Consider the following 144179-nt stretch of genomic DNA (forward strand, 5'->3'; position numbering starts at 1 on the left):
AAAGGAGAAAAATATGTTTTACTTGTAAAACAATTTGAGCACTTTTTAACTCTGATTTGTTCATACAGTTATATATAAATGTAGACTGATTGTTAACCGATTTGCTCAGCTATGTTGCTCAACTAAAAATATCTAATCACACCACTAGTTCTGAAGATTAAAACATTGCCATTATCATGTAGATGTATGCTTACTGCTACACTTCCCAGGGTTAAAGAACTTTAGAGTCAATTTACACCTATTGTCTAATTAATTTTCTTCCATTATTGAATGAAGGAGATTGAAATAAAGTGTTAACTACTTCATTAATGAGCCTTGAACATAAACAAATACCACATACTGGCCTATCATGCAATGTCCCTATACACTTGCAGAGTTTTAGAACACTTGAATATGACGACCGCCATTGCTAAACAAGAGTTGACAGAATAGATTATTATAGCCATAACTTTATTTGTATGTTGACAGCAATGATTTATTTGGCTATGCATAATGAACTGAAAATGCTGTCATCTGCTGAAAAATAAAACAAGTCTGTACAGTTAGTGGATCCTGTTTGCAGGTCTCCTCACACATATATTGCATCTTCCAATATTTAAAAAATGAAGCCAGCGATGCAGCTTGTAAACAGTCCATACTGATGCAATGTTCATGGTGTGAGGTAAGAATTATGGAAATATTAATCTGATTTCAATAGAAAGTTTGGTCACATTAAATTTTAAAAAGTTCACTCGTCTGAAAATTCTTCATCAAGATTGATGTCTGAAGTATCAATATCTTCAAGTTCCATATTATCCAAATCATCCTCCAAATCTAGGAAAGTCTGAAACAAAGAATTTTATTTCCCTTTCAGTTAAATTCAACAGCTAAATACAAAAGAAGTTTTCTTCACAGATTTATAGAATTATATAATCTGCAAAAGGTTAAAAGTATCAGACTGCAAGCTGGGACACATCAACATAAGTTGTACCCTCAAAGCACCCTCTATATTCCATGGAGCCTGGCATGGAACCCTCTCTGAGGAGGAGCTTGATGATAGGCCTCTGTAATGAGGGAGAAGTCAGCTTTATGAGCTGCACCTAAATATCATACAGCACTTTGTTTACCAAAATTATTTGCATCTTTCAAGACAGTATAGTGCTTTATGCCAACCAGGAAAGCAGTACATGAAGACGGCTTCTGATTGATTAGGTTGAAATATTGTTTTAAAGGAGGGGTTCTCAACCCAGTCTGGTTCTCAACATACCCACAATGAGAGAGATTACATACAATACAAGTGGGGTTTGCAAATTTATTTCATGTGTACTTATAGTGGATATCTTGAGAACCAGACTGGCTTGGTATGTCCTGAAGCCTGCTTTAAAGAATAAAATTTAGTTACTGATAGTGAGGTTGTCAGGGCAGAAATTTAACCAAGTCAAAGACTACAGATTTTTAGTACCGTCAACGAGTGATGCTACTTGTTATAAACAAACAGTTAAAATTCCAGTATTTTAATTTTCCTGAGCAGCAGCCAACTGATCAAGACTAGGAAGCAAGGCTCCAGTTTAGTGTTATCTGGTACTGCCCACATATAATTGTTCCTTATTTTCCGACTTGATTAGAAATCTGTTGATAATCCCTTCATATATCTAATATACAGTTAAAAATTTTAAATAAATATCAGACATTAATGTTTCACCTTTTCATCGTTGGTCTCTGGTGGTATGACTGGCCTTGACTGGACATTTGTAGGGGAAGGAGTAGTAGCTGCTGCTGCCGGTAGTGGTGGTACTATTTCTTCCTCAAAATGCTTAAGAAAAAGAAAGATATGATCACATAAAATTGTTAGGTCTACTGAACTTCAGGAAGGTAATAAAAACTAACCTCTTCCCCTGCTCTCTATGTGTGCGCCAACCCAAATGCCTCAGACCTTCTGACAAAGAGCCTGACGCTCCACTGTCTCGAGTCTCAAATGATGATGTGCTTCATCCTATGTCTGACCATGCCATATTTTGTCATCCAATGTTCTACCACACACTACGCTGTTCACCATCCTTGCCTTACTATACACCATATTTACCCATACTATGTTGGCCCTGCTACGATCTCTCATACCATGTTTGCCACACAGTATTTGCCGTTTCATGTCTTTCATGCTATGTTCCGTCATGCATGCTTGCCTAACCATTTTTGCTAGTCACGTCATACTATGTTAGCCATGCTTTGTAATACTATGTTGACCATAGCATGTTTTGCTGAACTATGCTTGCCATGCTATATCTTACCATACCATGTTTTCTCACATATTTTTACCATGCTTTGTAAACTTTGTTTTGCCATCTTTGTCAGACTTGCCCCAGGTACATTAGATAGATTGTGAGCCCACTGGGAGAGACAGGGAAAAATACTTGAGTACCTGAATAAATTCATGTAAACTGTTCTGAGCTCCCCTGGGAGAACAGTATATGAATAAATAAATAAAAATGTGAATTCCATGCTCCCCAACTGTAGAACTCAATATTGCACAGATTAAGGTTTGCAGTGGTATCACCACACTGACCTGTACAGGATCAAATCCTTTAGCTTCTTCTAACACATTTCTTTCTTCATTTAGCTATAAGAAAATAAGCTCATTTAGGGTTAACAGTTGAGTGGATACCCCATATCATCAAATCTGTGTTCAAATAAAAATGTTCACTTCAATATAGTATAGGAGTAAATCTTACTTACAGTCCCGGAAAAAGTTACATACAGTCTCTCAGTCCCAGAATATAACTATAGTCAAACCTCGGATTACGAGTGCACCGGTTTGCGAGTGTTTTGCAAGACGAGCAAAACATTCGCAAAATTGGCGCCTTGGAAACCGAGTTTGACTCGGTTTATGAGCGCCACCCCCCCTCCCCCCGTGATCCTACATCCCCCTCCCCCGAGCACCGCAACGACATCGCTTACCCCGATTGGGCACCAGCACCAATGTACAGGAGGTGCTGGTGCCCGAAGATCCTCCCTCTCCTGGCCTAGGCCGGGCTGGGCGGTGTGAAAGAAATCCTCCCTCTTCCCTGTGCTGGGCTAGACTGGGCTTTGAGCATTTGCGCATGCTCAAAGCCTTCTGGTCTCGCTCTCTTCGAGATTCTCAGATTCAGAATCTCAGAGAGAGCGAGACCAGAAGACTTTGAGCATGCGCAAATGCTCAAAGCCCAGTCCAGCCCAGCACAGGGAAGAGGGAGGATCTCTGTCGCACCACCCAGCCCAACCCAGGCCAGAAGAGGGAGGATCTTCGGGCACCGGCACCTCCTATGCACTGGTGCTGGTGCCGGTGCCCAATTGGGGTAAGCGATGTCGTTGCGGTGCTCGGGGGGGGGGGGGGATGTAGGATCGCGGGGGGCGACACGAGCGGGGGGGAGGATGCCGGTTCGAGGGGGGGATGACGGATCGCAGGGGGTGAGGTATGGAGCAGCATCGGTGGCCTCAAGAGGGAGGGGATGGAGCAGCGCTGGTAGCCTTGGGGGGGGGGGGAGGAGGAGGTGGAACGAATCAAAGCGAGTTTCCCTTACTTCCTATGGGGAAACTCAATTTGGTTTACGAGCATACTTCTGGAACGAATTATGCTCGTAAACCAAGGTTCCACTGTATTTCAAATTTTATTCACAAAATCTTTTAATGCTTATCCTTTATTATCCACAAAAAAAGATTTTGTACAGTGCAGTGCTCAGAAAATGGCTACAATGTAGTGCACTATTGTGCTTGTTCCATAGTCAAAAAGGTAAAATAGCAGCATTTTCAGTCATTTCACTAGTTCAGATCTCATCCATAGTAATAGCATAATGCCAAATCATAACAGAAAGTAAATAAGTACACTTATCTGTTTTACATTAACAGTCCCACTCCTCTATAGAGACTACAATGTTTTCTGGTCCTGTTCTTCAAGAATCACACCGGAGAGAAAAGCCAGACAGGCCTCCATGACGGGAAGAACAATCCAGATACAAGAGTCGTGAGGAAAACATGTCAACCATACAGCAGTGGGCAATCCAAAGCAAACTTAATTTTGCCAGCAGCATAGACTTGACACTGACAGTGTTTCGGCAATTCTGCCTTTGTAAAGAGTCTCTTGCCAAAATAAATATGTGTGTGGGGCTCCACTTGCAACACTTTCGTGCACTGTTGCCAGGGGATTTTCTTCCTTCAATTTCTGTGAATTGCATAATAAGGAACCACACATTTATTTTGGCGAGTGACTCTTGACAAAGGCAGAATTGCCAAAACACTATTCTATCTTTTGTTAACCGCACTGAACTTAGAGGTAGCTGTGGTATATAAGCATTTTGTTATGTTAATGTCGAATCTATGGTTCTTCAAGAATTACAATGTTTTTCTGATGCCAGTTTAAACTTCTTGCTTAAATTCCAGTAAATCCACCATCGTGTTGCTATGCATAACCCAACTTGGATCCCGGTTTCATCGGGATTGGCTTCATTAGGGGTAAACTGAAATAATATAAAAATGATGATCTTAATCAAATTAAATCTCAAATTCAATAAGGAGAAATTAGGTTCTTACCTGTTAATTTTCTTTCTTTTAGTCTCTCCAGACCAGCACAGCTTCACTGATGGTTAATAGCTCACCATAACCAGCAGGTGGAAACTGAGACATAAAATTTTGGCTGTAGTACAACTGGGCTGTGCAGTCCCAAGTACAATCAGTCTGCCAAATAGCCAAACAGAACTAAGAAACTAATAAGTGCGAATTATAACAGTAACAACACTCCCCACAGGAGTAACAACTAACATAGAAAAATACTGTTGGAAATTGAATAGAAGGATCTTCAGAAAATGTCCCCACAACTCACCAGCTATGCTAGTCAAGCCAAAAGCTGACCAAATCCTACCAAGAACACAAGATCCCGCAGAAAAAAAACATACACACTCTTCACGCAAATCCCAAAAGAAACTACATAGTAATAGCCGGTCTGGAGAGACTAAAAGAAAGAAAATTAGCATGTAAGAACCTAATTTCTCCTTCTAAGCGTCTCTCCAGACCAGCACAGATTCACTGATGGGACATATCAAAGCAGTACCCATCATGGATGGGACCCCTGAAGGGCCGCCACAAGCATGTGCTCCCCTAACACCGCTTCCCGACATGCCTGAACATCCACACGGTAGTGCTGCACAAAGGAATGGAGAGAAGACCAGACTGCCGCTTTATAGATATCTACCGGAGGCACCAGGGAAGACTCAGCCCAAGAAAGCCTGACCCTGAGTAGGAGCCTTGAGAAATTCCGGAACAGACTTCTTTTGAAGATACACTGAAGCAATAGTCTCCTTGATCCAGTGTGCAATGGTTGCCTTGGAAGCACCATCCCCCTTACAAGAACCTGCTAAGAGGACAAAAAGATGATCCAATTTCCAGAACTCATGGGTCCGCTGAACATAAGAGCGAAGAACTCGGCAGACATCCAACTTGCATAACTGCCTCTGCTCCAAAGAGCCTTCCCGACTACCCAAGACCAGGAGGACCACGGACTGGTTGACATGAAAAGGCAAAACCATCTTCGGCAGAAAGAAATGAATAGGCCTCAGCACTATTCACTCCCCAGAAAACTCCAGGAAAGGAGGCCTACAAGAGAAAGCCTGCAGCTCGGAAATGCGTATTGCAGAAGTAATAGCCACCAGGAAGACTGCTTTAAGAGTAAGGTCCTTCAATGTGCAGGAACCCAGAGGCTGAAAAGGAGGGTGCATGAGCACAGACAGGACTAGATTGAGATCCAAGGCTAGAATCGAAGGCCGCACTGGAGGCTGGAGCAATTTGGCCACACTCAAAAAACAAATCACATCGGAGAAGAAGTAAAACGCTGACCATGTGGCAAACAGCAAAACATAGCCAAAGCTGTAGGCTGAACCCAGAGGGAAGACCAAGCAAGGCCCCTGTATAGGCCATCCTGCAAGAACTCCAAGATGTGAGACAAAGGGGTGCGAATGGGAACCACACAACGTGCAGAACATCACTCCTCAAAGATGCACCAAACTCGCACATAGGCCCGAGAAGTGGAAAGTCTCTGGGACCCCAAGAGAGTAGAGATCACTTTATCTGAATAACCTTTCTTACCTAGGCGTTCCCTTTCAAGAGCCACACCGTAAGACAAAAGGGACCTGGATCAAACATTGGAATGGGGCCCTGCATCTGAAGGTTGGGCGAGAAGGGCAGTGGAAGAGGATCTGCCATGAGAAGATGAACCAGATCTGCATACCATGGGTGCTTGGGCCAGTCCGAAGCCACCAGGATAACATGGCCATGGTGCCAAGCAATGCGAAGAAGGACTCTGACCACTATCAGCAACGGGGGAAACACGTACAGGAGGCCCTCCGACAGCCAAGGCTGCACCAGAGCATCCAGCCCCTCTGCCTGAACATCCCTGCACTGAGTGAAGAACCAGGACACTTTGGCGTTGACACTCGTGGCCATTAGGTCCTTGACCGGCTGACCCTCAAGCCCGCACAATCAACTCGAAGCTCTCCGGGAACCAACACATGATTGAGGAAGTCTGCCTGGACATTCTCCACTTCTGCTATATGGGAAGCCGAGATGTCTAGAAGATAAGCCTCTGCTCAGGCCATGAGCAGAGCTGCCTCGTGCGCCACCAGACAACTCCTGGTTCCCCCCTGATGACTGATGTAAGCCACTGCCGTGGCGTTGTCCGAGAGAACCCAAACCGACTTGCCCGTTAACAATGCCTGGAACGCTAGCAACACCAACTGGATGGCTCTTGTCTCCAGAACACTGATCGACCAAGACACCTCCTCCAGAGACCAGCTGCCCTGAGCAGAATGATCGAGACACTGAACTCACTATCCGAGGAAACTGGCATCGGTGAAAAGCATTGTCCACTGGGGCTGATCCAGACTGCACCAGATTGGAAGACTGTAGCCACCACCGAAGGCTGCGACGAATCAACCCCCGAACAGGAAAGTCCAGATCATGCAACTGAGGCGACCATCAATGAAGTAGAGCATACTGAAATGGCCGCTTGTGAGCCTGAGCCCACCGAACCACATTCAAGGAGGCTGCCATCGACCCCAAGACCTGTAGAAAATCCTGTGCCCAAGGACACAGGGAAGTCATGAGGAAGTAAATCTGCAACTGCAACTTGTCCACTTGGGCTTCTGGAAGGAAGACCTTCCCCAAGCTGGTGTCAAAAAGAACCCCAAGGTACTCCAGGCGCTGAGTCAATCAACCGAGTCTTGTACAGGTTGACCATCCATCCCAGCGACTGTAGGAACTCCACAACCCAAGCCATTACCCAGGAGCTCTCCTGAAAAGACTTTGCTCGTATTAACCAGTCATCCAGATAGGGATGAACCAGAATGCCCTCCTTGCGCAAGGCTGCCACAACCTTGGTGAACATCCACGGAGCAATAGCCAGACCAAAAGGAAGTGCCCTGATAGTGCCGTCCCAAGATCGCAAAGCGAAGGAAATGCTGATGGGAGGCCTCAAATTGAGAGAAGTCAGGAAGATAAGGGTCTTCATATGAAAAGACGGAACTTGGAGCGCCCTGTTGACTCCCTTCAGATCCAAGATGGGCACCACAAAGTAAATGGAATACCTGCCGTTTCGAAACTCCTGAGGAGGCACTGGAGCCACCGCTCTGAGATCCAGCAACCTTTGTAATGTCTGACGAAATGCCCACTTCTTCCAAGCTGAGAGAGGAAGCGATCTAGCAAGGGCCGTGAAAACTCCAGAGCATATCCAACTCAGGTCACCTCCAAGACCCATTGATCCATTGTGACCCCTGGTAAAACTCCCTGGCAGGCCCCCCGAAAGGACTGCATACACTGAAAGAAATGGCCTCGGGGAGACCCGGTGGAAGGAAAAGAAGTCGCCCTTTGACCAGGGCGGTAACGGCAAAAATCACGTAAATGCCCCGAGCAACTCGGGCGAGCACAGTCCTCAGAAGTTGGTGCACCTAAGAATCAGTCAATGTCTGACCCAACTTATCCAGATCTTCGCCAAACAAAAAAGACCACCGAAAGGGAAATTTTGTAAGCTTAGCCTTAGATGCCGCGTCCGCCGACCAACCCCTGAGCCATAGGGTACAACATGCAGCCACACTGAGAGCCATGGACTTGGCCGAAGCCCACAACAGATCATACATGGCATTCGAGAGATAAGAAATGCCCATCTCAATCTTAGCTACCTCCTGGATCCACTAAAGGACCAGTCATCAGACTCTCGTCAAGAACACGCTTGGACCACTGAAAACAAGCCCAAGTCACCAGACTGCCACACATTGCCGCCTGGACCGCCAGGGCAGCCACATCAAAACTTTGCTTAAGAAGAGACTCTATTCTACGCTCCTCAGAGTCCTGCAAAGCCGAGCCGCCCTTAATCGGCACCGTATGCCAATGCACGATGGCCGAGACCACCATATCCACCAGGCGACTTAAAGGTAATCTTATCCCCTTCCGGGATGGGATACAGGCAGACCATAGATTGTGCAAAACAAAAAGGTGTTTCCAGTGCCTTCCATTGCGTGAGCACAATATCCTGATGCATAGAAAAAAGTGGGAGGCTGAGCGGATCCCCCGAAGCAGTGGGGTCCACCACATGCTGGGACTCCTTTTCGTCTTCTTTGAAACACAAAACCGACAAACCTAAAGAATAAGGTCCTGGAGCTCCTCCTGTTGAAAAATACATACCACTGACACATCCTCACCAGCTTGTGGCGCCATAAAACACCCGCCAGCAGCCTCTGTCCCCTCCGAGAGCATCTTGGAGGTCTACGAAGGGGACCAAGTCCTCATCAAGTAAAAATGCTTCCCCACACAAAAAAATCATCATCCCCCAAGACACTTGGCCACATGGATGAAGCTTGGGGGGTGGAATGGGTTGTAACCGGTGCTAAGGGGGCACAGGGGAGGGCAAAAGACTCCCTGAAAAATCTGAGACCCCTGGGGAGGAAACAGAACCCACAACCGCATGAAGATAAACCTTGCACAAGGCTAACACAAAATCAGGGAACAACCCCCCCCCCCCCAGCGGCACATTCGGACTCACTGCCAAAGCAGGAGACCCCGCAGAAACCTGGCCCTGTCTCTCCAATACAGGGGGAAGGTCATCTGAGGCTATAAACAAAATGGAGAGTCAGGGGATGGTGGGGTCTCGGAAAGTGTTGGATCTTGAGATAACATCTAAAGACTAGCAGGTGAGGAGCAGCCCTGCCACCATGCCAGCAACTGCATTGAAGCTGGCACTGAATGAAACAAGAACTGCTTGTCCCATCTGACTTGTAGTGAAGAATGGCAGAAACAGCCCCTGCTCTTGTAACAGAGAAACACGTTCTCATTCGTTCTGGGGTCCACCGTGACACCGTGCTGGCAAACTTTGAGGAGCAGAGACGCAAGGACTTCCTGTGTGATATCACGTTGATCGTGGAGAATGTACAGTTCTGGGCGCACAAGGCCCTGTTGGCTGCCACTACAGGAGCACACCAGCACTTTACGAGAGCGATGGAGGACCCAGGATCCCAGAGGTACTTTCCGGTATACTGCACAGAGTGCAATATGTACGACTACCTCCCCTTGGGAAGGCGGGAGTACATATGCAGTCAGTGTCAGGAACTGGAAAGCCTGAGGATGGAGGTCGGCAGATTGAGGGTCAGGGTCCAGGAACTGGAGGGACTGGAGGGACTGCGCACCACAGAAGAGACGAGCTGGTCAACCAAGGACACAGACGGAGCAGGCCCCATTGTGGACCAGGTGAGGGACCTCGATAGATTCATCGAGGAGGCCTATAGGAAGGTGGAGGAACGGGACCAGCAGCTGCACAGACGGATGTCGGCAGACGAGACCCAGGTCCACAAGGCAACACCGGGGAAGGACCTAGCGGAGGAACCACGCAAGAGAAGGAGACCGCGACTCACCGGGACCCCGAGGGAGAGACACCGCACTACACCAAGGACACGGACCTGAGGCAGAGGAGGTTGCTGAGGAAAGGGAAGTCTGCTATTGTGGTGGGAGACTCGATCTTGAGAGAGGTAGATAGTCACGTAGCTGGAGGAAGGGAGGACCGGCTAGTGACTTGTCTCCCAGGGGCCAAGACACAAGACATCACTGATAGGATTGAGAGGATCCTGGATGGAGCAGAGACAGAGGAGACTGCGGTAATAATCCACGTCGGAACGAATGATGTGAGCCGGAGGAACTTCAGCATGGCCATACTGACTGACCAGTTCAGGGTCCTGGGACAAAAGCTGAAGCGGAGCACACGGAGGATAGCATTCTCGGAGATCCTGCCTGTACCGAGAGCAGATGCAAAGAGGCAGGCAGACCTCCAGGCTGTGAATGCATGGTTGAGGAGATGGTGCCAGGAGGAGGGCTTCCACTTTGTGAGGAACTGGACGTCCTTCTGGGGAAAGAGCAAGCTCTACCGGCGGGACGGCCTGCACCTGAGCAAAGCGGGAACTAGACTACTGGCAGCCAATGTGAGGAAGGAGATCGAGAGGGCTTTAAACTGAGGAGAGGGGGAAAGCCGACAGCTGATCTGATGTTGACGCTTCGGACAACAGTATCCAGAACAGATGCTGAACGGGCTGACTGCAGGGAGGAAGCAGAGGGGCCGGTGGATCTTATGATCAGACAGCGAGGGAAACATCAGGTAAAGGGAGCTTGCTGGGAGAAGACTAAGGGGCATGGAGACACAGGGGGACTGGGTGGCACGAGGGCGAAAGCTGAGGGCAATATAGAGGTACCACAAGGCGAGGGGGATCAAACAGAGGCTCAAGGGATGATAGCCCAGGAGGGGGCCGGTGGGGCTAGAAAACCCAGAGGAAAAGCGGGGAAGTGGGGTGGCGGGAATGTGGGGAAGCTGAAAGCTACGAGGGTAAAGGCTGAGGGCAAAGCAGAAGCACAGGGAACGGGAGAACTGCCCGAAATCCAAGGGCAGGCGGCCCAGGTAAATGCAGAGGTGGAGGAAAAACGACAGGACCTACGGGACCTGCGGTGCTTATACGCAAATGCAAGAAGCCTCATGGCCATGATGGGTGAACTAGAAGTCGTGGCCAAGGAGGAGGACCTGGATATAATTGGAATTGCAGAAACTTGGTGGACAGAGGAGAATCAATGGGATGTGGCGCTGCCGGGGTACAAGCTCTACAGGAGGGACAGGACCCACAAGAAGGGGGGAGGCATAGCACTATATATAAAGGACTCTATCCACTCGGTCGGGATGGATATGGCAACGAAGGCAGAGGGGCTGGAATCGCTATGGGTCAAATTGCCGGGAAACAAGGGTGCAGGCATAAAACTGGGGCTGTACTATCGCCCACCTGGTACGCCAGAAGGAGTCGGACATGACTTGGAAGCTGAACTGAGACAGGAATGCAGGACTGGAAGTGTAACAGTGATGGGGGACTTCAACTACCCGGGAATAGACTGGAGTACTGGTCACTCCAACTGCACTAGGGAAACAGGATTTGTAGAAGCTGTGAGGGACTGCTTCATGGAGCAACTAGTCAAAGAACCGACGCGAGGGGGTGCTACTCTTGACCTCATCCTAAACGGATTAGGGGGGCCTGCAAGAGGGGTAGAAGTGGGAGGACCACTAGGCAACAGTGATCACAACGCGATCAGATTCACATTAGACAGGGGGACACCCATAGTAAGGAGGACCGCAACATCTGTGCTCAACTTCAAGAAAGGGAACTATGTTGCTATGAGGGAAATGGTGGGGAGGAAGCTCAGAAACATCTTTAGGATGGAGACTGTAGGAAGCGCCTGGACCCTATTCAGGGACACCCTGCAGGAAGCACAAAGAATGTACGTCCCCAGTTTCAGGAAAGGCTGCAAGAACAAGCGGTCAAAGGACCCGGTTTGGATGTCAACTGAAGTAAAGAGGGCAATAAATGACAAAAAAGTATCCTTCCGGAGATGGAAAAGGACCCAATGGAGGAAAATCACCAGGCGCACAGGAAATGCCAAAAGGAATGCCACCGAGAGGTTAGAAAAGCAAAAGGGGAATACAAAGAGGGGCTGGCCAGGGAGGCGAAAAACTTCAAGGCATTCTTCAGTTACGTAAAGGGGAAGCGACCAGCGAGAGAGGAGGTGGGGCCGTTGGACGATGGGGATAGGAAGGGAGTGATTAAGGAGGATAAAGAGGTAGCTGAGAGGTTGAACACGTTCTTCTCGTCGGTTTTCACGACCGAAGACACATCTAATATACCGGACTCAGAGGAGCTCATGAGTGGGGAACAGGCCGAAAAATTGGAGCACATAGAGGTAAGTAAGGAGGATGTCCTCAAACAGATAGACAGGTTAAAATGCGGCAAATCACCGGGCCCAGACGGGATCCACCCAAGGGTTCTGAAGGAACTAAGACAAGAAATAGCGGGCACAATCCAGCATGTTTGCAACCTATCCTTGAAAACTGGTGAGGTACCAGAGGACTGGAAATTGGCGAATGTCACACCTATCTTCAAGAAGGGATCGAGGGGTGACCCCGGAAACTACAGGCCGGTGAGCCTGACTTCAATTATAGGGAAGATGGTGGAAGCTATGATCAAGGACGGCATTTGCGAGCACATCAAGAGGAATGGCCTACTGAGAACAAGCCAGCACGGATTCTGTAAGGGAAGGTCGTGCCTAACGAACCTTCTGTACTTCTTTGAGGGAATAAGCAGTCGGGTGGAAAATGGGGAACCCATAGACATCATTTACCTCGATTTTCAAAAGGCTTTCGACAAGGTGCCACATGAAAGGCTGCTTAGGAAGCTGTGGAACCACGGGGTGGGAGGGGATGTGCACAGATGGATCAAGCAATGGTTGTCGGGTAGACTGCAGAGGGTCGGAGTAAAGGGCCAATATTCTGACTGGCGGGGAGTCACGAGCGGTGTGCCACAAGGATCGATGCTGGGGCCGTTACTCTTCAACATATTTATCAATGACCTGGAAAAGGAGGCAAAGTGCGAGGTTATAAAATTTGCAGACAATACCAAACTGTGCGGCAGAGTTAGGTCCAGGGAGGAGTGTGAGAACCTGCAAAGGGGCCTGGACAAGCTGGAAGACTGGGCAAACAAATGGCAAATGCGCTTTAACGTGGAAAAATGCAAGGTCATGCATATAGGGAAAAAGAACCCGTTGTTCAACTACAAATTGGGGGGGGCATTGTTGGGAGACAGCAGACTTGAGAGAGACTTGGGTGTGCTGGTGGATGCATCACTGAAGCCATCTGCACAGTGCGCAGCAGCCTCGAAAAAAGCCAACAGGATGCTGGGCATCATAAAGAGGGGCATAACAACCAGGACGCGGGAAATCATCATGCCATTGTATCGAGCAATGGTGCGTCCACATCTGGAATACTGCGTTCAGTATTGGTCGCCGCACCTCAAGAAGGACATGGCGGTACTTGAGAGAGTCCAAAGGAGAGCAACGAAACTGGTAAGAGGGCTGGAACACTGCCCATACGCCGAGAGGTTGGATAGGCTGGGGCTCTTCTCTCTGGAAAAAAGGAGGCTCAGGGGAGATATGATAGAGACCTTCAAGATCATGAGGGGCATAGAGAGGGTGGATAGGGACAGATTCTTCAGACTGAAGGGGACAACAAGTACGAGGGGGCATTCGGAGAAACTGAAGGGAGATAGGTTCAAAACAAATGCAATTAAGTTTTTTTTCACCCAAAGGGTCGTGGACACTTAGAATGCGCTACTGGAGGAAGTGATCAGGCAGAGTACGGTACAGGGATTCAAACAGGGATTGGACGGATTCCTGAGGGATAAAGGGATCGTGGGATAGTGAGGGAGGTGCTGGGATGTAACATAAGTATAGAAAGCTAACCAGGTAATAAGTATAGAAACCCAACCAGGTCGTGCATGTGCAAGACCGGAGAGTTAGGACTTCGATGGGAAGATAGGACTTCAATGAGAAACCAAGGTGGCAAGGGAGCCCCTTCTAGTGATTCAGACAGGTCGTGACCTGTTTGGGCCGCCGCGGGAGCGGACTGCTGGGCAGGATGGACCTATGGTCTGACCCGGCGGAGGCGCTGCTTATGTTCTTATGTTCCCGCCAAAACAGGTGCAAAACCCACTGAAAAAAAAACTCCCCAGAGGCCTGAAACGCCCCAGCCGCTAAATCAGGCAAGCTGGCAGCGGCGGTAAGGGAAAGCATCTGCCCTGCTGCTGACACATGAAGAACTCACAAAGAAGAACCCTGCTCACTGGTACCCGAAGCGAACAAGGATTCCTCTTCGCGGCAGCTGGTGCACTGCGAGCACAGGCCGGCTGCATCAACCTCGCATCTGGAGCACAATGAGCACTTTTTTCCTTTAAAAGTGCTCATTGTGCAACCCACAATTAAAGTGAATTGAAGGCTTCCCTTCAGACCGCCACTGCCTCAGGATTTTTTTTTTTTTAACCTTTTCCTATCTTGTGTCCCAGATGACAAGACATTCCAAAAATGACATAGACAGTGGATAAACAGTCTGTATGGACTAATAAAGAGCCAGGAACACAAAATATTTGAATTTACAGACTTATGACTTATTTACATTATGTTTACAATAGCCGTAAATGATAACGGTGAATAATACAAAACTTTGTTAAAATAATTACGATTGGAACCAGCATAACGTAAAATTTATTACGATAGGAAAAGGTTAATATAACTTTACTTTAACAGCCCCCACTTGCTCTCTAAGACATTTGCCTTGCTGGTATCGGTGGCAAGATTTACAGCTGAGGTACCTCTAGAGAAAAAATTTCAGGGAGGTGGGGGAAATGGGGAGAGGGACTAGACCCGTTGAAGTCAGATGGACCAACGAAAGGGTCTTCCCAAGCTCAATTTGGCACTACAGATGGGGATCAGGCCACTACACAAATTCCAACAGCCCTACACTAAACCAGGGAAGATTGCACAGGCTTACCACCTCCACCTGCTGGAGACTGAGAGCAGACTGATTATACTTGGGACTGTACAGCCCACTTGTACTAAAGCCAAAAGTTTATGTCTCAGTTTCCACCTGTTGGCCATGGTGAGCTATTACTCATCAGTGAAGCTTTGCCGGTCTGGAGAGACGCTTTAGAATGAGTATTAATTTATCAGACTTCCATGGCCATGGAAGTCTGATTGATAAGTTAATATTCATATTATTGAATTTGAGTTTTTGATTTGTATCTATAAAAGTGCGATATTAAGATCATCATTTTTATATTATTTCAGTTTACCCCTGATGAAGCCAACACAAAGAGCATTAAATTTTTTGTGAATAAGATTTGAAATATATTGTTCTGGGATTGAGAGAGTATATTCAAATAAAAATGTCCACGTTTGATGTACAATATTAATGTGAATTAGCTTTAGGTTCAAGATATTACTTTTCAGTACTACATTGTATTAAGCTGCATAAGATTCCAACACAAATACAAGGTAATGAACACAAAAAAGTTCCCCTTTCTTCTGTAATATAAAATCTAAGAATCATTTATAAGATTGCTTAGTGCATAAACTGTTTGTTCAGATTACTTACAGTGACAAGTGGGTATTCCCTCGCTGGTCGCAAGGTATTACAGGTTTGGCTTACATATTGCTCAGCCACAAATGCCTCTCTTAATCCTGGGAACAAATTTTCATACTCAGTAGGATCTGCCAAGGAGTCAGCAGCTTTCTGGTTGGTTTTGGAAAGATTTTCTCGCCACAGTTTAACTACCCTGCAAGATTAGAAAAATGGAACATTATTTTTTAAATTCTAAAATAAACATCCTAAATTTTAAAATCATCCTCATCTCCCTTTTACCTTGAAACCTGATGAGGCAAATATGTGCGGGCCAAGAAGGCAGCTTCTGGCAAACGGTCGGTCTTAATCAAAAGCTCTAGGCAACTGTCAAGCCTAAAAGATTGAAGATTAAAAATTAGATCAGATGATGGGTTGTGCAATACAATTTGCATCTATTCATTTAAAATACATTTGTATTAAATACTATGCAAACTCTGTGAAATAATGAGCTAAAAATGTTAAGTAAGCCAAAAAAGACAACGGTATACTTATAATGGGTCTAAAGAGGGAATCTGTGATATGAAGGGTAAAAGATAGAGATTAGTTAGGTTCTGTACCTAATTTCATTCCTGATGCAACATCACCAGACTAGATGGGCCTTACAGTCTCCAATTCCCCTCACAGTCTGTTAAATAATGCTGTGATAAAGTATGTGAACACCTTAGGATAGTTTACATTTTACATAATGTACACTCAGGCCCTGATTCTCAAAGTTCATCCCAATTGTAGGCAGCTGTTGGCATCCTACAGCTGTCTAATCAGCCAATCGGGAGGCACATTTTCTTAAAAAAATGCTCTCCAGGCAGGATGCCTATATTGAAGGCGCCTCCGGGAGCCTAGGGAGGCCCGCAAGCCTGCCTAAGGCTAGGCGATAGCCTTAGGCGAACCTAGGTGGCCCTACGTGTCTCCCTAGCAGAGCGGGAGATGCTTACAATGTAGGCTAGCAAAATGCTGGCCTACATGGTAAGTAGACGCGGCTGCTATACCTAATCATGGCAAGGGATCTCCCTGCCGCAATTAGTATAGTGGCCGCAGCTACGGCCGTCAGTCTCCCCTCCCCAACCTCCAACCCTCGCGGCAGGAGGGTGCCCAAACCCTCCTGTTGACAAACCCCTCCCCCCGAAGATCGCCGGCAGGAGGGTACTCAACCCCTCCTGCAGGACACCCCTCAAACAAAATGTTCCTCCCTTCCCGGACCCCCCTAACGACTCCCCTAAAGATCGCCGGCAGGAGGGTGCCCAACCTCTCCTGCCGGAGCCCCCTAACGAAACCCCCACCAAATGAGGCGGGCCCGCCCCTCCCCTGCCAAACCCACAGGATCCTAGGGCCTGATTGGTCCAGATGCCTCCCGCTATAGGGGTGGGGAGGGGAGACTGACGGCCATAGCCATGGCCACTATACTAATCGAGGCAGGGAGATCCCTTGCCTCAATTAAGTATAGCAGCCGCTTCTAAACAAACCCGATTCTGTAACCGGTGTCTGCAACATGGACGTCAGTTATAGAATCTGGTTTACTTTGGGCGGGTTTTGTTCCAATTCTGTATAGGACGCCTTCTAGCGGCTGGGAAACCTGAACTGTCTCAGCCGCTAAAGCAGGCAAGCCGGCATCAGCTGTTAAGGAATCCCCAGCCGCTTCGGCGGTAAGGGAATCCTTTTTACCATTACCGTCGGCGGCTGAGGAAATCCCTCTGTGGGTGGTGGGGTAAGCCGGGCTTCTCCGCTGTCAGCTGCTGACTCATGAGGCACTCGCAGTGGGGAACCCTAGCCACCGACACTCATTGCCAACAAGGCTCCTCCAATGCTCCGGACTGCACACCGCCTGCACAGGCCGGCCGCGAGTGCCTCACATCTGCAGCAAAATGAGCACTTTTTCCTATAAGTGACCAAACTAAAGAAAAAGTGCCAGTTAGTTGAAAAGTACAGTAAAATACATTAAATTTAAAGAAAAAGCAACCCTTCAGACCGGGGCACTGCCTCAGGATTTTTTTTTGTTTTGTTTTAACAGAACAGACTCCATTGGCTCTCAAAGCAGTATGCCTTACTTGAATTGGAGGCAAGGCTTTCTGCTGAGGCACCTGTACAAAAAAGTTTTGGAGGTAGAGGAAAAGGGGGGGGGAAAGACCCAGCACAAGACCCGCAGGGTTTGACACCCCTGAGGTCAGACGGACCCCCAAACAGGGCCCATCCAAGCTCAATCTGGAACCAAAATGGGGACTAGGTGCCTTAAACAAATTCCAACAGCCCTAACCAATGGAGATGGGTACAACTCACTCACACTTGCTGTCGAGACTGAGAAAAGACTGATGGAATTAGGGAGAATCATTTATTATGTACTATTCCAAAATTTTGTCTCAGTCTCCAACTGCTGGTCATGATGAGATATAACCTGTCTGTAAAATCTACAGCCTATACCAGTCTGGAGAGTTTGCTAAAGAATGATGGTTTATATGAACATCTTTTTTTAAATTAAATAAAAATGTTAAGGGAGCTCACATCCCTCTAGAATCAACCCTGAGTGCATCTTAGTATTTTATGAAACCCAACTGTTAACTCCAGTGGTGTAACCAGGTCTATCCTTACATCAAACCTAACAAATATGAAATAAAGCATAACATATGTTAAAAAATAATACATAACTTTAAGGACATTCTTACTTACTTTCCTTGTAAGAAGTAGCTTAGAAATGCCACATTATTCTTGCCATCCTTTTCTGCTCCCTCTGCCAATTTATTTACCATGGAAGCATTTCCTGAGGCAGTGGCCAAAAGTAACAAGCCTCCATAGTCTTGTGCAAGGTGAAGACACTCCTGGGCTAATCCAAACTGACATTTACTGATAGCGAGCTCGGCAAGCTGCTTCCACTTCTGTTCTGACTGGAAGGGACATATTTTCCACATTTATATAAAGCACACAGAATAAGAACAACACAAAGCTGACCCTCTCTCATGTGACTAACTCTATACAGTGATACCTTGGAATCCGAACTTACCGTATTTTTCGCTCCATTAGACACACCTGACCATAAGACGCACCCTAGATTTAGAGGAGGAAAACAAGAAAAAAAACCATTCTGAACCAAATTCTCCCTGCCAGACTCTGCACCCAACCCCACACTCCTTGCCAAGCTCTGCACCCTGTCCCCCCTCTGGTGGTGTAGTGGTAGGCCGGGAAATACTTTTAAAACCAATAGGAGGAAATTTTTTTTCACTTAGAGAATCGTTAAACTCTGGAACGCGTTGCCAGAGGATGTGGTAAGAGCTAATAGCGTAGTTGGTTTTAAGAAAGGTTTGGACAAGTTCCTGGAGGAAAAGTCCATAGTCTGTTATTGAGAAAGACCGGGGCGAAGTCACTGCTTGTCCTGTATTGTTAACTAAACTATAAGCTCCTCTAAGTTTGCAAAAAGGTGCTTAAAAAGATACAAAAAGGAGGCAAAAAATGTCAATAAGGACTCTATGAGTGTGTCTATCAGCTAATCACTCCTAACAAACCAAACCACACAGGTACCAAATATCAATTGAAGGATAGGGGCGCTCTCAGTGTGAGGTTGTTAGCGACGGGAGAACAAACTCCAGCGCTTCCACTTACAAAGACGGAGGTGAATCACCCCGCCTGCACACCATCATCGGGCGTCCCTAGTGTGCAAAATCAACTGTGCAGAATTAATAACAATAAATAAGTCACAAACAGTGAACTAGTGAGAGAGTGAATCAAACTGAAAACCCACTCATAGAGTCCTCCCCAGCCTAATCCCCAAGATACAAAATGAAACCACAGCCAACTTAGCTTTTTAAAGCGAGCCAAATGAAGTCAATGAGCATTGCGGGAGACCAGAATAGTCATAGGATCAACCGGTTTCGGGTGAAACCCTTCATCAGGATCTTAAGGCTGGAGCAGAACCGGCTGGGAGGGAAGCAGGAGCTCCTGCTTCCCTCCCAGCCGGTTCTGCTCCAGCCTTACGATCCTGATGAAGGGTTTCACCCGAAACCGGTTGATCCTATGACTATTCTGGTCTCCCGCAATGCTCATTGACTTCATTTGGCTCGCTTTAAAAAGCTAAGTTGGCTGTGGTTTCATTTTGTATCTTGGGGATTAGGCTGGGGAGGACTCTATGAGTGGGTTTTCAGTTTGATTCACTCTCTCACTAGTTCACTGTTTGTGACTTATTTATTGTTATTAATTCTGCACAGTTGATTTTGCACACTAGGGACGCCCGATGATGGTGTGCAGGCGGGGTGATTCACCTCCGTCTTTGTAAGTGGAAGCGCTGGAGTTTGTTCTCCCGTCGCTAACAACCTCACACTGAGAGCGCCCCTATCCTTCAATTGATATTTGGTACCTGTGTGGTTTGGTTTGTTAGGAGTGATTAGCTGATAGACACACTCATAGAGTCCTTATTGACATTTTTTGCCTCCTTTTTGTCCTGTATTGTTAGCATGGAATATTGCTACACCTTGGGTTTTGGCCAGGTACTAGTGACCTGGATTGACCATCATGAAAATGGGCTATTGGGCTTGATGGATCATGGGTCTGACCCAGTAAGGCTATTCTTATGTTCTTAGTTAAAAAATACAGTAAATTACATTAAATTTAAAGGGAAAGCAACCCTTCAGACCGGCACTGCCTCAGCATTTATTTATTTTTTACAGAACAGACTCCACTGGCTCTCAAATCAGTATGCCTTACTTAAATTTGGGGCAAGGCTTACTGCTGAGGCACCTCTAAAAAAAATGTTGGGAAGGTGGAGGAAAGGGGGGAGGGACCCTGCATGCGACCCACTGGGTTTGACACAATTGAGGTCAGACGGACCCCCAAACAGGGTCCAACCAAGTTCAATCCGGCATCAAAAAGGGGACAAGAAGCCCTTAACAAATTCCAATAGCCCTACCAAGGGAGATGGGTACAACTCACTCACACCTACTGGAGACTGACAGAAGACTGAGGGAATAAGGGTGAGTAACCTATTATGTACAGTTCCAAAGTTTTGTTTCAGTCTCCACCTGCTGGTCATGATAAGATATATACCCATCTGTAAGATTCCTATTTCAGCTATACCGATCTGGAGAGTTTTTAAAGAAAAAATAATTTTGTGCTTGGGTATATTGGAAAAGTGAGCACGTTCCTCTTTTGTTGGCATGGAGAATGAGACAGGGGAGCAATGAAGATCCTGCCAAACTATATTCTAGATTTTCTACTGATGGAGAAGAGTGGCGCCAACTTCAACTGATCTTAGAAGCATAGGATCTGGATACTTGTTTAATGGGATAGGGGAGGGGAGTTGTTTTATGAGAGCAGTGGGGGGGAGGGGTTCTGAAGGGTTTAACAATCAGCAGGGGCATTTTGTTTCATTTGGCTTATATCTTATTAATGGTTGGTTCACTGGTTTTGGATTGTCTTGTGTCCTATGTGTTTTGTAGTTTTTCTTTTGGGGAAAAATGAATAATAAAAATTTATTGAAACAAAAATTAAAATAAAGTTGATTGCTCCTACTTGCATTATGCAATTGCAAAATACAGTCAAACCTCGGTTTGCGAGTAACCCGGTTTTCGAGTGTTTTGCAAGACGAGCAAAATACTCAGCAAACTTTTGACTCGCAAACTGAGTGTTGACTCGATTTGTGAGCACCCCCCCCCTGAAAACCGGCATCGCTCCCCCCCGCTCGCAAAGGCCCCCTTGCTCGAACCGGCCGATATTCTCGGCGAGAGGGAGAATTAGAAGTCCTTGAGCATGTGCAGATGCATGCTCAAGGCAGGCAGGCAGAAGCCGGAAGATTTTCTAGGGACACGATCTGTGTCTGCGCTAGACGGGGGGGGGGAGTAAGTTTAAGTTGTTCGGGTGGGGGGGCCGGTTCACACGGGCGGGGGGCCAGTTGGAGCAAGCGGGGGGGGGGGAGCGATGCCGGTTATTGGGGGGGGGGGGAACGTATCAAAGCGAGTTTCCATTATTTTCTATGGGGAAACTCGCTTTGATAAACGAGCATTTTGGATTACGAGCATGCTCCTGGAACGGATTATGCTCGTAATCCAAGGTACCACTGTATATAAAACTGCAAATTCCACATTAACAAATCATTTTAATTTGTTTGAAATTAAAAGGTAAGCTAGCTTCCTAAATTAAACTTAGACCATTTACAACTTAGTGGTATATAAGTGAAGATTTGCATATAGTATATAATATGTTCCAGATTTATAGGCTGGTCTTCATAAACTTTTTTAAAAGTGACGGCATCAAGAATTTACCTCAAACCCTAAATAATTGTACAAAAATGAATCTAGGCTGCTTGCTAATGTAAATGTTAATCTAATGTACGTTAAGGTAAAGGTTGGTCATAAATTTTCATTCAGCATTTTTCTTATAGATACATGATGGCAGATAAAGGCCAAATGGCCCATCTAGTCTGCCCATCCGCAGTAACCATTATCTCTTTCTCTGCTTACCTCTGCTTCCACGGCCAGCTGGTATGCAATCTTCAGCTCTCCAAGTTGAAGAGCCAACTCGAAGCGATGTTCGGAGTCTGTAGAAACTGCAAGAGCTTGTTGTTTGAAGCCCTGTATTTTTATTTTTAAAGTGCAAAAACAAAAAACAACCCAAAAAACTCAAGTTATTTTGTTGAACATTCAGGAAGTAACTTGCTGAAAAGTGTGAAGGGATTTATCTTGCCTGTTTCTCAAGAAAATGTGCCACCCTGGTTCTCTGCTCCTTGGGGATGGTGGGAAGGACTTTGTCAGCCATACTGAAGTCTCTCCGCATCACTGCTGTCTGATACTCCAGCACAGAGACCAACAAGGAGTAACTCACTATGTTCAATTCCTTGTCACCCAGATAAAGCCGGTTGTCCTTAGGAATATATCCCAATAAATACATTGTCCTAAAACAAAAGAAAAACAACACAATTCACAAATAAATAGAACACAATATTAGTATTGCAGTAATATCAAGCTCAGTGTTTTCTATTTTTACTACTACTATTAATTATTTCTATAGCACAAAGAAGATGGTCCCTGCTCGAAGGAGCTTACAATCTAAACAGACAAAACAGACAAACAGGATGCCATGGATATAGTTAAGGGGAATGGTTAATCTGCTGGCTAGGTTGTTGAGAAGTGGGGAGTAGGGTTATAGATTGAAGGCTATATCAAAAAGGTGTGTTTTCAATCTGCTTTTAAATGAGGTAAGGCATACACAGTGCTGTACAGATGATCCAATCAAGTTTTATTTATAAACGGTTAATCTGTTGAACAGACACAAGAGATAGAGAGAGAGATAGATAGAGATAGAGAGAGAAAGTTTCTTGGAGCTAGTTGAGACATGGGGCTCCTTTTATCAAGCTGCGCTAGTGGTTTAACGCACGTAATAGCGCGAGTTAAACTGCCGGCCACGCTAGCCGCTACCGCCTCCTCTTGAGAAGATGGTAGTTTTTGGCCAGCGCAAGAGTTAGCGTGTGATGAAGAGTCATGCGCGTTAACCCCGCTAGTGCGGCTTGATAAAAGGAGCCCATAGACAAGATTAATAATTTTGAGTCATCACTTAAACATGAGAGGATTGTGATCTGAAAGAATCAGGGGTTTTGGATATAAAGGCACTTCAAAGTGGTAGCCTTGAAATAGAATTTTAACTCGGCCAGATATGGAGCAAGACATACCAATTTAGAAGACTGCCTTCATGGTCATTTATTTCAAAAATCAATTGTTAATTAAAAATTAGAATTTTTATTTATAATTTTTTCTTATTTTTAATTAAAGCCATGATTGTTATAAAAGTTAAAATATACCAACAAATAATTACAGCCAAGTGATGCTATATCTGCTTACATACTTACTGTAGTTATTGACAAAGTATGAAAACACACACCAAATATGAGCTGCTCAAGCATAAAGAAGCATAATCAAGCATGAAATGTATTTTTAAATGTTCCATTTATGTCATCCCACATCAGCAGGGTGGTATGAACAGATTCTATTTCCAAATATGCCACTATCATTTTCTTTTTTAAAAAAAGTATCCTATTTTAAAAAAACATACACTTCTCCCTCAGGATTCGCGGGGGATAGGGGCAGAGCCGGAACACGAATGGTGAAATACCGCAAATATCTTCTGGTCCGGCTCTGACCCACCCCCCCCAGTCTCCCTCCTACCTTCCCCCTGGGGATCTTCCTACGCTCCTGCCCCGTGCAGATCGCCAATAGGAAATAGCTGCCGTGAGTTCCCGTAGTCTCTCGAGATTATGACGGGAACTCCCCACAGCCATTTCCTATTGGCGATCTACACGGGGCAGGAGTGTAGGAAGATTGCTCCTGCCCCGAAAGCCCGCTAGACCACCAGGTAAGGCTGGGACGCCGGGGGGAAGGCTAAACTGTGGGGTTTTTTTTCTTTTTTTCCCCCTCCCCAAAAAATTGCGAATATGTGAAATCGCGATTGCCGAAACCGCAAATGGGGAGGGGGAAGTGTACATTCAATACAGATATATCATTCTTGTATTAGATTTAAACCTATAAATACAAAACTTTCTCATTAAGCTAAAATATTTTAAAAGCAAATTTAAATTGATGCAAATGTTGATGTTAATCTTTTTAGAATTAAAATTGTACAGGTTTCCACATCTCTTACATTTTACATATGTATGGCAAAGTCTGCATAGTTATGCACTTATACCAGGTCTTCTCTGATGTCAGCAGACTACAACATCCAAAGAGCCCAGCATGGACATGTACCAAAGTATACTGTCCATACCACGCATGCATGTGTGCCTTCCCATCCAACATCAGCTCGCAGGATCTTCAGTTTCTTCCAAAAGCTAAGAAACCAGCTAGGAGAGGTGGGCAGGTTGTGAGAATATCTGCCTGCTGTTCTCGGAGAACACCTGCTACAGGTGAGTAACTACGCTTTTTCTGAGGACAAACATGCAGTATATTCTCACATATGGGAGGCTGCCAGACTCATGCCTCTAAGAGGGTTAAATATAACTGAACATAAGAATTGCCACTGCTGGGTCAGACCAGTGGACCATCATGCCCAGCAGTCCGCTCACGTGGCAGCCCAATGGTCAAAGACCAGCACCCTAACTGAGACTAGCCCTACCAGCACATGTTCTTGTTCAGCAGAAACTTGTCTAACTTTGTCTTGAATCCCTGGAGGGTGTTTTCCCCTATAACAACCTCTGGAAGAGCGTTCCAGCTTTCTACCACTCTCTGGGTGAAGAAGAACTTCCTTATGTTCATATGGAATCTATCCCCTTTCAACTTTAGAGAGTGCCCTCTCATTCTCCCTACCTTGGAGAGGGTGAACAACCTGTCCTTATCTACTAAGTCTATCCCCTTCAGTACCTTGAATGTTTCGATCATGTCCCCTCTCAATCTCCTCTGTTCGAGGGAGAAGAGGCCCAGTTTCTCTAATCTTTCACTGTACAGCAGCTCCTCCAACCACTTAACCATCTTAGTTGCTCTTCTCTGGACCCTTTCGAGTAGTACCGTGTCCTTCTTCATGTACGGTGACCAGTGCTGGACGCAGTACTCTAGGTGAGGGCGCATGATAACCTTCTCTGATCTGTTCGTGATCCCCTTCTTTTATCATTCCTAGCATTCTGTTTGCCCTTTTTGCTGCCGCCGCACATTGCGTGGACAGCTTCATCGACTTGTCGATCAGAACTCCCAAGTCCCTTTCCTGGGAGGTCTCTCCAAGTACCGCCCCGGACATCCTGTATTCGTGCATGAGATTTTTGTTGCTGACATGCATCGCTTTACACTTATCCACGTTGAACCTCATCTGCCATGTCGATGCCCATTCCTCGAGCCCGATTGTGTCACGTTGCAGATCTTCACAATCCCCCTGTCATGAGAATTGTGAATTAGCAGAGGATGGAGCGAAGATGGGTTTTAAAGAGAAAATACATTTTTGAGGACTGCCTGACCAAACTGACTGTCCAATCTAGAATGTTGATTTAAGCAGTAATGAGAAGTAAATATAGGGACCGAGGTCCAAGTAAGCCGCTTTGCAGATGTCTTGAATGGGAGTGGAATGTAAATGTGCAATAGAAGTTGCCACGGCTCTTCCTCTACGAGCAGTTACACAGCCCCCTATTGTCAACCCAGCTTGAGAATATGCAAAGGATATGCAGTTGTTAATGGAGGGAAGATGGAATAAAATATTTAGGCATTTGGATTAAAAATACAATGGAAAAAACAATAAAAATAAATGAAAAATCGTTATTACAGAAGGTCACAGAAATGTGTGAGCAATGGAATCCTTTACATCTTTCATGGTGGGGGAGAGTCCAAACTATTAAGATGATGATCTTGCCTGGATGGGAATATCTTGAAGAAGGAAGCAAGCAGTGAGCAAAACTGAAAAGAGCTATTGCAAGGGAAACAAACCATTTTATAAGGAAAGTAAAAGTAAGAGGAAAACAAGAACGCTTTGGTTCTCAAAAGTAGTAGCTGAAAAGGTAAGGAAAAAGATGTTAGTGAACTACAAAAGAGGAACACAGGCTAAAATATCTGGAAAAGTTAAGAGAGGCTGGTCAAGTAATCAGGAAAGCAAAGATGCAAATGGAAGAAAAATAATCAACACAGTAAAATGGTGGTGGTGGCGGCGGGGGAGACATTTTTAAAGTATGTCAGTGATAGGAGGAAGTGGAAAATATGCATTGTGAGACTCAAAAGTGAAGCAGAGAAATATATAGAAGATGATAAAGATAAGGCTGAATGGCTTAACAAATATTTCTGTTCTGTGTTTACAGCTGAAGTGCGGTAGCAGGACAGCAGAAAACAAACATAAGTAGGGATGGAGATGAGATAAGACCCTGATCAATTTTCAAAGGATTGTGTTCGTGAGGAGCTAGCTAAACTAAAGGTGGACAAAGCGATAGGGCCGGATAGTGTACATCTGAGAGTACTAAAGCAACTTAGTGAAGTTCTGGCGGCTCTACCGGTTCCCCTTTTCAATGCTTCTCTAGAATTAGGAAAGGTGCTGGAGGACTGGAGAAGGGTGGTTATGGTCCCTCTCTCCACAAAAGTAGAAGTAAGGAAGAAGTAGGGAACTACAGGCTGGTAAGCCAATAAATGGAAACACTTTTAAACAGAGAATAGTGACATTTCTGGAATCCTGTTGATTACAGGACCCGAGGCAACATGGATTCACTAAAGGTAGGTCTTGTCAAACAAATCTGATCAATTTCTTTGACTGGATAACCAGAGAAGTGAACAGAGGGAGAGTTCTAGATGTGGTGTATTTAGATTTTAGCAAAGCCTTTGACTGTTCTACACAGATGTCTAATAAATAAACTAAATGCCCTCCAAAGTGACGGACTGGGTCAAGAACTGGTTCAGTGAAAAGCAACAGAGTGTAGTGGTCAATGAAAATCTCTCTGAGGAAAGAGATGTTAGCAGTAGTTTTGGGCCTGTTCTTTTTAATATTTTTGTAAGCAATATTGCTGAAGGGCTGTCAAAAAAGATTTGCCTCTTTTCGGATGATACCAACATCTGCAATAGAGTAAACATCCCTGATGGTCTGAAATTTGGCAGTTAAGATTTAATACTAAGAAATGCAAGGTCATGAATTTGGGCTGCAAAAACCAGAGGGAATGGTACAGTTTAGGGGATGAAGACCTTTTGTGCACAAAAGAGGAGAAGGACTTGGATGTGATAGTATGTGATTATCTAAAGGTGGCCAAATAGATTGAAAAGGTGATGGCAAAAGCTAGAAGGATGCTAGGGTGCATAGGGAGAGGAATGGCCAGAAGGAAAAAGGAGGTATTGATACACCTGTGTAAGACTTTGGCAAGACCTCATTTAGAACATTGTGTATAATTCTGGAGACTGCACTTTCATAAAGATATAAACAGGATGAAGTTGGTCCAGAGGAAGGCTACTAAAATGGTCGGTGGTCTTTATGATAAGAGATATGGGGACAGACTTATAGATCACAATATGTATACTTTGGAGGAAAGGTGGGAAAGGGGAGATATGATAAATATCTACTTGGCATAAATGTACATGAGGCAAATCTCTTTCAATTGAAAGGAAGCTCCGGATTGAGAGGGCACAGGATGAAGATAAGAGGTGACAGGCTCAAGAATAATCTAAGGAAATAATTTTTTTATAGAAAGGATGGTCGATATATGGAATAGTCTCCCAGTAGAGGTGGTGGAGATGGTGAGGGATAGGTATGTGGGATCTCTTAGGGAGAGGAGGAGATAATGGATGATGTAGATGGGCAGACTGAATGGACCATTTGGCTTTATCTGCCTTCATGTTTCTAAGGAGAAGAAAGCCTAGTAGGGGAAGGCATCTGGAGTGATGAAGAATGCTCAGATTGTTGACACTTCTGAGGCGTTGAAGATGGCGAGAATGAAGAAGTTCATCTGGAAGGCGAGTGTTGATGCTTCTTAGACTTTTTCTGGAGGTCCTCCGAGGTCTGACGCACAGAAGATCTGGAGCCTCCTCTGAACAGAGCTGGAGGTTGAGTGAACACCAGCATTGATGTCAATGGAGGAGAAACCTGGGCAGGTAATGGGTCGGTAGACATGGTGGACTTGGACCTAAAGAGCTTCTCAAACTGAATCTGGTGAGCCTTTAGAGCTCTCTCTTTTGTATGCAAGCAGAGATTACAAAAAATATCCCGATGCTCAGGACCTAGGCACTGCACATACCAGTTGTGAGAGTCTGAACCTGAGATGATCCTGTTATATGAAGAGCACTTCTTGGATCCTTTGGGTATCGAGGACTTTGATGGGAAGACCGAACGCTAAAATCAATCAATGGGCTTAATTGCAGGGGAGTTTGAGTAGAACTGCTCCTAAAAAGGAATAGATGTTCTCAGCCTCAATGGAGGCAGGAAGCCGCTCGAAGGCCTCCCAAAAGTAAAATCACAAAAATGAAGAAAAAATTAAATTAAATAGATGAAAAAATATGAAGAAAAACGGTACAGGAAGGCACCAGAAATGAAAACTTTTGCCGCACACAGGAGTGCTTGAAAAACACAGCTTATTCAATCTATGGAAAACAAAGAACTGAAGGTCCCTCGAGCAGATGCCAGGCGGGAATGCACACACAATTGTGCAGTATGGACAGTGCTAAAATTTTAAAGTGACAGTACACTTTGGTATGTATCCATGCTGGGCTACATGGATGACGTCGCTCATATGTGAGAATATACTGCCTGCTTGTCACTGGAGAAACATTTATATAGAATCAGCAAAACTAATCTGCCCAGGGCTAGGTAAGATTTCTTGTGTATTACGCAATACTGGACATAATAGTGTCTGAAGCAATTGGATGACTTTATATGCTTGTTCTTCATAATTATACTCCCTTGATACATTGAGGTATTGTAGTACTCTATCCTGTCCGTGGGGCCAGCAATTAATTCACACTTCCTTGGTTTCCAGCTCTATCAGAATCAAGACTGATTTGGTGTGATAAACCTTCATTTATAATTACCTTGTAATTTCCCCCCCGTTTTATGTCTTTGTTTAGTTATTCCCATGACTGTCCATGGATCAGAGTTCCCTTTGGTCTTCAATCCAGCCACAACACAACTATGGCACCCTCCCCTCCTGGAGTTGTGAACAGTACCTCCACAGCATCCTCCTTAACTGACAGAGGAAGCAGAAAACACATGCTGAGACTTCTCGGGCAGTCCCCATCATTTTTCTGGTTTTTTTTGTTGATACTATCTGCCTCTTTAACCTAACTTCCAACAAAGAGGAGGAAATGGATGGGGGAAGAGCAGCATGGTTGAAGGACAAGATATTTCACAATGGACAAAGGGAGTGCAAAGTTTGAAGATGGGCTGGTGGAGATGGCTGTCATTGACACACATTGGTCAACCATGTCACGGCCCCATATGAGAAGATATTTGAAGACTATTCTTTAGCTCTTTTGGATTCAAAGTGGCCTCAACTTAAAAGACATAGTACTTTGTTCAATATGTAAAGAGCAACCAGAAAAGGCCACAATTTAGGGTCCAGGCTGGAAATTCTATGTGGAAAATGAGTAGAATAAAGTGATACATATGCATGCAGAAAATCTATTTAGGCACAATTCTGTAGATAGGTGTACACATGGGCAAAATCTGAGGAGGTTCACACTTGCAAGTATAAAACTTATAAAATAATATAAATTGTGCACGTATCTTTGGCATTTAGATGTGATCATTCACATCAGCTCTATGAGCGACATTAAGGGCTCATGCCTTATCACATTCATGCATCTGTACCAGGTTACACTAATATTCTATAAAAGGAAAGTAGGCACCAACTTTCTTTTATTGCATAGGTGTCTGTTTATAGAATTGCCCTCATAGCACTCACAAACAACACATTTGCATTTCCACTCTATTCCCACAGGAGTATAATTTCATAAAGCAAATCTGGCAAATTAAACTACAAAAGTTAACTATACTGAGGAAATGCTATTTAAACCACTTACCTGTCCAAGTGTGCTATAGTAACTATTTCTCCTCCAACATAGTAGTTCAATCTGTTCACAGAACTGGTGTAGATAAAGCAATCGCCTACCCACAATCCCGTTTTTACAATCTCTTGAATCTCACCAAGTACCTGCAAAAGAATGAGATTTTTATACTTTTCAATATATGGATAATTGGAAAGACTTATATAAAAAGGGATCAATACCAATCTGTTCATTCATAGATTTATAGAGTAAACTTCAAAAAGAATACAGACATTTAAGGGGATTGGGACTTGTATATCACCTTTTTGTAGTTTTGCATCCACACTCAAAGCGGTTTACATATACATAGGTATAGGCAGACCCCAAGTTACAGACGTCCGACTTAAGTATGACTTGTACTTAAGAACACAATTATGGCTTCATTTGATTTCACTGAACAGTATTTCCAGTGGCAGGGACTCCTACACTTCTCCTGCAGCAAATTCAGGAATGATGAATGGCCACATTAAGAACAGAGTGTGGTTGTGCATTCTGTATCTTAGAGGGAACACTGGGGGACAGTTAGCCCTTTTGTCAGCTGGGAGCAGAGGTAAGATGCAAGAATCTTAAAATTTACACATTTTGAGTTACATAGAAATCCAACTTAAAAACAGCTTTAAAAGCATAATTTGTTTTTAACCTGGGGAGTAGCCCTGGGATTTGATCCCACAATCTCTGGGTGCAGAGGCAGAAGCTCTATCACTAGGCCACTCCTCACCTCGTCTGGCACATCTGACATGCGAGAGGAATTGTTGAGATCATGCAGAACAGAAATATTTTAAATAATTTTTTAAAATGTGAATCTCAAATGAATTTGAGAAAACCAGAAATATTAGGTTATATTTTCAGACAACGAAGCCTCACAATTACTAATGATAAAGAAAATAAAGCCTTGTTTTCTAAGGGAAACTGATACAAGCTAATAGATTTGTTAGAATATTGACTGGTGCTTAAGCCTCCAAACCTCTTCTATCCCCCCACCCCCAACCCTTCCAGCACTTAGCCAAACACACCATAAGCAGCCAGTGAGGCTGATGGCAGAGGATTATACTAAAAAGTGCTTTTAAATCCTTCTCTCTCATAATTGCAAATTACACATGTACATCAACACACAATCAATTAAACCTGGGATTCTATATATGGCACCTGACTTTAGACGCTACTTCCATGCTGAGTTTTCAAAGCAGAAAAGTATTCTAACTAAGGCTGCAGATTTAGCGTGTTAATAACAGGATTAAAGTGCAAAATCTTTAATGTCAATTAAAAAATTGAATGTGATTAATGCAATTACCCAACCTTCCTGTGTCGAGACCCCACTTCTTTGCTCTGAAAGAGGTTGTGGTGTCAGCGTCAGAGTATCCGTGATGCCACTAGCTCTGCCTGACCCAGAAACAAGTTATTGATGTAACCTCCTGTTTATGGTTCAGGCAGAACTAGCAGCAATACAAACACGGTGACACTGCTGCCTCTTTCAGATCTGAAGAAGCGCCAGAACCTGACACAGACCAGGTAATCTGTGGGAACAAGGAGGAAGAAAGTTGCCACATCGGTAGGGGAGAGAGAGGTGATGCATGGAGGAGCAAAGAGAGGGAAAGAAGCACTGCACTCGGGGAAAGGAGGGAGAGAGGCGCTTTATGGAGAGCATGGAGGAGAAAAGATCTTCATCTCTCCTCTCCCCACCAGAGCCGAGTACTATGCGGCTGAGGCCCCACTTCGGGATTCCCAACAGCCCAAACTTCTGCTGATACACACAAGCCCCAGCAGGGACAGGAGAAAAGCAACAGGTTTTCATCTTTCTTCTCCTCACCGGAGCCAAGCACTACAAAGCTGAGGCCCTGCCCACCTTCTTCGGGCCTCCCAACAGCCCAAACAAACTTCTGCTGAATGGGCCCCAGCCGCACATAAGCACCTAGCAGGGAGAGGAGAAAGGCACTGGATCTTCATCTCTCCTCTCCTCACTGGAGCCGAGTACCATGCGGCTGAGGCCCTGCCAACCTTCTTTAGGCCTCCCAACAGCCCAAATGTCGGCTGAATGAGCCTCCGACACTCATAAGCCCCAGCAGGGAGAGGAGAAAGGCACTGGATCTTCATCTCTCCTCTCCCCACCGGAGATGAGCACCACTCGGCAGAGGCCCCGCCCACCTTAGGGCCTCCCAATAGCTCTAAAGGACCACGTGATAGGCAAGCCTGTTCTGCAGGCAGTCCATGCCAAAGGGCCCTTTGTGTGGACCAAGAGAACAGTGAGTAATACAAACTACTAGTTATCTCAGTAGTGTGTATCAGAAATGACTACTTGACATAATTTTAGGTTTAAATCAGTAATTCGGTAAATGAAGAGCATTCTCCAACTGTTTGTACATGTGTAATATACATATGTTTATACGCACACAAATATATATAAATACACATACACAATTATAGAGATTACTAGCAGAGCTACTAAAAACACTATAGCAGCTCCGCTACATTCAGGAGCAATTTCAAAGGACACTGCTGGAAACCAGGAGAGATGTGGACTCAGCCCAACATGGAAGTCCTTCACCAACCTGTCAACCCTCCCAAAGAATCAGCAACTCTTTATCAAAAACTTTTTCAAATTCCCAACTAGGACTACCCATACTAACAGAGAGACAACCTAGCTGACACAGCTAGACACTGAAAGGACCAAGGAGTTGAACTCCACACCTCGTCATCCCTGAAAGGAACCATCCAACCAATCCTCAAGCATGCAGTGGCTGACTATTATCCTGCTCTACCTTACTTGATATGGCAGCTTGGGATGGAATACCTTTGGTCCTAGGCAAATACCAGTCCATTTCATGATCATAAGACTCAAACATATATATTGGACCTACACCAACATTCAGAACCATAATAGACTGCCATGAGGTCACTGCAAAACCAATCCAACCAGAAAAACAAAACCACACACTCCAGACCCAGAAAAGGCAGAATCTTTCACACTCTGCCATGAACTACCAGGCGACCAACTACCTCTCCATCTCTTGTACATATGCCAATATAAAATCAGTCAGGAACAAAGCCAACCTCATTAGAGACAGACTTTTGGAAGAAAAACTAGGATGCTTATTCTTGACAGAAACATGGCTCCCTCAGCTGATGTCCCAGTCAAAGATCTTTGTCCACCAGGCTACAAAATATTACCGTTATGCAGGAAGAACAAAAGAGGAGATGGCCTTGCATTCATAATAAACAAATTTAACATACTAGATGTTGAACAAAATTAGAACATTGAAATCCTTTCTTGTCAGCTAATCAGCCCAACATTAAAAGATTCCCTCACCATGCATCCTCTTCTAAACTAAACTAAACCTTAGGTTTGTATACCGCGCCATCTCCACAAGCGCAGAGCTCGGCACGGTTTACAGAGTTAAGAGGAAAGGAACTACAATAAGGGATAAAGGAGAGGGACTAAGGGGAAAGAGAGGGACAGAATACTGGAGAATGGGAGGTGATTAGATTTTTGCAAAGAGCCAAGTTTTCAAGTGTTTGCGGAAGGTTTGGAAAGAGCTTGAGTTTCTGAGTGGGGATGAGAGTTCCAGAGTTCCAGAGTTCTGTGGTTCTAAAGGGGAGAGATATTCCAAGTTTTCCTGCGCGGGATATACCTTTTATAGAGGGGAATGATAGTTTCAGTTTTTGGGAGGGTCTGGTGGAGTGTGGTTTTGAGGAATTCCAAAAGAGTGGGATAACGGGAGGAAGGACGCCAGCTTTTTGGTGTCTTCTACGTGACACCAAAAAGCTGGTCCAACGCAAGACACACGTTTTATGACTTTGTATTCAAAATTCGCTCTCCCTGTCAAACTGCATAATGCTATGGGACTTAAATCTCCTCTTAGAAGAAAAAGATAAGATGGTCTCAGACCTACTCATCTTTCTATAAGACCTAGACTACAAGTGGTCATTCATCTACTCCACACACATAAAAGGCTACCACCTAGACCTAGTTGCCACCTCAAACAAGGACCCAATGTTCCCCTCAATATCCTCAACAGAAAGCAAATGGCAACAATCTCTCTGGTCAGACCATCACATACTGTACAAGTTCAAGCTAAACTGGTAACAAGATACAACAAGGTTCATCCCTCATCAACAATTGTAACCAGAGGCCCTATTGATGAGGCAATCTTCTGGGCCAGCTATGAAACTAACTTCCCTGAACATTCCAAAGAAGATTTCTATACCCATTGGGACTCCTTCAGCGAAAACACCTTAAATCGTATTGCCCCCAAAACAACTGAAAGCCAAACATCAAAGGATATCAGACAAATGGTTTGACGAAGAACTGCAAACACTGAAGTGACAAGTAAGATGCCTAGAGCGTGCCTGGAACAAGAATAAAGGAGACGATGCCAAACTGAAATGGAGGGAGAAATCACGAGAATACAAATTCAAACTGAAAGAAAAACACAAAAACTACTATTCCACCTTAATAAACCAGCACGGACTCGACACAAAAGAACTATTCAGACTTGTCACTTACCTGACAAATACCATCCCTCTTACATGTGCCACCCATGACACTGCGTCCACCAAAGTCACCCTTGTCCACTACTTCCGTTCAAAACTACAAACAGCAAGAGACTCTCAATGCATTGAAATCCACCACCTGCATAATTCCTCTGAATCCAAGGAAACAAGCACACAGAGTCATCATGTACTGGAACTCATTCTCTTTAGCGACCTAGACACACTTCAACCATCTATTTAATATGCTCAAAAATACTCCCCCATAGACTCCTGTCACTCTGCGCTAATGGCTAAAGCCCCAGACAAGTTCCTATCCGATCTTTACACTTGGTTAGAAGACATGAAGAGGCCACATTATCAGACACATTGTAAAAGAAAAGAAAAAACCTTCTTCACAGCCTGACAACTACAGACCTAGCCTCTCTTGGTGACTACCTGAGCAGCCTAAATATCGCCCACTACAACTTTGTTGATGACATCACCATTGTTTGCCCTGTTACACGCCTGACACACACAGGAATACAGAGCATAGACTCGGTCTTGTCTATGATAGAAGACTGAATGGCCCACTCCAAACTAAAACTAAATACTGAGAAAACAAAATTCTTCATAGCCTCATACACCAACTTCACAATGGACCCCCTGACAAGAGGGGAACCAATTTTACATAAAGGCTTCAACACACTATGGAAACTCAGGTCCATATGGAAATACTTTGAACTAGCACCATGCCAACTCCTAGTCCACGCACTAGCCCTAAGAATTCTTGACTATTGCAACATTGTTTACCTAGCAAGACTACACAAACACTTCTGGAAACTAAGTGTCATCCAAACACTGCCGTTAGGCTAATCTTCAACCTAAAAAAATTCGACCACATAACTCTATTCTCTCAAAAGCTGCATTAGCTAACAATTGATGGTCGAGTGCTCTCCAAATTCGGATGCGTCTTATAAAGCACTATGAAAAGAAAATCGAGCCGGACAAGCTCTGCACCCTCCAGTCGCCATCTGCGAAAAGTTTTTTATGAAGAGAGAAAACAAAAACAACCCCCCCAATCATACCACATATGCACTAACACCAGACGTACCATACTATCCACAACAGTTATATTTTCTCTATTTGGACTTTGTGTCCTAGTACTGTTGGATTTCTGTACTTTCTGTGTTGCATCTGTTAATAAACATTATTTCAAAAAAAATAAAGCACTATGGAGCTCATAATCAAAAGAGAAAAAAGTCCAAAAATCGGCCTAAGTCGACACTTGGACGATCATAAGTCAAAAACGTCCAAGTGCCAATAATAAAACCGGGTTTTGGATGTATGTAAAAACGACCTAGGACTTCACAGTGCCGCTGAACGACCAAAGCTAAACGGGGCATTTCAGTAGGAGTGTCAAGGGCGGGAGTTGGGCCGGCTTAGACTTAGTCGTACAGCATGTATAACCGAAAGTTTTACAACAGAGCCTAGACGGAACATCAGACAATTGGGTCCTTCAAATTATGAGATGTGATTATATTCTTCATCTATGAAAAACACCTCCAAACCATCCTCCAAGAAAGTCTGTTTTCAACTCCCAGAAGACAAACCTCCTTTACCAATAACTCTTATTCCTTCTCCAACTCAAAGCAATAGAACAAGTTCTTTTATGTGAGAAGGGCTGAGGGTTCTACACCAAGTATTTCCTCATACCGAAAAAGACCAGAGGCCTCCGTCCAGTTCTAGACCTCCATGCTCTCAATAAATACTTGGTGAAGGAAAAGTTCAGAATGATTTCACTGGTATCCTTATTGCCAATGCTAGACAAGAATGACTGGCTTTGCTTTCTAGATCTCAAAGAGGCTTAAATGCATATTCCCATCTTCCCAGTTCACAGAAAATATCTTCGCTTTTGAGTAGATATATGCTACTTCCAATACAAGGTGCTTCCATTTGGCCTGGAGGGGTGCTAACATAGGTTCTAGAGTTGCTAGCTTTTTTTAGGGCAGACTCCACCAAGGGGTAACTGATGCTAGAGCTGTGGTTTGTCAAAACCCGGACATGATTGTACTCTAAATAAGGAGTCTGTCTTTCTTGGGGCTAATAGTGGTGCTTCCCAATTCGTAAGCATACTCTCCTTCATGAGGGTATGAAAGGGGAGCTTTAGACAATCTTTTGGTATTTGATGATAGTCAAATGCATCAAAGAGCTCTGCCCTGGGTTCAGACTCCAACTCCATTTTTTATGGATAGGGCTTGACCCATCTGCCTTATGAACTTAGTAAAGGAAAGGCTTTCAGGGGGGTGATCTCCTGCGAGGTGGTGGAGGAAATGGGTCTGAAGAGAGTCCATATGACTCATCGGTGGAGAGCTCTGGGCACCCAGAAGAGGAATGGTGTGAAAAATCAGAATCATACTCTTCGATGTGAGGTTCTGGTGATGGTGAACATCAAGATGATTGACTAGGAGAGCCTCGAGGCTTCCACTGAGATGAAGAAGAGCATCGACTATGACGCCAAGAAGGGCGTCGAGATGTGTTTCAAAATGCTCAACGTCGATGTTATGGAAATCTAGAGGAAGGGCTTCAATGTCTGGATGATATCCCTCTCCTCGACCTCAAATGACGTTGGTGAGGAGTGTGAGACATGGCTCTTGATGTCTGCGTCGAGCATTGCTCAGGCAGCGCTGGTACTGATTGTGTCATTGCAGTTATTTGACCTGCCTGAGACTATATCATGCCATCCAACTTCCTTTGCACAATCTCCCTGATCTGATCTTGAAGAAAAAGCATCAGTACCATGGTAATCATCAGTACAGATTGTGCAGGTGGCCTAGGAACTGGTGACCTCAATGAAGCAGCACGTCTTCTGGGAGACACTACCAGTAAAGTTGGCGACCTTGATGCCAAGCATCAATGTTTCAAATGCATCAACAGTGTGGACACCTGAGATGACACTGATGTTGGCTTGAAGGGGGAAGCATGCCTATGCTTCTTAGCCTTTTACTGGAATCTCCTGATGGCTATAGCGATGACGAAGGAGAATTTGGGCAAGGCATCAATGTTGGTACCTGCTTCAATGCTGAAGATGGTTGCCTGCGTGTCAGCATTGGAAGTGGCGGACATTCCCTATGTTGTCCCAAAAAATCTTTCGAATTGGAGATACCTAGCCTTTAGTGACAGTTTTTGAAGTTTGGAGCAGCACTGGCAACTGTCTACACAGTGATCAGGACCAAGGCACTGAATGAACCAAATTATGCACTGAAATGGTCCAGTTGCACTGTGACCACCACTTAAAGCCACTAGAATGAAAAATTTTGCTATTTTTGTATGCAGAATTTTGAATTTATAGCACAGAATTCTGCCAGGAGTAGAATATTTGTAAAAATGTCTGCTTTGAATTGCATCTAAAATACCACTAAAATTGAGCAAGTCGCAACCCGGATAGCTCAATTCCAATTTGTATATTCTGTGCAAAAGAGGGCTCTAAATATTTTCAGTGCACTTTTGGAGGGTATATTAAGGAAAAACAGTGGCAATTAAAATGAGTAAGGAGAACTGAAGAATCTCACACAGTCATGCTATTTACAGGGCCCTACTAGAGTCCCTGAAAGAATGTTAAAAGAATAGACAAAAATGGCTCATGCTTAGCATTTTATAGCAGGAACTAGAAATTCTTGTCATGTCTAACAATGAGACCATTCCACTGCCCCTGCAATTGCTACATTTGAAAAAATACTTTTAAACACTTGGAAGAATATGTACAAGATACTCATTATAATTCATAATTCAGACTTCATGCTCCACTGAGTCTTTAAATGTTTTTGAATGTTATAACAGAATGCTTGAATATCTAGCAAGCAATAGGTAGAAGAAAGCTGGTTAGATTTATGCAAGCTTTTTCCACAGACACTTTAAATGCATGCCTTGACTGGCAAACGTAACAGCCCAGTTCTTGTTTGGTATTCTTCAGTCACTCTATCATTTCTGGATTATTGATCTGTCTTACCTCAAATGCATCCTCAATGCCATCCTCATTCATCCCTTCGTGTGTTTCCTGTGCAGTTGCCACTTTCTCAGACAGATATTTTAGAATGAAAAATGATTCCTCTGTGGCAATACTAACAAGCTCACCAGAGTCTGACCAGAAAATCTAAAGCAAAACAAGACATATTTTAGCAAATAATACTTTAATATTAGGAAATGTGAAAGAAACCGATTATGTTAGCTGAAGCTAGATTGTAATCAAGACTGTGGGTGGGGGGGGGGGGGGGGGGGGGGGGGGGGGGGGGGAGGACGGCACCTACTTGGGCTCATATAGGTTGAGCTGTACATAGTTTTCTCCCAATTTCTAACATCTGCATCTCTAACATCTAGGCCTCCCTCTATGTCTACCCTGTCCCCCAAGTAGAATTCTTCTAAGTCTGCATTGTAACTGAGCTTTGTGCATTACTCAGAGGATTCTAAACCAACACTGTATTAATGATGCATTAATTGATTAATTGGCAACCATACCAATTTAGTGCTATCTTGTTTAACAATGAGAGATATTATCCTGAAATAGCAGTCAAAGTAGAACCTTCTCAAACAGGATAACAGCTAGTTACTTGCTCTGTTAGATATTTAAAATATGCACCTTGTATGTTCCAGGCAATATTTCAAAAATTCTCAATAAGAAGGAAAAGGAGAAATTAGGTTCTTACCTGCTAATTTACTTTCTTTTAGCCTCTCCAGACCAGCATAGGTTAATCTTACAAGCACAGTGTTCTCCCCAGAAATATCAGCCAGGTGGCATGAAAAAGTAGCCAGGTGGGGCAGGACGGGGAAATTTGGTGGTGGGGAAAATTAAATGTGAACTATTTTTATTAGTTTAATTATTATTAATTATTTTCCAAGGCTCAATATGACTTCCTTTTTTAAGGTTTGACACTTAGGCAGTATTCCAGTAGCATTTAAGCCACCCTTGAACAAAAGTAATGCATATCCTCTTATTCTGAATAATTACTGGCCAGTATCAAACCTTCCATTTCTTTCAAAACTACTGTACTTGAGAGACTGGTATTCAACCAACTTCAAACTCATGTTGAATTAGTTAATGCTTTGTTTGCATCCCCTGCAATCTGGTTTTTGTTTAAGACATAGCACAGACACAGTAGTTCTTCCTGCCTTAGGGCTCATTATACAAAGCTGCAATAGCAATTCTGCCACAGCAAATGCACTAAAGCCCATAGGAATTGAATGGACTTTGGTGCATTTGCCATGGGTGAATCACTACTGTGGCTTTGTAAAAGGGACTCTTACTGAGTGAACTCCATAGTCATCTAGATCAGTGTTTCTCCACTTCTTCAAGCCAAGTACCCCCTAAGTCTAACAAATACCAACCGAGTACCCCTAGCCCAAGCTCCGCCCCTGACCCCACCATTATAATAGTTCTAATTGTAATGCAATTTTTTCCATTCATTTTTCATGTACACACAATATAAACTAATTCATAATGGTAACCACAAAAAAAAAAAAAAATACAAAGCTCACTGTATGCAGAGAAAATAATCATCATTTATATTTGTTTTATTTTTGTAAGAGGTCAAGGCAGATGACTTTAAAATATGCAATATCACCTCAGTAACAACCATAGAAAAATAGACAAATATAGTACAAACACAGATAGCAGATTAAAATTCTCAAAACTGACACACTTCGATCACTAAATTGAAAACAAAATCATTTTTCCTACTTGTTGTCTGGTGATTTAATTAGTTTCTGGTTGGACTTCCTTCTGACTGTGCATCCAACATTTCTTTCTTTCTGCATCCTGCATGCTTCCTCTCCTCCAGACCTCATTCCCTTCCCCAATCAACATCTCTCTCTCTGCCCCTCCATGAGTCCAACTTTTCTTCCTCTCTCCTCCATACCTATTGGCAACATGTCTCCCTTTCTCTCCCTCCTCTGTTATGATCTTGCATCTCTCTATTCTTCTTCAGGGTCTTCCCCCCCCCCTCCGTCTCTTCTGTCTGCACCTCCCATAGTCCAACATCTGCCGTATGTCATAGAAACATGATGACAGATAAAAGACCAAATGGCCCATCCAGTCTGCCCCTTTGGCCAGGCCTCTATCTCTTTCTTCTGCTTACAACCCCCCCCCTCCAAATATGTCCAGCATGTGTTCTCTTTTCTTCCAGGTCTTTCTCTGCCTCTCTCTCTCTCTCCTTCTTCCCTCCCTCCCTGGTCCAGAATCTTTCCATCTCTCTTCAGTCTCTTTCTCTCTCTTCCCTCTATACACCCCTTTAAACATCTGCCCCCTCTCTTCTGCCTCCCCTTTGTTTCAGGTTTCTCCCTCCATCTTCTTCTGCTAACATTTCGAGTTCTTCCACCTTTGTTCCAGGTCTGTCTCTCTCACTCTCTTTATCTTCCACCTCCCCAGGGCCTGGCATCTCTCTCGTCTCGGTTCAGAGTGTTTCCCCTCTCTGCAGTCTCTTTCTCTCCCTTTATAAACCTCTAGTTCAGCATCTGCCCTGTCTTCCCCCTCCCTTTTGGTTAAAGTCTGCTTTCCAGCCCCTCTTCAAGGTCCTTTTCTGTCTCTCTCATTCTTCCTCTCCCCGCATGTCCAGATCCAGCATATCTATAGCAACCCCCAACCCGCCGGGGCCCTTGTGAAGGGCACAGCTTTACAGTGCTCAGATAGGGGAACTACAGAAGGAATGCCTCGTCGAGCAAATGCCAATGGAAGAGGATGATGGAGAAAGGGGAAGTAAACAGAACCTCCACTAACGCCTGCCCTCCAAAGTGTGCCTCCAACCCCCCTGCTAGAGACCCAATCTTCAGTGACATCATCAGCACCACTCTTCTACAACCTAGACAGGAAAAGAAAATGAGCCAACCCCCAAGCATCCTTGGCCAGCAGAAAAGGCGCCAACACAGAAAAGTTTTTTAAAAGTTACAAAAAAGACAAATTCATATGCCCTTTCGTCTGTAATATCAATCATAGCTGCTATTGTACGTCATCTACCTCCCTCTCCCTCAACCACCAAACTCGCTCACATTCTTCTTTTGAAACTCTCCCCAAGCACAGAAACATACCATAAAATCACTCTATACTAAGCAACAGATGCTCCTCTGAGCTCTTAACTCCCACGGAAAAATAACACTCCTGCCGTAGCATCAAACTTCTTTTCGCATTGAGTGGCTTTCTAGCGCGCAAGCCTGACAGTATTTCCCAATTTGGTTGGCAGAGAGAAGCGGAAAGGAGATGTTATCGGAAAAGCACAAAAATACAAAGGACCGAGTGAACCTGAGAGATTTATGAACTCCTCTGGTAATAAGACCGCTGTAGCCAGTATTGTCCTGTCGACTAGATTTTGAAGGGTAGTTGTGATTTCACTATTTAACAGTGCCATTCCAGATTGTCTGAATTTCAAGCCTCATTCAGCCGGGTACTCATTTAAATTAGCCGAATGAAGCGCCCGGCTAAAAGACACTAGGGAGAACACTATAGCAGATATATATCTCATCATGACCAGCAGGTGGAGACTGAGACAAAACTTTGGAACTGTACGTATCATGTGACCCCTCCCTATCAGTCTGTCGAATAGCCAAGCAGAACTAAGAACTATATAAGGAAAACAAACAGGACTTCGAACAGGAGTATCAACAAATAAAAAAAGGAACACTGTTAGAAAATGCAAAGGAACAAATTTAAATAGCAAAGGTCCCCACAGCTCGCCAGCCACAGCCACTGTTCTTAATCTCCCCGGCCCTAGAAAAATACTAGAAACCGACTGAAAAATGAAAATCTGCACGCAAGAACACGACAATAGACAGTGTGAGGTCTATTCTGGTCTGGAGAGGCTAAAAGAAAGTAAATTAGCAGTTAAGAACCTAATTTCTCTTTCTTTAGCAACTCTCCAGACCAACACAGGTTAATCTTACAAGTGGGACCTACCACAGCAGTCCCCATCATGGGTGGGACCCCCGAAGGGCCGGTACCAGAACACGCTCACCGAACTCGCTCACATTCTTCTTTTGAAACTCTCCTCAAGCACAGAAACATACCACAAAATCACTCTATACTAAGCAACAGATGCTCCTCTGAGCTCTTAACTCCCACGGAACATCCCATGACTCGATGCACCTGAACGTCCACACGGTAATGTCTGACAAAGGAATTTGAAGACCAGCCCGTCGCACCAGCGAAGACTAAGCCTGACCCCAAGTGGAATGAGCCTTTAGAAATTCCGTAACAGTCTATTTCTGAAGAAGATAAATGGAAGCAATAGTCTCCTTGATCCAGTGCGAAATGGTAGCCTTGGAAGCGCCATCCCCCCTAAGAGGACATACTAGAAGGACAAAAAGATAATCTGATTTCCTGATCTCCTAGGTCCTCTGCAAGTAGATGCGAAGGACCTGACCAACATCCAATTTGCACAACTGTTTCTGCTCAGAAGAACCTGTCCAACTACCCAGGACCGGGAAGACCACAGACTGATTGACATGAAAAGGAGAAACTACCTTTGGCAGAAAGGAAGGAACAGGCCTCAACACGACCCTCTCCCTAGAAAACTCAAGGAAGGGATACCTACAAGAGAGAGCCTGAAGCACCGAAACACATCTAGCAAAAGTAATAGCCACCAAGAAGAACGACTTAAGAGTAAGGTCCTTCAACGAGCAAGCACCCAAAAGCTCAAGTGTGTGTGTGTGGGGGGGGGGGGGCACACAAGCCCGGACAGGACCAGTTTCAAACCCAAGAGGGAACAGATGGTCGCATGGGAGGCTTCAGCAACTTGGATGCCCGCAAGAAGCGAACAACATCAAGAATGGCAGTCAGACGCTGACCCCATAATAACCCACGAAAGGCTGAAATGGCCGCAAGCTGAACCCGGAGAGAAGACAAGCCAGGCCCCTGTCCAGGCCATCCTGCAAGAACTCTAAGATGTTAGGCAGAGAAGCGCAAAAAGTGACCACTCCTCAAATATATGCCAAACTCGCACATAAACCTGAAAAGTGTAAAGTGTGTGGGACCCCAAGAGAGTGGAGATCACTTTATCTGAATACCCCTTCTTACCTAGGCGTTCCCTTTCAAGAGCCAAGCCGTAAGACAAAAAGGAATGGGGCCCTGAGTCAGGAGATTGGGCAAAAGAGGCAGAGGAAGAGGATCAGATACCAGATGCCGTACCAGATCCGCATACTACGGGCGTCTGGGCCAATACAGAGCCAACAGAACCACCAGATCCAGATAACGAACAATGCGAAGAACTCTGCCCACTAATGGCACATACAACAGCCCCTCTGTTGGCCATGGTTGAACCAGAAAATCCAGACCCTCGGCCATACCATAAGAACATAAGAAGTTGCCTCCGCTGGGTCAGACCAGAGGTCCATCGCGCCCAGCAGTCCGCTCCCGCGGCGGCCCATCAGGTCCATGACCTGTAAGGTGATAATCCCCCTTGTCCTTCTATCTATACCCTATCATAACCTATCTCTACCTCTATCTATATCCCCCAATCCCTGTATCCTTCAGGAATTTATCCAATCCTTCTTTGAAACCCGGTAGTGTACTCTGACCTATCACAACCTCCGGAAGCGCATTCCAGGTGTCCACCACCTTCTGAGTGAAAAAGAATTTCCTAGCATTGGTTCTAAACCTGTCCCCTTTCAGTTTCTCTGAGTGCCCCCTTGTTCTGGTGGTTCCCAATAGGCTAAAGAATCTGTCCCTTTCTACCTTCTCTATGCCCTTCATGATCTTGAAGGTCTCTATCATGTCTCCTCTGAGTCTCCGCTTTTCCAGGGAGAAGAGCCCCAGCCTTTCTAACCTGTTTTCCATACCTTTTATCATTTTCGTCGCTCTTCTCTGAACCCCCTCAAGTATCGCCATGTCCTTCTTGAGGTACGGTGACCAATAATGGACACAGTATTCCAGATGCGGGCGCACCATCGCGCGATACAGCGGCATGATAACTTCCTTCATCTTTGTTGTAATACCATTCTTAATAATACCCAACATTCGGTTTGCTTTCTTTGAGGCTGCTGCACATAAGAACATAAGAAGTTGCCTCCGCTGAGTCAGACCAGAGGTCCATCCTGCCCAGCGGTCCGCTCCTGCGGCGGCCCATCAGGCCTAATTGCCTGAACAGTGTCTATGACTAATTTTGTAACTGCCTCTAATCCTATCTCTATTACCTACCTCTACTCCTATCTGTACCCCTCAATCCCTTTGTCCTCCAGGCACCTGTAGTGCGCTTCTGCTTATCACATCCTCCGGTAGCGCGTTCCATGTATCCACCACCCTCTGAGTGAAAAAGAACTTCCTGGCGTTTGTTCTAAACCTTTCCCCTTTTAATTTCTCCGAGTGCCCCCTTGTGCTTGTGGTTCCCCTTAATTTGAAAAATCTGTCCCTGTCCACTCTTTCTATGCCCTTCATGATCTTGAAGGTTTCTATCATGTCTCCTCTAAGTCTTCGCTTTTCCAGGGAGAAAAGCCCCAACTTCTTCAGTCTGTCAGTATATGAGAGGTCTTCCATACCCTTTATTAGCTTAGTTGCTCTTCTCTGGACTCTCTCAAGTCCCGCCATGTCCTTCTTGAGGTACGGCGACCAGTACTGGACACAGTACTCCAGGTGCGGGTGCACCACTGTGGCGTTGATTTCATTGTTGTGTCTACCAGCACACCCAAGTCTTTTTCAAGAGTACTTTTCCCTAGCACTGATCCCCCCCATTTTGTAGCTGAACATCAGGTTCTTTTTCCCTATATGCATGACCTTGCATTTCTCTATATTGAAGTTCATTTGCCATTTATTTGCCCACTCTTCCAGTTTGTTTAGGTCCCTTTGTAGGTCTTCACAATCTTCCGCGGTTCTAACCCTGCTACAGAGTTTGGTGACATCTGCAAATTTTATGACTTCACACTTTGTCCCCGTTTCTAGGTCATTTATAAATACATTGAACAGCAGCGGTCCAAACACCGACCCCTGCGGAACACCACTCGTGACACTCCTCTAGTCCGAGTAGTGGCCCTTCCCACCACCCCTTTTGCTTTCTGCCTGTCAACCAGTGTTTAATCCACCTGTAAACGTCCCCTTCCACCCCGTGGTTCCACAGCTTCCTAAGTAGCCGCTCATGAGGTACCTTGTCAAAAGCTTTTTGGAAGTCGAGATAAATGTCTATGGGTTCCCCTTTGTCCATCTGTCTGTTTATCCCTTCAAAGAAGTGCAGTAAGTTCGTTTGGCACGATCTTCTCTTGCAGAAGCCATGCTGGCTCGCTTTCAGTTGTCCATTTTTTTCTATGTGCTCACAGATGCTGTCTTTTATCAGTGCTTCCACCATCTTGCCCGGAACTGAAGTCAAGCTTACCGGCCTGTAGTTCCCCAGGTCACCCCTCGATCCCTTTTTGAAGATAGGTGTGATATTTGCTATTTTCCAGTCCTCCGGGATCTCCCCAGTTTTCAAGGATAGGTTACAAATTTGTCGGAGTGTTTCCGCTATCTCGTTTCTTAGTTCTTTTAGTACCCTTGCGATGACTGAAGAAACGGGGTGTTTTGGTGTTGACCCCTATGGCCATGAGGTCCATGAGGGGCTGACCCCCAAGTCTGCACGATCAACTGAAAAGCCATGTGGCTTAGACACCATTCTCCGGGATATAACTCGTGACGACTGAAGAAGTCCGCTTGAACATTGTCCACTCCGGCTATGTGGGAGGTCGAGATGTCCTGAAGATGCGACTCTGCTCAGACCATGAGCAGAGCTGCCTTCTGCGCCACCTGAGTGCTTTTGGTGTCCCCCTGACGATTGGCATAGGCCACTGCCATGGCATTGTCTGACAGAACCCGACCGACTTGCCCATCAAGAAGGAGTAGAAGGCTAACAGCACCAGACGGATGGCTCTGGTCTCCAGAACATTGATCGACCAGGACGCCTCCTCCGTGGACCAGGTGCCCTGAGCTGAGTGACCTAGACACTAAGCTCCCCAACTGAGAAGACTGGCATCCGTGAGAAGCAATGTCCAGTGTGGCTAATGCAGATTCATCCCTTGAACAAAATGGGATGCTATGATGCATACTTTATCATTCCCAATGGCAGTGAAAACTGTTTTATATGTACTGGTACTCTATTATGTTTGTTTGTTTTTTTTAAAGTTATTATAAGCTGCTTGGGGGCAAATCTGTCGCTTGATAAGTTTTATTGCATTTATACCTTTCAATTAAAAAGGGTAAAAACTATGGCCTCTTTTTACAAATCTGCGATAGCAGTTTCTATTGCGGGGAGCTGCGCTGAATGGCCCATGCTGCTCCCGACGCTCACTGAGTTCCTATGAGCATCAGGAGCCGCACGGGCCATTCAGCATGGCTCCCTGCGCTAGAAACTGCTATCTCAGTTTTGTAAAAGAGGGGTATGTGTGCAAAATAGAAAAAAAGTGTATTATTTACTACATCTACATCACAATCTGTGGTGCTGAAGTGTGGATTTTTATAATGCAATAATTTGGAAAAGTGCAGTTCCCTGTGCCAAGCAGTAACTACTGTAAAAAAAATCAGTGTGCACAACAATTTTTCATCCAAACTTAGATCTATATAAGAACCTTAAACACGGCACCAATCAATACAGTCTGTAAAAGCTGAAAAGGAGAAATTACAAAAAATTACTGAAAAATAAGAATATGTGAACATCTACTCTTTACTGTTACAATGGTGCAGACCACAGTTGATCTTTGGCTTTTCTTTGAAACTAAGGATCCTCTATGTTTATGCTATACTTCCTTGGTCTGATAAGAAACTTTTTTTTTTTACTTGAACACCTTTACTTGGCGGCAGTTGGCATGAAGAAATTTATCTAACACTTCTGATTCCTCACATCCAGTAATTTCATTTGAAATAAGCAGAAAACTTACATGCTTTGGCTGAATTTCAATTCTGCGTATCAGTTCTGTGTTCTCCCAATCATAAAAAGCCAATCCATTTACAGATCTAACACCCAGCAAGAAACCACCATAGATGCCTGCAAAACATGTCATAAAGGGGAAGGTTATATTCATGTCTAAAAATGGAATATAAAACTACCAGAACACCGGAAAAACCTGGTCTTACTCTCAGCTCCAAAGTCAGGTTTAAAAGTCTTCTTTTCCTTGAAGTTCTTAAATATCTTGACAACGCTGTTGCTCTCTCTGATTGCATACCTAAGGGACAGAGATATCAAGAGTTAAGGTTCTTACCTTGATAATATATTTTCCAGTAGATAGTAATGGTATACTGAACCTTAGAGTACTCTGTCCTTTCTCATGAGCATACTGCAGAAAGATGTCAATCACAGCTCCTCCTTCTCCCAGGAGTCTGCTTCCCCCTTCAGTTCATTCCTAAGCATGCAAGGGCTCTAGAGTAAAAAACAATAGAAGGAGGAACTCCCCAAAACCAAGGTTCTAAACTGCTCATATAACATTAAAACAGACATTAATGAAGCTATAATGTGTAAATGAATAAACATTATCATCGAACAGTAAAACACATCAAATAAAATCAACAGCTTGAATATTAAAGGAGTTCAATTATATATTTAGATTATATTTATAAACTGATTCTGAACCCATAGTCCGACTGGTAGAGAAGTCTTAACTATGGAAAGAACCATGAAACATGAAATATGAAACCATGAAACATAAGACAGAAACAGGCGCATCAGAAATTATCAGGTGGTGGGTTCAGTATACCGTTCCTATCTATTGTAAAAGATATTATCAAGTTAAGAATCTAGGGCTAGATGCACAAAACATACTGTTGGCCAAGTTTCCATGCAAATGATTTGCACGGAGGTTTGCCCTAATCCTGTCCAACCAGTCGCTTGGACTGCAACTTGGACACATGTGCAGAGCTGGTTTGGGGAAGCTCGAACAGCTGAGCGGCAGGTGAAATCCCAAACAGCCTCCTACCACACAGCTGTTGGGGCTTTTTTTTTTAATGGCACTGATGTTGTGTGTGTACTACACAAGCACAATATCTGCCCCATTAAAAAAAAAAAAAAAAAAAAAAGCCATGTCGTCCATCCCTGACAACACACCCCAGAAACAGAAGAAGCAAGAGGGATGCCCACTCCCTCCTGCCACTGTGGCCCCCCCCACACACACACCAGCCAAAATTAGCAGGAGGAAGGCCCATTCCCTTCTGTCCACCGTGAACCCCCTCCGCACTGACCCTTCCTTCCTCCTTCCTAAATTTTTTTTTTTTTTTTTTAAATCGGCAGGAGTGATGCCCACTTCCTTCTGCCACCGGATACCCCTTGAACTGCCTTACCCTCCACCACTCCGAACCCCCTCACAGTACCTGGAATTTAGTTGACAGTAGGAGATATGCCCATTCCCTTCTGCTCCTCAGGCCCACCACTGCAAAATGGCTTCCCCTGCCTCTCAGCTGTTCGGGCTTCCCTTGCCGGCTCTACGCATGTGTATCGCATCACTCTCACAGTGATCAATCAGACAGGAGAGTCGGGGATTACGATGAACCTCCGCATGAATTATTTGCAGGCAAACCTTTTAGTGTATCAGTAGCTCTTTTTGGATCGGTCAAAAATTGGATTGGAGCAGACCCATACGGCCTTAACGATCCTCTTTATTGCATCTAGCCTTGAATCGGCAATTCTGATTTTTTTCCGTTGAACAAATCAATTCACTGAAGTGAATCTGTGAACTGGGCAGCACTACTGCAGGCATCTTTCTTTTCACCACAGAGCTGAGCATACTATATCTATATAGCTTGCCCAGAACTAACATATAACATAGTATTCTTAGTAGAAGCTAGCTCCAATTCAGCTGGATGCCCATAAAGAGCAGAAGAAAAATTTTAGTCCACAAAAAATAAAAATACATATAAAAACTCTAGTACACAAAACACTTACCAGAAAAGAAGATAGCACACAGATTAGAATTATGTAAAACACTTATTCTATTTAAAATTGCATGCATGCGGGAACCATTAAGGAAGCCACTCAGCACTGAGCAGCAGTGCAAAATCGTGCGTCTGCTCGTACTTCTTTTCAGCGGCCTAAGACACTCACAGGCAGCCAATTAACAACGGGCAGGAACTTGGAAAGTTCGTTCCTGCACGCTGCACCTCCACCAACGATCATCAGTAGAGGTATGAGCCTGAGACTAGGACAGGGAGGGCGGCAGACTGCAGACCCTGGTTGCGGCGGCCTGCAATCATTTTGGAAGAGGGGTAGAGGTGGTGACCTGAATATAAACCGGGACCCCCATTTTGGGGCCAATTTTTTGGCCCCAAAATCCTGGTTTATATTTGAGTATATACAGTATACAAAAATCTGAATCTAGCTATAAAAGTAAAGACAGCTTTCAAAATCCACTACTTAGATATTCTGCTACTGAGCCCCACAGAATGCAACACTTACTCTGAAGAATCGTGGGCCCACACAAACTCCTGTGCGGAGCCAAAGCTCTTGTTTCTCAAAGCCATGGCTGTGTAGATAATGTATTCTCCATCGCCACATACCACAACAAATCTAAGAAAACAAAACAAAAAACAAACAAACATGCAAGATCAAATCTGTGTAAAGTAAACTGCAACAAAAAACCTTCAATGCATCTCTGCAACTGACAAGTTCCTCAAAGCAACAACAAGAATATACAAAACAACTGTAAAAGAATCCAGCTGAGGCAATCCTCCAGCTAACTCTTCCACTGCTAATTTTCCCAGAATTATTAGAAATATTTTAAAAATATGGCTGCCAGAGCATGTCCAAGATTGATTCACTGTGGCTATGCCTTTTCTTTGTATTATGAGATATAGCTTCCTTTTGGCTTAGGCTAAAAAGGAGAAACAAGGAGGAATATTGCAGATTTTCAAACTAGAAGAGAGAAAAATACAGCAGTCCCACACCTTAGAGGGGCTGATCAGAAAAATTAAACTATTCATTATTAAAGAAGAAATATAAGACAGGGAAAGAGGTAAAGCACTTGCAATTTCTTTGGAAACATCTTTAGTAGGTACTGCTGCTTTAACACAAGTGACAGTGGTGTAATAAGGGGGGGGGGCATTGCACCCCAGGTGCCATCTTGGCAGGGACACTAGCATCTTTCCTCTCTGCTTCCACATTGGGGGAGCAGATCTCTTAGATCAGTGGTTCTTAACCTTGTTGGAGGTACTTAACCCCACCAGTTTCATATACGTGTTCACCGAACCCTTCTTTATTGGAAAAATAAAATATGATTTTTACAAATTCAAAACATAGGTATACAGTGAGGGAAAAAATAATATCAATTTTGAAAACAAAAAAGTTCTCCTATATTTCGAATAATAACATAATAATGAAATTTACTGCAAATCAGTGTGACTTCTGCTGTTGCCTCTCAGAGACCAGTTCAGAAATGCGCGGCTTTACCTTGGCAAGTGCCACTCTCATGTCATTTTCGCAACAGTCTGTTCCTTTTCTTCGTTTTTATGTCCAGCATCCTCGAAAAGGATTGCTCGCAAAGATATGTTGTAACAAACGGTATGAAAATTTCCAGAGCTTTCTTAGCAATAACAGGGTACGTTACCAACTGTTGATACCAAAACGTTGAGAGCGTTGTTGTTCTGAAGAATTGCTGTTGAACCTGGCTCTGCTGAATTTCAATGATTTCATCGAGGTATTCATCATTGACATCTGTTGTCTCAACACTAAACGTGAACGGCTGTCTCACCCATGCTGGATATGACTCTCTTGTAGGGAAGTATCCGTCGAGAGACTTTGCAAGCTCATCTAAGTGCATGGCAATAGTTTGCTTCAGTTCCGCGGGTACAGAAATGTCTCCGATTCCAGATACATCTTCGATCTTATTTACACAGTTGTCTAGCAGGGGAAAGTTTGCGAAGTTATCGTTTTCTGTTCGTCGTTTCCATAATAGTAGCTTTTTTTGAAAAGCTTTCAGGTTTTCTTCCGCTTCGATGATGTTGACTCCACCACCCTGCATCTGCTTATTGAGATGATTGAGAGCTGCAAAGATATCAGCCATGTACGCTAAAATGAGAATGAACTCAGAATTTTTGAAGCAATCTGCATGACAATGTTGCTGCTCTTGCAAAAACAGAGCTAATTCCACACGCATGGCAAAAACACAATTCAGCACCTGTCCCCGGGATAACCACCGAACGTTAGAATGGTACAGAAGTACCTCGAATTCAGATCGCATTTCTTTACACAGCTCCTTGAAGATGCGGTGCTTCAGAGCATTATTTTGCACATAGTTCACGCATTCCACAACAATTTTTAAAACTTCTGCCAGTTTTGGAGGCAATGATGTGTGGTGCATCGGCATTCACTAGCGCACCAAAACCGGACTTTCTTCCGAGCATGGCTGGAGCTCCGTCCGAACAAACTGCAGAAACCATATCCCACGAAAGATTGTTGTCTTTGAAGAATTCATCCACAAGTTTCTTCACATCAGTTGCCTTAGTTGTTGTTGTAAGAGGCTTACAAAATAAAAAATCTTCCTTTATCACGTCGTCTTTCACATAGCGCACGAATACTGCAAGCTGGCTTAGATTGGAAACGTCTGTGGTCTCGTCGAGTTGAAGGCTGAATTTTGCCGGGCTTGAAATCAGATCTGCAACTACTTGAGCCAAGATGTCTTTGCTCATGTCCTCTATTCTGTTGCTGATGATGTCATTTGAAAGAGGAATTTCAGATAACTGAACTTCAGCCGTTTTTCCCAGTATGATATTCGCCATCTTCAACACAGCTGGTTTTATGAATGTTTCACCAATGGTGGGTGGTTTGCCCTGCTTTGCAATCAGGTAAGCAACTTCGTACGATGCTGTGAGGATCGGTTTGTTGATGGGTACAAAGCCGAGAACAGGCAGAGTAGCCTTCTCATCGAATCTTGCTCTCTCTACCTTGGATTCAGTGAGCGTTGTGTTCTTGTATTTTCCATCTCCATGCAGCTTAAGGAAATGTTCCCTTAGTTTTGCCGGAGCTAGACTAGAATTACTCAACTTGGCATTGCAAATCATGCAATTAGGGCGCTGACTCCCATCACGTTCCGTTATACAAGTGAATCCATATTGTACATATTCGTCCGACCACTTTCGTATTTTGCTCGACATAGTTAGTAAGGGATTAAAATATTAAGATGGATATCACACGACGTACCATCACAACAGTTACAATTCGACTACTGTGCGCATCAAATCCCCTGCAGCACAGATAGGCCAAGCGATGTTGCGTGATCACCTGCAGCCAATTATGGACAAGCGGGGTGTATCATCACGAATCATAAGCGTTTCGGTCACGTTCAATCATCTATCAGTTAAATCACAAATTTTGATCAGGATTGATTGATGTATATAAGGCGTTAGTTACAGATTGATAGATCAAGAAACCGAGTACACGATCAGTCTTGATCAAAATCACTGAATAACTGATAGATGACTGAACGTGACCGAAGCGCTATATGAGTCGGAGGTGTGTTTTGACCTCCGCCGAACCCGCGAGACTGACTCACCGAACCCCTGGGGTTCGGTCGAACCCAGGTTAAGAACCACTGTCTTAGATGCATTCTTCTCCCATGTACCGCTTCTAGTCTTTCCTATACAAAAAAGTCCTCATTTATTTTTTATCTTTTTAAAATATGTACCTTTTATTAAATTTTAACTTAAACAACAATAAATAACAATAATAATATGAATATAAAGTGCAATTATGTGCTCACCAAACTGTTTCACGGCAATGACTGCAAGGGTGAGCTCTAATTTTACACAGATTGGGCTTTAGTTGTAAACAGGTTGTCTAAGCTTAAAATAGTTACAATGGCTCGTCTACTTGAGCATATAGTCCAGTTAAATAGTTCAATCAAGGATCTAATCCAGAAAAGATATCCAAAAACACTTATCTCAGTCATATGTCTAATACAACTTCTGTTGATGTCTTTTCAACAGACTGGATCCTCTTCAGCACGACCATGACCAGATAAAGTGACTCAAAATAGTGATTCAAAGTGACCACCATATTTTTACCAAGTAAAAACCTTGCTGTGTTCACTTTATCAAGCGAACAATTTTCTCTGCTACCAATATGCCTCTTCTAGTCTTTGCCAGCAGTGACTAAGAACTCCTCCCTGTGGCTCACATCTGCTACAACCCTCCTTCTGACTAAATCTAACTAGAAATTAGGACAACCTGGATTTTCTAACAAATAATGCCATCTATTACCGTCCATTTGGATTGTGTTGAATGGTCTGAGGATATAGCTCACAGCTTCCCATATCCTTCACTGCCAAAGGCAGTCTTTCTCCATCCTTGATTTCAGCATCTCCCATGGCTTTTAGGTTTGCTTGTTGGACTTCAGAATGTTTAGCCCAAATTATTTTTCCATTAGCATCCATGGACATAGCAGGTTCTTCTCGGCCAAGCTATGAAACAGAAGACAACTGTCAGCTAAAGAATAAAGGTCAGAAAACGAATGCCTTACATTAAGCGGGTTAGAAATTGTTTAAATAAATAAATGCATACAGAAGATATACCATCTGCCTTGTCAACTAATATTAAAACTGCTAAACAAGGTCAAATCACTTGCATGATGGCTTCCCTTTGTTCCCTCCTGTTTTATTCAGGAAGAAAATAAGATTTATGTTGATTTACTCATTCAGTTTTACTTTGGAATTTTTTTATGCACATAGAATGCTCTATGTCTAATAGTAAATCTTGCATGCTGGATTTCTGTTTCAATAAACTAACCCTGTCCTCATCCATATGACTAAAAATCTTTTCATACTGTTTCTATGTATCCATACGAACACATTAAAACTCCAAGGGCTATCAATCCATAATCCTAAACTTCTCTCTCCCCTGTTCTCACAGAATTGTGACTATTTCCTTAGCATCACGATCAGGTCCCAGCAACTCTAACTGGCAGTATTCAAAAGATCTAGGTGCCTAAATACAAAGAATCAGAATAAAGGAGAAATTAGGTTCTTACCTGCTAATTTTCTTTCTGTTAGCCTGTAGACGGTATAGTTTGTTTACGGATGGGTATTATACCTCACTGCTACCAGCAGGTGAAGACCGAGATCAAACTTGTATATCAGTATAGCTTCCCCTCTACTAATCCAGTCTGCCAAATAGCTAAGCAGAATCTAGGAAAATTCTTAACTGAAAACAGTAAAAGACACTCCCAAACAGGAGTGTAAAAACAACAAACATCTTGAAACAACTTTAAACAACTGTTGGAACATGTGTAGAACTGTAGCCTGGAAAATAAAACATCCCCACAGCTAAGCTAGCTGTTCTTAAGTCTCCCCGGCCCTAGAAAAATACTAGAACCCGCAGAAAAAGTCAAAATCTGCACGTGAGCAAAAACCTGCAGTCACCACACCAAGACAGAAAGGGTGGGGAACTATACCAGTCTACAGGCTAACAGAAAGAAAATTTGCAGGTAAGAACCTAATTTCTCCTTCTGTATCGCCTGGTAGACCGGTATAGTTTCTTTACGGATGGGAAGTACCAAAACAGTACCCATCAAGTGTGGGACCCCCCGAAGGGCCTACACCAGAACATGTTCACCGAATACCAACATGTTCACCGAATACCGAGTCCTGACACACTTGAACATTCACACGGTAGTGTCTGACAAAGGAATGCAATGAAGACCAAACTACAGCCTTGCAAATATCCACTGGAGGCACTAGAGAAGACTCAGCCCAAGAAGCTGCCTGACCCCTAGTGGAATGAACCTTGAGAAATTCTGGAACAGGCTTCTTCTTCAGAAGATAAATGGAAGCAATAGTTTCCTTAATCCAGCATGTAACAGTAGCCTTAGAAACGCCATCCCCCTTAAGAGAACCCACTAGAAGGACAAAGAGATGATCTGATTTCCTGATCTCTTGGGTCCTCTGCACATAAGAGCGAATGGCCCGACTGACATCTAACTTGCGCAGCTGTTTCTGCTCAGAAGTGCCCTCCCGGCTACCCAACACTAGGAAGACCACTGCCTGATTGACATGAAAAGGAGAAACTACCTTTAGCAGACATGAAGGAGCAGGCCTCAAGATAACCCGCTCCCTAGAAAACTCCAAGAAGGGAGCTCTACAAGAGAAAGCCTGCAGCTCAGAAACACATCTAGCTGAAGTAATGGCCATCAAGAAGACCGCTTTAAGAGTAAGGTCCTTCAAAGAGCAGTCACCCAACGGTTCAAAAGGAGGGCACACTAGAACTGACAGAACCAGATTGAGATCCCAAGATGGAACAGAGGGCCACACGGGAGGCCTGAACAACTTGGCTGCCCAAAAGAAGCGAATCACATCAGGAATGGCAGTCAAACGCTGACCTTTTACTAATCCCTGAAAGGCTGACAAGGCCGCAAGCTGAACTCAGAGAGAAGACCAAGCCAGTCCCCTATCCAGGCCATCTTGAAAGAACTCTAAGATATTAGGCGGGGAAGCGCGAGAAGAGACCATTCCACACGCATCACACCACTCTTCAAATAGATGCCAAACCCTCATGTAAGCCCGAGAGGTGGAAAGCTCTGGGACCCCAAGATAGTTGAGTTCACTTTATCTGAATGCCTCTTCTTACCTAGGGGACCCAGATTGAACATTGGAATGGGAACCTGAGTTAGAAGGTTGTCCAAGACAGGCAGAGGAAGAGAATCCGCCACCAGATGCCTCACCAGATCCGTGTACCACAGTCATAGAGGTCAATCCGGAGCCACCAGAACCACGAGGCCTGGATGGCTAATTATGCGGAGAAGAACTCTGCCCCCTAAAGGCCACAGAGGGAACACATACAACAGCCCCTCCGTTGGCCATGGTTGAACCAGAGAATCCAGGCCCTCGGCACAGGCCGGCTGCGAGTACCTCACGTCTGAAGCACAATGAGCACTTTTTCCCTTAAAAGTGCTCATTGTGCTAGAAACCGCCCTAGCTGCGAGAAAAGTGCTGGTTAATTGAGAAAATACAGTAAAAAGGCAGTTTTTAAAGGGAAATTAGCCCTTTAGACCAGCACACCTCAGGATTCTTGACTTTTTTTTTTTTTTTTACAGAACAGACTCCACGGCTCTCAAAGCTGGAGGGCTGACCAACCAGGGGGCCAGCTGAGGCACCTCTACAAAAATATGGGGAGGTGAAGAAGGTGGGGGAAGGACCCAGCACGAGACCTGCCGGGTTTAACACCCCCGAGGTCAGACGGATCCCCAAACAGGACCCGTTCAAGCTCTATCTGGCACAAAAGGGAAACCAGAGGTCCAAAAACAAAGTTCCAACAGTGCTAAGAGGGGAGCCGAAATTAGCCTTACAACCTGCTACTGGAGACATCGAATATTATATAAGCTATCTTTACTCACCTTTAAATCGTTATTATCCAAAACTCCATCATTCATTTATAAAGTTCTAATTCCATACACCTCTCAAAAAACTTTACGATCTAATCAACAACTTTTATTGGTCATTCCCTCTCTCAAAAAGCACAGTTACTTACCGTAACAGGTGTTATCCAGGGACAGCAGGCAGATATTCTTGACTGATGGGTGACGGCACCGACGGAGCCCCGGTACGGACAATTTTAGAGTGATTGCACTCTAAGAACTTTTTAGAAAGTTCTAGCTCGGCCGCACCGCGCACGCGCGAGTGCCTTCCCGCCCGACAGAGGCGCGCGGTCCCTCAGTTAGTATAAGCCAGCTAAGAAGCCAACCCGGGGAGGTGGGTGGGACGCAAGAATATTTGCCTGCTGTCCCTGGATAACACCTGTTACGGTAAGTAACTGTGCTTTATCCCAGGACAAGCAGGCAGCATATTCTTGACTGATGGGTGACCTCTAAGCTAACAAAAAGAGGGATGGAGGGAAGGTTGGCCATTAAGAAAACAAATTTTGTAAAACAGATTGGCCGAAGTGACCATCCCTTCTGGAGAATGCATCCAGACAATAATGAGATGTAAAAGTGTGAACTGAGGACCAAGTAGCAGCTTTGCAGATTTCCTCAATAGGAGTGGAACGGAGGAAAGCTACAGATGCTGCCATTGCTCTGACTCTATGGGCCGTGACAGAACCTTCCAGTGTCAGTCCGGTCTGAGCATAACAGAATGAAATGCACGCTGCTAGCCAATTAGACAACGTACGTTTAGAAACAGGACGTCCCAATTTATTCGGATCAAAGGACAGAAAAAGCTGAGGAACTGATCTGTGGGGTTTCGTACGCTCCAGATAGTAAGCAAGAGCCCTTTTACAATCCAAAGTATGCAGAGCTTGTTCCCCAGAATGAGAATGAGGTTTTGGAAAGAAAACCGGTAGAACAATGGATTGGTTGAGATGAAAGTCAGAAACAACCTTGGGGAGAAACTTTGGATGTGTACGCAGAACCACCTTGTCATGGTGAAAAACCGTAAAAGGTGGATCTGCAACCAGTGCATGAAGCTCACTGACTCTCCTGGCAGAGGTAAGAGCAATAAGAAAAAGTACTTTCCAAGTGAGAAATTTGAAAGGAGAAGTAGCTAAAGGTTCAAATGGAGGTTTCATTAAAGCTGAAAGAACCACATTGAGATCCCAGATAACCGGAGGGGCTTTAAGAGGTGGTTTCACATTGAAAAGCCCACGCATGAACCTGGACACCAGGGGATGAGCTGAAAGAAGTTTTCCATGGACTGGCTCATGAAAAGCTGCAATGGCACTGAGGTGGACCCTGATGGAAGAGGACTTCAGGCCAGAGTCAGACAAAGAAAGAAGATAATCCAACAACGTCTCCACTGCTAGGGAAGTGGGATCAAGATGATGAAGAAGACACCAGGAAGAAAATCTCGTCCACTTTTGATGGTAACATTGTAGAGTGGCTGGTTTCCTGGAGGCATCCAGAATGGAACGAACGGGCTGAGACAAAAGAGTATCAGTCGAGTTCAGCCCGAGAGATACCAAGCCATCAGGTGTAGAGACTGGAGGTTGGGATGCAGAAGGGTTCCCTGCTGTTGGGTAAGCAGAGAAGGAAACAGAGGAAGAAGAAAAGGTTCCCTGGAACTGAGTTGAAGTAGAAGGGAGAACCAATGTTGCCTGGGCCACCTCGGAGCAATCAGAATCATGGTGGCTCGTTCCCTCTTGAGCTTGAACAAGGTTCTCAACATGAGAGGCAGAGGAGGGAAGGCGTACAGGAACAGATTCGACCAGTCGAGGAGAAAAGCATCTGCTGTTAGACGGTGTGGAGAGTAAAGTCTGGAGCAGAATAGGGGCAGCTGATGATTGTGAGGAGCTGCAAAGAGGTCTATCTGAGGAGTGCCCCATTGATCGAAGATAGACTGCAGAGTCACGGGATCGAGTGTCCACTCGTGAGGTTGGAGAATTCTGCTGAGTTTGTCCGCTAAGGAATTCTGTTTCCCCTGAATGTATATAGCTTTCAGGAAGAGATGGTGATCTATGGCCCAAGTCCAGATCTTCTGGGCTTCCTGGCATAAAAGGCGAGAGCCTGTCCCACCCTGTTTGTTGATGTAGTACATCGCAACCTGATTGTCTGTGCACAACAGAAGGACCTGAGGAAAGAGAAGGTGTTGGAAGGCCTTGAGGGCGTAAAACATCGCTCTGAGTTCCAGGAAATTGATTTGATGCTTCCTTTCCTGGGCTGACCAAAGACCTTGAGTCTGGAACTCGTTCAAGTGAGCTCCCCATGCGTACAGAGAGGCGTCGGTGGTGATGACTAGTTGATGAGGAGGCTGATGGAACAGAAGACCTCTGGATAGATTTGAGGATACCAACCACCATTGAAGAGACTGACGAAGAGATGATGTCACAGATATGTGTCGTGAGCAAGGATCCGACGCTTGGGACCACTGGGTAGCAAGGGTCCATTGAGGAGTGCGCAGGTGAAGACGGGCATGAGGTGTGACATGAACTGTGGATGCCATGTGCCCCAAGAGTGCCATCATTTGTCTTGCTGAGATGGACGGCAGAGGAAGCACCTGGTGACATAGAGACTGAAGAGTCTGGAGACGATTGGATGGTAGGAAAGCTCTCATGAGGAGTGTATCCAGGATCGCTCCAATGAATTGAAGTCTCTGAGTGGGAATGATATGAGATTTGGGTAGATTGATCTCGAATCCCAGAAGTTGTAGAAACTGGATGGTTTGGTTGGTGGCCAGAAGGACTGCTTGAGCGGAAGTGTCTTTGATCAACCAATCGTCCAGGTAAGGAAATACATGCAGGTGGTGAGAGCGTAGAAATGCCGCTACCACAATGAGACATTTGGTGAATACCCTTGGAGATGAGGCAAGACCGAAGGGCAGCACCTTGTACTGGTAATGACAATGATTGATCATGAATCGGAGATATGGTCTTGAGGTTACATTGATCGGTATGTGAGTGTAAGCCTCTTTGAGATCGAGGGAGCATAGCCAGTCGTTTTGATTTAGAAGGGGATAAAGGATGGCTAAAGAAAGCATCTTGAATTTTTCTTTTACTAGATGAATGTTGAGATCGCGAAGATCCAGGATAGGTCTGAGATCTCCTGTCTTTTTGGGAACTAGAAAGTAACGGGAGTAGAATCCCTGCCCCTTTTGATCTAGAGGAACTTCCTCTATAGCGTTCAGAAGGAGGAGGGATTGGACCTCCTGAATAAGGAGGGCCGATTGAGGACTGTTCAAAGCAGACTCTTTTGGCAGGCTTTGAGGTGGAAGAGTCTGAAAGTTGAGAGAGTAGCCGTGGCGGATGATGTTGAGGACCCATTGGTCCGATGTGATTACTTCCCACCGGCTGAGGAACAGAGAAAGTCGACCTCCTATAGGCTGAGGCAGGAGAGCAGGAATAGGGATACTGGCTATACTGTGGAGAATGAAGTCAAAAGGGCTGTGACTTCTGCTGAGGAGGTTGTTTAACAGCTTGTTGCTGCTGCTGTTGTCTGGGAGGCTGACGTTGTTGTTGCCTCTGACGCCTAGGTTGCTGAGCAGTGGTAGTCAATGGACGAGCTGTGAAGCGGCGTTGATAGGCCGATTGCTGCCTGTATGGTCTTGGCGGAGGAGGCTTCTTTTTATTCTTGAGCAGGGTATCCCAGCGCGTCTCATGAGCAGAGAGCTTTTGTGTGGTTGAGTCCATGGAATCCCCAAAGAGCTCATCCCCTAGGCATGGGGCATTGGCTAACCGATCTTGATGGTTAACATCAAGCTCGGATACCCGAAGCCAGGCCAAACGACGCATAGCCACTGACATTGCTGTCGCTCTGGATGTAAGTTCAAAGGTGTCATATATGGATCTAACCATAAACTTACGTAATTGTAGAAGAGACGACAAGCATGTGTGAAAAGCGGGATGCTTTCGTGAAGGAAGATATTTTTCGAAAGAAGCCATGGTGGTAAGGAGATGCTTTAAATAAAAAGAAAAATGAAAAGCATAATTACTAGCCCTATTTGCTAACATAGCATTTTGGTAGAGCCTCTTACCAAATTTATCCATGGCCCTTCCTTCTCTGCCAGGAGGGACAGATGCATATACACTGGCTCCTGAAGTCTTTTTAAGGGTGGATTCGACAAATAAGGATTCATGTGGAAGTTGAGGCTTGTCGAACCCAGGAATGGGAATTACCTTATATAGAGAATCCAGTTTACGTGGGGCCCCTGGGACAGTTAAAGGAGTCTCTAAATTCTTATAGAAAGTTTCCCTCAAGATGTCATGAAGGGGAAGTTTCAAAAATTCCTTTGGAGGCTGATCAAAATCAAGGGCATCCAAAAAAGCTTTAGACTTTTTGGATTCAGCCTCCAAAGGAATGGACAAGGACTCACACATCTCTTTCAAAAAACTAGAGAAAGAGGAAGTGGCCTGTTTGGAGGATGGGTCAGGGACAGCCGAATCCTCCTCCTCTGAGGAACATTCGCCTTCAGAAAGAAAGGGTTCCTCTGAGTCTCCCCACAGATCAGGGTCCCTGACATGGGAAGAATGGTCCCGAGACTCAGGTGTCGACGTTTGCATGTGTCGGGTTTTGCGCACCGACTTACCCGACCTCATCGATACCGAGTCAGGAGAAGTTATCGGTCGCACCGGTGCCGAAGTCTGCACCGATTGATGGTGAGCTCTCGGCTCCGGTGCAAGGACTGGCATCGATACCGATGAGGTTAGGTGAAGCGGTACCGAGACAGTGGAAGCGGGTAACACGGGTTCCACAATCGGTATCGATACGGGTTGATCCACAACCGGTACCGGTGGCTCGGTGCGGACTGGCACCGGAAGGTTCGGTGTCATGATAGCAGGAAGGAGTCGTTCTAATTGCTCCTTAAGCTGCACCTGAAGGATGGCCGTAATGCGGTCATCGAGGGATGGCACCGGTACCGCTTTTTTCTTCTGCGGTACCTGCGGTGCCGCTCGACGCCCCGGAGATGAGGAGCCCGATGTCGAGGGACTCACCTCTATAGGGGCGGAGCGCTTCCGCTGGCGTCTTACAGGCGGCAGGATTGGACTCACTGCACTCGAGGCCGGAAGACGTTCCAGCGGGGAAGGCTTCTTAGCCGGCTTACCTGACTGTTGAGATGCCGGTGTGGAATCACGCGGCGTCGAAGACGAGGGTGCCGACTGAATCGGTGCCGAAGCCGGAGTCGAAGGAACGGGGTCGGACATCTCGGCACCGAATAACAATCGCTGCTGAATTTGGCGATTTTTCAATGTCCGTTTTTTTAAAGTAGCACAGCGGGTGCAAGAAGAGGCCTGATGCTCAGGACCCAAACACTGTAAACACCAGTTGTGTGGGTCCGTGAGAGATATAGGCCTAGCACACCGCTGGCACTTTTTAAAACCCGGTTGAGGGGGCATGAAAGTAAAAACGGCTTCCGCCAAATCGAAGGCCGAGGCTTCGATGGTGGCAGAAGGCCCCGCCGGGGAAAACCGAATGAAGAATAAAAATGAAAGTTTTTTTTTTTTTTTTTTTACAAATGGAAAAAAAGAAAAAAGGCAATTTAAGCCAAAACGTTTACGCGAGCGGGAAGGCAAGTTAGGAGAAAATTTCAACAGCCGTTGAAAACGCGTCTTCTTAGCTCCGCGGAAACTAAGAAACTGAGGGACCGCGCGCCTCTGTCGGGCGGGAAGGCACTCGCGCGTGCGCGGTGCGGCCGAGCTAGAACTTTCTAAAAAGTTCTTAGAGTGCAATCACTCTAAAATTGTCCGTACCGGGGCTCCGTCGGTGCCGTCACCCATCAGTCAAGAATATGCTGCCTGCTTGTCCTGGGATAATCATAAATACCAGAAGACAGTATATTTTCTCTGTCACAGCCCCGCAAACATGGAACTCTCTCCCACTTTATTTAAGGGAGGAGAAAAACCTCGATAAATTTAAAAGTCAGCTTAAGAGTTTTCTTTTTAAAGACGCTTTCAATTCTTAATTGAAATGCCAATTACTCTTTACAACTCCCTTTCACTTCAGTCAGCTATATATATTTTGTTTTCCCATCCATTCTGTGTTTTTACCATTATTGATCCCTCCTTTCCTATTATAAATTGTATTTCTTCCCCCTCTATCCCAATGTTTCCTGTCCATATTTGTCTAGTTTTTTTAAAATGATTTTTAGATTTTTATTATATTATTGTTAATTTTATCATGTATTTTCTGTAAATGTAAATCGCTTAGTAGTTATGATAGGCGATTAATCAAATAATGAATAAAACTTGAAACTTGAGATACTGATATACAAGTTTGATCTCAGTCTCCACCTGCTGGTAGCAGTGAGGTATAATACCCATCCGTAAAAGAACTATAAAAGGTGATACAGAATGAATACTTTCTTCTTGCTGAGTACCTGGGCAGATAAAGTGGTCAAGGTCCAGCAAGGGAAAGTTAGGCACTCAGCACTTAGATTAAAGCACCTTTATTTAGAACACTCAACAGCAGGCCTAAAATTAGACACCCAAGTTAGAAAAAGTTTCACCCTCTAACTCAGGCACCTTATTTAGGCTAAAATGTTACTGAACTTTAAGTACCTAAACCTGAAGGGCATAGGTCAGGAGCACATGTCCTTGAAAAATTGGCCTGTAGAGCATTTGCCAACAAGTTAAGTTTGAGAAAAGTATTGAATACCTTAACAATGATGCTGCCTTCATCATATCCCAGAGCCACATTATTGGATCCCCTCAGACTGGCCACACACCACACTCGTTCCATGCCATAATTCAGCGTACTTTCCAGTCGATATGTACTGGAATGCCAAATACGGACAGTACCTGAAAATAAAATGTCCTATGATCACATTGGCATTCAAATGTTACAAACCTTTACATACTAGAATGATATATTTCTCTATCAACAAGACAAGGCCCATAAAGCATTAGCTTGTGCTGTTAGTAAATGACCTTCAAAATGATTTAGTAATGATGCCATACATTTTAACAGCAAATAGATACAGAATAAATGAAAATAAAAAAAGATGAATACTGATGCATAAATGTGACAAACAAGGAAAGCACAGTTACTTATCGTAACAGGTGTTATCCAGGGACAGCAGGCATATATTCTCACATTTGGGTGATGTCATCTACGGAGCCCCGAAGCGGACAGCTTTTTCAAGCAAACTTGATTGAAGATTTTAAGTTTGCTCTGCTGCTCCACGCATGCGTGCCTTCCTGCTCCACTAGAGGGTGCATCTCCTCCTCGTGGTCTCCAGTACACTTAACCAGCAAAGAAGCCAACCTCGGGGAGGCGGGCGGGTTGTGAGAATATATGCCTGCTGTCCCTGGATAACACCTGTTACGGTAAGTAACTGTGCTTTATCCCAGGACAAGCAGGCATGATATTCTCACATGTGGGTGACCTCCAAGCTAACTGAAAAGGGATGGAGGGAAGTTGGCAATTTAAGCAAATAGATTACGCAATACCGATTGGCCAAAACGGCCATCGCTCCTGGACAATGTATCCAGGCAGTAGTGGGAGGTGAAAGTATGAACCGAAGACCACGTGGCAGCCTTGCAGATTTCCTCAATTGGTGTGGACCGGAGGAAGGCTACGGAGGCTGCCATCGCTCGGACTTTATGTCCCGTTACTCGACCATGCAGTGCGAGACCAGCCTGAGCGTAGCAAAAAGAAATACAAGCAGCCAACCAGTTGGACAAGGTGCGCTTGGAAACTGGGCGACCCAGCCGATTAGGGTCGAAGGACAAAAACAATTGTGGGACTGTCCGATGAGACTGAGTGCGTTGGAGGTAAAAGGCCAACGCTCTCTTACAATCAAGCGTGTGTAGCGCCGTCTCTCCGGGATGAAAGTGGGGCTTGGGGAAAAATACTGGTAAGACGATGGACTGGTTGAGGTGGAAATCAGATACCACTTTAGGTAGGAACTTAGGGTTAGTGCGGAGGACCACCTTGTCGTGATGGAATACAGTGAAAGGTGGGTCCGCCACCAGAGCCTGTAGCTCGCTAACCCGCTGAGCGGAAGTGAGTGCGAGCAGGAAGATCACCTTCCAAGTGAGGAATTTCAGATGGCATTTGTCTAATGGCTCAAATGGGGGTTTCATGAGTTGAGCCAGCACCACATTAAGGTCCCAAACCACCGGGGGAGGTTTGACAGGAGGGTGGACATTCAAAAGACCTTTCATGAAACGAGAAACTAAGGGATGGAGTGAAAGGGCTTTTCCTTCCAGGGGTTGATGGAAGGCAGCAATTGCACTAAGATGTACCCGAATGGAGCCCCTCGGAGACGATGCCGGGGTACAGGGTACCAATCGATTTCGAATCGGTGACCTCGACCCGGACTCCCTTGGCGAAAGCCTGGGACCTCGGCTCGGAGCCCCGGTCCAAGGGGGAGTTAGGAGCATGTGAGGGTTGGAGAGTGATAACTCAGTCACCTTCAGCGTCCCTGTACGGGGCGTCGGTGAACGGCCTCGTAGTGTGGGAGAACTCCGGGCCTTCTTAGAGGTACGGCGGTTTGAGGTTTCGGTCATTTTAGCGCGACGCTTTGCCCCGCGGCGGTCCGTGGAGGGAGAGCGTCTCGGGCACCTCGGCGAGGAATCCGAGGAGGATGGAATGCGGCGAAGCTGGCGCACTTTGCCCCGAGGGGGCTCGATGCGAGGCTCAGGCTGGTCCGGCGCACGCGAGGTCGAGGTCGGGGCCGGTTGTAGATGGGCCAGCGCAGCAGACAGCTCCGACAAGATCATCACCCGGAGCAGGTCCTGGAAAACGGGCACGGACAGCATCGAGGGCATGTCCGATGCCTCGGTGCACTCCACCAGGGGCGACCTCGTATCAGAGTATTCCCGTGTGGTGGAGGCACGGCCCGAAGGCTTGGAAGGCTTCGCCGGGGCTGAAAGCATGGGGCTTCCACCATGCGTCGCCGGTGTCCCCGAGGCTGGCTTCTTCGCTGGTGCGGAACCTGAAGAAGGAAGAGGAGACTTACCCGGAGCCGAGGCTTTCTGCTGTCCCGAGGGCTTCGGGGTCGAGTCTCGAAGTGGTGTCGAGGTATTTGGGGCCGAGGTCAAGGCCGGGGCCGACCTCGAGGCCGAGGTAGTGGGTTGGTCGGCGGTGAAAAGGTCCGCCATGCGGGCTTTTCTTCGACGGAGGGCCCGGTTCTGAAAAGTAGCACACTGGGGGCAGGAGTCAGTTGGATGGGCGGCCCCCAGGCAGAGGATGCACCAGCGATGCGGGTCTGTGATGGAAAGGAGCCGCTCGCACCGGGTGCACTTTTTAAAGCCGGTCAGGGGCCGGGACATAGAAAAAGAAACTGGCTGTGGCTCGAGTAGCCACGCAGCCACGGCGGCCCGGAAGCCTCCGGGTCGGTCGAAACGAAGCAGGAACAGGAAAAAAATTTGCGCACAGCGACTTAATCGAAAAAGCAAGAAAAAATCGCGGTGCTAGAAGGCAGTTGGGGCAGAGCCTGGAAAAAAACGACTTCTAGGCTCAGCGGAAAAATTTGAACTGGAGACCACGAGGAGGAGATGCGCCCTCTAGTGTATATTGGTTTAACTTTAACTTGGTTTGTAGTTTGGAAATAATTTTATTTATCCCAGGACAAGCAGGCATGATATTCTCACATGTGGGTGACGTCATCTACGGAGCCCCGATGCGGACAGCTTTTTCAAGCAGGAAGGCACGCATGCGTGGAGCAGCAGAGCAAACTTAAAATCTTCAATCAAGTTTGCTTGAAAAAGCTGTCCGCATCGGGGCTCCGTAGATGACGTCACCCACATGTGAGAATATCATGCCTGCTTGTCCTGGGATAAATAAAATTATTTCCAAACTACAAACCAAGTTAAAGTTTTGGGACTCTGATTGGTCTCCTTTTCTTGACCTGCACGAGCAAACTGGAGTTCTTGTGAAAGCATATTCTATATTTATGGAATATTACTTAGGACTATATTTGAAAACTGAATTTATAAGATTATCCAGGTAACACATTATAAAATTGCAGCATGCTGTTAATGCAGCAGATAATGCTTTTAACTTAATGCCACTTCACTGGAGAGCATCAAAAGCATCCATGTTATCAATTATGCACTTAGGTCCCAATTCTATATATGTGGCCTAAAAAATTGGTATCAACTAATGTAGCACTAAGCACGATTCTATAAAAGTTAGGCTCACTGTACAGAACCTTGCTTAGCGCCACTTAAGTAGACTTAGGCGTTGCTAGGCATCCTTTTAGGCAGTGTCTCTCAAACTTTTTCGAGCTGGGGCACACTAAAGGTAGTGACCACAGCTCAACGCACCCAGAAGTGTGCAGACATCACTGTGATGACATCGCATGTATGCATGACATCATTACGCTGACATCAAAGCATGCGCAGAGGCCATCCAGACAGGCCCTGAAATGCCAATAGGATGTGCCAGCAGGAAAGTCTAACAAATATCAACTGAGTACCCCCAACCACAGACCTCCCAAACTCCACCCTGGCCCACCCAAGCTCTTCCCCCAGATCCCACCCCTTTTACAAATTGTAATGAAATTTTTTCCATTTATTTTTCATATACACACAATATACACAGCAGATATAAATTTTCAAAACTGACACATTTCAATCACTATATCTATCTATATATATATATATATATATATATAAAATCGGAGGTATGTATGTGTGTGTGTATGTGCCGCGATCACGCAAAACCGGCTTGACCAATTTGAACGAAACTTGGTATGCAGATCCCTCACTACCTGGGATGATATGTTCTGGGGGTCTCGCGGCCCACCTGCACACGTGGGCGGAGCTACAAACAGAAAATCAGATTTCACCCATTCATGTCAATGGAAAAAATGTAAAAAGCTGCCATTCTCACTGTAATTCAAAAACGGCTTGACCGATTTGAACGAAATTTGGTATGCAGATCCCTCACTACCTGGGGTGATATGTTCTGGGGGTCTCGCGGCCCACCTGCACACGTGGGCGGAGCTACAAACAGAAAATCAGATTTCACCCATTCATGTCAATGGAAAAAATGTAAAAAGCTGCCATTCTCACTGTAATTCATAAACGGCTTGACCGATTTGAACGAAACTTGGTATGCAGATCCCTCACTACCTGGGGTGATATGTTCTGGGGGTCTCGCGGCCCACCTGCACACGTGGGCGGAGCTACAAACAGAAAATCAGATTTCACCCATTCATGTCAATGGAAAAAATGTAAAAAGCTGCCATTCTCACAGTAATTCAAAAACGGCTTGACCGATTTGAACGAAACTTGGTATGCAGTTCCCTCACTACCTGGGGTGATATGTTCTGGGGGGTCTCGCGGCCCACAACTCTATGTTGCTTGCTCAAGGGTGGGTTCACTCAAGAATTTATATGTTCTTGCTCCAGGAGGTGAAACTAAAATTGTTGTTTATAATCACGTTGTGCATTAGTTGTATTGTATTCATTTTGTCAAATATTTCATATTATAATTTGAATATTGTACTTTTTATTAGGCTGTAAAAAATAATTTCATTCACCACTATAAAGTATCTTTATTTGAATCCATTTACAGTGTTATTGCTATAATTAAATATCCGTGCAACGCCGGGGCATCAGCTAGTTGAAAATAAAATCACTTTCCCTACCTTTGTTGTCTGGTGACTATTTTTCTGTGCTTTTAACTATGCTTCCAGGGCCTTAAGGCAAACCCAAAAAAATGAGAACTGCAGTAAAGAAGCAAAGCAAAAAAAACCCCCAAAACTGCAGAAAAATGCAGGAATTTATTCAATAAAAGTCATAAAAACATAGATAACATAAATAAAAATAAATGTATCCAAAAACTGGTCCTTGTTCTCGTGTGTACCAGACTAACACGGTCTGTGTTTCAAAAAACACTTCTTCCTCAGGGGTCCCGGATGTTATCGTACATGCAATATCAAAAAAACCAAATTGGATAAAACAAACAAATTCTCAAACGAAACAGGTGTGAAGAACTCCTGTCTGAGGTGTTGCTCTGAGAAACACTAACGCCCGGATTCTGTATAGGATGCCTGTCCCGGGCGTCCTATACAGAATCGGGCCTACACCCACCCAAAGTAAACCCGATTCTGTAACCGACGTCCATGTTGCAGACGCCAGTTACAGAATCGGGTTTGTTTAGACGTGGCCGCTATACTTAATCGCGGCAAGGGATCTCCCTGCCGCGATTAGTATAGCGGCTACGGCCGCCAGTCTCCCCTCCCCAACCCCCCCCCCGACGATTGTGGCAGGAGGGTGCCCAACCCCTCCTGCTGACAGAGCCCCTCCTGAAGATCGCCGGCAGGAGGGTACCCAACCCCACCTGCTGACAGACCCCCCCAATGACCCCCCTAAACAAAATGCCCCAAACCCCCTCGCTGGACCCCTACAACGGCCCCCCAAAAAAATCACCGGCAGGAAGGTGCCCAGCCCCTCCTGCAGAACCCAATGCCCCCCTCCCAAAGATCGCCAGCAGGAGGGTGCCCAACCTCTCCTGCCGGACCCCCCCCCAACAAAACCCTCCCACCCTGGAACCCCCCCTCAGGCTTACCTGCAAGTTGGCTGGACGGATCCTCACACCGTCCGGCCAGCAGGCCCATCTGTCCAAATGAGGCGGGCCCGCCCCTCCTCTGCCCAACCCACAGGATCCTAGGGCCTGATTGGCCCAGGTGCCTAAAGCCCCTCCCGCTAATAATAGTTTAGCCGCTGTTTCATCAGGCAGCCTCGGGGCCTTTGCTAGGCCGGCCTGTTTCAATGCTTCACAATCAGCTTTAATTGGACTTATTTGAAAATTAGGCACCTCACTCGAAAAACTTGATTCTATAAAAAGTAGGCACCTAGCCTAAAGTGCCTACACTAAAAGTGGGAGTGGTTAGGGGTGGATCATAAGTGTTTTTTTGAGTTGGGTGCCTCTTTTTGAATCAGGTGTCATTAGGCTCTGATATTGGCGCCTTACTTTAGGCATAGAAAACCATGGCATAAAATTGAGGATGCCTAAATGTTAGGATGCTGAGGGCTGCCTAAGCATGCTTAAACACCAAGCGTGATTCTATAATTCTAAGTATTTTACAATTGGTGTCTATATCAGCGCTTAACTTTAGACAGACTTTATAGAATCAGGGCTTTAAGGGCTATTTTATAAATGACATACATAATGCACTTAACACACAAGGGGAGGGCAGTGTTCACATGAGAGGAACCAACATATACATACTACCGACATGGTATCAGTGGATCTGCCTAAATGTAGGCAAAATGATGCGGATTTATGCTAATATTCTAAAACAGAACATTAATGCTCAGACACTATTACAGAATTAGCACTCAGTGGGTGACATTTAGGTGTCTAAATAGTGGTACTGTTTTCTAGAACTGCCCCCTAAATGTATTCTGCTATAACTGCATGGGCATCAGAAGAAGGGTAGAAAGTATTGGGCCTGTCCCTAACAATTAATATAGAGGCTCCGCAGTTACAGTGTGGTAATTTGAGCAGCTAAGTGATAACTGCAAAAGTTTATGGTACTTTATAAAAATTGTCCCTTACTAATTTTGCAATCAATCTGCAATGTGCTACTCTATTTACAGTTCTACAATGATGGATGACAGTACCAGGCAGATACCTCAAAATATCAACCTATCTGCTTTCAGGCCCTCCTATAGCTTCTTTTGCAATGTCAGTAAAAGGGGGAAAATGTGCTTGTACTGCTTGTTTAAAATTGCTATGGAAGCAATAATAAATATTTTTGGTTGATTCTAATGTAAAAGATTGACTTTAATATACTGGATGCCTCCCTACAATATATTATGCATAAGATAAAGGAACATTACCATCTTCAGAGCCTGTAATAATGATAGGCAACTCGGGATGGAAACTGACACAGGATACATTCTGTGCATGTCCTTCCAGGGTCTGAACACAAGTTTTATTCTGAAAAGAAAAAAACTGCTTTTACAAAATAACCCTTTCACACAAAAATTAAGAACTGATGACAAAAAATCTGATATAAATTGTATTTATACATCCTATCTAAACAGTTTTAATGCTCAAGTACCTGACCTGCGGCAAAACTTATTGAATGTGAAAAATCTAGCTATCTGAAGGTGTCATGGAAAAGACAGATTGCTATCTGTTTTTCCCCACTATACAATCACAGTTCACATGAAATTCAACGAGGCACTTGACCTTACTGTGCCATAAAAATCAATGTGAGAACAGAATTTGAACTAACATGTCCCAAGTCTTTCATTTTTCTGATAGGTGATGATTCCTTACTTTTATCTATGAATTAAACCATATTTGGATTCTAAACAGACACATAAAAGAAATACTAAAAGAATGCAAGATTTTATTCATCACAACAAATTTAGCATTATATGTAATTTATTCCTAACATTTTTTATATAATCTGTAAATTTTCCAAGTTTTACTTCATAATGAAATTATCAATATTTAAACTTTCTGAGTTTGGTATGTTACATAACTGTATAAGCAATAACGATGTAACAATCATCCCCAGAAACTACCAAATAGCTAACTCACATGACAATGAAATACCTACAGACATGATCTGGAGTTCCTTTCTAGATCCAGAATGGATCTAACTACACCAACACCTACACCAAACTCTACAACAAATACTCTAAATCTCACTGCATCCTAGATACGTGCCCTCCGGAGATTATGAAAGCGGCACTACCAGAATTCAAAATATCACTATTACACTACCTAACCCACAACCTAAAAAATGGGACTTTCCTCACTAACAACGGCCACATAATAATAACCCCCATCCCAAAAATTAGAAAAGAATCCTCAGCGCTAATAACAAACTACAGACCAATAGCATCTATCCCATTCATTGTAAAAATCATGGAAGGACTAGTACACACCCAACTATTGGACTACCTTAATCAATTCTCTCTCCTGCATGAAACTCAATCCGGCTTTAGAACCCTATTCAGTACGGAGACAGTAATCGCTGCCATCCTAGACTATCTGCGCCTATTATTTAGTAAGGGCCTCAATGCCCTGATCATGCAATTCAAACGCCCTGATCATGCAATTCGACATGAGCTCTGCATTCGACTTGGTAGACCATGAGAAAATGATGCAATGCTTAGACGCCATTGGTATCAGAACTGAGGTACTAAACTGGTTTCGTGGCTTCCTCACATCCCGTTCTTTCCAGGTACACTTTAACAACGAACACTCCGACACCTGGAGCAACTCATCCAGAGTGCCACAAGTGTCATCGCTTTCCCCACTGCTTTTCAATATCTACATGTCCTCATTAAGTGTGAAACTAACCCAATTAGGAATAAAACTATTCAGCTACGCAGATGACTTTACGATCATCATCCCATTCGCCAACTCCATCTCGGAAACCATTCCCAAGGCATCCGATGCCATAAATGAGATAGAACAATGGATGACAGATTTCAAGCTCAAGCTCAACCCAGAAAAAACAAAATTCTTCGTTGCCTCCCCTCACCTGCTTGACAATAAAACCTCACTATGCATCAATAAACTCAACTACCCTATTCAGCCCACCATGAAAATACTAGGTGTTATTCTAGACCAATGCCTAACAATGAAGGAACAAGTGGATTCCCTATTCAGAAAAGGTTTCCTTACTCTCTGGAAACTCAGAACCATTAAATCATACTTCGATACGTCAACATTCAGAATCCTAGTGCAATCCCTCATACTGAGTCAGCTTGACTACTGCAACATCGCCTATCTAGCAATCTCACAAAAGAATATGAGATGTCTCCAAATAATGCAAAATGCTGCGGTCAGACTTATCTTCGGGCTGAAGAAATTCCACCACGTGACACCCTACTATCGGCAGCTGCACTGGCTACCAACGGAAGCCCGAGTAAGGTTTAAATATGCCTGCCTCTGCTTCAAAGTACTATACGGCCTGACCCCCAAGTACATAATGGACCTTTTCGCATTTTCTAATAACAAACTCAAGAGAAACACACACCCAAAACTCATTTCCTCTCCAGTTAGAGGCTGCAAAATGAAAAAACACCACGAACACCTTCTCTCTCACCAAGCAGTCCTATGGGGCAAAGACCTAGACCAACTGCTTTCGCCCACTACATACGAGGAATTCAGGAAACGCCTAAAAACATACCTGTTCCAGAAATACCTAAACAATTGACCCGCTCTCCCTCTCCCTCCCCTTCCCCCTCCCTATTCCACCTGAACTTACAGCACTGTTATAAATATAATCTGTTATCTTCATCTTATCGTAACTTTACGTTGCTATTTATCCCCAACAGGTCCTGTCGGACATTACCTACTAAAATGTACATATTACATTTTCGCTCAGCAAATTGTATTTCTATACTATTGCCTCCTGAGGTCTCTGATCTCTGTATTTCCTCTGAATATCTACTTATTGTATTTCGCTGAATGTCCAGCACTCTTGATTGTAAACCGCCTAGAAGTCGCAAGATTGTGGTGGTATAGAAGAATAAAGTTATTATTATTATTATTATTTTAAAAGTCTTCTGGAGGAAATGAAAGTAAGCAGAAACAACAAACGTTTCATGGGCTGTTTTACTAAAGTATTTCAAGCAATTAATTTACCAATCAACACTTACAGTATATACTCAAATATAAAAATGGCCCAAAAATGGGGGCCTCGATTTAAATTTGAGCCTCCTTTTTGATGATGGCGCTTTTTTCTTCCCCTCCCTACCAACGCTGATATTTTCTACTCCACACCAGCCCAGCTCCGATGTCCAGCACTGCTATCCTCCATCCACCTCTGATGACCATCACTGTTGTCGCCTCCCTCCGATGACTGGCAATACTGTCTACTCTTCCTCGTATGACCAGCCTTGCTATACCCCCTGATGACTGGCATTGCTATCTTCTTCCCCCCCACCTCGATGACCAGCACTCCTATTTCTCCATTAGCTGCTCTCTCCGCCCCAGACCAACATTGCACTTAGTTCCAGGACTGAGGAAGCCGACACTCTGGGCTGAACATCCTTAAGCATCTGCGTGTGCTCATGGCCTCAAGAACTCCCTTCAAGAATCCCCGGTCTAGAGCAATCGGGTTTTAGGATCGGTAAAACCCGATGCTAAATAGCCCAGCGATGTTAGTGCATCAATTGCTCAGCTATTTTGCATGTGGTTTTACTAATTTGCATGGGTCGGAATGGAAAACACGTGGTGGGCAGTTTTGTACATCAGGGAATCTGATCCAACTGATTGCTAAACTAGCCAAACCGGTTTAGTGACGATCGGGACATGACCGGTAAGTTTTGTGCATCCCCCAGTTTATGTAGTAACTGTAGAAGTGTTCAAAACTGGAACCGCACACCTCATAAGATGGTCTCATAAGAAGCAACTTCCACAGAAATGTGCAAGAATGTTGAGGATTTAATTTTGTTAAACAGACGAATTAAGGTTTCCCGAATAGCTGAAGAAATGAGCACCTTGGCAGGTACAGTTAGGAAAATAATTCATGAAACTTTGGGCATATCCAAGGTTAGTGCAAAATGGGTTCCAAGAATGCTGATGCCATATCAGAAGACTATGAGGCTCCAGTGCTGCCAGAACTAGGAAATGCTCCGTGAAGATTTTTTTTATTGTTTAGTGACTGGAGATGAGACTTGGGTCTTTCACAGAGATCCCGAGTCCAAAATGGAGTCAATGCAGGGGAAGCACAAGTCATCCCCCACCCCAAAAAAGTTCCAAGACAGAAAAAAATCTGCAGGCAAAGTCATGGCAACTGTCTTCTGGGATAATAAATGACTTTTGCTTCTGGAGTTCATCCCACACAAGACAACCATAACCAGGGAGAGTTATTCCAACACAATGATCATTTTGCGGGAATCAATCAAGGAGAAAAGATGAGGAAAACCCACAGCAAGAGTGCTGCTTCTTTACAACAATGCACCGGTGCACGTAACAACAATTACAGACTGCCATCCAAGAATGTAAGTTTCAGCATTCACCCTACAGTCCTGATCTGGCTCTCTCAAATTATTTCCTGTTCTAAGTTTTGAATAAATCTTTCCGTGGACAGCCGTTTTCAAGTGATAAAGATGTCAAAGAAGCTGTGACAAACTGGTTTGAAGGTCAAACAGAAGTTTAATTTTCAAAGGGGTTAAAGTCAGTGCAGGAAAAGTGGATGAAGTGTATGGAGCTATCAGGTTATTATCATTTATTTTAAAGTTGATTAAATTATCCTGCATTCCAGGTCATTTATATTTATTTTCATGCAGTTCATACCCTTCTAGCATGAAAAATAAATCTTCATCTACAACCAAAATCTATGACATGAAATACATAAAGCAGTTGAGTGACATGGTATTGTGGCCATGTTAGTCCACTCTTCAAGGTAATATGTAGAAATAAAACAAAAACATAAAGGAAAAAAATACCTTTTTATTGGACTAACTGTTTAAAAAGCTGTTAGAAATATAATGGGTAAACTATGTGCATCTACCAATCCAGTATTAGGAATATATCTGGCTTATCCATAGAATTTATCATATGCATAAATTTACAGTAGCTCACTTCTTCCATTTTACACCCAAATTTTTCAAATGTCATGCACTGGCAACCATAAACTCTTACAGGTGCAACACTGAGAGGTGGGAGTCACACTAGATAAACACCTATCCCTGGAGAAACACACAGATATCACAGTCAGGAAAAGCATCTCGGTGCTCTGGAAACTCCGCACCATTAAAAAATACTTTGACGAGACCTCTTTCCGCCTGCTAGTACGCCTGCTAGTACAATCCTCCATCCTTAGCATCCTGGACTACTGCAATATCATTTTCCTGAGATCCACAAAGAAAACCATAAGGAGACTTCAAATGATCCAGAACACCGCTGTCCGCCTCATATTCGGCCTGAATAAATGGGAACACGTCACCCCTTTTTACCACAAACTTCATTGGTTACCATTAGAATCCAGAGTCCTATTTAAATTCGCCTGCTTCTGTTACAAAACAGTATTTGTCTTATCCCCTAACTACATCAACCCTCACTTCTATCTGAACCATAACAACAAGCACTCCCGCAGAATCCAACTGTTCGCCTTCCCCTCACTAAAACTATGTCACTCCAAAAGATTCCTTGACAAAACCTTCGCCTTCCAGGCTGCCAAACTGAACACATGGCTAGCCCAAATGGTCCTCGAGGCCCCCACCTACCTCGGATTTAGAAAATTACTTAAAACTCATCTATTCAATGGACACGACCCTTAATCGCCCCCTCAACGAACCGAAACCTACAACTCCCCCTCTTCTGTACTCACCCAACCTACATTCCCCTTATTCCCCCTCCTTGACCTACTCCTTCCCTCTCTATCCAACCTCAACTACTTTGTTGCTTGCAACTCTGTTCAATTGTCATGAACCACTTGTAACTTGACTAACAAATGTGAACCGCCTAAAACTCCCTGGATATGGCGGTATACAAAAATAAAGTTATTATTATTATTCTACAAATTATCATATTGAAAAATAATTTTTTTTTTTTGAAAACTCTTTTCTTTCCTATTGAGGTAGATAAGTTATTGAATGCCCCTCGTAAATCTAATCTACAGGGTTTTTGGGAAAGACTTCAGGTCGTTATAGTCAAACTTCCTTCTTCCAAGGACTAGAAATGATTTCAGATTGTACCTGATAGTCCCATATTTTAACCAGGCGATCATCTGCTCCAGAAATGAGGTAAGGTTTATCACCTCCACTATAGTAATCAATGCAGTTCACTCCTTTTTCATGGCCTTCTAAGGTGAAGTTGGGGGAAGAAGATCCAAGTTGCCATACCTGAAAAAGGAACAATGTGCAACTATAAATATATACCATACCTTGATGTTTATTCAAACTTTCTATACTGCCTGTTCTGGTCTGCAGTTCTAGGCGGTGTACAGTCTAAAATCATCAATTTGAAAAGAACTCCATTGTCAGATACAAAAGAATACAACAGTCATACAAGAACTATGACTTTGCAAGTTTCCATTGGATTTAAACACATATGCAACACCAGGGATACTGTTTAGTCCTAGAATGCTCAAAAACAATGTATGCTTTTGGGTTGAATATAAGAAAGATTAGCAATAATTATCCTACCCTGTGCGGCAGAGATCTGACTATGCCAAACAATTACAAATTTTTACAATGAGGCAGTAATTACACCCTGCACATATATAATCGACAGGCAGACAGTGCAGAAGTAGGAAAAAAGCTTCCAGTTTTCCTAAACATCTTAAAAGTACTCTACCTTTTGTGGAGGCACATGAGAAAAGATAAATGAACCTCTGATCAAGGAACACAAGTTTGTGGCCCTGGATATCTATGCTTTTATTCTACCTGCTGGGGAAAATCAGACCTGAAGCTAACTCCAGAGATTTTCACAAGAGTGTTTTCAGAAGGAACCAGATAATGTGCTGAGATTACTTCTTATACAACACTCCTACTTCCATCCAACCCCTAACACAAGTTGAAAATGTCACATGGAAGTAAACCTTTATCCTTACTGGGGAAAAAGTACTTAAAATGTAATACAATAGCAAATGTATACACATGATCTTTTAGGCATTCATGAAATATAAAGCAATAAATTATATGAGCTAAAAGACCATCGATCTCTCAGTTTTGTACACTACCTTGATAGTCCTGTCCAGAGATGCACTGGCGAACTGGTTGTTATCCTTGGGGTTTATTACAATCTGCATAACATAATGGGTGTGTCCCTCAAACACCTGAGAGCAAACCCACTTCTTATCCCAGTCCCACAGCTTGATAAGCATATCATCTGAAAAATTGACAATTATTTTAAAGTTGATTAAATTATCCTGCATTCCAGATAATTTATATTTATTTTCATGCAGTTCATACCCTTCTAGCATGAAAAATAAATCTTCACCTACAACAAAAATCTGAGACATGAAATACATAAAGCAGTTGAGTGACATGGTCTTGTGGCCATGTTAGTCCACTCTTCAAGGTAATATGTAGAAATAAAACAAAAACAAAGGGAAAAAAATACCTTTTTATTGAACTGTTTAAAAAGCAATTAGAAATATAATGGGTAAACTATGTGCATTATATTAGGAATATATCTGGCTCAACCTTAGAATTTATCATATGCATAATTTTACAGTAGTTCACTTCTTCCATTTTGCACCTAAATTTTCCAAATGTCATGCACTGGCAACAATGAACTATTACAGGTACAACATTGAGAGGTGGAGTTTTACAAATTATCAGAGAAGACCAATAGAACTACAACAATAAAATACAGGATTAAACTTTTTTTTTAAGTTGTTTTATTATACATTATATAAAATATAATTCTATTAAAACTTGACATGGTCATGTTTCACCTATAGGCTGCATCAGGGATAATATCCATAAGACTAAAAACAAAAGTAAAAGCAATTAAAAAATATCTTATTAACATGTAAATACAATACAAAAATTAACTGCATGATACTTTATAAAAAGTATTAAACAGTTAAAAATATAAACATCTCTGTGATGTAATCAGTTTTTATTTTATATTAATAATGGTCTTATGTATTTTATATATGTTTTTATTGTATCCCACTCAGAACTGTTGGACATAGCAGATTATAAATAAATAAAACAAACAAACATGAAATTAGAAAAAATAAATAAGAGCTCCTACAAGGGATACCGAGTAGGTACATTGGGCCTGATTCTATAAGCAATGCCTAATCATAGGCACCTAGGAAGGTTGCACTTAGTACATGTCAATCTTAAATTAGGCGTTGTTTATAGAATCACGCCTAACAGCACCTAAAGTTGACTTAGGCACACCCTATTTATGCCAGGGTTTTCTTGGTCTATCAGTGCCTTAGTCTACTTTAGGCACCTATATACAAAATAAACCCACAATCCCCACAAACCATGCCTTTATGGTAGGTGCCTTGGACTAGGTGCACACCTGAAAGTGGTAGATGCCTACCACCCAATTTTAATTTAAGCCAATTATGAGATGCTAATTGCTCATTATCAGCATCAATTAAGCTTTTTAAATAATTGTTAGGCACCTAGATCATCTAAGTACACCAATCTAGGTGCTATCTGTACATAAAGGAAGTCAAATTGAAAAAAAAAATGTTTTATAAAAATGGACATTGGAATCAATTGAGAAAAATCAATGTTAACATAAACAAAAGCCCTTTATCTCTTCATGTAACCCTTAAGTAAAGGAGGGGATGAAGAAAGCAAGGGGTGCTACACAGCATTACACTTATGTTGTTGGTCTTAATGAAAACCACTAAAATCTTTAAAACTTGGCTGAAGTACAAGACACACCTACCCACAACAGGTAATATAGAGAGGTACCAGGGATCTCAAGCGCTCACAGCTAAAAGCCCAATGTTTTTTTTTCAAGGCTAATAACTACAAACTACAAAGTGAGCTATCATTGGTCCAATTTGGAGGTCTTAATGAAAAGCCACAGTTTTGCTATAAAGTCATCCAACAGCTAATTAAAGGCTTTATAACACATGATTTTAAAGTGTCACTAGCCAAGAGTTCTTAAAAAGAAAATAAAAATACCAACTTCTAGCTAGCCTACTAATTTTACTTTGAAATGTAATGTAATTTATTTCTTATATACCGCTACATCCGTTAGGTTCTAAGCGGTTTGAAGAAAATATACATTAAGATTATAAATGAGAAGTAAGAAAGTACTTAAAAAATTCCCTTACTGTCCCGAAGACTCACAATCTAACTAAAGTACCTGGAAATTAATAAAGAAGAGAAAATAAAGATGGTTGAAAAAAGAAAAATTCTATGTGAATTTATAGGATGGAAATTAAACTGACAGTGAAGAACTGTATGAAAAATACATATGGAATGCAGTTAGAGAGGGTAGGTTACAATCTATTTATGGTAATTTGTTAATTGGAAGGTGTTAAGGTGGGTAATTTGGGGGAAGGTTATCTGAAGGTAGGTGAATCTTCTGGAGGTAAAAGAGGAGGGGTTAAGATATTTGGATGAATTTTTTGAAAAGCAGGGTTTTGATTTCTTTTCTGAAATGTTTGAAGTTGTCTGATATTGTCATAAGATTGGAGATGGAATGGTTGATTTTTGCTGCTTGTGTTGCTAGAAGGTTGTCAAACATTTTCTTGCGTTGTGTGCTTTGAGTGGGGGGAAGGCGAAAGGGTTCGAGGTTCTTCTGTGTCTTGAGGTGGAGATTTGGTTTAAGCGGGTTATTTAGATAGGAGGGGGAAGAGCCGTGTAATGCTTTGAATATCAGGCAGTAGAATTTGAATTGGATTCGTGCTTGTATGGGTAGCCAGTGATGAGTCTAAGAAGGCAGTTGTTATGTGATCATATTTTTTGAGTGAGTAGATCAATCTGAGGGCGGTGTTTTGTATGGTCTGGAGTTGTTTTAATCATAGTGGCTGGACAAGGAAGATATAGGGAGTTGCAATAATCCAGCAGACCTAAGACTAGGATGGACGATTAGTCTAAATTGTGCTTGGTCAAAGAATTTTCTGATTTTACAGAGATTTCTCATGGTTAGAAAAGCTTTCTGGGTTGTTTTGTTGATCTGGGGCTGCATTGTGGCAACATCTGTCTATCGTAACTCCTAGGAGTTTTAGTTCGGGTTGTATTGGGTATTTGGTATTTTTGATTTTCAGTTCAGTGATGGTAGGAGTTTGGGCTTTTTTGAGCAAAAGGAATTTTGTTTTTTCAGAATTTAGTTTTAGTTTGTGATCCATCATCCATTTTTCTACTGTGTCTAAGGTTGTTTCTAGCTTTGTTGTGGTGGTGGTCTCTGATGGGTCGAATGGGAGGATTATGGTGATGTCATCAGCATAGCTGAAAGATGTGACATCTAGGGTATCTAAAGTGGCTCCTAGGGAGGAGATAAAGAGGTTGAAGAGCGTAGGTGAGAGAGGTGATCCTTGTGGAACTCCGCAGGGATTTGTCCATGGTTCTGATTTGATATCATTGTATTTTACCCTGTAGGTTTCTAGATTTGAGGAACCCCCTGAAACCATTTGTAGACCTTGCCTGAGATTCCTATGGCGTCGAGAATTTGTAGTAATAAGGTGTGGTCAACTAGGTCAAATGCTGCGGAGAGGTCTAATTGTATTAATATCATTTTTTTCCTTTACTGATGTGTTGTCGGGCTGTATCTAGTAATGTGACAAGTAGTGTTTCTGTACTATGGTTAGTTCGGAATCCTGATTGTGAGGGGTGGAGTAGGTTATGTTTTTCCAGATATTCGGTGAGGTATTGTGCCACTAGGCCTTCTATTATTTTAACATACAATGGTATTGAAGCGATAGGTCTGTAGTTGGAGGGGCTATCTATTGGGCCTTTGTGATCCTTTATGATTGGAGTGATTAAGATCTCTCCTAGGTCCTGTGGGAATTGGCCTTCTGTCAATGTGGTTTGAATCCTTAGCATGAAGTTGGTTTTGAATGTGGTGGAGGCGTTTGATAATATGTAGGTGGGGCAATTAACCATTACTGTGTTGGAGACATTAAAAAGTTGTGCAAAAAGTGATGTTATGCCCCCATTCTTTGAGGATACTGGACAATGATGTTCAGTTGTCCTCGGAATTTCGTTATCTTGGTGGTATTCTCAATTCACATCTAAATTTAGGCAGCATGTGTCAAGTTTGAATAAAAGAATGTACTACAAATTGCACTTCGTAAGTAAGCTGTACCATTATGTGTCGTGGGGGGATTTCAAAAGTATACTTCAGGCGCAAGTGTTGTCTGTAATGTGGTACTGTTAGGTGTTCCAGGGGGTGGTGTTGAAATCATTATAGATAGCACAAAATTCTGTTATCAGGGTGTTATTCCGGCTCCAGAAAAATGAACATATAACAGATTACTATATTAAGCTTTATTGGTTGAAAATTGAGTTCAGAATTAAGTATAAACTATTACTATTGGTTTACCTGAGTATACAAGTGTATGCCCTGCGACATCTGCTGGACAGTGTATTTCCTTACACCGGGTTGCAAAAGCTGCACTTGGCAACACAACATGACCTGGCAATTCCCTCAAGAAAAGAGCTGAGCCTGCAGGCTATGAGAGTGAGGGAATTTTCATGTTATGATCCAGAAGACCAGAATAGACTCCCGTCTTACATTAAACATCAAAAAAATTTGGATGCCTTTAAGAAACTGTTGAAAAGACATCTATTTTGTTGTATGAAATACACAGTATGAGATGTTGGTCGGTGAAAATCTGAGTTGTATTAGGTTGCTTGAGATTGATTCTTGGTATAGAAAAGGTGATTGTATTGCTATTATTGCCAGGCTGGTATTTTTTTTATTTTATGCTGAATATGATGTACAGTCAAGCTTCGGTTTGCAAGCTTCGGTTTGATAAAGGAGTTACGCGGTTTGCGAGTGTTTTGCAAGACAAGCAAAACACTCGAGCAAACTTTAACTCGCAAACCGAGAGTTGACTCGATAAGCAAACTGCCACCACGTCACCCCGGGAACTGGCTTCGCTTCTCCCCCGAGGCCACCGGCGCTGCTCTCTCCTTTCGCAACCATCAGTACCTCCTGTCTACCTCCTCCCCCCATTGACCGGCCCTGTGCTTACCGTGCACCGGTGCTGAAAGTGCCTGCCGCTGGTTCCATGCTGGGCTGCTGCGGGACCTTGAGCATCTGCGCATGCTCAAGGCCTTCTGGCTCTCACCCTCTCCAAGATTCTCATGAGATCCGAGAATCCCTTGAGAATCTTGGAGAGGGTGAGAGTCAGAAAAGTTTATTATGCCGTTATACCAGGGCATGGTAACCCCCATCTGGAATACTGCATCCAATACTGTTCGCCGTACATGAAAAAGGACATAGTACTACTCGAAAGGGTCCAGAGAAAAGTGACAAAAATGGTTAAGGGACTGGGGGAGTTGCTGTACAATGAGAAGCTAGAGAAACTGGGCCTCTTCTCCCTTGAAAAGAGCAGACTGTGAGGAGGCATGATTGAAACATTCAAGATAATGAAGGGAATAGACTTAGTAGATAAAGACAGGTTGTTCACCCTCTCCAAGGTAGAGAGAACAAGAGGGCACTCTCTAAAGTTAAAAGGGGATAGATTCCGCACAAACGTAAGGAAGTTCTTCTTTACCCAGAGAGTGGTAGAAAACTGGAAAGCTCTTCCGGAGACTGTTATAGGGGAAAACACCCTCCAGGGATTCAAGACAAGGTTGGATAAGTTCCTACTGGAATAGAACATACACAAGTAAGGCTAGACTCAAATAGGGCACTGGTCTTTGACCTAAGAGCTGCCGCATAAGCAGACTGATGGGCACGATGGACCCCTGGTCTGACCCAGCAGTGGCATATCTTATGTTTTTATGATTGTCTCTTATGTTTAGTGTACAGTGCTGTGTACGCCAAGTAGCACTATAGAAATGCTAAGTAGTAAGACTCGAATATAAACTGAGATCCCCATTTTTGGGCCATTTTTTTGCCCCCAAATCTAGGTTTATATCGAGTATAATCATGTTATAAGTTATATATACACAATTTTTTTATTTGTATGTCTCCAATTTTATTTTATATATTGATTTATCATCTTTTATGGGTTTGTTTTTTTATTTTTTAATTTGCACTGTCTGTATGTTACAAATAATTCAATGCACAGAAACATGCACATGTTTTAAGATAAAAAGACATCTTCTGGATGATATTCAAAGAGATTTAAGCAGTCAGATAAGGCTCATGCCCACATAAACCAATATTAAGCAGCATTTTACTAAGCAATACCAATGAATATTGGCCCTGACTGGCCATATTTAAAGTGAGCAGGTCAGGGTGGTACTGGGAGCGGATTTGAGGAGGAGCTGTAGTTAATGTGTGTGCCAAAAATATTCAATGCTAGCACCCACATAGTTAAACTGGTCAAATTTAGAACAGTTTTAATATGAATATTAATATTCGATATGCTGAATAACGACCTGGACCCACATAAGTTTTAAAAAAAAATAGCAGTATATCTGACTCCCCTCCTGAAAATCATTCCTCTAGGCTACACGCATGCACACAACTCAGCAAACCAGCACATAAGGGAAAATCATACACACAGAAACTTCCAGTTCCATCATATTGTTGAAGCAGCAAATGTGAGGATAATAGTTGAGACTCCTTTCTCCACACAAGAAGCCAATGGCTTCGAGGCTTAGCTCCACCCTCAGACGGTCTCTAAGGTCTTGGGGGGGGGGGGAATGTTCCTCTGCTGGCAGAGCCTCCCGATTGGCTCTTCCTTTTCTTGACTCCTTTCCTTGGCAAAACTTTTCCAGTTCTGAATTGCTAAGGCTTTGCTGAGGGCTGTGTGGAGTTTTCACTATTCTTCCTTGATCTTCCTTGATTAATGGCTGCTTACATTTGGAGAAAAAGGGATCTCAGCTAACTTGTACAAATTCATTTTCAATGTGACTTGAGAGAAGCGATTGTGGTAAGCACTTTGAATTCATTCAAAAATAGCTTACTGAAATACTGGTAGAATCTTACAGCAAAAATAAGCACCTATGGCCTTAAGAACAGGGATGTTAAGATACTTTAATTAGAACGACTCAATATGGCCTGTGTTTTGGCCAAAATCCTGCCTTAGGTGTCTAAAAAATAAAAATATACATTCATGAAATTCCTCAAGACGAGTAATACTTCCTCTCCACAACATGAAGACAATGTCTATATACCTCTTCCAAAAATGTACTTCTTCTAAAAAAGGTGCTTGTGCTAAAAAACATTCTTCAAAATCAGCTACATAACAGTGATGCAATTTCTGGTGCCATTGTTGTACCTAATTCAAGTTCCTTTAATCTGTTTCAAGTAATTTCATTGGAAACAAAAAAAAATAAAAAAAAAAATAAAATATATATAATATATATATATTAAAGGCAATAGTGGCTATCTCTATTAAAAAGCTGGTAGGTGTACGAAGGGAGCCTATCCACTGATCTAATATATTTTGTACTATGCATAAAGCTTTGATCGATTACAGTCTAAGCGAATGCTAAAAACTCAACTGTTTTGTAGATGCCTTCCTCTGATGCAATTTGGAAGGGAGATGTTTAAAGAGGAATCTAAACTATGAATAATGCTCTTGATTCATTAACGATTGATGATATGTAATCCTACTGTAGCTTCCTGCTATTTTTTAGTGGGTTAAATGTGTGTACTGAAAGTATTGTTATATGTTGCTCTCTGGTTCATTGTGAATGTTTTATGCTGTAAACCACTTAGTTATAGGTGGTTAAGAAATTTTAGAAAGAAATAAATAAAATAATCTTGCGGTATGTTTGTGTACAATGCTTTATATGCCTATAGTTACTAGTACAAGATTGGCCATGTCTCTATCAAAGAATCTAAGAGGTTAATTATACGACTTGAAGTACATATATACGATTTGATTTTTGTACAAATAGTCTTAAGAAGGTGTCTGTAAAAATTGAAATTGGTTCTAAAGGTGAACCACTGGCAGCTGTGATTGGTCTTCCAGAGGCCTCTTAGTGTTTTTAACCGTCAAAAAATATTTTTTCTTCAGCGTAAAATACCCATATCTAATCCAAGCTGTATGTGAAAATAGAGTTCTTCAGTGGGATCTTCTGAAAGTTTAAAACAGGGGTGTCCAACCTGCAGCCCAAGGGCCACATGCAGCCCAGTGAAGTATTTGTGCGGGCCCCTGGTCGAGGGCGATGCAGTGTTTTCCTCTGCTGCCCACGGGTGTTTACCGTTTTGCCGGCTCCCTCCTCTGTCTTGCTGCAGCATTTGCGCGGCCCCAGAAACATTTTTTTTGGCCAATGCGGCCCAGGGAAGCCAAAAGGTTGGACACCCCGGGTTTAAAATAAAACTACTGATCTAACAATTGTCCATTCATTCATTAATGTAATTTGTAGTATTCATAATCATTATTCCTCCACCCTTGACTATGATTTTGTAATTTTTCCATAAGGTTTTAATTGCTTTTGGCTCTTCTCGTGTTGAATTTAAAAAGTCTAACACACATTGATTAAAAGTAGTTATAGCAGGATCTAGTGGCCTGGTGGAACCTATTTAGATTTCTTTTTCATCACAAACAAATCATACTGAACACAATCTTTTTGTAAAATCTGTAACTTCCTGTTACATTTGAACAAGTCTATCCTTGTTTGACAGAATCATATGTTTTGGTAGGAACAAATGTCAGCCCTTTTTGCAATACCTTGTGCTTAACTTCATTTAACTGAATACTAGATAGGTTTATACTTGGGATGTCTATGGTTTCCAGTACAGATGTTACTTACTTGTAAATATATCCCTTCTCTGTGTATTCCTTACATAAGAGTTACTACAAGAGTTACTACATTTCGATGCTTTATACATTTTTGCTGGGTTTTTTATAGTCACGATGGCAGATAAAGACCAAATGGCCCATCTAGTCTGCCCATCTCTTTCTGTGAGATCCCATGTGCCTATCTCATGCCTTCTTGAATTCAGACACAGTCTCTGCCTCCACCACTTCTTCTGGGAGACTGTTCCATACATCTACCACCCTTTCTGTAAAAAAGTATTTCCTTTGATTGCTCTGGATTAACTTATGTTTCTTTCCAAAATCCTATTGGTTTACAAAACAATAAAAATGCCAGGAGATTTAATTATTCATACTAAGGCATATAAATGAAAGATTTTGCAAACAATCTTTTTAACCTCAGGAACAAGAACACCACCAGGAGTTTCTATTATTAATGGGAAATAGTTTCTACCAACTTCAGAAGTCAATTATATATTCTGTATTTTAAAACCATTTAAAATTTACTTGATAGACACGTAGAAAATAAAACAAACAGCTTAATAATATACAAGCTGCCTTAGTACACTGGGAAAAGCATGTATGACTGGCTAAGTTCATTTTCACATTTCCTGATGGATGGTTAGCTTTCTAATATATAAATGTTGTAATGGCTATTATTTATTACTTTTTAAATAAATTATTATTTTTTTAAACATCAGCATAAGAATTCTTCAAACTATCAAGCTCTCTCAATGGAACCCATCAGGCTATATGCTGGAAACAAAGACAGGAAACTGACAGGGTTGATGGTCAGTCTAGAAGAGGTATGCAGGCAGATTGATAGGCTTAAGAGCGATAAATCCCCGGGACTGGATGGCATCCATTCGAAGGTCATCAAGAAACTGAAAGGAACTATAGCTGAATTGCTTCAATTAATAGCCAATCTATCGATCAAATCGGGAAAGATTCCGGAAGACTGGAAGGTGGTGAATGTTAACACCGATCTTCAAAAAAGGTTTGCGGGGAGACCTGGAAAACTACAGACCGGTGAGTCTGACATCAGTACCGAGAAAGATGGTAAAGGCGCTGATAAAGGATCACCTTGACGGACACGGTTTGCAAAGTTTCAGCAAAGGCACGGTTTCAGCAAAGGCAGATTTTGTTTGACGAACTTGCTGCACTTTTTCGAGGGAGTAAACAGGCAGATAGACAAGGGCGACCCGGTCGACATTGTATATCTGGATTTTCAGAAGGCGTTCAACAAAGTTCCACATGAACGACTACTTCGGAAAATTGCGAACCATGGAATTGAGGGTGAAATACTCAGGTAGATTAAAAACTGGCTAGAGCATAGGAAACGGAGAGTAAATGGACAATACTCAGACTGAAAGAGCGTCACCAGTGGGGTGCCGCAGGGCTCAGTGCTTGGACCCATGCTCTTCAACATCTTTATAAACGATCTGGACATTGGTACTTCAAGTGAAGTGATTAAATTTGCGGACAATACGAAGTTATTCAGAGTAGTTAAGACACAGGGGGATTGCGAAGATCTGCAATGTGACAAAATTAAACTCGAGAAATGGGCATCGCCATGGCAAATGAGGTTCAACATGGATAAGTGTAAAGTGATGCATGTCGGTAACAAAAATCTCATGCACGAATACAGAATGTCCAGGGTGGTACTTGGAGAGACCTCCCAGGAAAGAGACTTGGGAGTTCTGATTGACAAGTCGATGAAGTCGTCCGAGCAATGCATGGGGGCAGCGAACAGAATGCTAGGAATGATTAAGAAGGGATCACGAACAGATCAGAGAAGGTTATCATGCCGCTGTACCGGGCCATGGTGCGCCCTCACCTGGAGTACTGCATCCAGTACTGGTCGCCATACATGAAGGACACGGTACTACTCGAAAGGGTCCAGAGAAGAGCAACTAAAATGGTTAAGGGGCTGGAGGTGTTGCCGTACAGTGAGAGATTGGAGAAACTGGGCCTCTTCTCCCTTGAAAAGAGGAGACTGAGAGGGGACATGATCAAAACATTCAAAATACTGAAGGGAATAGACTTAGCAGATAAAGACAGATTGTTCACCCTCTCCAAGGTGGGGAGAATGAGGGTACATTACATTACATTAAGAACATAAGAATTTGCCTCTGCTGGGTCAGACCAGAGGTCCATCCTGCCCAGCGGTCCGCTCCCGCGGCGGCCCCTCAGGCCTATTACCTGTGCAGTGGTCCCTGACTATTCCTATAACCTAGCTCAACTCCTATTTGTACCTTTCATTCCCATTATCCTCTAGGAACCTATCTAAACCTTCTTTGAAGCCCTGTAACGTGCTCTGGCCTATCACGGCCTCCGGAAGCGGTTCAAGGCGGATTACATAAGAATTGCTATGATCTTAAGAAGTATATATTGAAGAGATATGAAGAAGTACTTAGGAATAGATTGAACATTATCTAATTTGTTAACGGCAATGTAGGTGGGATTCAGAACATTATTGGTTGTGTTATATTGGTTTTATGTATTTTTTGAAGAGTAGGGTTTTTGTTTCTTTTTTGAAGGTTTTGTAGTCTGTGGTCGAAGTCAGCAGGTTGGTGAGTTGTTGGTCCAGTTTCGCTGCTCTGGTGGCCAGTAGGTTGTCATACATTTTTCTTTGTTTGACATTTTTGGTTGGTGGGTGTGCGAATATTGTGTGGGTTCTTCTATGTCTGTTTGAGGTGGAATGAGTTAGTCGATTGTTCCAATAGGTAGGGCTGTTTCCCTTTATAGCTTTGAATAGTAGGCAATGGAATTTGAAGTGTACTCTGGCTTGTATTGGGAGCCAGTGTGAGTTGTGGTATGCCTCTGATGTGGTCGTATTTTCTCAACGAATAGATAAGTCTTAGGGCTGTATTTGCATTGTTTGAAGTTGTTTTATCATTGTTGCTGGGCAGGGGAGATATAGTATGTTGCAGTAATCTATTAGGCCTAGGATTAGTGATTGAACTACGAGTTGGAATTGTTTCCTGTCGAAGAATTTTCTAACTTGTCTTAGGTTTCTCAAAGTGGCGAATGATGTTTTTATTATTTTGTTGATTTGTGGTTGCATGATGCAACCTCTGTATCAGCACTCCGAGGAGTTTTAGTGTGGGTTGAATGGGGTATGAGATCGAGTTTATTACTAGGTTAGTCAAGGTTGGGGTTTTGCTGTTTTCAAGGAGGATGAAGTTTGTTTTGTCCGGGTTATGTTTTAGTTTGTGTTCTTTCATCCATGTTGCTACTGTTTCAAGTGTTCCGTGTATTGTGCCTATCATGGAGGGCTCAAGTTGGTCGAAGGGGAGGAGTATGGTGATATCATCTGCATAGCTGTAGGAGGTAATGCCTAGTTTGTCTAGGAGGCAATGTATAGGTTGAAGAGTGTGAGAGATAGGGGAGATCCTTGTGGCACTCCACATGGGTTGGACCATGGTTCTGATTTTTCTTTGTTTTGACTCTATAAGTTCTGGATTGTAGAAATCCTTTAAACCATGTTAGAACTTTTCCTGTAATTCCTATTGAGTCTAGAGTTTGTAATAGGATGTCGTGGTCTACAAAGGCTGCGGAGAGGTCTAGTTGTATGATAATCATTTTCTTGCCTGTGCAAAGGTGTTGCATCACAATGTCCATGAGTGTTCCTAGTAGGGTTTCAGTGCTGTAGTTGGATCTGAAGCCAGACTGTGTGGGGTGGAGTATGTTGTGGTTTTCTAGGTATACATTTAGGGCTTTAGCTACTAGGCCTTCCATTAGTTTGATATAAAGTGGGATTGAGGCTATAGGTCTGTAGTTGGATGGTTGGCCCGTTGCTCCTTTGGGGTCTTTTAGGATTGGAGTTATGATGATTTCGCTGAGGTTTTGTGGAACTGGCCATCTGTGAGTATGGTTTGTATCCATTGTAGGAGCAGAGTGCGGTATAGCGTACTGGAGGTTTTCAATAGGTATGGTGGACAGTGGTTATGTTCACAGGCTGCGTGACTGTATTTGTTATATAGTTTGTTGAAGTCTGACCATTGTATAGGTGAGAAGTGGTGCCAGATTCTGTCTGCTGCTATCGATTCTTTTTCTGTGGGGGAAGTTGAGGTTTCTTCTAGGTGAGTAGGTGTTCCATTAAATGTGGCTCTGATATTTTCAATCTTATTTTTGAAGAATTTGGCTAATACGGTGGCTGGGGGAGGGGGGGAGTTGTTATTGGTCAAATATGGTGTGGTGTCTGAATTCTTTTAGTAACTGGAATAGCTTTTTTGTGTCTGGGAATCCTTCTCCTACTTGCTTTGTGTAGTATGTCTTTCTTTTTTCTTTCAGCTTTTGTTTGTATTTTTGATGTAGTGTTCTCCCTGCTGTTCTTGTGGAGTCTTGGCTACTTTTTCTCCATTTTCTTTCTAGTTGTCTGCATTGTCTTTTGAGTTGGAGTAGTTCATTGTCGAACCATTTGTCTGATTTTCTATGGATTCTGGTTTTGGATTGTTCTGGGGGCTAGCTCATCTAGGGTTGCTGTACTTGGAAGGTTCCATTGCGAGATGAAGTCTTTTGGGTTATAGTCTTTGATTATGGTGTCTGTTTTTGTCCAGAATTTGGTGGGGTCAATGTGTGGACATGTGTTGTAAGTTATTTTTTGTGTAATTGGTTTGCTTTTGTTATGGTCCAGTTGATTTTGAAGGAGTACGAATAATGGTCAGACCATAGGGATCGGTGCCAGTGTCCATTTGATATGCGGATTTCTGATTGATTGGGCTGTTGTGACATGTAGGCTACAATGTCAAGTTGGTGTCCTTTTTCGTGTGTGGTTTGAGGGTCTAGTATCTTGTATGTTAGGGCCTCGAGGTATGCTAGAAAGTTTTCAACTTGTTTGTGGGATTGGTTTTCGAGGTGGAGGTTGAGGTCTCCTAGAATTAAGTTGTAGGTTGTCGTTAGTGAGTTTCGGTAAATGAAATCTTCGAATTTTGGTTTTTTCTGTGTTCCAGTTTCCTGGAGTTATGCAGCAGAGCATGCATGTTAGTGTTCCTTTGAGAGATGTGCTTAAGAGCTGACAGGCTAGTAGATCCATATATGGGGTGGTAGTTTTGTCTTGTGTTTTTAGGTTTAAGGTGGTTTTGGCTATGATAGCGATTCCTCCTCCTCTTTTCTTTTCTATGCAGACCACTATTATTTTGTATCCCTTTGGGCAAACTTCCGTTATTCTGGGGTCTGAATCTGAAGTAAGCCAAGTTTCTGTGAGGAAAAGGCAATCTATGTTTTCTTCTTCTATCCAGTTCTTTATGTGTTCTGTCTTGGGGCCTATGGCTCCGATGTTCACGTATGCACATGTGAGAGTGGTGTAGTCTATTTGTGCGATTTGAGTTATTTTCGAGTAGATGAGTGATCTTTGGTGTGGTTGCGTTTTGGTCTTGTACGGGTTAGGCGGTCTTCTTCCTGTAGTTTGTGTGGTGGATTGGTAGGTCTGATAGTTTGAGATTTTATCTATTGATAGCCGTCTGGTATGTTGGGTGATTCCCCTGGAGTTAGATATAGTTGGTATTGGGGAGATGTTGTTTGCGGTTACCTTCCAGTTGGTTAGGAATAGTATAATCAGTAGGATAGCTTGATATTTTTGTGGTGTAGTTTTCATTGTGGTGCAGAAAGTGGTGGGTATTGTAGTTGAGGGAAGTGGTTGGGAAGTTCTTTTCCTTTCTTGGCTTGTTGAGAGTTGTTTCTGGTGATGAAGCGGTTGTTTTGTGGTGTTGTTGGTGGCTAGTGTTGGAGTGTTTTTGTGAACGCTGTTTAGGTGGACTAGAGATAGTCGAGTTTTGGTCGCTTCTTGGTCGCTTCTTAAAGGCGCTTGCTAAGGCGCCTTTGATATGCGCTTTCGACGGTGCGCCAAATGGCTGCACACTGTTGGGCACTGAGCCTTTTCAACTGGCTTCGCGGGGGGGAAAGGGGCGGAGTGCACTCCCACGCTTCTTCCCTCTCTAAAGTTGAAAGGGGATAGAGTCCGTATAAACGTAAGGAAGTTCTTCTTCACCCAGAGAGTGGTAGAAAACTGGAATGCCCTTCCGGGGTCTGTTATAGGGGAAAACACCCTCCAGGGATTCAAGACAAAGTTGGACAAGTTCCTGCTAAACTGGAACGTACACAGGTGAGGCTGGACTCATATAGAGCACTGGTCTTTGACTGGGGGCCACCGCGTGAGCGGACTACTGGCACGATGGACCACTGGTCTGACCCAGCAGCGGCAATTCTTATGTTCTTAAGGGTACAACGTCATTTCTCAACTAGTAATGTGATTGGACCTATTTAAATGTGCCAAGTTATCAATGCCTGATGCCCACCTCCAGATCAGCACAGGGTATGAACAAGGTACCAGCAAGATGCCCTTTCTAAGAGCATGTGTTGTTACACATGCCTCTTTTTCCTAACTATACCAAGAGCCCTATAATGCGGGAGTGAGTGAGTAGCATGCAAGCCATGGACAGTCGGACCCAACTTTGTACAAACACATAATGCATACTACACTTAGCACAGCCTGTATGATACATACTGGCTGTCAAGAGAAGTTGCAGTACAGGAGTTCTCATAGTCACGAGTGACAGACAGAGTAAATAATCAACTAGCTGTCTACACCAGTGTTTCTCAACCTGCGGTATGCATACCCCAGGGGGTACGCGGCCTGGCCACCACCAGGAATCCCTGCCCGCCCCCCCCACCGTCAGGATGCCTCCCTGCCTCCGTCTGCATGCCCGCCCACTCCCGAAGCCAACATGCTCCATCCCTCCACCCAGCATAAACTCCGTAGCAGGGACTGGCCATGGCCGCGTGCAGTGGCCAGCCCATGAGACTTCCCCCTGATGTCAAGTTTCGTGTGCTGCGGGCGTGCCGTCAACGGCGGCTTCAGCAGAGATGGGGCAGGCAGGGATTCCCGGTGAGAGGGTTCTGTGTACGAGAGACAGAGAGAGACAGACAGAGAGAGAGACAGACAGAGACAGAGAAAGAGAGAGACAGAGAAAGAGAGAGACAGAGAGAGAGAGACAGAGAAAGAGAGAGACAGAGAAAGAGAGAGACAGAGAGAGAGAGACAGAGAAAGAGAGAGACAGAGAAAGAGAGAGACAGAGACAGAGAGAGAGAGACAGAGAAAGAGAGAGAGAGACAGAGAAAGAGAGAGACAGAGACAGAGAGAGAGAGACAGAGAAAGAGAGAGACAGAGAAAGAGAGAGAGACAGAGAAAGAGAGAGACAGACAGAGAGAGAGACAGAGAAAGAGAGAGACAGAGAGTGAGAGACAGAGTAAGAGAGACAGAAACACAAGAGACAGAGAGAGAACAGGAGGCAGAAAGAAATATTGGAAATGCAACCAGAGACTCATGAAATCACCAGACAACAAAGGTAGGAAAAATAATTTTATTTCCAATTTAGTGATCTAAATGTGTCACTTTGTGAATTTATATCTGCTATCTATATTTTGCTCTATATTTGTCTATTCTTCTATAGTTGTTAATGATTGCATAATTTAAAGTCATCTGCCTTGATCTCTTTGAAGAAAACCCCCAGAATATAAATAATTAACATTTTATGTGCATATAGTGTGCTTTGTTTTTTTTTTAATTTTGTGGTTAACATAATGTATGAATAAGATTATACTGTATGTATATGAAAAATGGATGAAGAAATTGCATTACAATTAGTACTATTATTATGGGGGTGGAGTCAGGGGCAGACTTTGGGCGGGTGCACATGGCTGGTATTTGTTAGGCTTAGGGGGTACTTGGCTTGAAAAGGTTGAGAAATACTGGTCTACACTATACTAATTTTTCCCTTTTCCTAAACACTTGTATAGAAAGGATAAAAAGTTGTGAGTCTATCCCTTCTTTGTTTAAAAAAAATTGAGACACACACTTTCAGGGCTTTCAGTGCTTCCCTAGTTCCCCTTTTGGCCATACAAGTCCTATCCCTGTTTCATGGAGGTTCGTGTGCCACAGAAAGTTTTGTTAATGAACGTTTGAGAACGACAGAAAAATAAACCCCCACCAGTGGATATGGAAATTGGAATGACGAGTGAGGTGTTTAAACTGTTCAAAGTTGTTGAAACACATGCGGATTGAGAAAAATTGCAGGCGGACTTTAGGAAATTGGAAGACTGGGTGTCCAAATAGCAGATGAAATTTAATGTGGATAAATACAAAGTGATGCACATTGGGAAGAATAACTTGAATCACTGTTACCGGATGTTAGGGTCCACCTTGTGGATTAACGCCCAAGAAAATACAATGAAACCTTCCGCCCAATGTGTGGTGACAGCTAAAAAAGCAAACAGGATGCTAGAAATTATTTAAAAAGGGATGGTTAACAAGATTAAGAATGTCATAATGCCCCTATATTGCTCCATGGCGCGACCTCATCTGGAGTATTGGTCTCCTTATCTCAAGAAAGATATAGTGGCACTAGAAAAGGTTTAAAGAAGAGTGGCCAAGATTGTAAGAACTCCTTTTGTATGAGGAAAGACTAAAACAGTTAGGGCTCTTCAGCTTGGAAAAGAGATGGCTGAGGGGAGATATGATTGAAGTCTACAAAATCCTGAGTGGAATAGAACGGGTACAAGTGGATCGATTTTTCACTCTGTCAAAAATTACAAAGACTAGGGGACACTCAGTCAAGTTTCAGGGAAATACTTTTTTAAACCAATAGGAGGAATTTTTTTTTCACTCAGAGAATAGTTAGGCTCTGGAACGTGTTGCCAGAGGATGTGGTAAGAGCGGATAGTGTAGCTGGTTTTAAGAAAGGTTTGGACAAGTTCCTGGAGGAAAAGTCCCCTATATTGGTAGCATGGAATATTGCTACACCTTGGGTTTTGGACAGGTATTAGCCACCATGAGAATGGGCTACTGGGATTGATAGACCATTAGTCTGACCTAGTAAAGCTATTCTTATGATTGTTGGTTTGATTTAGTTATTATGGTTTTTATTTAAAGTTTGCCTCTGACACAGTCTTCGGGCGAAATGTGGCCTTGTCAGACATGTTGCATTAAAACTTTTTTGCTCCACACACTTATCAGATAATTTGAAGGGTAATTTTGAACAGACTTCAAATTTTTGATAACAATACTATTCTATATTCAACCTCAGGATTTGTGGCCAACATGATAAAAAGTCATCAGGTCTCCCTCCCTAATATCTAAACTCCCATTCTGCCTGTCTGAAGAAAGTACTTGTAAACTGCTGTAATTCAGAAATTACAGTTCAAATGACTCTTTGACTGGGTAACAAAAAAGCTGGACGGGGTGGGGGGGGAGTCCTTTGACATCGTCTACTTGGACTTTAGTAAAGCTTTTGATAGTGTTCCACACCGCAGGTTATTGAACAAGATGAACGCGATGGGACTAGGAGGAACGTTGACTGCATGGGTAGAAGACTGGCTTAGCGACAGACTTCAAAGGGTGATGGTAAATGGTACTCTCTCAAAATCATCAAAAGTGACTAGTGGAGTGCCGTAGGGCTCGGTCTTGGGCCCAATGCTATTTAATATCTTTGTAAGGGATTTGACTCAAGGACTTCAAGGCAAAATTACGTTATTTGCCGACGATGCTAAACTATGCAATGTTGTGGGCAGGGCAACTGAACCTAACAGCGCAACCGTGCAAAACACTATGGAACAAGACCTACTTTTGCTAGAACAATGGTCCAGTACTTGGCAACTAAATTTTAATGCCAAAAAATGTAAGGTGATGCATCTTGGCAGCGGGAATCCTTGCACTACATACACCCTAAATGGAGAAAACTTAATAAAAACTGAAGTAGAAAGGGACTTGGGAGTAATCATCCGTGAAGACATGAAGGCTGCAAATCAGGTGGAGAAAGCCTCAACAAAGGCAAGACAAATGCTTGGCTGCATCAGAAGCTTTATCAGCCAAAAACCCGAAGTTATATTGCCATTATACAGATCCATGGTGAGACCGCAGCTGGAGTACTGTGTCCAGTTTTGGAGGCCACATTACCAAAAGGATGTGAAGAGAATTGAGTCAGTTCAGAGAATGGCCACAAGGATGGTATCAGGACTTAAAGATCTTTCATATGAAGATCGTCTGAGCAGTCTGCATTTATACTCGCTCGAGGAGCGCAGAGAAAGGGGGGACATGATAGAAACTTTCAAGTACATAACGGGCCGCATCGAGGAGGAGGAGGAAATCTTCACTCTTATGGGTCCCACGGTGACAAGAGGACATCCGCTAAAACTTAGGGGAGGAAGATTTCATGGGGACAAATTGGCTAGTCGATGCCCAGAAGAAGAGAGAGCTAAGCACACCGAGGACATTGACCTGAGACCGATAAGAAAATTGAAGAAGGGAAAGTCAGCGATCCTGGTGGGAGACTCGATATTGAGGCATGTGGACAGCCACATAGCAGGAGGAAGAGAGGATCGACTGGTGACCTGCCTCCCAGGAGCGAGAACCAAGGACATCGTGGACAAAATTGGGAAGGTCCTGGAAGGAGCGGAGACGGAAGAGACCGCAGTAATGATCCACATCGGGACGAATGATGTCAGCAGGAGAGACTACAGAAGAGGCACGCTGATAGAACAGTTCAAGATTCTAGGAAGGAAACTGAAGATGAGGACCCAGAAGATAGCATTCTCAGAGATCCTACCGGTACCAAGGGATATGATGGGGGGGGAAATAGTGAAGAATGGCTCAATTATAAAGAACAGAGATGGATTTATGTACTAAATACAGTATCGCCCAATGGGTTGAATGAAGAACTAGAATGGGCCACGCTAATCTAGTCGTAACCCTGGGTGGTTGTCAGTCTCTTTAAAGGAGTATACTATAGCTTTAAAACCGGCAAGTAGTCCCGTGACGCTGTTGGCCACGTCACTACGTAGTTACAGTGATCTTGGGTTCTACTATATAAGTATCCTGTAAAAACGCCGCCGCCATTGCTCTTGATACAGTGGTCAGAGTTTGGCGGTATATATATGGAGGTAAGACATGTCTAGTAGGTTTAGGTCTTATGAAGATGAATGGCCTTTACTGCTATCTTTAGAATGTGAAATATTCTTGTTACTGTTCTGATAGACATAATTTATTGTCAATTTTATGTCCGATAGGGGTTCCTTGATAAAGCTTGAATGCGAGCGAAACATGTCGGTGTTAACCCCCTGCCAGAGACCACAGAATTAAGCTAAGTAATATGCTTAAAAATTAGCTTCATAAAAATTACTTTGAAATAATGTGAATAGTTTCAAAAAAAAGGAAAAAAGATAAAAAGAATAAGGTTATAACGTAAAACGATCCAGTGACGATTTGACACATAAAGCTTGGAACAATGAGAGTGGTTTGAGTTCCAAGTGGTGCCGCTGAGGATCGGGGTAACAGCTTACCAATATTCCAGGAAACAAAAGGTTGACTAAGGTGTATGTCTTCCTTTAGCTTGATATATAGATTAGTTTAACTTGGGATAAAGTAAAATAGTGCTATTGCATAATTGGTCTTTTTTCAAAGACACAGTGAGCGAGGCACAAAATCTGCACATCCCCAGATTCAGAAAGGGGTGCAAAAAGGGTCGAACAAAAGACCCAGTATGGATGACTAAAATAGTGAAGGAAGCGATAGGCAATAAGAAAAATTCATTCAGGGAATGGAAAAAGGACAAAACTGAAGGGAACCAGAAGGAGCACAGGAAGTATCAAAAAGAATGTCACCGTGTGGTTCGAAAAGCCAAAAGAGAGTATGAAGAGAGGCTAGCCAGGGAGGCACGAAATTTCAAACCGTTCTTCAGATATGTTAAAGGGAAACAGCCAGCTAGGGAGGAGGTAGGACCGCTGGACGAAGGAGACAGGAAGGGAGCGGTGAAGGAGGAGAAAGAAGTCGCAGAAAGACTCAACATGTTCTTCTTGTCTGTATTTACAAACGAAGACACAACCAACATACCGGAACCTGAACAAATCTTCAATGGAAATCAAGCAGAAAAATTAACATCCATGGAAGTGAGCCTTGATGATGTACACAGGCAGATAGAAAAACTTAAAACTGACAAATCCCCGGGTCCGGACGGAATCCATCCCAGGGTTCTGAAGGAATTAAAGGAGGAGATAGCGGAAGTACTGCAGCAAATTTGCAACCTATCCTTGAAAACGGGCATGATCCCGGAGGATTGGAAGATAGCCAATGTCACGCCCATCTTTAAAAAGGGATCAAGAGGTGACCCGGGAAACTACAGACCAGTGAGTTTGACCTCGGTTCCGGGGAAACTGATGAAAGCACTGATTAAAGAACACATCGATGAACATCTGGAAAGAAACGAACTTTTGAAAACAACCCAACATGGTTTCTGCAGGGGGAGATCGTGCCTAACGAACTTATTGCACTTCTTCGAAGGAATTAACAAACGGATGGACAGAGGAGACCCCATAGACATCATATACCTTGATTTCCAAAAAGCCTTTGACAAGGTGCCTCACGAACGTCTACTCCGGAAACTAAAGAACCATGGAGTGGACGGAGACGTACATAGATGGATCAGAAACTGGTTGGCGGGTAGGAAACAGAGGGTAGGGGTGAAGGGCCACTACTCGGACTGGATGGGGGTCACGAGTGGTGTTCCGCAGGGCTCAGTGCTCGGGCCGCTGCTATTTAATATATTCATAAATGATCTAGAAACAGGCACGAAGTGTGAGATAATAAAATTTGCGGACGATACAAAACTATTTAGTGGAGCTGGGACTAAAGAGGAATGCGAAGAATTGCAAAGGGACTTGAACAAATTGGGGGAATGGGCGGCGAGATGGCAGATGAAGTTCAACGTTGAGAAATGAAAAGTATTGCATGTTGGAAACAGAAACCCGAGGTACAACTATACGATGGGAGGGATATTATTGAATGAGAGCAACCAAGAAAGGGACTTGGGGGTAATGGTGGACATGACAATGAAGCCGACGGCACAGTGCGCAACAGCCGCTAAGAAAGCAAATAGAATGCTAGGCATAATCAAGAAGGGTATTACAACAAGGACAAAAGAAGTTATCCTGCCATTGTATCAGGCGATGGTGCGCCCGCATCTGGAATACTGCGTCCAATATTGGTCTCCGTACCTTAGGAAGGATATGGCGTTACTCGAGAGGGTTCAGAGGAGAGCGACACGCTTGATAAAAGGGATGGAAAACCTCTCATACGCTGAGAGATTGGAGAAACTGGGTCTCTTTTCCCTGGAGAAGAGGAGACTTAGAGGGGATATGATAGAGACTTATAAGATCATGAAGGGCATAGAGAGAGTAGAGAAGGACAGATTCTTCAAACTTTCGAAAAATAAAAGAACAAGAGGACACTTGGAAAAGTTGAAAGGGGACAGATTTAAAACGAATGCTAGGATGTTCTTCTTTACCCAACGAGTGGTGGACACCTGGAATGCGCTTCCAGAGGGAGTAATAGGGCAGAGTACAGTACAGGGGTTTAAGAAAGGATTGGACAATTTCCTGCTGGAAAAGGGGATAGAGGGGTATAAATAGAGGATTACTGCACAGGTCCTGGACCTGTTGGGCCGCCGCGTGAGCGGACTGCTGGGCATGATGGACCTCAGGTCTGACCCAGCAGAGGCATTGCTTATGTTCTTATGACACCAGGAAATACTTCTTTACCGAGAGGGTGACTGATAGATGGAATGGTCTTCCACGTCTTGTAGTTGAGGCTAGTAGCACGCTCGACTTCAAGAGACGATGGCACAAACATGTGGGGTCGCTACAGAGGTATGATAAGAGGATAGTTTCTCGAGGGTGGAAGGGATCATGATTGGGCTGACTTGTTGGGCCATCAGCCCTTTTCTGCCGTCGTATTCTATGTTTCTAAGGTAGCTGCACACAGACTCTTTCTGAACCCCTCAGCTCAGGGTCCTGCCTTTGGGTCATAGGCATTCCCAAACATGCTGCTCAAGATTTCAAATTTCAGCCTCCTTGTTTGCAAGATGCACCAACATTAAACAAGTGGACTAATTTAGAATGCACTTTTAGGAAGGAATTAAAAACAATGATCAAATATAGGAAAGATGTATGCCAAGCTCCTTCTATATTTACATCTCTTACATTGGCACACAAGCCATTTCCAGATTTAAAATAATGGAACAGTTAACAGGAGTACAGAATACAAGTGCTACTAGTTACTGAAGCTGCAGTAGATCAAGAGATGCAGCTGTTCCACATATCTGTATCCCCACCCTCACTCTTCTATCACCTCATGCCTAAGAGACCACAGATGTTTCCCTTCTCCCAGAAGCCTCCACAACAGCATTAACAGATGGAAGAACTGGAAAGAGATTCAAAGCATATGCAGTGCTACCAGTCACCCTGGCTACTTCTTCCCTCTACTGTTACACGTCATGTTTTAAAGAGGAATGTCAGGAGGATGTTTGGTACTATGAATGCTCAGAATCCCCATGACCTGAAAAGATGTATAACAGCAATCAGAAAAAGGAAATGTGGATAAGAGGGTTGAGGAGAAATGATGGAAGAGATTGAAAGAAGAGGGAAGAAAGAAACAAGAAAAGAGGAGACAAAAAGAAAGAGTATAAAAAGGGGAAAAGAGACATAAGGAAGGGATGTAAAGGGGAAGAAAGAAAGATGAAGGGTAGAAAAAAAAAAGTACTGGTGAAGGAAGGGCAGCTGAGCAAGCAAGGAGAACAAAAGATTTAAGGCGATTAAAACGTAGAAGGGTTAAGCCTATTGGTAGAGAGGAGACAGACAGTAGGGAATAGTGTGGGCAGGAACTAAAAAACAAAACATTGTACTGCCATCACCCTTACATTGGGGATACTTCTGCAAATTATCAGGAATTTGGGGGTTCTTCCTACTTAAAGAAACAATGCAATTCATCTCTGATCCAATGAATGCTGTACTTGAGGTTTAGAAAAGTTTCTTACCACTGCTAGTGAGAATGAAAGGCTGTGTTGGATGTACAGCAATACAGCGAATATAATCTGAGTGTGCTTCAAACATGTTGACTCTCTCCAAAGTGTTGTAATTGAAAACTCTAATTTGCATATCATCCTAAAAAGACAAATGAACATCATAATGATCAAAATTTTAGTATGATGCAAGATTTTGTAATATCAAATCATATTTTAAAAAATCATGAAAGCTTGGCACCCCACCCTACACACACACACAAAGAGCCATACTAGATGTGTGCAGTGCTTTGTAAAGACACATTATGGACAGCCCCTGCTTCTTGGAGTTTACAATTCAGTCAACAAAGACAACAGTAAATACAAGTAAGACACTAACTTAAAGCAGCAAGGCCATGAACATCTCTCCTGCCGCAGGTTCGTATCCTTCGTTCTTGCTACTGTATCACCCATTTCTTCCTGGTGGTTGTCTGTCGGATGGTCCACACTCTCTGTAGGTGTCTTTTGGCAGTTCCACTGTTGCTGGTGATTTTCCACGGCCTCCCTGTATGCCTCCTTTATGAACTTCTCCAGCTCTCGGACTTCTTCCTCGATGGTGTCTTCTGTCTTGTCTTGTTCTCTGCTTCTTCTGTCTGGACATTCTCTGCATCTCTGTCTCCCTCCTCCCCTGCTTGAAGTGCCTCCAGTTCCAATATTCTGCCCTTCAGGAGTCTGACTTGTCTCTTCAGGCTCTCCAGTTCTCCGCATCGGGCGCATACGTAAGACCGCCTCCCAGAGATGATAACATCCCAGTGAATTACACGATTATGAGTGTGCATAATTTTATACAAAATAAATTTCACACATAATTGAATACAATTGCATACATGTGATGGCAGGCAGCAGAGCCACCTGGAGGGCTAGCAAGCACTGGGAGCAGGCGGCTGTAAAATTTATTTTATTTATTTTTAAAATTTATATACCGTTTTATTCCCAAAGCGGTTTACAAATGGTTACATACATACAAAATGTTTATACCCCGCTTATACACAAAGCAGTGAACACTAAGGGCTCCTTTTATGAAGATGCGCTATGGGTTTTACCGCACGCACCGGATTAGTGTGTGCTAGCCAAAAATCTACCGCCTACTCAAAAGGAGGCGGTAGCGGCTAGCGCGTGCTATTCCGCGCGTTAAGGCCTTAGCGCACCTTTGTAAAAGGAGCCCTAAAACATACATTATTATCATGAATCCTTACAAAAGAATCCATCATTCTGCACCCCAAACCCCCCCCAACAAACCAGCATAATGCAGCAATAACAAAGACAGAAACTGTACAGCTGTGAAACACCACAGTTCTACTATTAATAAATATCATATTTCAAGCACAAAACAAAGTTTTCAATAATTTTTTTAATTGTTGCTAGGTTGAATTGCATCGTACACATCCTGGTGCCACTGCATATATTACTGGATTTGACACAGATCCGATACTACCACCTTTCTCTCTGCTTCAGATCATTAAGTACACACTGAATATATATACATATAAATATACACACACACCACACACCTTATACTAAATGCAAAAGTCTACTGGCAGCCAGTGTAACTGTTTTAATTTTGCTCAAATGTGATTACGGTAATTCTACTATCTAAATGTGATTAAATCTACTATCTAAGTTTCCAAGTTTGTTTAGGATTTAATATCCCACCTATCATAGGGTATGTCTAGGCAGCTTAAAGCTCAGAGAGGGAGGGGGGTACAGTAAACTATACTTTACTCTGAGGGAAAAAGGATAGAAACATGACCAATCCAGTCCACCCATCCACAGCATCCATTATCTCCTACTCTCCCTAAAAACTCTCATGTGCCTGTCACATGCTTTCTTGAATTCAGACACAGTCTGTCTCCACCACTCCACCGGGAGACTATTCTACACATCTACCACCATTTCTGTAAACAAGTATTTCCTTAGATTACTCCTGAGTAGAGAGTTGCATGGGACAGAAATCCTACCCGTCCCCGCCAAAATCCCACCCGTCCACGCGAGGAATCCCCTCCGTCCCCGCCTGTCCCTATAAACTTCAGAAATAGTTATTTTATTTAATTATGCTATTGAATTAAAGGCTCTGGTAGAGACCCATTTACAATTATGCAAAGACACTTTATTAATTTGGAAATTTTAATTGGGAAGAATACATACTTTGTAAACGGGTTTCTACCAGAGTCTCTAATGTAAATATAAAATATAAATACTCAGCTGATGAGAACCCCCCAAGCTGTCAGCTGAGGACTTCCTTTGCAGTTGGCCAGGAGTCCCTTTTGCCAAGTTTGGCAGGCAGCAGTAGCGTCCTTGAGTCACAGATGCTGGTACCTCAGTGGCTCATGGATGCTGCCAGGAACTGCTGTGCTTGGTGGAGGGGAGTTCTGGCCGTCTCTAGAGGAGGTCCTCTGCCGGCGGTGCTTGTGGATCCCCACCAGTCACAGTAAGGGTCAGCAAGTACTTTTGAACACAATACAAAGACCTATATACATTTCCCAAAGCTAACATATTTTAGTCAATAAATTCTGTTTTTTTACCTTTTTTGTCTGGAGACTTATTTTTCCATAAAGTTGGTCCCAGTTTCTTTTTTCCGCTTTCCCATCTTCTGTAAATTATTCTGTTGCTGTCCATTGGTTCCTCCTACCATGGTCCAGCATTTATCCCTTTCTCATATTTTGCCCCTGCTCACCAGCCCCATGCCCAACATTTCTCCTTCTATCACCTATCTCTAGCACCATGCCACATCTCTCCCTCCATTCCCTTCACCACTACTGTCCAACATTCCTGCCTCTTGCATCCATTTCAATCTGTCCCACTCACTGTTCCCTTTCCATCACAATATTTATCCCTCTCCACCACAATATTTATCCCTCTCATCTTTCTCTTCCCTCTCATCTGTACCTCACTCCCTCCCTATGACCAAAAATTCTCCTTTCTTCCATTCCCCGTGTACACAACCATCTCTTTCCCGCCCTTCCTCTCTCCCAAGTTCATGCCTTCTGTGTCCAAAAACGCATTCCCTCCCCCACCTCAGCATCTCTTTCCTTCCCTTCCTCCATCCTCTCTCCCAAGTTCATGCCTTGTGTCCAAAAACACACTCCCTCCCCCCTTTTGTGTCCCACGTTTGCCTCCCATGTTGATGTCCAGCCCTCATCTTCCAGCAAATTTCCTTTCAGCAACTTTCTCCGAGAGGTAGCTTGAGCCGCGAGGCTCGTTTTCTATTTCCTGCCTGCCCTATGTCTTCTATTTCCTGCTCGTTGCCCACATGCTGGCACGTAACTGACGCAAAGCCCTCCCTCCGACGTCAGTGCTGACATCGGGGAAGACTTCCAGTCGGCTACATGTTGCAGGGCAGGTAGGAAAAGAAGACAAGCCTCGTGGCTCGAGTTGCATCGAATCCCGCGGGATCCCCAAGACCACGAGGGGGGTCCCCACGGGATCCCCATGACCCAAGGGGGCGTCCCCATGGGATCTCCGCAGGTCCCGCGGGATTCCCGTCGTCCCCATTCCCATGCAGCTCTCTACTCCTGAGCCTATCACCTCTTAACTTCATTCCGGAGTTTCCTTTCAATTGAAAGACTCACCTCATGCCTATTTATGCCACATAGGTACTTAAACATCTATCATATCTCCCCTCTTCCACATTTCCTCCAAAGTACATTAAGATCTTTAAATCTGTCTCCATATGCCTTATAAAAAAGGCCACTGACCAATTTATTAGCCTTCCACTGAACCAACTCAAATCTGTTTATATCTTTTTGAAGGTGCAATCTCCAGAATTGCTCACAATATTCTAAATGAGGTCTAATCAGTTATCTACAGTGGCATCAATACCTCCTTTTTCCTACTGGCCATACCTCTCCCTATGCATCCTAGCATCTTTATAGCTTTCGCCATCACCTTTTCAATCTGTCTGGCCACCTTAAGATCACCACATACTATCACACCCAAGTCCTGCTACTCTTTTGTGCACAAATGTTCTTCACCCTTTAAACTGTACTGCTCCCTCAGAATTTGCAGCCTAAATGAATGACCTTGAATTTCTTAGCATTAAATCTTAGCTGCCAGATTTCAGACCATTCTTCAAACTTTGCTACGTCCTTCCATTTGGTCATTTCACACCATCAGGAGTGTTTACTCTATTGCAGATTTTGGTATCATCCGAAAGGAGCAAATCTTACCCAACAGACTTCAGCAATATTGCTTACAAAAAAGAACATGCCCAAGAACAGAACCTTGAGGCACATCACTGGTAACATCCCTTTCCTCCAAATTATCTCCATTAACCTGTCATTTTCCACTCAACCAATTCTTGACCCATTCTGTCACTTTGAGAATCATACCAAAGGCACTCAGCTTATTTATTAGAAGCTTGTGTGGAACCCTGTCAAAGGCTTTGCTAAAATCTAAATACGAGGTATACCACATCTAGCATATTCCCTCTATCCAATTCTCTTGTCACCCAGTCAAAGAAATTGATCAGATTTGTCTGACAAGACCTGCTTCTAGTGAATTCATATTGCCTCAGGATGGATGGGATAGTATAAGAGGGACGGCTCTGTATTCAGTTGATCCATTCTGCTACTGTCTTAAACTAAAAAGACATTAATGGAAGGATCAGTTATAAGCATTGGTGAATAGGAAATTTTTAAGTTCATTTTTGAATTTGTCTAGTGATGTTTGTAGTTTCGTTTGGGCTGGTAGAAGGTTTCAGAGCTCAGGTTCTTGGACAGAAAATATGGCGTTGCGGATAGTGTCTGACATTATTTCAGAAAAAAAGGGGACAAGATAATTTGGTCTGAAGATCAGGAATGGCAGTAAAAGATTAGGGGGAAAATTCTAAAACTGGCACCTTAAACATAGGCACTAGTAGGCGCCCTACAGACGTCTAAATTAATTGAAAAACCATTAAAAACAAAGAAAAAAAGGCAAGACTGAGGAGCTTACTGGCACCTAAATAAAAGACGCTAGAATTGCGCCTACATAGGCACTTTAGGCACCGAATGCCATGGCCAACTCCAGAAGTGGTGTTAGACAGCCTAAAGCACCTATGTAGGCAACAGATAGGTGCCAGAAATCTCTGGCCTAAATTTCTGGTGCCCATCTTGCTGGGGGATCCAGACAATTGTCTGCAGTCTCCCATCAGCTAATCATGGCAGAGGAATCCCCGATCAGCTCAGCTGCCAGGACTCTCTGAAACTGCAGCTTCAGGAAGTCCCGCTGGCTCAGCTGATTGGGGATTCCCCTGCTGTGATCAGCTCAGCCATGTGGGCAGCAGCAGTAGCGGGCAGAAACCCCTCCCCCATCCAATCGACAGGAGGGATGTCCACTCTCTCCTGCCTGAGAACACTAGTACTACTTAACATTTCTATAGCGCTGCAAAACATACGTAGCACTGTACATTAAGCATTAAACATGTAAGAGACGGTCCCTGACGGTCCCTGCTCGAAAGAGCTTACAATCTAAGTAGATCAGACAGACAATAAGGGTTAGGGAATGCTCTTGCAGAGAATGACGGCGTGAGTGAGCATTAGGTGTTTGCTACCTGAGAACACACAGAGTAACTCTGTAGTAACTAGAAAGCATCTACAGTTCAAATATAGTTTTATTTGATGTACTGTTACTTGTATAGACATCTAAGTGGTTTGATTTGATTTATTAACTTGATATACTACACTTAGCAGCCGTACACATCACTAGCACTTTTGCGTAAATATTTAGGCCAAAAAAAACAGGCCTAAATACCTATTGTTCGCAGATCGGGCATATTCTATAACAATGTGCTTAACTTTTAGAAACACCCACAACCTGCTCATGCTCCTCCCCTGGCCAAACCCCCTTTTGAGAATTCACGCATTAGAACAGAGGCATAACACTTTATAGATTGTGACTACAAAGTTGTGCATGTAACTTCTAATTATTGCCAATTAGCATCAATTGGATGTTAATTGCCAACCAGCACTAATTAGCTTGTTAAACAATTAAGTTGCGCATACAAATCGGCTCTGCGCACCAATTTTTGTGAGCAACGTAGGATGCCATATATAGAATTTGGGCCTGTGTGTGTCTAACGCAGCAAAAAAGGAGTACCACAGTACATGCTGAGGCACCCTACAGTAACTTGAAAATCTGTGCGTGCTATCTGCACGTTAAGAGAGGCGGACCTACCGGCAGGAGTATGAGTGTGTGTGTGTATGTGGAAAGGGGGTCTTTTGCCCGCCACTGCTGCTTTCCCTGCTGGCTGAGCTGATCACAGGGGAATCCCCGATCAGCTGAGCCAGAAGGACTGCCCGAAACTGCCAGCGCTGTTATTTGGGGTTTCCTTTGCTGGCTCAGCCCCAAACAGCTAACACAGAGGAAACCCCAAGGTTGGCATGGCTTAGTAAAAGAGGGCCTATGTTAAATATTCTTTGTTAGATATAATAAATAATTCAAAGTCAATTCTCTATCATTTTAAATTACAGATTTTTAATTTCTCCTCAAATGTCACCAAAATTTTCTATCCAATGGTAAGCTTAAAACACTTTTTCCATTTTCAAGCAATATCCCACAATACACATGCAGTTGACAAATTCTCAAGATCTATTACTGCAATTTTCTACTACAGGTAGTCCCCCTTGAGTTTGTATGTAACTTGGATCCTGTATAGTAGTCTATAAAACCATTAAAGAAACAGTCCTCAAAACAAACACTGTAGTTTAAAAAGAAAGGAGGTTTACACTTACTTTCATTCTTCATCCGTCCCACTGTTCCCTCTCTACCACCACATTCAATATTTCTCTCTTTTATCCGTCCCACTGTTCCCTCTCTACCACCACATTCAATATTTTTCTCTTTCATCTCTCTCTTCCCCATGCATCTGTACCTCATGCCACCTCCCATCATGTCCAATATTTCTTTTTCCCTCCCTATGCCCAACATTTCACCTTTTTCATTTCCCCATGTGCCCTGTCTCTCTCCCTCTCACTCAGGCGCCCATGCCCAACAATTCTCCCTTTCTATTACCTTAGCATCTCTTTCCCTCACTCTCTCCATTGCTCCATCCCCCACCTCAGCATCTCTTTTCCTCGCTCCCTCCATTGTTCCATCTATCTCCCAAGTTCATGCTCCCAATCTCCTTTCTTCAAAGTTTGTCATTCCTTCCTTCCTTCTGTGTTCCAACGCGACCCTACTTCTCCCTTCCTGTGTCAATGTGGCACTTCTTCCTCCTGTCCTATCCAAACGTGACCCTCCTCCTCCCTTCTGTGTCCTAACATGCCCCTCATCATCTTTCCCTCCATTCTGTATCCCAAATTCGTGTCTCCCACGGATGTTTACCTCCTCTGGCCAGTTACCTCCTCCCATCGCAGTTCTCTTTGCAAAGCCACAGATGCGGTTCCTGCACACAGCTGCTACAACAGATTGACCCTTCTGAACATGGTTCATGGCTGATCTAGAAGCCTTCTGAGGGAAGGCTTCCAGGTTAGCCATTAGCCTCGTGCAGGAACCAGCAGCCATGGCTTCGCGAACAGAAGTGCCACTGAAAGGAGAGGGCTGGCCAGAAGAGGAAAACACCCACAGGAGGCACGAAGGGTCAGGCTGTCATGTCAGCCGTGTGCAGGAACCGCGGCTGCGGCTTTCCAAAGAGAACTGCAATGGGAGGAGGGTACTGGCCAGAGGAAGTAAGCACTCGTGGGAGGCACAAAGGGTCAGCCGTGTCAGCCATGGCTTTGCAAAGAGAACTGCGATGGGAGAAGGGAGCAAACCAGAGGAGGTAAACACCTGCAGGAGGTGATACGAATTTGAGACGCAGAATGGAGGGAAAGACTGGGGAGGGAAGTTGGGACACAGAATGGAGGAGGATGGTCACGCTTAGACACGAAGGGAGGAAGAAGGGGCCAGTCTGTAAGTACAAGTTTGATGTAAGTCATGTGTTTTTAAACTGAGGACTGCCTGTAGTCTTGGAATTCTCTCTTGCCAAGACTTGTTCTCAAGATAATCACAATGAATATGCACAAGATAAAATCTGTTCCAAACAATACAATCAGTAAAGGGGGGGATATTACTTGACTGTGTTGTGCAATTGTGTGCTTGTATTTATTTTTTGCTTTTTTCTCACTTTTTGTCTGTTCAAGAATCACAGAGATTTTTTATGCCTGAGATGTTGTTGGTAGAGCTTTATTGAATTTTAGCTCACCAAGAAATCAGACTTTTTGTTGTTTGATTATAAATTATCAAGACAAAATCTGCACACAACAAAAGCAGCGTATGCAGTTTACTGCCATTATATTAATTGAAACGATCCTGAAAACTAGTCTGGCCAGGAGCTATAACAGGACTAGCTTTTGAAACATTGCATTAACGTACCAAGCTCTGCGGTAAAATAAATGAAGCCACTGCACATTCCTTATGCAGCTTTTGCTCCAAAATCTCGACCAATTCATAATAAATCTGGACTATGATTTTTGCTGTGTCTGCCTTTACTACTAGTACTACTAATCATTTCTATAGCGCTACTAGACATATACAGCGCTGTACATCAAAACATAGAAGAGACAGTACCTCCTCAAAAGAGCTTACAATCTAGTCAAGACAGACAAACTGGACAAGAAGGTACATCAATACACAATTTACACTGGCATTTTCCCTCACAGAACTCAAGCAGATGCTGGGCTAACTTCTGCACTGAGTCCACCGCAGGTGCAACTAAACTAATAAAGCAATAAAACAAGCAATCCTGGGACAAAGAGGGTTATAAGGAACAGACAACTGAAAAACAGAAGTAGAGAAGACCACCACACAAACTGAAATAAAGAATGCAGAAAAACGAACAGGATGCAAGATTCTGACTGAGAAGCAATAAAATGACTACTTACAGCTCCGGTAACCACCCAGTTTTTTCTTGCCACAAACTTTGCAGCTCTGACTGGCAAGTCACAGACTTCAAAGGTCTTCACGAGTGTCTACAAACAAGCACAATCATATTACCAAGACACTATTCTCTCAACAAACCTTTGAGATCTCTTCACGCAGCTTATTTGGTACCATTATGTGGAATAGATTGCATTTGCTATTAAACAAAAAACAAGGGAAATGTAGGGGCATCCCTAGAATAATGCTCTGAGGATTCCATGCACCCACTCCCATTGCTTGAAGATATATCATATACTTGTACAGTGGTACCTCGGTTTACGAGTGCACTGGTTTGCAAGCATTTTGCAAGATGAGCAAAACATTTGCAAAATCGGCACCTCGGAAACCGAGCGTGCCTCGATTTACGAGCGCTCCCCCATGATCCGGCACCCCCCCGCTCGCGTCGCATCCCCCCCCCCCGCCGTGATCCAGCATCCCCCAGGCACCCACCCGATCACATTCCTTACCCCTATTTGGCACCGGCACCAAAACACAGGACATGCCAGTGCCTGAAGAGCTGTCTTCCTCTTTGTGCTGGGCCTTGAGCATCTGCGCATTCTCAAGGTCTTTGGGTTCCTGTTCTCTCCGAGTTTCTCGGAGATCCAAGAATCTCGGAGAGAATGGGCACTCGAAGGCCTTGAGCATGCGCAAATGCTCAAGGCCCAGCACAAAGAAGGCAGATCTTCGGGCACTGGTATGTCCTGTTCGTTGGTGCCGGTGCCAAATGGGGGTAAGGAATGTGATCGGGTGGGTGCCTGGGGGATGCCGGATCGCGGCGGGAGGGGGGGTGGGTTGCGACGCGAGCGGGAGGTGCCAGATCGCGGAGCGGGCGCCACGAGCGGGGGATGGTGGATCACACAGGGGGGGGCGACACGAGCGGGGGGGAATGAATCAAGCGAGTTTCCCTTATTTCCTATGGGGAAACTTGCTTTAATATACGAGTATTTTGGTTTACGAACATGCTTCTGGAACGAAGTATGCTCGTAAACCAACGTTCCACTGTACATACAAAATGGAAGATTAGGTTTTACCTTCAATAATCTTCTTTCTGTTAGTCCCTGTAAGATTCCACATGCTAGGTGTTCAATTCTAACCCGCAATCCGGGAGTTGTAGAAATCCAAATACTTTTCTGAGCACCTGCTCCATCTCCTAAGCCTGAGAGCTAGCAAACATATCCAGTTAAGTCCCAAAGCCAAGTAACATACCTGAACCAGTCCATGACAAAGGGGTATGGGGGAAGATCCCCAGCAACATAAACAATTTTTTAACTGGTCTGCTCTGCAAAATATGAACAAGTAATAAACAAGCATAAAGGCAACTCAGAAAAACATTGAGGAACAACATTGAACTAACCTGTGTGTGCAACTAGAGAATGACACGGTGGCAGTTTACCCGCGGGTAACCCGCCAAAAACGGGGAATGAAAATTAGCAGCCTCTGCGGGGACAAGGCCATCACCGCCCCGTGGAGCGGTGAATGGTCTTGTCACCGAAGTGAGGCATAAAGGATCGTGCGGTTCCCACAGCCCCCACCCGCCCACCCACACGCCGGCTCGATCGTTTAACCAGCTTCCTCTCTCCACCTCACCTTAGTTTGCCGGCTTTCTTTTTCGGCAACCGGAACGCTTTCAAAAGAGCCGCGCACGCGCGGCTGCTCAGTATTCAATCTTCTGCTCTGACCCAACCGGAAACAGGAAGTTGCAGCAGAGCAGAAGATTGAACTTTGAGCAGCCGCGCATGCGCGGCTCTTTGAAAGTGTGCCGGTCACCGAAAAAGAAAACTGGCAAACTAAGGAGAGCTGGAGAGCAGTGGCATACCAAGGGGGGGGGGGGGCGGGAGGGGCGAAAAAGGTAATGGCACCAGGCCTTGGAGCATCGAGGCAGACCGCTTCTCCCCCCTTCCAGCCGAACCCCCGCTGACCCTCCTATCTCTCCCCCCCCAAGTGAACCTTTCCGACCCTCCCAGCGAAAGCAGCAAACCTCCCTCCAGTAGCGTTGGCTTTCTGCTCCCTCTGCCGCATCACTGATGACGTCATCAGTGACGCGGCAGAGGGAGGAGAAAGCCGCGAAGGAGGTTTGCTGCTCTCGCTGGGAGGGTCGGAAAGGTTCACGGAGGGGGGGAGAAAGGAGGGTCAGCGGGGGTTCGGCTGGGAGGGGAGAGAAGCGGTCTGCCTCGTGCTCCATTACCTTCTTTGGGCAGCAGCAGCGTTTACAATTCGCTGCTGTTGCCGGCTTCAGGCCTTGTTCTCTGCCGGGTCCTGCCTACTTCCTGTTTTCATGAAGACAGGACCCGACAGAGAGGAAAGCCTGAAGCGGGCAACAGCAGTGAATTGTGAATGCTGCTGTTGCCCGATGAAGTTCAGGACATCGGGGAAGGAGCAGGGAGAAATCGGCTGCTGGCTTGGGGGTGAGGGTAGGGAAAGAATCGAGGAAGTGGAGAAATTGGCACGATGGCTTTGTGGGGGCTAGGGGGAGAGAGAAAGAAAGGAAAAAATAAAGGGGGGGCCAGGAGGAGAGAGAAAGAAAGGCAGAAATAAAGAGGGGTCAGGGGGAGAGAGAAAGAAAGACAGAAATAAAGAGGGGGACAAGAGGGAGAGAAAGAAAGGCAGAAAGAAAGAGGAGGGCCAGGGGGAGAGAGAAATAAAGAGGGAGGCCAGGGGAAGAGAGAAAGAAAGGCAGAGAGAAAGAAAGAGGAGGGCCAGGGGGAGAGAGAAATAAAGAGGGAGGCCAGGGGGAGAGAGAAAGAAAGGCAGAAATAAAGAGGGGGGCCAGGGGGAGAGAAAAAGAAAGGCAGAAATAAAGAGGGGAGCCAGGGGGAGAGAGAAAGAAAAAGGGGTGGGGCAGGAGAAGAAAGAAGAAGGACCAGAAGAAGGACCAGAGACTCATGAAATCACCAGACAAAAAGGTAGGAAAATGATTTTATTTTCAACTTAGTGATCAAAATGTGTCCGTTTTGAGAATTTATATCTGCTGTCTATATTTTGCACTATGGCCCCCTTTTACTAAAACGCAATAGCGGTTTTTAGCGCAGGGAGCCTATGAGCGTCGAGAGCAGCGTGGGGCATTCAGCACAGCTCCCTGCGCTAAAAACCGCTATCGCAGTTTAGTAAAAAGGGAGGGGGAATATTTGTCTATTTTTGTATAGTTGTTACTGAGGTGACATTGCATAAAGTCATCTGCCTTGACCTCTTTGAAAACCTGCGGAATATAAATGATAATTAACATTTTCTCTGCGTACAGCGTGCTTTGTGTTTTTAAAATTTTATTGTTGGTAGATCATTTTGACTTGGCCACAAAGGTAAGGGGGAGGGAGGGAGGGGAGCTGCTGAAGACATCTAGTAATCCTTGCAGGCTTGACTGTGCAGGGAATTATTTTTGTAAAATCACGTTTTGTTATGTGACTGGCATTATCTAGACTTTAATTTCTATGTATGAATAGAATGAAAATGATATAAAATTACTTGCTTGCGGGGACCGCGTGTTCCGGCTCACACAAGGAAGGAGGGGGTGAAAGGGAAAAAGTTTCTCTTCCTTGGAAATAAATTCTGAAGTGACCTCATCAAAGAAGACCAGCACCAAATGTACAAGAAATCCCTTAAACAATGTCAAAAGAGCCCAAAATAGAAAACTGCTACTGCCTTGAGACTCCACTATTGAAGGAATCAACTTGAAATCACAGAAGAGACAGGAAAAGGTTAAATGCCTCATGGAATCCTCAGGTACAAAACACAAACCAAATTGTGAATGAAATCAGAGCAGACAGTAAGAATTATAAAATTGATGTCATTATCCATCTGGAAAAAAAGGCGTACTAGAAATAATGCCTCAGCAATACAATTTTCAGAAGTTCTATTTGCTCATGGTAAGGGAGAAGAGAGACTGCTAGTGATGGTGGGGGGACTGATAGAAGATATGAAAAAAGGGTGGTAGAAAGAAATAGAACAGACATTGAAAGAGGGTAGAGAGGAACAGACCCTGAAAGGAAATGTGGAAGGCAGAGTGGGGAGAAGACGCTGGAAGGGAAGAAGACAGATGCCAGACTATGGGGGAGCGGAGGGAAGAATATGGGTGCTAGACGGGGACGGTGACGGGGCGGTGAATGGGATGGAAGTGGCGGTTACGGGGCGGTGAAAGGGATGGCGGTGATGGTGACGGGGCGGTGAAGGGAACGGTGGTGACAGGGCGGTGCAGAGGATGGTGGGCCGGGGACGGTGCAGTGGCGGGGACAAATTTTTTCCCCGTGTCATTCTCTATGTGCAACGAGCACCCATATAAAACAGCCTTCAGTCAAGCATACTCACAGAAGTGGAAACTCCCCACAAGTTCCGTCAACAGGCTGGAAAATCAGCAAGCCTGCAAGGAGAATAATCAAGGCAGAAAGAAGCAGGCTATTCCAAACAACTGAGTGTATACAGAAAGGGCAGGTTGCATGGAATCCTATAGGGACTAACAGAAAGAAGATTATCGAAGGTAAAACTTTAAAAAAAAAAAAAAAATTCAAGATGGCTGCTGCCACAAATTCGCACCAAAAATAAACAAAACCCGAAAATTAAAAATAGTGATTTGGGGTCTGGGAAGGTGGGGGACCTGAACCCTACCCTCCGAAACTGTGAAAAACTACTTTTACAATGATCCACAAGCCACCTCCAAAGTTCCCATAGGAAATAATGGAACTTGAAGTGAAAAAAATAAGAAAAAGAAGCAGAGCAACTGCCACAGACTTCTGCACAGATTGCTTGCAGAAATTGTAACTGGGTATTTTTGCTAGCTCTCAGCCCAAGGGGGTAGATAGAGTATGTGCTCAGAAAAGCGTTTGAATTTCTGTAACTCCCGGACTGTGGGTTGGGATTGAACACCTAGCGTATGGAATCCAGAAGGGATGTAACAGAAGTGCATTTTAGATATTTTTGAACCAATCTTAATCGAATGTGTAGTTTTAAATGAACACAAAAAAGGATAAATTAGCACAAGTTTGAAGCAGAGTTCTAGTCCCAATTATGAGGTACTACTCACAAGTTGCAAAAGTCTGTTTACTTTTCTTCTCTGTCTAATGTATGCACCCATTTCTCTGTATAAAAATACAGGATTTTTACACATTCATCTTTCCATAAACCTGACAATTTGTGAAAAGTTGCTCACTGGTTCAGATATTTTAATAACAAACTAGAATCTAGCAGAAAATAACTAACAAGTATAAGAAAAGAAGAAACAGTTAACCTACTCAATACACAGGTCAAAGAATGTACAAACATAAAATGTAAAAAATGTAATAGGAAAGAACTCCATTTGAATAGTAGAAAAGAAATGCACACTTACAAGGTAAACGTAACTTAAACTATATTAAAAAATAAGCTATAGGATTAAAAAGTGACTGTCTCCTCAGGTCAGGCGCTAGATTTCTCTGGAGTAGCTAGAAAGTAGAATTAGGAAGGTGAAAGGTTAAAGGCCTTTTCAAAGAGAAAGGTTTTCAGCAAAGACTTGAACTTCAGGAAACTAGATTCTAAACAGATATGAGGAGGTAAATCACTCCAAGATTTAGGAGCAAAGGAAAAAAGTAAATTTTTTGTTAAAGCCCTGAAGGTTGGCAAAACTGCTCACATTTTAAACCTATGCTAATTCAACTCATTTTATTTGTTTTATCATGTGCCCAACACATAACACTTGCCTAAAAACTGTTTGGGGGTCATTTCTGCGTAGTTCCAGCTCTGCCACTGGTGCAAGTTCACAGGATGATGATGAAGAAAAGAGGAGGGCAACCACACATTTGGGTTTTCTAGATTTCCACAATGAAATTGACTTGCATATACTTCCCTCTCCCTATTCACGGTTTCAATTATCTGTGGGTTTTTTCCCAGCCCCCCCCCCCCCCCCCCCGGAGAATTGCTCGTTGGCATAAAAAAATCAGCCCCAGGACTTGGAGGGAAGTGATCAGAGGCAGCAGGGGGGGTAATCAGAATTGGAGGGAGGTGATCAGAGGCGGAGGGAGGCGATCGGAGGAGGAGGGAGGCAATCGGAGGAGGAGGGAGGCGATCGGAGGAGGAGGGAGGCGATCGGAGGAGGAGGGAGGCGATCGGAGGAGGAGGGGGGCCATTGGAGTATGGACCTTACCTGGTGGTCTAGCGGTGACGCGGGGCAGAAGCGATCTTCCTACACTCCTGCCCTGTGCAGAGCAGTGCTGTGAGATCCCATGGTCTCACAAGACTACAACAGGGAGTTCCTGTTGTAGTTTCGTGAGACCACGGGAACTCAGCAGAACGGATCTGCATGGGGCAGGAGTGTAGAAGATCGTTCCTGCCCCGCGTCACCGCTAGACCACCAGGTAAGATCCGGGGGTGGGTCAGAGCCGGCCAAAGGTTATTTGTGATTTTTCCCTATTGCGTAGACCGGATCTGTCCCTAACCCCCGCGAATAGGGAGGGAGAAGTGTATATCATGCCTATATTTAATGCTTCCTCTTGCTTCTTTGAAATACCTCACCTGTGTCTCATGATTCCAGACACAAACGCTGCCATTGTAAAGACTAGCCAACATCCATGGTTCAGTTGGATGCAAATCTACACTCTTCACTCTGTCAGATCGAGCAGTCAGTTTCCGCTTGATGTCAAGTCGCAGAGGCTTAGAAAAAAACAAAATAAAGAAATCAGAAATGTAAATTTATCACCATCAATGTTAATACCATCCCACCTTCTTCCTCCCTCCTCCAAAAAAAAAAAAAAAAATTTCTAGTCAGAGAAAAAGATTCCAGCTAGAGAATGACACAGGAATTGCTCTAGAATATAAAGCTGGAATTAGAGAATGACATGAGGAAAATCGGTCCCCATCCCCGCGAGTTCTGTCCCTGTCCCATCCCTGCAAACTCTATCTTCATCTGCACAAGCCTTGAACACATGATTTTAAAGTCAGCCTCTAAAGAGGAAGGACTCAGTCATCACACAACACCAATACCTAGAGGCCAGATTTATAACCCTTCAGTTACAGGCCCCAAAAGGAGCCCTGGTGAATGACACATGGCCAAGAACTTCTGATGTGCTTATTAGTGGTTATGTGAGTTGGTAAGGAAAAATGAGGCATCATAAGACAGGTTCTACTAATTCTCATCTCTTTCATACTGTATGAAGTACAGCCACTACTTCAAGTCAGAGAAAAAGACATTTTCTATGCACTATAAACAAACCAAATTGTTCAGCTTCTGCTGTAAAAATCATATTTTTGCAAGAAGTTCGCAAATATTATAAGTGTATTTATAGTCTATAATCTATATTATACAGAAAAAAAACTTTGTACAAGTCACTAGATGAAGAAAGACACATCTAGGTCCATCAATTTAAAACCACAAGATATTTGCATGTCTGTAAATTGACTTGTCTCCAAGACTGATCTGCATCAGTTAATCCACAGGAAAGCTTCACAGAAAAAAACAGTTCTGTCTATGGGCCACACTTTGCCCACCCCTAGTCTATACATGCAAGTAAAGCCTTTTTTAAAATTTAATGTACATATGTGACTAGCTCTGGAGAAAGGTGACTAAAGCGTCCAAAATAAAGAATGAAGTTTTAATGAATTTTGTTAGATCAAACAATTTCTAATACATCAGTCCAAACCACCATCCTTGTATGTGAAAAAATGAAAAAGTTATCGAAGTTCAAACATGTAACTTTTTAAACTGACATGAAAATAATTTTTAAAAAAAATTCAACCACTCAAACATTTTGAATCTGTTATTTTAACCACCTTTTCCCAGGGATGGTCATGTACTGTATCTCCACACATACCTACTATGTTAATATATTATTATTTATACTGTACATGTTAATTGCACCTAAAGCCTCAACACTGAATGCTTATTGCATCAATCCGTGAAAAATTTTACAGATGTCCCCACAGGATAGTCAAATGGATTCAAATTCAGTAGTGTTATAAAGGTTAAAAAAAAACCCCACACAGGCACATAAACATTCACAGCTAGATATTCAAAGCAAGTTATATTTTCATCAGTAGTAACAATAATAATACTAGGCCTACTAGACTACTGCAATATCATATACCTACCCTGCCACCATGATAAAACAACTACAAATAGTGCAAAACATAACCCTCAGCGCTTAGATTTGTGGATAGGCGGGTTACAAATAATTGTAAATAAATCTACTCACTGAAGAAGTACGACCACATCACCGCCGCCTACCAAGACACACACTGGCTACCTGTACAAAGCACGAATAATTTTTAAATTCTACTGCATGCTCTTCAAAACCCTACATGACAATGGACCATCCTAACTGAACACTCGCCTAACTTGGAACAATTCTTCCAATCCAGACCAAGGAGAACTCAGGTACCCTACACCCACCCCCCAATCAAAAGCATTCAGTGTAAAACAAAAATACATGACAGACTACTTGCCACGCAAGCAGTGAAACTAGACAGCTACATCTCCAATTTACTGATCTCAGCACCAAACTACAAAACCTTCAGGAGGGAAATAAGCCAGGTTATTCAAGAAATATATCAAGACAAACTCATGATACAACCAATAACCTCACTCCATCACCAGACTCTGTGGCCTGGATTCTGCAAAATGCGTCACGATTTTAGGCCGCTGTAGACGTCCTACAGCTGTCTAATCAGCCAATCAGGATGCACGTTTTTTAAAAAAATGCTCCCCTAGTAGGCCTCCCGATTACCAACAGGAGAGTGCTCAACCCCTCCTGCTGGAAGACTGCCCACCCGCAATCAGGCTTATCGTGGATGGGCCGGAAAGGGGCGGGACCGCCTCATTTCAATGAGGCGGGCCTGCTGGACGGACGGTAGCAAGACCTGTCCGACTGGCCAACGATTAAAGATTAGTGGGGGAGAGGAGGTTAGTGGGGTGGGGGGGGTCCACAGGGAGGGCACCCTCCTGCCGGCGATCGTGGGACATTGTGGGGCATCCTCCAGCTGGAGGGGTTGGGCACCCTCCTGCCGGCGATAGTTGGGGGAGGGGGACAAGTGGCCATGGCTGCTATACCTATCGCGGCAGGAAGATCCCTTGCCGCGATAAGTGTAGCAGCCGCATCTACTCTAATCCTGTTCTGTAACCGGCGTCTGTAACATGGACGTCGGTTACAGAATAGAAGTTAGTTAGGCCCGATTCTGTATAGGACGCCTCTCCCGGAGGCCTAAATGTTCCAACCAATAGCTTCCCGCCTAGAACCGCAAGGTATTGACGGAATAAAAGAAATTAATGTAATGTAATTTAATTATCCATATATTTTCAATTACATAGATACTGGATGTTTAACTCACCAAGTGGTTGTTTTACTAAGTTGCAGAAAGCACTAATAAGTGCTTACAACATAAAACGGTTTACTGTGGGACATGCTTGGGTATCCTGCAGTAAGTTTGAGACTGGCACACTAACCGCAGGAAACAAAAAACACTACTCCCCCAATATTCACGGGGGTTCCATTCTAGGAACCCCCATGAATTTCAAAAAACCACAAATACGGTTTTTCACCTGTCAAAAGGCAGGAGGGGGCAGCTGGAGAGCCAGCTTTGACATACAGCTCCTGATTAGTGTAGCTCGACTTTAGTACAGGAAGAGGCAATCGTAGAATACCACGAATCAGTGAGTCCGCGAACTGCAGGGGAACACTGTATTTATTCTGCACAGAGGTAACATGTCTTAGGGAGGAGAGTGGGCATTTCTGTGCTGACCAGTTAATGCAGCTATATTAACACGCAGTAACTGATTAACACAAGATAAGTGCACAAGTCCTTATCACCTACAAATCAGTGTTGGTAAGTTCTCAAGCGCTAATTTTTTTAAAGCATCTGTGACAGTAGTACAAGGCCATTAATGAGAAAATTGGCCATTTCCTGGCTGTGATAAAAATGGCCTTAGTGTAGGGGAAAACTTGTGTATCAGATTGGTAAGGTCACTTTAATACCACAACTTAGTAAAAAGCTACCCACTGCATAAGAAGAGGCTGGGTTAAGGGAAGGGCAGAGGCAGTGCTGGAAACTAATACTGCAGGCCGAATACATACCCCTATCCCTACAGCTGCAATATGTAGCAACTAATTCCTCATTCCATTATAGACCCCTTAAATTCATGCATCAATTGCACATGTAAAATTATAGAATACTGCTATTCACACAAAATATACACTTACACATATAAACAGCAGCTTTGAGTCTAAACAATACTCTGTTAATTACATGTGTAACTGTCATATTTAGGCGCAATCATTTTTTTGAGCCAAACACCTGTCATGTTTGTGACTATATTTCAGTATGCTAAACAAGTGTCTTTATAGAATAGGCTTACTACTTGTGTTGTTAAGGCACCTAAATGCGAGAACTGACTGCAACCAATCGGGGAGTTATACCCGATCAGGCAGGAATGCGAACAGCACGCGCCTGCCTTCTGCACCGCTCTGCCCGGCCCCAAGCCAAAGAAGAGCCGTCCGGCAAGGGAGACAGGCAGGAGCGCAGAAAGGTACCGGGGGGGGGGGGGTGCCTCTGCTACCTATTGGGGGGGATTTGTGCCTCTGCTGCCTACGGGGGAGGGGGGTTGTGCCACTGCTGCCTAGGGGGGGGTGCCTGTGCTGCCTACGGGGGGGGGGAAGGGTGTGCCTGTGCTGCCTATGATGGGGTGCCTGTGCTGCCTACAGGGGAGGGGGTGCCTCTGCTGCCTACAGGCGGAGGGTGCATACAATGCCTATGGCTTTTCCGCTTTATAAGTCCCTATCCCGGCCTACCACTAGACCACCAGAGGGGGTTAAGTGACTTGCTTAGTCACAAAGATGTGTAGTGGGAATTGAACCTGGTTTGCCTGGTGCTCAGGTCACTGCACTAACCATTAGGCACCTGGATCTGGTGGGGTTGAGGAGCAGCCTAACTTTATATGACAACTACCTCAGCTGAATACTGCACCAGCAATAGTTCATGCTTGGGGATGGAAAAGGGAGATAATGACATCATTTCTACAAGCACAGACAATAAACTGATGAGACAAAACGAAGCCTGACAGCATTTTTTTATATATATTTTTTAACTTTGTAACATAATTTGCACCGTCAACAGGCAGGAATTTTTAAAAGAACTATTAAAATTTCAAAATAGGTCCATAAACCAAAATACTCAAGTCAGAAATTCTACAGTTTGTTTCCAAAGTTAAACACTAGTTAAACACTGAACTGGTGAGTTAAGAAACGAAATATCCTCAAATGCGTTAAGAATCGTGTACACCATCCACTGTTAGAACAACGCAAGCATTACTGTCAGATCATAAAACGCGTCTGTCCAATGTACAGGGGGGAACCCCCCCCCTCCTAAGATCCCTGACTCGCAAATAAAATCTATGCAAGCAGTAAGTAAATTGCATTCATGCATGAAGACCCTCTTAACTCAAACACCGACAGCCTGCCTGCAAGAGAGGCTCAAGTTCATCACCCTGGAAGAGACACATTCTGCCGGTTTCTATGTGGAAGGCCACATCAGTCTCTCTGAGGGACGTACCAAAAACCACTATATGGAAAAGCTGCCAACCACCTCACTCCACTGGGCTCGGAGCTCGTGTTATATCACAGACCAAGCTCCAGTGCCTCAGCAGCCCTAAGAAAAAAGAACCTGCCCAACCCGCATCAGTACAGACCATCTCGTCCTGTTCTCCAGTCCTGCCGGCTCCTTCAGCAGCAGCTACAGCAGGGGCCTCTTCTCTGTTGGACTCTACTGACGTGGAGCTTCCGGGTAAGAGACCAGCGCGAGAGTTCCCGAGATTTACCTAAAGAGACGCGCTTGCCGCAGTGAATGGATATCTATGATCAAGCAACGTCACGGCGGCAGTCATGCTGCGGTTGGTAAATACTCTAGAATCGTTTGCCATGTCCGCCAAAAATGAGGAAAGCTGCACACAGAAAGAGCTGTTTGATAGTCACCCGTTCTAGAAGGGAGACTTTTTGATCGGTCCTGGATTTCTGCCTTCCTCGTGATTATAGATGGGTTTTTTTATTATTATAAACCGCCTTGTTTATTTAGGACTAGCTGATGCCCCGGCGTTGCACGGGTATTTAATTATAGCAATAAATGGATTCAAATAAAGATACTTTATAGTGGTGAATGAAATTATTTTTTTACAGCTTTATAAAAATTACAATATTCAAATTATAATGTGAAATATTTGACAAAATGAATACAATACAACTAACACAAAACTTGATTATAAACAACATTTTTAGTTTCACCTCCAGGAGCAAGAACATATAAATTCTTGGGTGAAGAGACCCCCAGAACATATCACCCCAGGTAGTGAGGTATCTGCATACCAAGTTTCGTTCAAATCGGTCAAGCCGTTTTTGATTTACTGTGAGAATGGCAGCTGTTTACATTTTTTCCATTGACATGAATGGGTGAAATCTGATTTTCTGTTTGTAGCTCCGCCCACGTGTGCAGGTGGGCCGCGAGACCCCCAGAACATATCACCCCAGGTAGTGAGGGATCTGCATATCAAGTTTCGTTCAAATCGGTCAAGCCGTTTTTGAAGTACTGTGAGAATGGCAGTTTTTTACTTTTTTTCCATTGACATGAATGGGTGAAATCTGATGTTCTGTTTGTAGCTCCGCCCATGTGTGCAGGTGGGCCGCGAGACCCCCAGAACATATCACCCCAGGTAGTTGGAATTACTGTGAGAATGGCAGCTTTTTACATTTTTTTCCATTGACATGAATGGGTGAAATATGATTTTCTGTTTGTAGCTCCTCCCACGTGTGCAGGTGGGCCGCGAGACCCCCAGAACATATCACCCCAGGTAGTGAGGGATCTGCATACCAAGTTTCGTTCAAATCGGTCAAGCCGTTTTTGAATTACTGTGAGAATGGCAGCTTTTTACATTTTTTCCATTGACATGAATGGGTGAAATCTGATGTTCTGTTTGTAGCTCCGCCCACGTGTGCAGGTGGGCCGCGAGACCCCCAGAACATATCACCCCAGGTAGTGAGGGATCTGCATATCAAGTTTCGTTCAAATCAGTCAAGCCGTTTTTGAAGTACTGTAAGAATGGCAGCTTTTTACATTGTTGCCATTGACATGAATGGGTGAAATCTGATTGTCTGTTTGTAGCTCCGCCCACGTGCGCAGGTGGGATGCGAGACCCCCAGAACATATCACCCCAGGTAGTGAGGGATCTGCGTACCAAGTTTCGTTCAAAACGGGCAAGCCGTTTTTGCGTTTGCAGCTTTTTACATTTTAGCCATTGACATGAATGGTAGAAATCTGATTTTCAGTTTGTAGCTCCGCCCACGTGTGCAGGTGGGCCGCGAGACCCCCAGAACATATCACCCCAGGTAGTGAGGGATCTGCATACAAAGTTTCGTTCAAATCGGGCAAGCTGTTTTTGCGTTGGCAGCTTTTTACAATTTTTCCATTGACATGAATGGGTGAAATCTGATTTTCTGTTTGTAGCTCCGCCCACGTGTGCAGGTGGGCCGCTAGACCCCCAGAACATATCACCCCAGGTAGTGAGGGATCAGCATACCAAGTTTTGTTCAAATCGGGCAAGCCGTTTTTGCGTTGGCAGCTTTTTACATTTTTTCCATTGACATGAATGGGTGAAATCTGATTTTCTGTTTGTAGCTCCGCCCACGTGTACAGGTGGGCCGCGAGACCCCCCAGAACATATCATCCCAGGTAGTGAGGGATCTGCATACCAAGTTTCGTTCAAATCGGTCAAGCCGTTTTTGCGTGATCGCGGCACATACACACATACATACCTCCGATTTTATATATATAGATTAGGGTTACCAGATGGCTGGGAAAACCTGGGCATGTCCTCTTTTTAAAGAACTTCGGAGTGCCCGGAGGTAGGGTTACCCTATGGCGCCTATGGTTCCTTGAAACAGAACTGCGAAGACTTTTTTTCAGGTTCCTTGAAACAGAACTGCGAAACATGGTCCATGTCGGGACCTGTTGAGAACTTTTAAGAGACAAGTGAAAGATTTCTCTTTTGCCATTGAAAGACAATTTTTATTATTAGATTAGCACACACTAGCACTTCATTCAATATTTCCATACACAGTGATGGGGCGGTGGGTTTGGCTATAGGAGCTTCGGCTTCTGGCTGAATTACACATTTCTGAGTGTATGAGACAAAAAGTATAGAAATTTCTTACATACAATTCATTTAAATTCCTTTTTTTTTCTCCAGGAGTTCCTTACAGTATTGATATCCTACTTTATTTTTGACCTCCTAAATCTTACAAGATTTAATAATCCAATTTCCCTACTACCTCTACATATTGTGACTAAGTCAGAAAAAGGAGGACGGATTGAGACATCTGGGTTTTACTTCAATTGAAAGCAATGGAAGTAAGGAGGACAGATTAAGACATCTGGGTTTTACTTCCATTGCTTTCAATTGAAGTAAAACCCGGATGTCTCAATCAATCCTCCATTTTCTGGCGAAATAGGGTAACTCTACCCAGAGGGATTTCTAAAACCCAGCAGTTTGTCTGGATTTTGGAAGGCCCCAAACTCGGGGCTGTGTCTGGATGTCCCCAGTGCATGCCTGGATGTCAACTTGATGATGCATGTGCAGAGAATATCCAGACATGACCCCAAGCTCTTGAAAGGAGACACATGGTTTGTGTGAGGGTGGGGCTTGAGGTGTAACGGCAGTGGGAGGGGATACACTAAACTAGACTTGGCTGAAGAAGAAAGGGTAGAACTACAATCTTCAATAGGAAGAATGGATGGGATAGTACAAGAGAGAGGGCTCTATCCAGTTGGTCCACCGCACTATCATCTTAAGCTAAAAAAACAGGAATGGAGGATCAGGTATATACATTGGTGAATAAGAAAGTTTTAAGGTCATTTTTTAATTTGTCTAGCAATGTTTGTAGTTTCAGGTGAATGGGTAGAAGGTTCCAGAGTGCAGGTCCTTGGATAGAAAATATAGTGCTTCGGATAGTATCTGAAATTATTTCACGAAAAGAGGGGACAACAAGATGGTTTTGTTCTGAAGAGATCAGGAGGATCAGTAAGAGATTAGATGTTTATAAAGGTAGAGGGGTGTTTCACTAGCACAAATCTTGAATACAAGTAATAGAATATTATATGTGATGCAAGTGATAGGAAGCCAATGTGCCGATTTAAGTGACCGGGGAAGGTGGGGGGGGCATGATCATATTTGTTATGGCTGGTGATTAATTTTATGGCAGTGTTTTGAATGATCTGGAGTCGTTTGTGATTTTTATTGTGATTCCTTTGTAGAGTGAATTGCAGTAATCTAGATCAGTGTTTGTCAACAAGCGGTACGGTTTGTCAGCTGCTTGTGGGGGGTACTCAGTGCGGGTCTCCCGCCTCCTTCCTCCAGCAGCATGCCCCCTCCGCCGAAGAGCCTTGACATCCACGTGCTCGGAAAGGTCCTATCAGCTCCACCAACTTTGACACTTTAAATCAGAGGGGCAGTACCAAAAGGGCCTTACGAGTGATAGACTCGAAGGCTCTGCGCCAGTTAAGCTAGCACCAGTGCCGGGCCTTGTATGGACTCTGGACTCTCTGTCAGGCAGCGGGAGGATGGCTTCCCTCTGCCTTCCAGGTCAGCCGGGGTGACCCCATAGCCCAGTTAACATCAAGCTAACTCCAGCAATGAAGAGCCCTCCGTCTTCTGCCACCCTCCCACTGCCTGCCAGGGAGTTCAGAGTCTATACAAGGCCCGGCACTGGTGGTAGCTTAACTGTCACAGAGACTTCTGTCTGCTCTTGAGGCCCTGTTGGTACCGCCCCTCTGATGTCAAAATGGGTGGAGCCAACAGGGCCTTCCCGAGCACGTAGATGTGAAGGCTCTTCAATGAAGTTAGTGCTGGCGCCGGGCCCTGTGTGGAATACAGATTCTGGGTCAGGTAGTGGTATGGCGACAGAAGGAGGAAGGTTAGAGGAGGAGAAACGCTTGACTTGCTGGGAGGAGGGAGGAGAGAGGGAGCGATGTTGGACTGAAGGATGTGGGGAAATGGGGAGAGTTGGTAAGGCTGGCTGGTTGGCTGGCTAGATGGATGGGTGTGGAGAAATGCTGGACATGGATGGAGGAGAAGCTTCTTATGGATGGAGAGGAAGGAAAGAAAGAGGAGGAAATGCTCATGGATGGAGGAGAAGGAAGGGGAACTGAAGAAAAAGGGAAGATATGCACATGGATGAAAAAAAAAAGAGAGGAAGAAGGTGCACATGGATAAAGTGGAATTGAAGGAAATAGAGAGAGGAGATGCACATGGCTGGAAGGGAAAAGGAAGAGGGTAAAAGATGCATGTGAATGGAGGAAGGGATGGGGCATGAAGTTGGGACACAGAAGGGAAGGAAGGACTAGAAAAGAGTTTGTGAGTGAGAGTGAAAGAAATGGTACAAGATTCGCTATCGCCCCACTCCCGGATGACGGCTGTGCACACAAAGCCCCAGCCCCCTCTTTAAGCTGCACTCACATCAACTTCCATCTTGTTCCTGAAACACAGGCAGGCCGCCCATTTCTTGAAGCCTTCCCAGTCGTAGGTCCGAGTCTGGTTTGGCTTAAACTTCATCATAGAGGCGCCGCGCCCAGACTTAGACTACCGATGCTGTCTGTGCCTGCACCGTTTCCCCCACTACCACCACCTCTTCTTCCTCCTCATGGGGCGAGCGAGAAAGCTGTGAGGGCTAGCGCGGGCCCGGCGTCAGCTGCAGAAGCCTTTCCCAATGGCCGTCCATGCACCGGTATGCACGCCAAGTGGAGGCAGATGGAGGTAGGGGGGAAGGGTCGCAGGTCACAAACGATGAGAATCAGGCAGGGCACGCCTCGCCATGGGCTCTGCTGGCTGCCGATCAGTTCCTCAGGGAATCCGAAGGGCTCCTTCCTCTCACTTAGATAACTGCTCTGATGCTGGGGTGGGGGGGGGGGGGGCGGTATTCGCTCCATAAGACGCACCCGTATTTCCACCCATGTTTTTGGGGAAAAAAGTGTGTCTTATGAAGCGAAAAATACGGTAGGTTCTTACCTCAATAATTTTCTTTGTAGTAGAAGAGCAATGGATTCCGGATGCACTGACCTGTCAGTTATTTTGCCTACTTACTGCCTCAGACAGATCTTGTAGGTCCAAAAATGGAGATCATTTCCAGCCAATTGGATAAGAATGTATTGGATCATAAAATAAAAAAAAGAATGGAAGTGATAAAATTGATAAGTTTTTAAGAGCTCCAGAACTGTTAGTGATGATTGCACATAAATAAGTGGATTGCTAGTTCCACCCGGAGTTATACTGTTTGGGTTAACATTGTTCACGTTATTTGTAACAGAGCAGAATAGAAATGTATTGTCAGGGAAGTTTCTCCTTTCCTCTCCTTCTGATTTCATATATTGTTGATAGACTGCTTTGGTAAAAATTGAAGGTGGCAGTACAGTCCACTGGGGAAGGAGGTGGAGTCAAAAGATGTAGATGACATCCTTCTGCAAACAATTTGTGACCAGAGGTATTTATTTATTTAAAAAATGTATATACCGCCTAATATCTAAGTGGTTTCCAATATCAAACATTCATAAAAAGTTCCATAAAACAGACAGACATAAATTCAACAACCACAAATGCACACCAGCAATAGAGAACACTTTTTTTCTTGCATAGCACACTCCCAATTGCTGTTAATCTCATACCTCCCTCTGACCTCAGGGTCCTTCCGGGTCTATAGATCTCCCACAATGCACTAAAACATGCTGGGATTGATCTATATAGAACCCGGTGCACCAAGGACAGAACTTTATACTGTACCCTCTGTTTCACTGGTAACCAATGTAGTTCTTTCAAAACAGGCGAGATGTGCGCCATTCTGGTGGTGTCAGTGATCAGCTGTGCAGACGAATTCATTACCAACTGCAAAGCCTTATTTTTTGCTTGTGTCAAACCAAGATAGAGTGAGTTACAGTAGTCCAATTTTGGCAAAATTAAGCCCTTTATAATCGTCCCGAAATCAAAAGATGTTAACATCGGTTTTAGTCCGGAATCCTTTGCCCTTCTACTTCAAAGAAAATTATTGAGGTAAGATCCTAATTTTCCCTGTTATTCAATTAAATTGCAAGCAGAAATTGGGTGTGCATCCCAATTTCTGCATGCAATTTTGAGCACCACATCTGGGAGAACGTGGATTACACTAGTATTCTATAAAGAAAGGTAGGAACCTACTCTTATATAGAAGAGACTTCAAATAGTCACCTTCCTAGCACCAAAATCTAGAAGCCCAGCTTGGTACTTGGGCCCATCTTATTTAATATTTTTATCAACGACCTAGAGGATGGAAAATCCAGTGAGATCATCAAGTTTGCAGATGACACAAAGCTATGCCGGGCAATCAAACTCGCAGAAGGACAGTGAGGAATCCAGTGCAACTTGAGCCGATTGGAGCAATGGGCAGACAAATGGCAGATGAAGTTTAATGTGGAAAAATGCAAAGTGATGCACTTAGGCAGAAAAAATAAGGAGCACAAGTATAGTATGTCAGGTGCGACTCTGGGAAGAACCGAACAGGAAAAGGACCTGGGCATATTAATCGATAGGACCCTGAAGCCGTCGGCACAATGTGCGGTGGCAGCGAAGAACGCAAACAGAATGCTAGGCATGATAAAGAAGGGAATCATGAGTAGATCGGAGAAAGTAATAATGCCGCTTTATAAAGCAATGGTCAGACCACACTTGGAGTACTGCATCCAACATTGGTCTCCATAACTAAAGAAGGATATAAAAATACTCGAGAGGATGCAGAGACGAGCAACAAAGCTAATAAAGGGCATGGAGAACTTGGAATACGAGGAACGACTCAAGAGACTGGGATTGTTCTCCCTAGAGAAGAGGAGACTGCGAGGGAATATGATTGAGACTTTCAAAATACTGAAAGGAATCGACAAAATAGAGCAGGAAAAAAATTATTTACAATGTCTAATGTGACACGAACAAGAGGACATGGACAGAAGTTAATGGGGGACAAGTTCAGGACAAATATCAGGAAGTTCTGCTTCACGCAACGAGTTGTGGACACCTGGAATGCTCTCCCAGAAGAGGTAATTGCAGAATCCACCATTCTAGGATTTAAGAGTAAGTTAGATGTGCATCTCCTTATGAGTGGCATAAAGTGACATGGGTAAGGGTAAGCTAGACATACATCTCCTTACGAGAAGTTTAGAGTGATATGAGGACTAAAACTATGCCAGGGTATACCTCGGCGGGGCCTCCACGAGTGCGGATCGCCGGACTTGATGGACCTAAGGTCTGTTCTGGAGATGGCCTTTCTTATGTTCTTATAGTATTACCATCCTTGCAGCTAAATTTTGCCACTTTGTGTCACTTGCAACTCTACCGAGTATAGTGGTTTATACAGTCAAAATTTATCTATCCAGCAGCCTGCAAAATTTTCAAAAACCCATTTAAATAGTTGGCACTAGCTGTCAACTGCAGAAGTATATTTAAATATCGGCTTCCATATGTTTTATGAAATCTTAGGAGGCTTATTTTAGTTCTGACTTCTGTAAATTCTCTTTAATTTGAGCTGCCTGAAGTTGATTGGCAAATGCATTATTTTATTGACAGTTTTCCACCTTCCGCCCACCTGGAGAATTATTGTTTTTGATAACTTTTCATCATTTGGGTGACATGAAGCCATTGCCCACAGCATGGGAGAAAATGTGAGGCAGCTCACAGAGCAGAACGTTCTTTTGTGTGCAACTTGATGGTGTTTGTTTCACTGACAATTTGATCAAGCTGGGTGCTTGAAATGTTCATATGCCAAAGACCCATGCTAAATCCAACTGCACACTGTGTCAGAAGGCGGGACAGTCTGAAACTCCAAATGTGACTATTAGCCATGGTGAATGATCACTAGACAGGACTTCCATTAAACACTGATGTTGGCACAAATTATCGAGGTGGCAAGTGGATCTCTCAGCAATGGTATTTTGTATGAATTTTATGACTGCATTCACAAAGTCTAATAGCTTATTTAGCTTATTAACATTCCCTTAAAAATATTAAAAGAAAACATTTCTTATTCATCACAGTTTGGAGATGTGTATTTGTGTGGTATTATAGCCACATACTGTTATTTAAACAGCTGGAAATTGTACAGAGCTGTTGGATGTTTTGAGTTCTCTATATGTAGCTTTCTAATTAAGATATTCTGGAAAATCTAATGCTAGAAGAACAGAACAGTTTGCAATGTAACATAAAGTTAAATGAATATTACAAGTCTAACAGAGACTAACAAAACATTTGCAGCTTAATTAGCAACTTCAGCTTCCCAATGTTTTGTGGAACAACCACACTCTCCTACTCACCTACCACCCTTTCTCTGTCTCTGTCCCTACCCCTCTGCCTCCCTCCCAGCCCATCTCTAGCACTGTCTCCCCCCAAATCCTATTCTACCCTCTCCTCACTCCCCTCTACCTTCAAGACAGCTCCATCGCTGTCTCTTGGATCAACATCTCTAATCCTATTAACATAAGATAAAACATATCAATAGTTATAAACTTTAGCCATTGGCTCAGGGTGCTTAACAAAAAGACAAGTACTACACTCTTCTCTCCGTATTCGCGGTGGATGTGGGCGGACCATAGGCGCGAACATGGAAAAACCTTCGTTTTTATTAATGAAACTGTGAATAACTTTTCTACTGTTATTTGCAATTTCTGGGCTTGGATTAGGCAAGTAGCGATTTCTGGGCTTGGAGCAGCAAGCAGCGATTTCTGGGCTTGGAATAGGCAAGCATGCTGGGACGAAACCTTTCTCTATGGATGCTGGGAAGCAGCGTTTTTCTCAGTGCACACTGGGAAGCATGGAAGCAGCGAATTTGTGGGAGAAAGCATGGAAGCAGCGATTTTCAGAGTGAATGGTAATGATAAACTTTTTTATCGGTACAGTAAAAGGAAAAAGAACTTTAGTGATGATGTAATTTTGGGGGGCTGAGTCAGCATCCGAAAAATTGCGAATAAGCTAATCCGCAGATAAGGAAACCACGATTACGGAGGGAGAAGTGTATACCAATAAAGACAAATTAATAAAAGCAAAAATACAAGAATAAAAGATTTTAAAAATCCCACCTAAATATTAAATCTGCAATTATTAAAGAGGCACAAAATGCAGAAAGCTTAACATGAGCTACTTAGCATGAGATGAAGGAAATTATAATTTTATATAGTGATTACATTAGCCAATATGCAAAATAATGCCTCCTATAATAAATTCTACAATTTAACTTCATGACTGTACCAACAAGGTTAATCTATTCTAATTTAAGAGTTTTGATTAGAACCTACAGCTCAGTGACTGTCCATAGATCCACATTTCGATCCCTGAATCAGGTATTCATCTTATCAGGTTGTATAGAGCTACAAATGCAGCAAATGCTCTATTTAAAAGACCTGGGGTGAAAGAAATGTTGGCCATTACATAAAGGTGACATCTAGGGCCTAATTCAATAAACAGCACCTAAATTGGTAGGTGCCTAGGAAAACTGTATCTACCCCATGTCATTCAAATATAGGCACTGTTTATAGAATTGTGCCTACCAGCGCCTAAATCGAATTAGATACCGGTAGGCATCTACAACTTAGGTGCCAGTATATTAGGCCAGATTGGTGCCTAACACTTTCTGTGGCCAAACTCTGCTCCTAACCTCACCTACTTTTCATGTAGTGAGTCGTTGCACTGACAGCCAGGGGGCGCTATGATATGCTGTAGTTGAATGGATAGTGTGCAAGAAACAATTTGAATACGTTGTAGATTTTTTCTACAGATAAGATACTTGTTTTTCATATGATTCTGGGTAAATCTAGTTAGTGACGCATATGTAATAGTTAAGGCCACTCCCAATTAGAAGCCTATGAAAAGTTTTGGTACACAGAGATATAAAAATTTGATTATGGATTGCAGCTGAGGCCAGAAAAACTAGAAATTAACAGAAAAACACTCGGGGGTACTAAGAAGAAAAAGTATAATAATCTCTTTATGTACTCTTTAGATACGTGAAAGGGAAAAAACCTGCAAAAGAGGCAGTGGGACCCCTGGACGACAAGGGAAGAAAAGGGTACATCAAGGAAGATAAACAAATCGCAGACAAACTAAATTCCTTCTTTGCGTCCGTCTTTACGAAGGAGGACACCTCAACAATACCTGAAGCGGAGAAACTGTTTACAGGAGAAATAGAGGACAGCCTCACCACAGTTGAAGTGAACTTAGATCAGATATACTACCAGATCGACAAACTTAAAAGTGACAAATCCCCTGGACCGGATGAAATTCACCCGAGAGTCTTGAAGGAATTGAAGGTTGAAATCGGAGAGTTATTGCAAAAACTTGCAAACCTGTCAATCAGAACTGGTCAGATACCAGACGACTGGAAGAAAGCGAACGTCACGCCAATTTTCAAAAAAGGATCGAGAGGAGAACCGGGCAACTATAGACCTGTTAGTCTTACGTCTGTCCCTGGCAAGATGGTTGAAGCACTGATCAAGGATAGCATAGTCCGGCACTTGGACGCACACGACTTGATGAAACCCAGTCAACATGGATTCAGGAAAGGGAAATCATGTTTGACGAATTTACTCCAATTCTTTGAGACCGTGAACAAGCAAATTGATAGTGGAAAGCCGGTGGACATAATATACTTGGACTTCCAGAAAGCATTTGACAAAGTTCCACACAAAAGACTTCTCAGGAAACTACAAAGCCATGGCATAGAGGGAGATATACAAAGATGGATAGGCAAATGGCTGGATAACAGGAAGCAGAGAGTGGGCATAAATGGGAAGTTCTCCGACTGGGAGAAAGTGACTAGTGGTGTACCCCAGGGCTCGGTACTTGGGCCGATCCTTTTTAATATTTATATCAATGACCTGGAAAACGGAACATCCAGTGAGATCATCAAGTTTGCAGACGACACAAAACTCTGCCGGGCAATCAGATCGCAGGAGGACAGTGAGGAACTCCAGAGCGATTTGTGTCGGTTAGAAAAATGGGCGGAGAAATGGCAGATGAAGTTCAACGTGGAGAAATGCAAGGTAATGCATTTAGGCAGTAAAAATAAGGAATACATAAGAACATAAGAACATAAGAAGTTGCCTCCGCTGAGGCAGACCATAGGTCCATCCTGCCCAGCGGTCCGCTCCCGCGGCGGCCCATCAGGCCCATCGCCTGAGTAGTGGTCTATATCTATCTATACCCTTCAATCCCTTTTTCTTCTAGGAATCTATCCAAACTTTCTTTGAAACCATTTAATGTTTTCTTGTCTACAACAGCCTCTGGAAGCACGTTCCATGTATCTACCACCCTCTGAGTGAAAAAGAACTTCCTAGCGTTTGTTCTAAACCTGTCCCCTTTCAATTTCTCCGAGTGCCCCCTTGTACTTGTGGTGGTCCTTAATTTGAAAAATCTGTCCCTGTCTACTTTTTCTATGCCCTTCAGGATCTTGAAGGTTTCTATCATGTCTCCTCTAAGTCTCCGCTTTTCCAGTGAGAAAAGTCCCAACTGCTTCAACCTGTCAGTATATGGGAGATTTTCCATTCCCTTTATCAGTTTAGTTGCTCTTCTCTGTACTCCCTCAAGTACTGCCATGTCCTTCTTGAGGTACGGCGACCAGTACTGGACACAGTACTCCAGATGCGGCCGCACCATTGCACGATACAGCGGCATGATGACTTCCTTCGTCCTGGTCGTAATACCCTTCTTAATGATACCCAACATTCTGTTAGCTTTCTTTGAGGCTGTAGCGCACTGCGCCGATGCCTTCAGTGTTGCGTCTACCATCACTCCCAGGTCTCTCTCCAGGTTACTGACCCCTAGCGGTGTTCCCCCCATTCTGTATGTGAACATCGGGTTCTTTTTCCCCACGTGCATGACCTTGCATTTCCCTACGTTGAAGCTCATTTGCCATTTTTCGGCCCACTTTTCCAGCTGCGTTAGATCCTTTTGGAGATTTTCGCAGTCTCCCCTGGTTTGAGCCCTGCTGTATAGTTTGGTGTCATCTGCAAATTTAATAACCTCACACTTGGTTCCCGCCTCTAGGTCGTTTATGTAGATATTGAACAAGAGTGGTCCCAGCACCGACCCCTGCGGAACTCCGCTCGTGACCCCTTTCCAGTCTGAGTAATGGCCCTTTACGCCAACCCTCTGTTCCCTGTTCGCCAGCCAGTTTTTGATCCATCGGTGGATCACCCCTTGTACCCCGTGGTTCCATATCTTCTTAAGCAGCCTTTCGTGTGGTACCTTGTCGAAGGCTTTTTGGAAGTCAAGGTAAATGATATCTATAGATTCCCCTTTATCCACCTGGCTGTTTACCCCCTCGAAGAAGTGCAATAAGTTTGTGAGGCATGACCTCACAGAATGTCAGGTGCAACTCTGGGAAAAAGTGAACAAGAAAGGGATCTGGGTCTACTGATAGATAGGACCCTGAAGCCGTCGGCACAATGCGCGGCAGCGGCAAATAAGGCAAATAGAATGTTGGGCATGATAAAGAAAGGAATCTCGAGTAGATCGGAGAAAGTTATAATGCCGCTTTATAGGGCAATGGTCAGACCCCACTTGGAATACTGCGTCCAACATTGGTCTCCCTACCTAAAGAAGGATATAAAACTGCTGGAGAGGGTGCAGAGACGAGCAACTAAACTAGTGAAGGGTATGGAGAAACTGAAATATGAGGATCGACTTAAAACACTGGGATTGTTCTCCCTTGAGAAAAGGAGACTGCGTGGGGATATGATCGAGACCTTCAAAATACTGAAAGGAATCGACAAAATAGAGCAGAGAAGATTATTTACATTGTCCAATTTGACACGGACAAGAGGACATGAAATGAAGCTAAGGGGGGGCAAGTTCAGGACTAATATCAGGAAGTTCTGCTTCACACAGAGAGTGGTTGACATCTGGAATACTCTCCCAGGGGAGAATATTGCGGAATCGACAGTCCTAAGCTTCAAAAGCAAACTAGATGCATATCTCCTTGAGAGAGGCATATAAAGATATGGTTGGCTATAAAATAAGCCAGGTGTATACCTAGCAGGGCCTCCGCGTGTGCGGATTGCCGGACTTGATGGACCGAAGGTCTGATCCGAAGATGGCGCTTCTTATGTTCTTATGTTCTTTGCTGGATTAAGCAAGATCATAATCATAAGGATATATATATATATATATATATATATATATATATATATATATATATATTGGAGAGGTATTATTTGCCTCCATCTTTCATACCTGTTAGCTGGGTGTCAGTTGCCTCCCATGGTTCAGGCTCACTCCACGAGAGTGGTGGCTCCTTCATAGGCAGAAGTGAAGTGTTTTTTCTGGAAGAAATTTGTAAAGTGGCCATGTGGTCTTCTTTGCAGACGTTTGCTAAACATTACCGGCTGGATGTGGTGGCACAGTCTGAGGCTGCTTTTGGTGTGTCTATAATTGCAGGGGCTGCAGCATCTTCCCACCCTACCTAAGGACTGCTTTGTTACATCCCACTAGTCTCTGGATTCATTTGCTGCAGGTGCTAAGGAAGTCAAGATTATGTCCTACCTGATAATATTCTTTCCTTTAGATGCAGCAGATGAATCCAGATCAAGTTCTAATGAAGACTTACACAATCCTAACGGAATTTCCTTCCACAACTGCTTATTGACCTTTCCAAGAGCCCTTGATGCCTTGCTGCTTGACTCCAATAATAGCATTTTTAGCTTTAGTGTATACAAAGTTTCTTTGTAGTACACCAATAATCCAATACACCAAGTATATATATACAAAAACAAAAGGTATGTTCTTAGTTCTGTAAACACAACCCCTCCCCCTCCCCTTTTACAAAACCATAGTGTGGTTTTTAGTTCCGGCCATGGCGGTATCAGCTCCGATGCTCATAGAATTCCTGTGAGTGTCAGAGTTGTTACTGCTGCGGCCGGTACTAAAAACCACGCTACTATTTTGTAAAAGGGGGGCGGAAATTTGATATCCCTACTCCCTAAACCCTTCAAGTGTACCACCTTCTGTTAAGCAAGATCTTTAATACATTGACATTGAATCAGAATTAAACAAGTATCCCCCACTTTGTTCTTCCACTTCATCCATGTAAAAAACTGGAAACGCTTTGGTAAACATTTATCTCTGGGGGGGGGGGGGGTTTGTTCCACTTCATATGTGTATATTATTAAAGTACATATCTCACATTAGGGTGGTCCAAAAAAATTAACACATTTCATTTGTCCACAAGGCTAATTTTATTCTTTTATATAAAAATGAAAAATACAAAATTTTACTTCAAAAAAACAAAGTTTAAGGGTCGCCCTACCTCGCTGTTTTTTAAAACTACTGCTAAGCTTAACAGTAATTCTCATGCACCTGACAAATAGTCAACGGTCTATATCATAAGAGCCGCCTTTGTTGCAGAAGAAAAAATTTAAAAATTTAAATTGAATCAGGTTGGGCAGACTGGATGGATCATTCGGGTCGTTATCTGCCGTCATCTACTAAGTTACAGAAGGAAACTTCTTTTGGTGGCTGGTCATCAGCCGAAGAATAAATTGCTTTTGTTCTTCGTCTTTTGTCAAAATATCGTTGAAGTTTTCAGTGAGGCTTATCCCTTTTTCTATTGCATCATTAACAACAATCAATTTGGATGCCCGATTTCAAAGTTCCTTGAAAACTGGATCGTCAGTCCACTCTGTGCAGTGTTTCTTCAGGAATATTATGCTTTTGTTGATCCTTTTTCAAAAAAATGACTGTATTCTCTGTGTTACAAGATTTTCCAAGGTCACAGTTTCTGTTTCATCTGTACACATGAGACATCATAAAATGTCTGGCAATGGCGGACACTAAGTTTTACACCATTCATAACTTTGTTTCTGGTGTGATTCTGTCATTAAAAAAGGCAAGTGCTGCTAGGTGCTCGGCCACAAACCATAAATGTCTGGAAATGGCTGTGAGTGCCTTGTTTGCAACAGTTTTATTTGTACAGTTTCTTCAGCTTCCTAATGCAAGAGTCTGTGTGTTGTGTCGGTATCCTGGCTCAATCCCATACTGACTCACATGCCAACTTATAGCTTTCCAGTAGTGATGAAAACTGACCAGTCGAAGAACATCCATTCCACGTGACAGTCTAGCAGTTGACAGCTGACAGACTGACTTCCCAAGGAGCCAGTTTTGGGTGCAGATCACAAACTAGACAATGCCAAACAAACTATGCACAATCACCTACATATTGTATACAACACACAAGCAAACAATGCGTGCTGGGGTGACCTCTAAATATTGTCTAATCAAGCTGAAATTTCACTCATGTGTAAGACATACCAAATGGACAAAAATAAATCTTAGAGAAGATTTGACAAGGTTGATTTATTTGCATACTACCGTGGATCATCCTAATCTCACATAGGGTCTCCATATGACTCCAGAAAGAGGAGCATGGATTGAGACATCTAGATTTTACCTCCAGTACTTTCAATGGAAGTAAAACCTGGATGTCTCAATCCATCCTCCTTTTTCTGGAGCCATATGGTAACCATTCTCACTGTTTGATTGTGATCTGCTCTGTTTGTTTGTTTTCTTTCAAACATTTATCTCTGGCATGTTATCTGTATACATGGACACTAGAGGGCACCTTAATTCTATGTGCTCAAGAACAATCTATGGCTGTGTATTTCAGAGTATTTCTTGAACTCTTGCTATCTGACTTTTAGTGGAAAGTTTAACACTTTTTTGCCAATTTTTCAGCCTGTCTAAGGATAGCTAATGCCACCATTTGTTCTGTACTTCAGTGGTGCTTAACTGCTTACATGATTGACTACTCCAATTTTAGTTCTCCCTGCTTCAAATAAAGTTCAGCTTTAACTACAGTGCAGAGTTATATTAGCTGTGTTGATCCTGCAGAAACCTGATTTTCTTCTGATTGTGATATATTTTTGTACTAACATAGGAATTATCTAAATATAATAAAAATAATCATTATGACACTCCTTTTCAATAACATGCACAAGGCACGATAGTCAAAATATAAAATCAATACATAAGAAAACAAAATGCATAGGACAAGCAATTAAAATAGTTGAATAAAATCATAATAAATGACTATTTGAAAGAAAAAGAAAAATAAATTCATACGAGCAAGTGCAGCTATGAATCCTAAGGAGAGCAGAATAAGACTAGCAATTAACCCCTCCTTCACAAAGCAATGCTAGCGTTTTAAGTGCCGGCCGTAGCAGTAACAGCTCGGACACTCAGTAAAAAGCTATGGCTTTGATAGGCGGCATAAATAACCCATTATTTTCAGTTAAGTGATTTCTAGGGTGAGAGTTCCATAGAATGGCAGCAAGCAAGAAGCTTAATAAAGATTGGCAGTCTGCTTCTTGCTTGCTTGCTGCTAATCCAAGGAATTACATCCTACTACTACTGCCATTAATTATTTCTAGAGTGCTACCAGATGTACGCAGTGCTGAACAGAGTCAGAAAGGAGACAGTCCCTGCTCCAATGAGTTTACAACCTAAACAATTAAGAGAAACAGGGTGCCAGGCTAGGGGTCACAGTTAGAAGAGATGGTTAAACTGCTGATTAGGGTGATGGGGAGCAGAGGGCAGTAGAGTTATGAGCTAAACGCTGTCTCAAAAAGATGTTTTCAGCCTACTTTTAAATAAGGGAAGGGGCATAGTGGATGGACTCAGGTAGTTTTTCCAGGCATATGGGGCAGCAAGCTGAAAGGAACAAAGTCTGGGATTGGAAGTGGAGGAGAAGGGTACAGATAAAAGCAACGTATCTGAGGAACAGAGTTCTCGGGGAGGTGTGTAAGGAGAGACAAGAGAGAAGAGATACTGAGGGGCAGCAGAATGAACACAGGTTAGTAACAAGAGTTTGATCTATATGTGGAGGTGGATAGGGAGCCAATGAAGTGATTTGAGGAGGGGAATCTTTTCCTTTTTTCGCGTGTGTGGATTCCATGGCCATACAAAATGGCAAGATAAATATGATGTAGTATAAAACAGGAGAGCCAAATCCACAAACACAAGATCACAAGACAAGTGGAAATGTCCTATACAGACTGGTGGACTCAAATGTATGATGGAAATATCCTTTAATTCATCCAACAACTCAATGACTCGACATGTACATGTTTTGGCCAGAATGGTCTGCCTCGGGAGTCTTAAAAGTCTCGTAGTTGATGTGAATAACTTGGTCCACAAAGGAACATGCACTCAAATCATGATTGCAGAATCATGGATGGCTAAATAAATGATGCCACATTATGACAAAATACTGGAGCCGAAGTCAATTCCGTCTGCGAAGATAAATATGACAGCAAATATTAACTCTTGAGATCACAAGGATCCCTTTTCAGTGTCTAGCATAATTTCAAATATTGATACATCTGACAGAGACCTCAGTTTCAAAAGCGCATGCATGCATTATCAACTCTGGATAATTTTTATGTTGACACAACAAAGGGTATCACAGTATACAGAGTTGAATTTGCACAAATACTCTAACCTTCCTTTAGAATTAATTAGTTTTAAAAAAAGCTCTCCAAAATTTCAGAGACCCACACAGCCAGTCTTTTTTAGGATATCCACAGTGAGTACACACGAGACAAATTAGCATACACCAAAGACCCATCATTCCCTCTTAGTTAGGTGCCATCAACTCGTGTTCCGAGTCCTAGCGACTTGATGAATTACAGATCTAAAAAGAAATCGGTTTTGTGCTACTCTGGTAAGATCCTCCAGTGTTATCAGCATGGTTGTTTTCAACATGTCCAGCCATCAGATTGCAGGTTGCCCTCTTTGCCTGGTTCCATTGATCTTCCCAAATATGATGTCTTTACAAAAAGCACAAAAAATTAAGCATACACTTTTGGGCCAATAATTGGGATGTGAACAAGCAATTTTTGGTGTTAATTGGATTTTATATATACCATGTCAACTTAAGCATGGGATCCGCTCCTAAAGTTTATGTGGAAGTCCAAAAAAGAGGTACACAATGGGAGGGTCATGAATAGATTGGGGGTGTTCCTCCAAGTAATGCACATACCCCCCTTTTACAAAACTGCGATAGCGGTTTTTAGCGTAGGCCAGTGTGCTGAATGCTGCTCCCGACGCTCATAGAGTTCCTATGAGCATCGGAAGCAGCGCAGAGCACTCAGCGCGCTGGCTTGTGCTAAAAAACGCTATTGCGGTTTTGTAAAAGGTGGGGGGGATAGTTACAAAATAAGGGGGGATGTGTGCTTAATGTAGGCATGAAGATCTGCACCGCATTTCCATTGGTGTAAATGGCTGGGCCTAAATTTAAGCATTATTCCCAGCACTAAGTGTTGTTCTGTAAACCAGTGTATCGCAAACTGTGCTCGTGACAAGAGGCATATCCTATATGCAGGCACTTGATAAATCTTAACCAATTGTTAGTGTAGTCCTTAGTCACTTCTCTCTGAATCACCAACTATTCTCTGTACTCTTTTAAATCTCTAATCTAATAAAGCTATATGGTGCCTATTTACATATAGGCAGGCAGCCAGCACCTCTCCTCCTTGACGGTGCCTCTTCTCGTCTCCGCACCTCTCCTCCTCCCTGCACGTCCCACTAGCGTATTAATAGCAAGCTCAGGGCCCCATCTGGAGGGCCTCCACGCATGAGTGGATGTTGTGTTGACACACATGTGTGACATCATCGCGTTGACATCCACGCCCTCCAGATGCGGTCTTGATTTTAGCGTGCCGTGCTATAAATGGTGAATAACTTTGAGTGCCATTTATAGAGTAGTGCTCAGCATTTTTTTTTTTCAGTACCAGCTGTTTTAGGTGCCATATATAAAATCTAGTTCCAGCTGCAAATTTATCTCATACATAGGGCTCATTTTACTAAAGTGCGCTAGGGCTTTAATGCGCGTAATAGCACGCGCTACATTGCCCCGCACGCTAGACCTTAACACCAGCATTGAGCTGGCATTAGTTCTAGAAGCATAGCGCAAGGTGTAGCGCGCAGTAATTTCCTGCGTGCACTAAAAACGTTAGCGTACCTTCGTAAAAGGAGCCCATAGTCATTGTGTATATCCTGAAAGGCCTCCTGGCTTTCGGATCTGCAGGACAGGTTGGAGAAGCCCTGCTTCTAGTCTCAGGAATTTAACATATTATCCTTGATTTTCTTTGTCATCTTCTTTTCCATTGCATTTTTTTTTCATCCTTTCTCCTCTGAGGATGATTGCCTGGGGCATCTTCTTATAGGCTGAGGACTGGAAGAGAAATTGCCTCTTAAACCGAATCTGTCAGTGCTGTTCATGCAACCAGAGACATTGCCTCTACAGCAGTGATCATTTCACTTTCTCTGAACATCCCGCTTATCCCAGGACCCAAGGACTCAACCTATTTCAATTTTATCCAAAGACTTGAAAAACAGAATTAAAATAATTTTGTGGAGTTTCTCCTCAAGGAAAGTTAGAAATTGTTCTAAATTTCACCTCATATTTTTTTATTTAGCCTGGTCCTGCCCCCTCCCATCTCACCAGCCAGTCTGCTATTCTAGATTGTCCACAATGAGGGGTAAATTCTCTATTAGTACGTCTAACATAGGCGTGCTTTAGACGTCCGGCAAACGCAAGTGTCAATCAAACGGTACATAGGCGTGCGGTAGACGTCCCTATAACCTCTTCGCGCAAAATAGACGCAGGTTTCTGAAACGTCATTAAGACGTCTCCAATGGACCCGTGATAGACGTGGGTACGTTTTTTTTTTGGGGGGGGGGGGGATTATACTTTATTTATACTCTTTATTATCACTCATTCAGCATTGTAAGTATAGGATGATGAAAAAGATAACTAAAACACAGTATACCATTTTGTAAACTATATATTAGTTGATCTAGCAATATCAGTGAGGTAGGGAATGGCAGACAGAGAACACTGCTGTGTTGTATCTTTTTCCTCTAGGATATCAGAATTGTACAGTTTACCATCAATACAAGGAAAAAAAATATGTTATGTTTCAAAGGAGAACTAGAAGATGAAACATACCGAGTGGGTGTTGAACTTACATTATCAGTATGGAAGGTGGGAACCGGTAGATGTATGCTACACAGAAAGCTGTACAGAAATGTCATACTCACCTCCTATTAGAAGTGGAAAGGATAGGACTTTGAACACTATATAAACTTCGTTTAAGTTCCACAAAGACTGGCAGGAAAGGCACCCTAAGTCATCCAATAAGCTTTCTCTAGATTTCCCAGAGACATTATTTCAGAGAGGATAGTTTAGAAGTGATATCTTGCTCGAAAGAACACTCTCCTGGTCTTAAAACATTGCAACAATCAGCTCATTCTTCAGAACAAAGGTAAATCCCATAACTTACACTGGCCCAACTTAGAAACAGAATCAAAACACAGATTAGACCTGAATGTGGCTTCTAGTTCACAGGAAGAGGAAGTAGCAAGCAGCACAATGCTGATCTCATTGTGACATCATCAAGGTGCACCTGGAAGGTAGATATGCCACAAGTAAAAGACAAGCCGGGAGTTGAACTCACAACCTACAGCTGATCAATATAGTGCCTTTACTCACTGACCTACACCTGTGTCTCTGGTTCCCCTGTCATAGCATACCTTAGTGATGTGCTAAAGTATACTCTACTTAGCTATCATATCACAGTCAGTTGAGGCAAAAGACTGGTAGCTCAATGGTGTAAAGCACCGTTGTCACGGATGCAACACCCATATTCTTAAGAATGGTTCAATAAATGTAATACAGAGTCAAAATTATGCTGTTTATTTTATCAAACCCAAGCTCAACTTTGTAATGTATTGTATATAGTCTCGCTAATGTGTTTGTGATGAAAATGAGATGCGATAGGTGTATATCCTATATAATAAAACCCTAGCCGCGCATGCGCACATACCTGCGTGCTTCTGTGATCTCTGCTCTGTGATCAGTAGGTCTGTGGCCAGCAGGAGTGCAGATGCAGCAGCCAGGCGACTCCCCCCTCCCGCCCTCACTCACCACCAAAACCACCACCGCCAAAGCCTCCTCCTTCTGCCCAGCCGGGAGGAGGGCTCCGAGTCGCTGAAGACTGTCCCAGATCAGCTTACACAGTCCCTCAAAAATTAACCTTTTCATCTGAGGCGCGAGGCTGCGGTGACCTTCCTCCCCCGGCTCACTAAGGTTTCATCTTAAGAAATTCAAATGCATTGTTGAAAATGCAAGTGACTATTTTCTGTCATCCTAGACACCCCTGCAACACCATCAAGTAAAAGTTATAATCAAGTAAAAGACAAGCTGGGAGTTGAACTCACAACCTATGGATGATTGGTACAGCACGTTTACTCACTGAGCTACCGAGCTACTTAATTGTAGCCCTAACCCTAACCATAAAGTAGCATCTGACGTCATAGAAGCCGTTAGAATTTTGAAATCGTTTTGGACGTTCATTGGGTGTTCTCAGATCAAATACACCTGTAGATACTTGCAATGATTACCCCTTGTCAAAGCTTGTACCTAAAGCCATTTCTGGAGACTCCCATTCCTAAGTCCCCAACATAGCTCAGTGCTTAAAAGCACTGCATGTATCTTCCAAAGGTCAGGGGTTCAAGTCCTGATTAAGGTTACCAAAGACATAATATTCTTTTTATTTTCCACCCACCCAAACATGCATAGCTAAGCTAAAATATGTGAACCTCACTTCCCAATCTTCATTTATTTAATTTATAACTTGTCATTGTGTTTGGGGTAGGTGAAGTTTCATTAGGTTTACATGGTAAGCTTCTAAGCGTTCTGCTATACTTTTTTGTATAACAGCGATATCGGCGTGCTTTAGGATGTAATCAACAGTGTTGATGTAGCGTGGAGCGGCCGCTGCAAGCACGCCCAAGCGGCACAAAAACGTCATCGCGTTTTTTTGCGTTGTGACGTCATAGAATCACCCATTCTTCATACGTAGTTATTTCTCCTAAAATGGCTGCCAGGAGACAGCCAAACTTCAGTACTGAGGACTCCAGGCTGCTGGCCAGACTCTTTTTGGTCCATGAGCACCACTTTTTTAGAGTGGCAGGCCATCGCAGGTCATACCTGCAGTTCAGGAACTCCTGGACCCGCCTGACCCGGCGGTATAACAGAAGAGCCTCATGTCCCAGGGAAGTAAGTATTCCAAGTCAGGCCCTCACAAATAATCATGTAATGATGATGGAAACCTGCCTCAATCAAATTGGTCATGTTATTGTGGGTAAATCTTGATTCCTTTTAAAAACTACAATTGTGCATAATAAATCTTTTACATTGAATACTGAAATTAAAGCACATCCCAAAGAAGCAGTAGTAGGATTTTAAATGACAAATTCAGCTCCTATAAGGCATCTATTCCATTCACAACATGCACACAACTAATTTTTGGGTCATGAACATCGCATTTGTAATAGAAACAT

General features: G+C 43.7%; 1 protein-coding gene across 1 annotated transcript; it reads right to left on the minus strand.

Annotated features, from left to right (window-relative positions):
- Positions 1-429: 429 nt before the first annotated feature.
- On the minus strand, positions 430-121542 carry COPB2 (COPI coat complex subunit beta 2). The gene is made up of 22 exons (XM_033959260.1): positions 121419-121542; positions 116258-116395; positions 109747-109833; positions 100883-101009; positions 77385-77533; positions 76399-76545; positions 70567-70666; positions 63423-63565; positions 53612-53811; positions 49815-49925; positions 47507-47595; positions 47311-47417; positions 38444-38587; positions 29947-30077; positions 22181-22388; positions 21958-22068; positions 18182-18396; positions 15764-15856; positions 15497-15677; positions 2543-2596; positions 1682-1792; positions 430-823 (listed from the first exon to the last, which is right to left on the minus strand). The coding sequence occupies exons 1-22, from the start codon at positions 121419-121421 to the stop codon at positions 728-730; spliced, it is 2745 nt and encodes a 914-aa protein (XP_033815151.1). The 5' UTR covers positions 121422-121542; the 3' UTR covers positions 430-727.
- Positions 121543-144179: the final 22637 nt, after the last annotated feature.

The sequence above is a fragment of the Geotrypetes seraphini genome, chromosome 9 (assembly GCF_902459505.1).
Source record: "Geotrypetes seraphini chromosome 9, aGeoSer1.1, whole genome shotgun sequence".
Lineage (NCBI taxonomy): Eukaryota > Metazoa > Chordata > Amphibia > Gymnophiona > Dermophiidae > Geotrypetes > Geotrypetes seraphini.

What these genes read in the sequence shown, in the direction of transcription:
- COPB2 (XM_033959260.1), bottom strand. An exon ending in ACCTGACTTTGGAGCTGAGA is followed by an intron (nt 47,418 to 47,506) that starts GTAAGACCAGGT and finishes CATGTTTTGCAG; the next exon opens with GCATCTATGGTGGTTTCTTG. An exon ending in GGGAATACCCACTTGTCACT is followed by an intron (nt 2,597 to 15,496) that starts GTAAGTAATCTG and finishes ATTTTCTTATAG; the next exon opens with CTAAATGAAGAAAGAAATGT.